The 113,291-nt window shown below is 41.1% G+C and overlaps 4 protein-coding genes across 8 annotated transcripts; 2 read left to right on the top strand and 2 right to left on the bottom strand.

Moving 5' to 3' along the window:
* Nucleotides 1–1,300: 1,300 nt before the first annotated feature.
* Nucleotides 1,301–20,908, bottom strand: ATP6V1E2 (ATPase H+ transporting V1 subunit E2). Of its 2 annotated transcripts, none has more exons than XM_031672604.2 (4): nucleotides 20,826–20,908; nucleotides 19,903–19,974; nucleotides 6,856–8,130; nucleotides 1,301–2,272 (listed from the first exon to the last, which is right to left on the bottom strand). In XM_031672604.2, the coding sequence occupies exon 4, from the start codon at nucleotides 2,167–2,169 to the stop codon at nucleotides 1,489–1,491; it is 681 nt and encodes a 226-aa protein (XP_031528464.1). In that variant the 5' UTR covers nucleotides 2,170–2,272; nucleotides 6,856–8,130; nucleotides 19,903–19,974; nucleotides 20,826–20,908; the 3' UTR covers nucleotides 1,301–1,488. The 2 variants fall into 2 exon arrangements, with proteins under 2 accessions (XP_031528464.1, XP_031528463.1); XM_031672603.2 differs by having other exon boundaries at nucleotides 20,830–20,885.
* A 201-nt stretch (nucleotides 20,909–21,109) lies between these two features.
* Nucleotides 21,110–56,408, top strand: RHOQ (ras homolog family member Q). Its single transcript, XM_072937780.1, has 5 exons — nucleotides 21,110–21,590; nucleotides 22,142–22,200; nucleotides 49,131–49,295; nucleotides 49,609–49,704; nucleotides 53,086–56,408. The coding sequence occupies exons 1-5, from the start codon at nucleotides 21,449–21,451 to the stop codon at nucleotides 53,239–53,241; spliced, it is 618 nt and encodes a 205-aa protein (XP_072793881.1). The 5' UTR covers nucleotides 21,110–21,448; the 3' UTR covers nucleotides 53,242–56,408.
* On the bottom strand, nucleotides 53,451–79,652 carry PIGF (phosphatidylinositol glycan anchor biosynthesis class F). Of its 4 annotated transcripts, XR_012059059.1 has the most exons (8): nucleotides 79,088–79,478; nucleotides 77,431–77,679; nucleotides 76,188–76,279; nucleotides 74,830–74,946; nucleotides 65,186–65,294; nucleotides 63,351–63,420; nucleotides 56,417–56,519; nucleotides 53,685–53,762 (listed from the first exon to the last, which is right to left on the bottom strand). XR_012059059.1 is itself a non-coding variant. In XM_072937778.1 (7 exons), exons 1-6 carry the CDS (start codon nucleotides 79,187–79,189, stop codon nucleotides 63,355–63,357), a joined length of 735 nt encoding a protein of 244 aa, XP_072793879.1. In that variant the 5' UTR covers nucleotides 79,190–79,477; the 3' UTR covers nucleotides 53,451–53,762; nucleotides 63,351–63,354. The 4 variants fall into 4 exon arrangements, 3 of the variants coding, with proteins under 3 accessions (XP_072793879.1, XP_006216508.1, XP_072793878.1); XM_072937778.1 differs by lacking the exon at nucleotides 56,417–56,519 and having other exon boundaries at nucleotides 53,451–53,762; nucleotides 79,088–79,477; XM_006216446.4 differs by lacking the exons at nucleotides 56,417–56,519; nucleotides 63,351–63,420; nucleotides 79,088–79,478 and adding an exon at nucleotides 79,504–79,652 and having other exon boundaries at nucleotides 53,451–53,762.
* A 58-nt stretch (nucleotides 79,653–79,710) lies between these two features.
* Nucleotides 79,711–88,951, top strand: CRIPT (CXXC repeat containing interactor of PDZ3 domain). The gene is made up of 5 exons (XM_006216445.4): nucleotides 79,711–79,842; nucleotides 81,824–81,889; nucleotides 82,626–82,680; nucleotides 87,588–87,691; nucleotides 87,959–88,951. The coding sequence occupies exons 1-5, from the start codon at nucleotides 79,827–79,829 to the stop codon at nucleotides 88,021–88,023; spliced, it is 306 nt and encodes a 101-aa protein (XP_006216507.1). The 5' UTR covers nucleotides 79,711–79,826; the 3' UTR covers nucleotides 88,024–88,951.
* Nucleotides 88,952–113,291: the final 24,340 nt, after the last annotated feature.

Genomic DNA, 113,291 nt, shown 5'->3' with positions numbered 1-113,291 from the left:
TGTAAAATGAAAATGTGGAATCTTTTGTTCAAAAAGTACAGGTAAAGGTACTAAAATACTTTGAAAGCTTTCTCTTTTCTTCGGCAGTCTCTCTTCTGGCTTGTCATGGTATTTATTCGCTATTTAATGTCTAAGTGGACAAAAATTACAATTTAAAATCCTTAGCATGAATTTTATCATTTATTTCTCTTTTGTGCACTGCCCAGATGGAGACTGTAAAAAATGCCTGTATTTCTTGGCTTCTCCTGGAAGATGCATCAAGCAGGCCACACGAGATGAGCCTGAGCCCCCCACCCGGGCGCTGAGTTGTCTAGTGGAGAACTCCATCGGGCACGGGATACTTTACACTGCAAGTGTAGATCCTCATAAGCTCCTGAAGGTCCTGCCCTGAGACTCAGGCCCAGCAACCTTGACTACTGCTGGGCCCTCCTTCCCACCCGCCCCCAGATCTATATGCCGTGCCCAGGCTGGGGTCAGGGAAGTCAAGCCGGATATCTCCCACTTCAGTAGGCTGGCTGACCCAACCCACAGCAAGACAGGTGAATCGCAGGGTCTTTAAACTTCCAGAGAAGTGCTCAGTATCTGGTGGGCGAGAGACCCGCCCTCACCAAATAACCAGCTGAAAGTGCCATGGAGCTGTCCATGTGAGGCAGAGACGGCCACCATCATGCCCAGCCCTAAGACCCTGCAGAGCATACACACCCCACCCTGACCCTCCCAGCATGCACATCAGGCCCTCACCACGGGCAGAGGGCAGCAATGTTCACTGGGTGAGGGAGGGAAAGGCTGGGTCTTGGGGCACCAGGGAGCTGGGAAATGGGTGGCCAAGAACCCATCCCAGGGAGATGTGTAGGCTTCAGGAGTTGGTTCTACACATGGGCCAAGGCCCAAGTCTCTGGCACAGGCTCCAAAGTCCCACTGAGCTTCACTTACAGAGCACACATTCAAAGCTAAAATTAAGAATTTTAAGGCAGTGGCTACAGAGTGTTAATCCCAAGTGCCGGGCTCTTCCGATCATGGAGCCCTGTATGACTGTGCGCATCATATGCCCATGAAGTTGGCCCTGTACACACAAAGAAGAGTGCTGAACCTCACTAAATCACGTAAGTACAAGAAGCTGAGAAAAAAGAATAAAAAACACTTCACATACATATTAACAAAATTCAGAACACTCAGACTCAGGTCAAGAATACCATTCACATCTCACCCGGAGGACGAGCTAAAGAGCCGATGTCTCTACTGCCTTCAACCCAGACTGCAGATCTGACCAGAAGTGGTGGTAGGTATAGATAAACTGGAATTAGGTTTTTAAGTAATAAGCCAGGCTTTATTCCAAAGTATAGTGCCTTTAGCTAGTCAAAGGGTATTTCACGAGGACAGACTAATACCAGAGCAAAAAAGAGTTGGAAATATTACTAGTTTCCTTTGCCTTAATAACTTATGCTTTTATGGTTTAGAAGTTCAACATAAACGTCATTTCCCAGAGCTTTATATAAAAAACTTCCTGTTAGCATTGGCTCCAAACAAGGCCTTTCGTATTTCTGGCATCTTTTGTTGGGATAAGAGATCCAGGCGACTTTCTAGAGTATTGGAGACCTTTATTCTCTGATCGCCACTGTAGATCTCCACACCTCCAGCTGCATTTGTGGCCAGTTGCACTCCTTGGTCAACTTGGACTTCCACACATTTGTGGGAAACTGCCGTGTATTGGGGGATGGCTTTTTGCACTGCAGCCTTCACCAAGAGGAGGTCCTGTGGCCTGCAGCGCACAATCACCACGGGCTCCAGCAGTCGGAGCAGACCTTGGAGCACCAGTTTATCCAGCAGCCCCTGGTAGACTTTTGGATCTGCCACAATCCTGCTGAGTCTCAGCTTTGCATCATTCAGCAACTCTGAGATAAGGTCATCTTGGGCTCTCAGGACTTTCAGCCTTGCCTGGTTCCTCATGGTAGACATCTGGATTTTCTTCTGCTGCTCTATCTGCTTCTCTTTCTTTTCATAATACTCCATAATCTTGAGTCGCTGGGTTTGCACAAGGCGTCCTTTCTCGATGTTGAATTCTTCCTCAGCCTTGGCATCTATTTCTTCTACCTTCTCATTGGCTTCCTGCTCAATGAAAGCCATCATGTGCTTAATCTGCTTCTGCACATCGACATCACTCAGGGCCATGGCTGCTCTTGGAAAGGGAGGCGGGGGGAGAACTGGTGGACCCTCTGGTTCCTTTGACTTAGGGCAGAGTTTCAGGAGTGTCTCCACAGTTCCACTTTCTGAGCTGTGGCGTGCATGAGAGGAGGAAGGAGACAGTCAGAATCCAAAGGGAAGGATTATAGAGACCTTCTATTCATGACTCATTTCACAGAAAAGGAAACTGAGGCCCAGAAAGGAAAAGCAACCTGTCCAAGGTCCAACCGTAAAAGAACAGAGACTCAAACCTGTGTTTCCAGAGATCCATCTCCACTACACTCACCACCATTTTGTCATCAATAATAATGAGACAATTAGGGCATACCTCCAGAAGATATCTAGTCAGTGATGGTTCAGTACACAGACAGCACGCTGAGAGCATGGAACTAGGAAAAGAAGAACTAGGCCCCAGATTAGGAGAAGGCAGGAAATAATAAAGACTAGAGGAGAAATAAATGAAATAGAGAAATGCAAAGAAATAATAAAACTAAGAGCTGGTTTTTGAAAAGATAAACAAAACTGACAACTTATAGCTAAACTAAGAAAAAAAGAGAAGATTCAAATAGATAAAATCAGAAATGAAAGAGGAGACATTATTAGTGATGCCACAGAAATAAAAAGGATTCTAAGGCTATGAAAAATCAGACACCAACAAATTTGAAATCCTAAAAGAAATGGATAAATTCCTAGAAACATACAACCTACCAAGACCAACTCATAAAGAAACAGAAAATATGAACATATCTGTAACTAGTAAGGAGACTGAATCAGTAGTCAAAACCTCCCAACGACGACAACAAAAAAGCCCAGGACCAGATAGCTTCACTGGACAATTCTAAAAACAAAAACAAAAAGCTTAAATTAATGCCAGCTCCTCACAAATGCTGCCAAAAAATTAAAGAGGAGAAAACACTTCTAAGCTCATCTTAAGAGGTCAGCATTGTCCAGATACCAAAGCCAGAAAAAGACACTACAGGAAAAGAAAACTGGAGGCCACTATCCCTAATGATCATAGATACAGAAATCCTCAACAAAATACTAGCAAGCTGAATTCAATAGCACATTAAAAGAATCATACACTGTGACCAAGTGGGATTTATCCCTGGGATACAAGGACGGTCAAACATACAAAAATCAATCAATGCAATACACCACATTAATAGAATGAAAGATAAAATCACATGATCATCTCAATAGTGCAGAAAAAGCATTTGACAAAATTAAACCTTTTTGACAAAATATCCTCAACAAATTAGGAATAGAAGGAAATTATCTCAATATAATGGAGGTCACATATGAAAAGCCCACAGCTAAAATCATTCATACTCAACAGTGAAAATCTGAAGGTTTTTCTTCTAACACCAGGAATAAGGCAAGGATACTCACTCCTGCCACTTCTATTCAAGAGAGTATTGGAAGTCCTCGCTGTAGCAATTAGACAAGAGAAAAACATAAAAGATATCCAAATTGGAAAGAAAGAAATAAAATTATCTTTATTCCCAAGTGTCATGATCTTATATCTAGAAAACCCTAACAATTTCACACACACACACAAAATGTTAGAACTTAAATTCAGCAAAGTTGCAAGATACAAAACTAACAATGATTTTTGTAAACTAGTTGTGTTTCTATACACTAAAAAATAAATAATCCAAAAAGAAAATTAAGAAAACAATTCATTTACAATATCATCAAAAAGAACAAATACTAGGAATAAATTTAACCATGGAAGCTAAACAATTGTACTGTAAACACTACAAATCACTCCTGAAGGAAATTAAAGATGCAAACAAATAGGAAGACATTCTGTGTTCATGGATTACAAAAATAAATACTGTTCATACTACCCAAAGTGATCTACAAATAGAATGCTATCTCTCTCAAAGTCCCAATGGCATTTTTGAAGAAACAGAAAAAACAATCCTAAAATTCATACAGAACCACAAAGGACCCTGAACAGTCAAAACAATTCTGAGAGAGAACAAAACTGGAGGCCTCACAAGACAGTCTCTTCAGCAAATGGTGTTGAGAAAACTGGACAGCAGCATATAAAGCAATGAAGCTAGAACACTCCTTTACACCATACACAAAAATAAACTCAAAATGGATTAAAGACGTAAACATAAGGCAAGATACAATAAACCTCCTAGAAGAAAATACAGGCAAAACATTATCTCACATACATCTCAAAAATGCTCTCCTAGGGCAGTCTACCCAAGCAATAGAAATAAAAGCAAGAATAAACAAATGGGACCTAATGAAACTTACAAGCTTCTGCACAGCAAAGGAAACCATAAGTAAAACAAAAAGACAACCTACGGAATGGGAGAAAATTATTGCAAATGAAACTGACAAAGGCTTGATCTCCAGAATATATAAGCAGCTCATACAACTTAATAAGAAACAACCAAACAACCCAATCCAAAAATGGGCAAAAGACCTAAACAAGCAATTCTCCAAGGAAGACATACAAATGACCAATAGGCACATGGAAAAATGCTCAATATCACCAATTACCAGAGAAATGCAAATCAAAACTACAATGAGGTATCACCTCACACCAGGCAGAATGGCCATCATTCAAAAATCCACAAATGACAAATGCTGGAGAGGCTGTGGAGAAAGGGGAACCCTCCTACACTGCTGGTGGGAATGCAGTTTGGTGCAGCCACTGTGGAAAACAGTATGGAGATTCCTCAAAAGACTAGGAATAGACATACTGTATGACCCAGGAATCCTGCTCCTGGGCATATATCCAGAAGGAACCCTACTTCAGGATGACACTTGCACCCCAATGTTCATAGCAGCACTATTTACAATAGCCAAGACATGGAGACAGCCTAAATGTCCATCAATGGATGACTGGATAAAGAAGATGTGGTATATTTATACAATGGAATACTACTCAGCCATAAAAACCGACAAGATAATGCCTTTTGCAGCAACATGGATGCTCCTGGAGAATGTCATTCTAAGTGAAGTAAGCCAGAAAGAGAAAGAAAAATACCATATGAGATCGCTCATATGTGGAATCTAAACAAACAAACAAACAAACAAACAAAGCATAAATACAAAACAGAAACAGACTCATAGACATAGAATACAAACTTGTGGTTGCCAAGGGGGTGGAGGGTGGGAAGGAATAGACGGGATTTCAGAATTGTAGAATAGATAAACAAGATTATACTGTACAGCACAGGGAGATATATACAACATCTTATGGTAGCTCACAGAGAAAAAAATGTGACAATGAATATATATATGTTCATGCATAACTGAAAAATTGTGCTCTACACTGGAATTTGACACAACATTGTAAAATGATTATAAATCAATAAAAAATGTTTAAAAAAAAACTGGAGGCCTCACACTCCTAACTTCAAAATATATTACAAACCTACAGAAATCAAAACAGTTTGGTACTGGCAGACAGATAATCAACATAACAGACTAGAGAGCCTAGAAATAAACCCACACAAATGCAGTAAAATGATCTTCAACAAGGATGCCAAGACTACACAATAGAGAAAGGATAGTCTCTTCAACAAATGGTACTAGGAAAACTAAATATCCCCATGCAAAAAAATAAAATTGGACCCTTATCTTGCATCGTATACAGAAATCAACTCAAAATGGATTAAACACTATTATATGATCCAACAGTCCACTTCTCCATATTTATCCAAAAGAACTGAAAACAGGATCTCAGTATATTTGCATTCTCATGTGTATTGCAGCACTATTCACAACAGCCAAGAGGTGTAAACAATCTAAGTGCCTACTGACGATTGAATGAATAAAGAAAGTGTTGCATATACATACAACGAAATATTTTGCCTTAAATATGACAAGGAAATTCTGTCATGTGCTACATCCTGGATGAACTCTGAGGACATTATACTACGTGAAATAAGCTAGTCACAGCACAAATATTGCATGATAATACTTAAACGAAGTATCTAAAGTAGTCAAATTCATAGGGGCATAAAATAGAATGATGGTTGCCAAGGGCTAGGTGGAGGGAAACTAGGAAGTTGCTGCTTAATGGGTATAGAGTTTCAATCATGCAAGATGAAAAAGTCCTAGAGGTTTGTTGTACAACAGTGTACACAGAGCTAATACTGTACTGTAGACTTAAAAGCTTAAGAGGATAGATTTCATGCTACATATTTTTTACAATTAAAGAATAAAAGAAGGCTAGAGGGTACAGCTCAGTGCTGGAGCATGTGCTTGGTGTGCATGAGGCCCTGGGTTCAATCCCCAGTACCTCATTAAGGGAGGGGGCAGAGAGAGAATGCTCTCCCCAAAAGATGCACCACTCACCAAGCTTGACGGAAAAACAACTCAGTGTTTGTGACAAAGACCAAGACTTTGCGTTCAACCTTACAAATCTTACACCAGAAGTTAAAAAGAAAATGATTTAGCCCAACCCTTCCCCATTATTTTAGGATGTAGTTTTTCTTAAACTGCACTTTTGTAAACAGAGCAAAACATGCTCTGCTCCTAAATAACCCAAGTCCATTAAGTATCTTTTTTTAAAAAAGGGCTCCATGAGTAACCCTGCTGGTCAGCAGTTGGGAGCCACTGTGAATGAAAGCAGAGAGAGTGGGAGATCCAGGAAGCCCCAGGTTAAGTGTGTAGAGGAAAAAAATGTACCAGACGAATCCTTACCAGTCCCCTGCCAAGAGCCAGCCTCTCTGCTCTGGCGCCAGGCGTCTGTACACAGAATGTGGAACTTGGAACGCGCACTGGAACCTGGCACTGTGGCTTCTTTCTTTCTGCAGATGACCCTCGCAGTCTGACCAGGCAGCTTGAATCCAAAGAGCCAGGCTGTCACTGAGGAAGGCAAGCCAAGCTGACCCAGAGGAGGCCAAGAGGAATTTCCTTGGCACACAGGCCTCGGCTGGGGGCTACTCTTGCATGCCCAGAATCTCAATTCAGTTGGCACACGGTGGGCTTCAGCTCTGGGGTGGGCTCACATTAACCAAGCCATCAGACACAAATACATGTGTGAACCCAGGCAGCCAGTTTATTAACTTACTGATGAAAAATACAGCTGTCATGTTGGCAGGTCACGGCCTTCTTTCCTTGTATGTGAATCGCATGGGAAGCCAAATCCAAAGGTTGTTTCATGAGAAACCAGAGCAAGGGAAATTTGCCAGGTGGTCTTTATGAGTGTGACATCGGCCACCAGGGCTGACGTGCTCCAGTCGGTGACGGAGGACATTCTCTCCAAGCCCAGATAGGGCTTAGGTAGGCCTCTCCAGCTTCCACAGTCTCGGTTCTAGAGTAAGACTGCTGGAATTCAGATCCCAGTTCTGCACTTAGCATTTGTATAACGTTAAGAAAGCAGTTCACTCCTCAAGGCCTCAGTTTCTTCATCTGTATAATGGAAACAATAGCATCCGCATCATAGGATTATTGTGAGGCTTAAATGACAGAAGTGAATGGTTAGCATAATGCTAAGCACAAAGTCAGTCTTCATGCTTGGTAGTTATCAGCAGCAGCAGCATTCCTCCTCCTCCTCCTCTTCCTCCTATTACAGCTCCTCTCCTCCGCTTTAAGCCTCATTCTTCATCACAGTCACTCTTTGTGTGTACAGAGTACTTAGGACTGATTTGATTTCCACTCCCTAAAGTAAGTAGAAACACATCTTGGTCTTGCTGCCTCATGTTAAACTTAGTGGCCCTGCATGGAGTTTGGGAACCTCCCAAAAACTTCCTGGCACTTTCACCCATGGTCTCAGGTGGCCAGCCACATCCTTGGTGATGGTGGGTGAAGTCTGGGAATTCCAGGGCTCTCGAGCTGGGGAGTGGGATGGAGTCATCTCGCAGCCTGGCACACCGTCCCCGAATCTGCAGTCCTGAGTTCTCCTGCTTCCTTGGTGCACTTCCACTTCCAATCACTTTATCAGTGCTGAGGCTGGAAGGCAGCTGCAGGGTGGGGCTGGGATAAAAGTCAGGGATTAAGCAATTGTCCCTGCAGGAATGCGGGTGCCCACGTAATGCGTCTGGCAGATGTAACTTCCTGTCTGTCTGGGATGGGGATTAGGAGCCCACATGGGCCTGTGGCTTGAACAAAACAACAAAACAAACTAAGAAATGTGAAACACACATGCATCTGCTCTTGCCTGAGGGCCCAGGACTCTCCATTCCAATGAGGCAGGGTTGCCCTGGGAGTGGCATCCACCTTGCCAATGTTTGGGGCTGGGAGCAGTATCTGAAACTCTCCAAGACAGTCTCACTCCCATAAACTATTCACTACCAGGGTCTCTTCATTGCAACCCAACCCCCCTACATTGACACATCAGGCTCAGCACCCCCAACAGCCCTTGATCTTACAGTTCTCCCCGCTACGATGCCTTCTTCGGTGTCTCTCTGCCAATCTAAAGCCCACCCGCGTCTTCAGCCCACTTGGAGCCCAACCACCTCCTTGACCTCTGGACTCCTCCTCAAAATAATGACAGCATGGCCTATTTTCCAGATATAATTCAGAGCTGGATTCTGTGTCTTTTGATGCTCCCATTACTTGGCTCCCTCCAGGAAATTCCTTGAGGACAAGAATCTCCTTTTTCAGCAGGGGTTAGATGTAGACAGGCGCAAGTTAAACATGAATTGATTGAATTAAGGGCTTGTCCTGGGTACAGGGTGGGAACCGCAGAGGGGGCTTTTTTTTTTATCATGAAATGTAATACTCATTCAGGAAAGTGAATGGCTGAATGGATTATGATGAGGCAAATATCCTGTAATCAGCACCCAGGTCAAGCAATAGGACACTGGACACTGCTAACATCCCTAGAAGCCCCTCCTTATGATCTTCGGGAAGAAGAAATTTCAAAACTGATGATTTTATATCCGTGGGCATAGGAGGGGTCCTTAGAGGAAGTGTGAGCTTGGAGATCTCTCTTCCAGGGTCCTCGCCTATGTGAACCTGTGTGCACCGTGGGGGATCCACATCACCATGAGAGGGAGGAGGGGGAGGCAGATGTGCTTGGTGCGCAAAATGTGTCTGTCAGCCCGGAGTCCTGCCGAGACCCTGAAACAACTGTTCTTCCTTCCAGCTGGGATTTGTAACTGAGTCTGAGGGCAGACGTGTCTGGGTGTGGGCTCGACACTCGTAGCCAAAAGAGAAGCAGCACCAAACTTGGGCCACTGGACACTTAGAGGTTGCAGGGTAAGGGAGGGAAGGGGCTTTCCAGAGGCTGGAGGGCCCAGGAAATGGGTGAGGAAGTTTAGAAGAACTATGACTCCTTTGGGGGATTTTAAATACTAAACACGTGGGAAGGGGGCAGACCCTTTTCTGTCCTTCAACAGATATTTGTTGAACATCTACTATACGTCAGGCACTGCATAGGCACTGGAGATAGAGCAGAGAACAAGGCAGATACCAGCTCTGCCTCCCACAACCACAATGTCAAGGGGGAGATGAACAGGTTAACAGGTAATCACACCATAGTGTGGTCTGTTAGAAATCAGCCATTTCAAGAAAGCTACGTGAATGAAGGAATCCAGTCCCTGAAACCCCCTCCCAAGCTCACCGTAGGCTCTTTCATAATGTATTGCTCTGCTGCCAGGTAAAGCCTGTAGGGGGTGGTTTGAGACACACCATCAGTGACAATAGATGCTTTCATTGGAGGCAGGTCACCGACAACAAGTAGCAAGTTGGCAGCATTCATTGAGGAGGATTTATCCAAATAGATAAGAATCGATCAAGTTGTTACAGATTACCTGACTCGAAGCAAGGCCTTGGGGTTTCCTTGGTTCAAAAATGTGGAAAGGTACCTGGCACCCAACATGGGACAGGATTAGAGCCAGGAGAGGACACAGGCTGAGCAGCTGCCAGCTTGAGCTGAAAGAGTGGTCCTATGGGCAAGGTGTCAACCAACCCTGGGAGGGAGAAGTACAGACGGGCATTGAGGGATGGACAACTCTGAGAAGCAGGAGGAGTGAGACCATCTAGATGGGGAGAATGCTGTGGGAATGTGTAGGAGGTCTGAGTGCAGAGAACAGATTGGTTTGGAAGGAGCAGACAGGCCTGCAGGGGCAGTGGGAGTGAGCGATGTCTAGAAAGACGGTTGGAGTTCAACTAGGGAAAGTTTGAAATATCAGACTGAAAGCTGAGGCATTAGGCTAAGGAGATCCGTCAAAGTCTACTCAGCAGGGATGTAACTTGGCCAAACCTGGGTTTAGGAACATTAGCCTGATGCTGGTGGAGGCAGGAGAGTCTGGCAGAAGCGAATGCCAGGTTCAGACTGCATGGATGAGGACTTGGACAAGAATGCGAGAACAGAGGCCTGGGATGTGGTACAAGGAAACGTGGTACAACAGCCGTCAGGTTTGATGACTCAGGGCACTTGGCAACACCCCTGCTGCAGCGCCCCCCTCATACGGAGGAGCAGCTCTGCTCAGGGTGAAGGTGTGGGAAAGGAGGCCAGTGCACCCTGCTCCTGACAGAGCAAGCTGTGGGGAGAGAAGGCAACAGCCAGAGAGTTCATCTGGCCTGGAAGTAAAAGAAGACACCCAGAGCAGAAATCAAAAGTGCCCACAAAGCTGTATCTCTGCCTCAATTGGTGATGACTAATGGGCCACGTCCAGTTTTAATCTAAGAACTCCATCCCAGTAGCAAAGCGGCCTTTAGTTGGGGCTGGAGAAAGCTAATACCCACAGGTAATATAAACAAGAGAACCAGGCAGGGTCAGAAACATTTCTCCCAAAATAATTTATGTGAACTCACAGCTTTATTTCTCCTTTTCAAACATCTGCAGCAAGGTTACTTATTTCAAAGAAGTCAAGTTCTCCCCAAGAGCAATTTGCCACAAAGTTGCACAGCCAAAGGTTTTCAGTGGTGGTTTCCCCTCAGCCCCACAAAAAAGCCCTTCCATTTCATCCCTGTTTAAAGGGTCCAGGCATCTGCCTCCTTAGGAAATAGGGACTTGGGAGCGTAAGACCTGGTATTTTAGAGAAGCTGGAAATCCCATTTTAAAAGTAAAATCCCATTTGTCCTTTTTCTTTTATTGTGGTAAAATATGTATAACATAAATTTTATCATTTTAACCACTAAGTAATGCTCAGTAGCATTAAATACCTTCACACTGTGCAACGGACACGCCATCCATCTCCAGAACTCTGTACCCATTAAACACTAACTCCCCATTTCCTCTTCCCCGCAGTCCCCGGCAACCACCATTCTACTTTGTGTCCCTGTGAATTTGACTATTCTAGGAACCTCATGTATGACGGATCATTTAATATTTGTCTTTTGTGACTGACTTGTCTCACTTAGCAGAATGTCTTCAAGGTTCATCCATGTTGTAGCATGGAGCAGAATTTCCTTCCTTTCTGAGGCTGAATAACATTCCATTGTATGGATATATCACATTTTGTTCCCCTATCAAGTGACACTTGGACAGCTTCCACCTTTTGGTTAATGTGAACAATGTTGCTATGAATGTGGGTGTACAAATATCTGTTCAAGTCCCTGCTTTCAATTCTTCTGGGTATATACCTAGACGTGGAATTCCTGGATAATGTGGCAATGCTGTTTACTTTTGTGAGGAAACTGCTAGACTATTTTCCACAGTGGCTGCACCATTTTATAATCCCACCAGGAACGCAACAAGGGTTACAATTTTTCCACATCCTCACCAAAATTTGTTATTTTCTGGGTTTGTTTGTTTGTTTTAATCATAGCCTCCTTAATGGGTGTGAGGTGGTATCATTATAGTTTTGATTTGCATTTTCCTAGTGATCAGGGCGTTGAACATCTTTTCATGTGCCAACTGGTCATTTGCATATCTTCTTTGGATAACTGTCTATTCAGGCCCTTTGCCCATTTTTAAAATTAGGGGTTTTTTTTGTGGTTTAGCTTAGGAGTTCTAATCACATTGTGGTCCTGAACGCTCAACCCCACTGACCTCAAACTGAATCCACCCACCTTAGAAAGCAGTTAAGCACCCATCAATTGTTACTTGAGCAGACCCTCAGAAGGTCTTCCTCAATCCATTTATCAAAGTATTCACCCCTCAAACAGGCCTCTTCTAAGGTGGGGGGGTGGGGTGGGAGTGGTTTGAGATTCTGGCTACATGATGTATGAGCAGTTTATATAGCTAATATTTATTGAGTGCGCCCCACGTGCCGGGTGGCCACAGGACGTCACAGGATGGTAACTGAGGGTAGGAACCAGGAGGCATCTCTGCCTCCGATGTCTGCACAAGCCATAGCCCGGTGTCATGAGAAATGCGCTAGAGACAGAGTCTCAACGGTAAAGGTTTCCATCCTGATGTCTCTCACTTACAGGCTGAGTGACCTGGATAAAGGCTCAAAATCTGCCTGAATTCCATCTGGATAAAGACACAAAGCCTCATGATGTGAGGCGTAAAAAGGCTTTGCAAAGTGCTAGGTGAACATCAGGTGTCGTCATTTACAAAACACCATGCCAGTCACCCTCCCCTTCCTAGAACCACATTCCTCAAGTTGCCTGTGGGGAGGTAGGAGCAGGTCAGCAGTCAGAGCCCCAGAAATCCCCCAGGGGGTCAGTTGGCCAAGCTACCAGCCTGAGAGCCATGGTCAGGGACCGCCCCGAGAGATCTCAGATGCTCTGCTTGCTCAGGGACACCAGGAGCAATGTTTGCTACCAGTGCTCAGCTCAGGGGATGCATTCAGATGCCAAATGCTGCTTTAGTTTGGACAGTTTCTATTGCTATATCTTCGCTGTCACAGATATTTTCTTCTGTAATGTTTAATTGTCTGTTAAGCTTAACATTGAGTTTTTCATTTCAGGTATTGTATTCTTAAACTCGAGAAGTTTGACTTGGTTCCTTCTTTTTTTTTTTTAATATCTTCCATTTCCTTCCTCCCCATGTTCACATTTTCCTTTAAATCCTTGAGTATATTTATAATTCCTTTTCAAGTCCTCACCTGCTAATTTCATTATCTCCATCATTTCTGGGTTTGTTTCTATATCCTGATTTTTGTCCTGATTATATTTCCGTATTCTTATGCATATCTAGTAATTCCTGACATTCTGAATTTTATAGTGCTGCACGTCTATATTTGGTTATTGTCCTTTAAAAAAATGATGAAATTTGTTTTGGCTACCAGTGATTGTAATAGCGGGTGAACTTGTTCTATATGAGGCTGGGGTTCTAGAGTTGCTTTCACCAAGAGCTAATTTAGCCCTTCTATGAATGCAAACCCTTCTGGAGTCTCTACTGACTTCTCTGGAAATTCAACAAGGTCTCTTCACATTGGCTGGTTGAAATTCAAACTTCTCCCAGCCCTGTGTGAGCCCTGGAAACCAATCAACTCTGCTCTCTGGTAGTTCTTTGCCTAACGTTGTGGAGTTTCACTCTATGCATGTGCAACTTGGTATTAGCAACAGAATCAAGAGGATGGTGCTGGAGCCTTTTCTACTGTGATACTTCCTCCTCTCTGGTACTCAGCCTTGAAAAATCTCCTCAACCATCTCCTTCTTCACTTGGCAAGGCCACTGTGGTCAGCTTCAGTTCCCCCACACTGTTCTGCAATTCAGAAGGTACTTCCAGCAGCAAGTTAGAGTGACAGTAGAGCTGGACTCGTTTGTTCCTTTCTTTCAGGAATCCCAGCCGTTTGCTATGTTCAATATCTAAAAACAGTGGTTTCCTATGTTTTGTGCAGTTTTTTAGTTGCTTACATTAGAAAGGTCTATAGGTTGAATGTGTCCCCCCAGAGTCCTACGTTGAAGCCTAATTCCCAATGTGATGGTCTGGAAAGTGATTAGGGCATGAGGGCAGAGCCCTCACGAGTGGGATTAGTGCCCTTATAAAAGAGGCCCAACATAGCCCCTTCATCCCTTCTGCCCATCCCTACAAGATGTCTGCAACCCAGAAGAGGGCCCTTACCCAACTATGCTGGTACCCTGATCCTGGACTTCCATCACCCAGAACTATGAAAAATAATTTCTGGTGTTTATAAGCCAGCCAGTGTATGGCATTTTGTTACAGCAGCCTGAATGGACTAATTTAGAGGCCAGTCTAGTATCAGTTACTTGGGTATGGCAGCAGTGGGAATCACTATTCCCTCTGCATGCAGCACATTCAATAGAGCAATGCAACCCTCCAACCTCTTCTCACAAGGCTGAGCTGCAAGCAGGAGAAGATATCGGTGGCCGACTGAACAGAGGAGGAACCTCCAAGAATCATGCATAGCTCACAGAATCACAGGTGGGCTAGAGAAGCTGCTCAAGACTGTCTTAAAAAGAATCATGCCCAATACAGGCCTCAGGACCTGCTCTGATGAGAAAACCACTGCTGGTATCATTGCCGACAGCACACTCTAGACAATCAGTGTGTACAGCAGTCACTTCTGTACCAGGAACTCAGTTACACCACAACTAACACCACCGCCCATCCTCATGTGCCACTTCCTGTGTTCAGTCCTGAATTGTGTACCCAATGCTAAAGCTGCAGCCTCCAGAGAAAGTGTGCCCTGTATTTAACTCTAGTCATTCTAGATCTTGAATCTGACAAGGAGAGCTAGAATCTGTCATTTTCAGCTTCTACAAGGGATGATCTTTTTTTTTCCCCCACCAAGACTCACAAAGGGGAAGATTCCCCAAATTCAAAATGTGGTTGTGACACTCAGTGACCAAAACAACCACTATGGAAGAACAATCATAAGTGAGTCTTGGTTGGTTTTCTGGCACTCTTAGTACTGAAGCAAGGAATAAAATCATTAATTTCACTTCTGGCGGAGGGATGTGTGATCTAGCCTCCTTTGGAGCTCATGAGAGGGGGTCACCTCCAGATTACATAAGTATTCCTTACCAGCAACCTCCAAGGAAGTGCTCTATGGTTCAGCAATGGTGGCAAAGCCATCAGTTATAGTGATTGGTCTCTTGACCTAGGCGGTGACAGAAGATAGTTAGAAATGAAGACGGGAAAACATTATTAAGGGTGCTCAAGCCAAAATTCTGAGAGGCTGAGGCTTACTTCTGAGTTTTGGAGATGTAATGAAGTGGAAAAAGCCATCTAAATGCAGTCTAGAAACATAACTAGAAATGAAAAGCATGTGAGCCAGATTTATTGGATATATTTATCATTCTGCTCATTAAGGACCATTGACCTTTAAGAAATTCCTGCAGTGTTTAAGCCATTAACATCTTAGGTTAAAAAAAATGTGTAGTGTATATTACCTCTGAACCCTAAGAGAAAAGAAAATAGGTGGGGAGTTTAATGATGGGAAGGAAAAGAGGGACTGGCAGGGCATGAGGCTCGATGCTATGAAGGTTGGTCAGGTGGCGTCTGGGAAGCAGGAGCGCCCTGGGAAGTGAAGAGGCTGTAGCCTGAAGATACTGGGCATGTGTGGGGGAAAGAAGCAGCACAGACAAGCAGAGTGGACCAGGTAAAAGGATGGTAACCATCTTGCCTCCTTACCAGTAACTCCAAGAAGGAACTTGGGAGTGTGAGAAGAGTACCTACCAACGGGTCAAGAATTAGGGATTCAGAGAAAGCCTGGACTCATGTATTGACAAACCAGTTGACTGATATTTGGAGCAAATCATAGGTTTGACTTGGATCCTTCTCACCTCCATCTTCCTTTGAAAGTTGCTTTTCCTCAAGTTCTTTATTTCTAGGATAGCCTGGGGAGGCCTAGGAATTTCTACTGGTGAGCAACAACCCAGATGTAATAGATGTTGCTGGTTGCCTCCCCAGTATACATTCCTCCACATCCCTGCCACCCACTGTGCAGGAACCATAGAATCTGAGTGGAAGTAAAATCCTGGCCTCGGGGTGGGCCCTGATGGGCCCAATCAGGACAGTCCCAACCCCTTGTCACAGTGGTTTCAGGGATGGGCAGCAAGTAGCCCAGGCCCAAGGCAACAAGCATCTGACACTGGTTCATGGATGATCTCAGCTGATCTGATCAGTGGAAGGCCAAGACTTTTGTGCAAGCTCTCCCTCCTCCTGGGAAGTGTGGTTAGGGGTGGTAATGCCTGGACTTGGTACATTTTGCTTTCAGGAGAGAAGGCCATCTATGTAGGAAGTTGACCCAAAGAGAAGGGGGAAATTGAGAGAAGTACAGAAGAAATAGAACCAGAGTTTTGATCGGGCCATGCCTAAAGCTTGAGCTACTACTGCATGTTTCGATTAAAGAAATCTACATACTTCCATTGGTAATGAAGCCAGTTTGGGTTGCATTTCCTATTACTTGCAACCCAAAGAATCCCGTCCATGAAATCAAATGATCTACTGGAATACATTTTTTCATTTCTGGGGTAGATATGAGGGGACACAAACAAAATGACAGAAAGAAAGCACATTTTAGAAACCTACTGTCTTTCTGGGGTTCTACTCTTGGTGCTATTTAGGCAGTTGGTCATATGGTTAAGCACGAACAGGAGATGGGAAAGTTTTTAAAAGTGAGGAAGAAAACCAAAGAAGTAGGGAGGCTAAAAACAGAGATGATTAAAAAGGAAAAGAGAGAAGGAGTATGTCAATGGGATCATAATGTAGAGGCCCAGGGTTAGCCTTGCCCTTCCCCAGGTTGAGTTACGAAGCCCTACGGAGTTTGTCATCAACACATCCCTGCTACGCATGGCCTTCTCTTCATTTTTACTACCATGCCTGGTTCAGAACTTCATGACCTCTCTCTTTCTCACTTTCTCTGCCTTCACTCTCATCCCCTCTAAATCCATTTTCTGCACCACTCCCAGAGTGATCTTCTCAAAAGGCGCCTCAAAACTTGTCATTTCCCTACTGAAAAAATGTTGATGCCTCCTTCATGGGGAACATGGGAAAGAAACAGCATGAGCTCCAAAGACAGGTCACCTGGAAAGCTAGCTATGCTGCTTAGCAGCTGTGTGACTTTGGGCAAACTTCTGAATTTGTCCACACATCACCTATCTCAACTATAATGATGATACTATCACAGTCAGGACTCCTTTGGTTACCAGGGCTGGAAAATCAACCCATAGTCACTAGGCAAAAAGGGAGGGGGACTTATTGACCAACTGAAGAAGAGCAGTACAACAGGGTCTCAGGGACAACCAGAAGCAGGAACTCACCAATACCCTGTGTGGTCTCTGCCTTTTTTGCAGGGCTGGGGAAGGGGGGTTACCTCTCCATTTTTGTTTCTCTCTGCATTTTTGCTTCATTTCCTGGAATTGGCTATTTTGTGAAGGTCTGAAACATGAAATGTGAATGACCCACAGCCTCCAGGCTCACATCTTCCCGTTTAGTTAGTAAAAGAGGGGAGACTCCTGTTTCAAATCCAGAATTCAAACCTCTCAGGAAGGGTTCTGATCATCCCATCTGGGATCAGGTGCCCCACCAGGACTAATCCACAGGGGCAGGGGCAGGACACATAAGAAGAGGGTAGCTTCCGTTTAAATCAGATGATCACAGAGATTAAATCAGAAAGAACATTTAGCAGAAGCAAAGGGTGCTGTTCTGAATAGACAAGGCTATAAATACTCTATAAATTTTATCTTACTTGGTGTTTTGGGAGTGAAATAGGATAATCTACATACATGAACATCAAGTACCCAGGACAGTGTCGGGCAAAGCACAGCAGATGCTCTGCAAATCCTCCTTTCCTCCCTCCATCACATCCTCACTCCCAGAGCCATTCTTTCCCTAGATAGCGCCTTTGTCTTTTGCTAAGTAGAAAAAGATGCCCCTCTGTGGGTAGATGCAGCCCCATGGCACAGGTCTGACAAGCAGAAGTCGAATCTGTGATAAGAAAAAATTGCCCCTTCTTTCAAAGAATACAACCTTGGGCCAGGGTCATGGCTTTGTGGGTATCACGTGGGCCATATTTCTCCCTTTGCCGTTGTGCAGTACACAGATTACCCAGCCCATGGTGGGGGGGCCCTGCAGGCCCCTTGACATGGCTTTCAGGGGCCATGGACTGGCTGCATTCCATGGTTCCCAATTAAATACGCATTAGTTCCCCAGCACCACTAATCCTGCACTCTGTCCGCCCTACATGGCTCATTATTCCCAAGAGATTGTGCGCTGTTGCTTCTTACTGGGAGGGCAGGGCTGTCTTTCCCAGGCAGTCTTATCTTACTCCTATTAGCCTCTTAAACCCCAGACCAATGACACCCTTCTGCAAATTCTTTCTTCCTCGGCACACCCAGAGCTTGGGACTTACAGCCTTCCTGCTCTTCCAGAAGACTGTTCTTTATCCTCTATCACGCCACTGATCACGTTCTATGGTAATTATCTGTTTGCTTGTCAGTTCCTTTCTGTCTGTCCTGCCAGTGTTTGTGGCTCCCCAGCTCCTGGTCCCCTGCCCAGGAATAAAGCTCCATAGATGCTTGTTAAATGAAATACAGGATGAATCAAGGAAGATGAGGAAGTAGAGGAGAAGGCTGAGTAGAGACTCCACTGTCCTCCCACAGACCTGTGTGTGTTTGGGCATTTGCAGGTGACACAAAAGTAGGAGAGCAAGCCCAGAGCCTATGGTTTGCTTAGAAAGAAAGTTGCTTTCTGTCTTTCAAATCCCTGAAAGTTGAGAATTGCTTTTTACCACTTGAGGCATTATCTCCTTTGCTCATTGGAAAGTTATGTTTCTGTTGAGATCTCTTTGGTCTTTCTGGCTAACCCATCAGTGGGCTGACCTGGACATCCAGGATAACCTCCCTCCTCCCTCCTACTCCACATATAACTGACTGAATCAGCCCAGAGCTTGAAGCGCTCCAGGCAGTCAGTTTTGGCTTTTCTATGGGCCAAAAGGATGAGGTCACCATCACCAATGAAGTCACCATGGCATGATTCATCTGACATCAGTTCCCCACTTGGAGTGTTCTGATATTCCCAGAGCTTCTCCCAAAGCATACAGAATCTGGAGTCCCTTCTGTATTTCAAGGTTTTGGAGCTGATCCTCTAGCTCCCTGGATCCCTAGTAAATGTTCACTCCTCTGAAAAGTAGCATACGAACGGGGAGGCCAGAGTCCTGAATGGGGGAAGCCCCCATCCTCCAGTCCCTGGAAAGACCTTGTGATCCCCCATAGAGGCCTTCCCCATATCTCCAGCTACTGCTTCTCCCCTGTTCCAAAGCTTTTTACCAGGATTTCTCAGGACACATTCTGAAGGGTCCTAGAGTTCTCAAGGGTGAGCCCTAATCTCACCCTTGTGGATGAATTCACCTTTATAGATAAGAAAGCTGAGGCCAGGAGAAGAGAGACGGCATGCTCAAGTTCACACTGCTAATTAGTGTCTCCTGGCTGAGTGCACTCCAGAAGCTCCTTAACCTCTCCTGACAGGCCCTCCTTCAAGAATTTGAGTCCCAACAAATGCTGCCTGAAGAAGTGCTCATGTAGGCAAAGGGGGCAAGTCCTCCTTTCTTCCTCTCTAGAAGGAAGTGGCAGAGACTGGCCTTGAACCAAGATCTGACTTCAGGCACTGAACTGCCTTCCTTAACCTGTCATTCAGTACCCTCCCGATTCATTGCACAATCTAAAGCAGCCAGCAATGTAAATACCCAGGCTCAGACGCAAATGGACGTGTCTGGTGAGACATTCAGTGGGACTGTACAAGGAACTTCCAAGAATCCAGGAAGTCTTCCAGGACAATAGAAATCAGATTTGGGGTTTGAGAGCTGAGGCCTGGAAAGTGTGGCATGAAGACATAACTGAGCATTTTCCAAAGTCTGTTCCAAGTCTTTGAATGCCGGGATTGCTGGAAGCCTTTGAAATAACCATTTCACATCTCTGGGTCTTATTTTGCTTACTTACAACCTCAGGGAGATCTCAGTGAGATGGTCCAGTTGACCTCTATGGTGCCTCCCAACACAGCATCTTCTGCTCCTGTGAATCGATGAAAGGAAGCAATTTATCTCCTGTCAGCAAGGGGAGGGAAGGTGTGGTGTCAACATGGAGAGTGCGTCGTAGGTATCTTACGCCCCTCCCTCACGCCCACTTCCCCAGTGCCTAACCTTAGAAGCAGCACTGTTGGCCAGTGATTGGGACCTGGCCAGATGGGTGTTTCCAAGCTTTGCCCGGGCAGGAGGGCAGGGGTTGTCGCCTGGATTCCAGGCCAGTCACTCCTCAGAGATCACAACCTAACACCTTCGAGGGACACTGGGACTGCAAGGGGGCCTCAGGGAATGTCGCCTCTAGGGGGAGCATAGGTACACCTGCCGCATCCAGAAGAGACAGTCTCCCTTTTCTGGCTGGTTGGGGGGTGCGGCAGTAGTTCAAGCTGTAACTAACTCCCTTAGTCACCAGTTTCACAGTAAATGAGTCAGGCTCTGCTGTGAACGGTATGGGTTGGTGGTGGTGGGAGGGGAGACCAGTAAGCCAGGAGCCCCTACTTTCCAGCTCAGGGACCCACCACCACTCCTCCCCCATCACCCGGCGCGCCTCAAAAAAATTTTTTTTTAACTCTCTGGGCCTTTCTTCCTTCCCTATCTCTAGTTATATTGCGCACTTAGAGGCCGATAGGATGGATCCTGCCTTCCGGGTGGAGTTTAAATATATATGTATAATTTTGCATGACTATTGCGTCATCGCTGGAGTGGTCGTGGTTCCCCAAGAGGCCTCCACGTCTTCTCCCATCATCGGGGCCTTTGGACGTTTCTGGGTGCTGCGGGTACTTTCGCGAGGAGCCCTTGGCTCCTGCCTAGCGCTCGGCTCTCGGCCCCCTCCCCCAGACTCACCTACCTCCCCCTCCCTCTTCCTCGACTCCTCCTCTTCGCCCCCTTCCCGCAGCCCTAGCCAGGAGTCAAGCTAGGGTGAGCAGGCAGGGCCGAGCGGCGGCCGCGGGCGGGGCGCGGGGCGCGGGAGCCGGAGCACGAGCGGAGGCGCGGGGCGGGCAGCCCGCATTCGGGGGAGGTGCCTCGGCCCGCCCTCCTCCGGGGCCGAGCCGGGAGGGGGCCCGGGCCCGCGCGGGGCGGGGAGAGCCGTCTGGCCCCTCCCCTCCGCCGCCCTCCCCAAAGTTGCTGTCTCCCCCGGGGCCGGCCAGTCTTATGATCCAGCGGATCCTCCTGGGGAGGCCCGGCTGGGGAGAGGGCGCGGGCGCCGAGCGGCGGGGGCAGCGGGCGGGCGAGGCGACCGGGGCCCGGGCGGGGATCCGGGCAGCGACAGAGGCGGCGGCAGCTCCCCGCGCCCGCCGCCCCCTCCCCTCGGGCGGGGGGAGCCGCTGCATGGGGCCGGGGGGGCGGCCCTGCTGCGCGGAGCGGCGGCGGCGGCGGCGGCGGACCCCCCAGGCGGGCTGGGGCTGAGCCCGGGGCCGGGGCGGGGGCTCCGGGGGGACCATGCCCGGAGGCCGGCCGGCCGCAGCATGGCTCACGGGCCCGGCGCGCTGATGCTCAAGTGCGTGGTGGTCGGCGACGGGGCGGTGGGCAAGACGTGCCTACTCATGAGCTATGCCAACGACGCCTTCCCGGAGGAGTACGTGCCCACCGTCTTCGACCACTACGCAGGTAAGCCTCGGAAGTGCTGACTAAGGGGCTGCTCCCCGGGCCGGGAACTTTGGAGGAACTTTGGCTGAGCCCCCTCGCCGCCTCCCCTACGCGCGCTCCCCACCCCTCCCCCGCCGCGCCCTCGGCCGGGCGCCCGGCCCCACCCCCAGGCTTCGGCTCTGGCAGCCCCTTCGCCAGCCCCACCGACCCCTCTTACCAGCCCCTACCCGGGTGCCGGGTCCCGCGCCCCGCACTTCCCAACCCCCTCGGCGCCCGGGGCCGACCTTCTTGACCTTCTTACAGCCACCTTCCCTACTCCCCCAAGCCCCGGGGGGCAAGACGTGGCTACGGGATTTGGGAAAAGGGAATGGGCAGCTGGGGGCCACATCGCACCCAGGCCTCACGCCACTTCACAGTGAGCCAGGCACAAGGGAGAAGGGGTGGCATCTCCTGGGGAGCGCCCGCCTGCCTCCAGCTGGGTTGGGAGAGGAGGGTCCTGGTGGGGAGTGAAATTACCTCAGAGCCTGGATAATTGTGAGCTTCTTTCCCCGCCCCCACTTCTGCCCTTGCAGTCAGCGTCACCGTAGGGGGCAAGCAGTACCTCCTGGGACTCTATGACACAGCCGGACAGGTGAGTGTCTTGGCCCCTGGCCGACACCCCCCCTTCCTTTCCCCAATTTAGGGTGACTGCGAAGGGCCTTTGAAAACTGAGGTGTCTAGGAGGGTGGGTGTGTCTGCGAGGGGCCCCTCTGGATCAAGTAGTTATTTTTTCAAGTCACTAAATTAGGGAAAGGGAGGAAAAAACCTCAGCAACAAACCCAGACCAGCCCACCGCATGTGAACCCCTGGGCTGAAAGTTTTTGCCTGTATGTGCTTTTGGTCTGGTGCCTGGTGTGTGGGTCCCAACTCCTGTTGCAAAGTGGCAGCGGCCAATCCTGAAGCGCCCTTATTTTTAGTTGCAGATGACCAGGTCTCCCCTCACAGCCTTTGTCTGGTCTCTCATTGGTGAGTGGTCTGCCTGCCCGAGGAGCCTGATTGGTGGGAAATGGCATCATCTAATATGATGGGAAGGCATTTGGTCCTGGTTATGTTTATTACAACATCATTGCACTCTGGGACTCGAGTCCCTGAAAACGTAATTTGTGGTGTTACCAGAGGACCACAGGGAAAAGAAAAAAGAAACAACAACCATCCAGCCACTCCCTGGGGCAGGGAGGGGAAGGAAGGGTTAGGAGTTCAGTGTGAATCTTGGAGGAAGAGCTTTTGTTGTTGTTTTTGTTCTCTAGGAAGGCTAGATGACTTTGTCTGGGTTTTCTTTGGTAGAGATTATTGTTCAGAAAGAAAATGCACCCTCGTCCTTTCAGTCTCTGACCGTTATTTGCAAATTACAGGTGGCTTCTAAAGGATGAAGGTCTCCTCTCTGTCTCTGTCCCAGCTCCACCCTCTTCCCAGACCCACTTTTGCGGTGGGCCTAAGATGATGTGTGTAATGAAGTTTTGCAGAATCCAGCCCTGTGATTAGACCTGAAAATTTGGGCAGAAGTTTCCATGTGTCATCCAGACTTGAGTCCTTGAAGACATGGGAGCAGCTCAGGGCCTTAGAGAGTGTCTTTAGGGGATGTCCAGTAGTTCAGTTTCCTTATCTATAAAATGAGGCTGAAAAAATTCAGACCATTCCCCTGTGCACATATTATATGCTAGATGCTTAGCACTGAGCCTGGCACACACTAGGCAGGTCACTAAAGAGGAGGTTTCTTTGTAGCTCTTCTAGATTTGGGTTTCAGAATTGTAGAACCAGGTTAGAGTCTGAAATATATCTTGTTGGGGGGGTGCCTTGATGTGGCCTCTGGTTTCTGTACCGTGAATTAGAGGAGTTGGAGGGTAGGGAAACTGTCGGCCGTGCGAGGTGCCTGAGGATGCCCCCTTTCACCAAACTGACCCAGGTCAGCACATCCAGTTCCTAGGTTTCCTTTTCATTGCCTGCCTTGTAGTTGTTCCTCCTTCTGTCATTACCAGAAAGTATGGAGGGCCAGAGGCAGAACTCATTCAATCAAATAAAACCAACTTTTAAGCAGTACAGTTGATAAACACCAGGTTGAAATTACTGGTTGAAAGAAGAGAGGTTTTTTAAGAGTTGTCTCTAATTTTAACTTCTCTTGCTACTGCCTCTTCCCTTTTCTTGTCACCATGACCATTTTTTGACCATGGGCCCTATTCAACAGGATGTGTGTATGTCAGAGCTGTTCTGTGCACCCTCACATCTGAATAATATTTACTGAGTTCCTTATCCATATCAGGCCTGGGGTAGCCATATGCAAATATCATTTTCTTCACTAAACAACCCCGTGAGATAGGTGATACTCCATCTTTGCAGATGATGAGACTGACACTCACAGAAGCTAGGTTGCTGATCTAAAGTCACACAGCTATTGAGGGGTGTTGCTGGGATTAGGACATGGGACTGAATCTGCCCCCATTTTGAGGTGGTTATATACACAGGAAGTCATAGGAGGTGCTGAGATGCTACCTGGGTTGATTGGGTTGTTTGTAGACATGGTACTTGGAATCCTCACAGCCATTCTCTGAGTGGCAGTTACCTGCCACCCCTAGAAAGGAGAGAACACAGGTCCAAAGAGTCAGCTACTGTTTCCAGTGGAGATTGTAAGCTATATACCAAGTAGGATCAACCTACTAGTAAGGTTCAAATATTACTGTTTTTAACCCAATGCTTAAGACACCTACTCTGTTGGCTAAGAGATGTGTTAGGTCCCCTTGGTGTTTCTCCAGTGTCTAAGATTTCTCCTTTTGGATCAAAGATAGTGATAATACATCTTTCAGCATTTAAGTTTTATTACTAACAGGCAATCTTAGCAACATTATCACCAATGAGATTAAATGAGTACCCACTTTGTACCTAGCACTGTGTTAAATACCTGGGGGAGACAAAATAATAAATTTAAGGTAGGGGTCTGCCACAGCTGTTGACGGCATAGGTGGAAGTGGCTGAATTAGATGCCTTCTCATGTGTTATGTAGGAGATTCCTGTGTTGTACTTGGTCATTAAGACTTCATGCTTCTATTAAATGGTAGCAGATTAATCTTACAGTAATAATAATGATAAAGAAACACATACACATGCATTTCCGTATCAGAGGGAAGATTTTAAGCCTGCTGGGCAGCAGAGGAAGGCCTGGGCTTTGAAACCAAACAAGCTTGGGCCCAGATCTCCACTTTGCTGTACCAGTCATAGACTCTAGCTAAGCTAGTTACCTTCTTTGTGGTCAAGTAAAAATGTGGATAATTAGAATTTATACCGTGATGTTGTAGGTTGGCTTAAAGTGTTTAATGTATGTAAAAGGAGCTGATACCATTCTTCATTCACAGTAGATGTGTAAGAAATATTATGAGAAATTATTGTGCTCCATTGTGGGCAGTTTTGTGGGGGAAGGGGGTCACAGGTGGAAGAGGACAGTGCATTATACCTAAAGTTGATAAAAATTCCAGTAAGATGCCAGATCCTAGAACCTTTTCAGCGGAGGTGTGGAGCCAGGTTTGTACTTCTTAATTCCTATGGTCCCCATCACTGGACCCATGGACACAGTCGAGTGTTTCCTGCTCTAAATGCTCTGTTTTGTCAGATGGTTTCCTTTCTTGACCAGAATGTGAATCCCCAGTGATGTACGAGGAACTCCTAGAAAAATAAAAGAGTTCAGTGTACCATTTGAGAACCATGTAGGGTATGCAGCTTTCAGCTGCTTCTACCTTGGGAGGTAAGATGGGGTGAGGGGGAAGCTCACAGCACTGGAGGGTGGTTGCTTTCTCTTTAAAACGTTCACTTGGTGCTCCCAGCAACAGCACTACCTCCCCCAGATTGGAACTTCTAGTCTGTGCTCTTTTCTTGGGTCCCCTCTTGGACTCCAGTCAAGTTCAAAGCCATAGATAACAATGGCCCAACTCAGAGATAAAAGAACATATTGGGGAACTTCAAGAGATGACTGTAGTAGATGACCTTTTGCCTTCCAGAGCAGGCTACTTCCCCCTTAACCTCTGCTGCTATTGGCAGAGAGACAAGGGGAAGATACACGAATGTGAGTGTGTTGGGCAGTGTTAGTCCCCATCACGTGCTCTGCCTGGGGCATGTCCGTCAACACCCGCAACACACTAGCATTAGGCCAAAGGGAAGCCCCCTCTCTGGCCAAGCCCCTGGGTGGCCCAGGAGCATCCCCTGCATTCTGCTGCCAAGCATTTCAGAGTGGAAATTGAGGGTGCTGCCTTCCTCCTCCCCAGGCCTGGTGGAGGGTCTGGCTTCCGCCCAGGGCCTCTCTGGCTTTTTGGCGCTTCTCCTTTTTGGCTCAGCTTTCAGGGCTCCAGGGTAGGCTCTGCAGCGGCCGTTGTCTGCTCAGAGAGGGGCGGAAGAGGTGAGATTTCCCCTCCATCCTCTGCACTGCTTGGAGCTCTGGGGAAGTGGGAAGAGCTCTGGCTCTGGCAGATGAGCCAAGGGGAGCTGCCTGGCAAACTGCTCTCAAGCTACGGGCTCCAGGCTGCTCTGTTCATCCTTGGCAGGAAGGCAGAACTTGATACCCTGAAAAGGGAAGGACTGATGCCCAGTTTAATCCCAGGTCCCGTAATACCTGCAACTCAGGAGGGTGTGTGTTGGGGGTGAGTTTGGGTTCCCTAGAGTTCCAGATTTAGCCACTGGCTGTGTGTGGCAGTCCATATGTGTGCTTTTGGGTGTGCTGTTGCTATATCTGTTAACTTAAACACACACAAGTTCAAGGATGCGTACAGGAGAGCTAAAAATATCCTTAACTCAGGGGTCCCCTGGGGCTGGTTCAGTGACAAGTGAGGTCTGTTCTATTCCTTGACACAGCCCAGCAGCTGGGACTGCCTCGCGAGCCCTTTGGGTGCCCAGGGATGCACTTCCCCTCCCAAAGGGAATCTCCTGGGAGGGCAGTCTGGGAACGCCCGGCCTTCTGGAATGCCCCACCTTCAGTGTTTCTTTGGGCAGCACCCAAGGGCCCAGGATAACAGAAAGGGGGAGGGGAAAGCCCAGGGTATGGCCACTCACAGACGCCTCCCACCTTCAGGCAGACTCGTCACAAAACCCTCCAAAGTAGACTTTTTCCCAGATAAGGAAATTGACAGTCATTGGGCTTATGGAAACCAGACCTAGACGTGATGAGGCAAAAAGATTTTCCTTACTTTGGAAGGGCCTGCAGGGAACATCAGTAGGGCTTAGGAAGTGCCTGCTCACATCACCCAGGCTCCAGGTCCCTGCTGCCCCATCCCTGAGAGGCCCAGGGAACAGAGTTTGGGAGGAGCCGCAGGGTTCCTTCCAGATGTCAGCCGTAACAGGTGAAATGCTGGCACTGAGCATCCTGGTTTCCCTTAGTAACCTACTGTAGATTTGTCATCTGTGCATTTTGCTAACCTTTTTAGAAGCTATTTATATCTCTAGCCTGCACCGCGTCATACGGAATACTGGCTTCCTCCTCTGCGTGGGGAATGTGGCCATCCTTTGTTGTCTCCAAAGCCTTTGTGGTGACCGAGTGCCTTGTGTGCCCACTCTCAGCACTCTGATGTGGGTTTGGGATGTGGCCCTCTGATCCATCTGGCTTCTCCACTTCTGTCATGATTCTTCTGAGGTTTGGTGACATTTAAACTCTGGGAACTAAAATATCCCAGCAGGTGTAGCAGGAACCATGTCACAGGTGTGTTGGGATACCATCCTCTCAGCTCGAGGGCAGGGTAGAGGGCATATGTTGTCACCTCTGTGTGTGGCGGGATGTGGAAAAGGTGGGAAGCATCGCTTTTAAGCTCATGGGTCAGAGGCCTTAGGGAGAGCTGGGTGTTTGTGGTTTTGTTGTGGAATTTGGGGTTTCGGGAGATGAGTCTTAATGGTATTAAAGCAAAACAAAACATAGCAGCTCTCCATGGGGCTATCGGTTTCTAGCAATGACACATGTGTTGGTAGCAGCTGCTACTACAGAGAGGCTTCAGATACAGAATGGCTGTACTGCCAGGAGGAGTAGAAAGAAGCCGTTACAAAGAGACAAAGACCAAGACCACACATGTTTTTAAAATTTGTGCGCCTCAGCTGAATTTCCTTTCACTCAGAGGGCTTGGTTTTGCCCTAATTTGGCATGCTTGGGTCAAGGAGCAGCTTTCCTTGCCCTCAGCAGTTTGCTGTTCCTCTTTTAGTTTCTGGCAGGCAGCTGCTTTGCACGAGGAAGCGAGGGGAGACCCAGCCAGGGAGGCTGCTCGGGGCGGCAGGATGGCCACGCAGGTCGTCAGAGCCCTTTGGCTCCCCGAGCACCGTTCTCCAGATCACTGCCTGCTGGCCTGGCCCTGTTCTCTCTGAGCTCTGTGAGCACAGACGGCTGTGTCTTTTTTCTCCAGCACATTTCCAGCACGTAGCCCAGTGCCTGGTGCATGGTAGGCCTACAATGAATATTTCTTAAATTGAGTTGATTCCCATTTGGCTGTCAGCACATTTCTGCTAAAAGGTTAACCAAAGACTCAGGTTATAGCTGTTAAATAATAGCTTCTGGCACAAACCCTTTCTCGGAAAAAAGCTTTGTTAATTTAGTAGACGTCTCCAAGTTTCAAAGGAGTAACAGGCATGGGGGTATGTAGCAGGCCACTGGTTTTTATCCCCACCTGGAACCTTTTTTAGTGGTCACCAGTGGGCCATCCCCCGGTACTCTCTCAGGCGCAGACCTCTGTGTCTTTCCTGAGACCTCTCACTCTCAGATCCCTTGAGGAGGAGGCAGCTTGGCAGCAGAAGTGTCGGTTTTGGATTCTCCAGACCAACTTTGAATCCCAACTCCTTCTCTCTGCTGTTAAGCCCATCAGCCAGCCGGCTGCTTCCCTCCCTGTGAACTGGGGAGATAACAGCCACCTGGCAGGGTTGCTGTGAGCGTTAAAGATGATGTGTGCTGTCGTCCTCTGTGGCCTGGCACTTGGTTGGTGGTATGGCCCAGGCCGGCTTTGGGGGCTCCACACCAGTTCAGTTCAGCTGGTGCTGATTCAGCGCCTGCTCTGTGTTCCCATCTTCTGTGGGGGAAGCATGTGGGTATCAGATGGCAGAAAAATCCACCTATGCAGTGGGGAATGCTCCTCCTGTGAAACTGAGTCCCGTTGAGAGGAGGTGGTAGGGACAAGCTTTGGGAAGATTTCGGCTTGCAGGGAGAGATGGGAGGCGGTACAGTAGACTAGTTACCAGTGTGGGCTCCCACACTGGACTGACTGCTGGGGTCCACTTCCCAGCAAGGAGCTTGACCTCTCAAAACCTCTGTTTCCTTATCTGTAAAATGGGGATTATAAAATCAAGTCAGAGCTTCCCAGTTCCCAGATAAGGAATTTTCTTGACCTCCAGGCAGCTGGATGGGGCCTGGGATGGACAGCCCTGGGCTCAGGTTGTCCCTTCCAGCTTGAGCAGTCTAACCTCAGTCATTTACTCTGTGGCCCTTCTACCCCTTCCACTGTGTGCTGAACACATGAGCTCTTCTCTCTGAACCATGAAGTGAAAGCTTGGGATGCATTGGACTAAATGAAGCATGCAGGCAGAGGGTCATGGAGAGCAGATATTCTGGGTGGAGAGGAACAGCACGGGGCTTGCACGTATGGACTGTCCCAAATGTGTCTCTTTGGGGTACCTCGGATCCCTGCTCTCAGTGTCAGCATGTGGCGTGAGGATGATAACTACATTACGGAGTTTTTCACCCAGTAACTGATGGCTTAGTCATTAGAGAGATATTAATCTGGTGCTGTGTTGCTTGTTGATTTTAAGAGAAAGAACAGACCGTGGGGGAAGGGGCCTTTATTATGGTCGCTGTTTCTTTTCAAGTGACTGATAGGGGTGGTAGAGCAGCCGCCTCCCTCCCAATCCCTACGCTTGCCAGCCCTGCCCAGACTCAGGGTAGAATCTGGGGTTTCATCATGACACTCTCGTCACTGAGTGGCATTTTTGCAGGGTGCCAATCGTGTTGCATTTGGTGTCGCTATGAGGCCTCTCACCTGCCCCGTGAGTAAAGGAAGCAGGTGGTGGTTGCATCACTTTGACTTGTGAGACCACACGGCTGGTAAAAGGCAACACCAAGGCTGAAGGCCACACCACCCATCCCCAAGGCCTGGGTTTTTAATGTTAAATTACTCATGTGAATCAGCTTGATGGTGTTGTGTCTCCTTTACCCCACATATCTTCTGTTGTTGCCTATTTCATGTAAAAAGTGCATTCTGGGCACATCACTTTTCTAGACAGAAGAGTTGGTGGAATGGTGTCTCTAGAAGGGACACTAGGGGCTGCTGCTGAAATGGCTCCTAAAAAATAACCTGCCACCCCACCCCTACCCTGGGAAGTTAAGGGTGTTTTGTCCACTTGTTCATTCACCTCCACTCTTGCTGAAAAAGAGGGCTCCCCTGGGTGGCACAGGTGACTGCACTGCCGGCGAGGCTGCGGAAGGGGCTTGGTGCTCATGCAGGTGTCTCCTCTTCCCGGGAAGGAGGGCCTGGATGTGCCCGGTGGATGTTTGCTGACTGTCCTCAGGAGGCGGAGGCAGGACTCCCTCTCTACCCCTTCGAGTTTCTCACCCCTGTTCCTGCTGCCAGCCTTGACTTGACATGAGCTTGTTGTGCTGGGGGGCTGCTGGGCAGGGCTGCTGCAGCTTGCAAATGATCGGTATCTTTTCCATCCCATAGAGGCTGCTCCAGGCTTTTCTTTTCTCTCTTGACGAGTTTTCTTGTTTAAGTAAAAACTGCCATTTTCAACCTGTTTATCCCTTTTCCATCTGGATGCCCTGGATATGTACCCAAAGACTTCCTCTGCCACCAGCTCCTAGTGTTGCCTGCTTTCCTGAGCATCCCGTTGACACCACCTCTGCACGGGCATCTGCCCTGGCTGTCAGGACTAGATGAAAACATTCATTCAGTCAGTCAGCAAACATTCCCCAAGCACCAGATCTGGGCTGGGACCTATGCCAGGGACAGAGCTTACAAGTCAGGTCGGGCACAGGCCCTGCCCCCAGGGAACTCACAATTGGGTGAAGTGAGGAGGGGAGCGGGTGCCTGTTCATGGGGAGCTCAGAGGAGGCTGGATTCTGTCCTTCCCAGGAGATGAACTGTTCCTAAGAGCTAAGCTGCCTAAGTTTCTCCAGGTCGATTTTAGGTGGAAAAAGTGCTCAGATTGGATTCTCACATGTACTAGATGCTCAGCAAGGGTTTGAATTACTGCACTGGTTCTCAGATGTGGTCCTTGAACCAACACGCACCTCCTGGGAACTTGTTAGAAATCCTAACTCTTGCTTCACCCTAGACCTCCTGAAGCAGAAGCCCTCCAGGTGATTCTGATACTGGCTTAAATGTGAGAGCCACCAAGTTAATGAATAATTGTGAACTTAATGTATCTCCTCTTAGCAAGCCACCTTCCCTCCTCCCCTCCCCCAACACACTTGTATACACACACACACTCCCCCCCACACACTTATATATATATGCTCTACTCATACACTGTCTCCAGAGTGCAACTGATTCATCTGTTAACTCCCGCCCAATCAAACATGCCTCCACATACCCTTATCTCTAATTCTTTACACACAGTTGGAACACATCATAGTTGTTGGAATGATTTGAATCATTCAGCCACTGGTGCTGCCTTCTTGGCTTGCCTAGTGGACATGGAGCCAAGGCACTACCAGGAGAAAATGGAAGCAGAACTTCTTAAGCTGCCCTTGGCTCCACTGGTATGCCCAGGGCTGTGCACACAGTAGGTTCCATGGGTATTTATTCCTTGATGATGCCTAAGTGCCAAGCCATATTCTCCCCCATAAATTAAGCAGCCAGACAGATTTGAGATGCAGGCCCTGCTCTGTTCCCCATAGCTGAGGTTAGCACTCTGAAAGGTGACAGGCCTACCCCTGAAGACGATGCTGGTTTGGTTTGTGCTAAATTAATTCCAAAGCAACAGATGGGCAGTGACATCCTTTTGCATTAAAACTCCCCAGGCAGGTCACTGGGGCTGTTGGAGGAAGGGCTGTTACTCAGACACCCCCTGGGCAGTGATTACTTCTCTGGCTGACCACAGCTTTCCTTGTACACGTCCTGTCCTCCATTCTCCTGCCCTCCTCCTCACTCTTAAATTCCTCCTTCCATCCTTTCTTCTTTCTTTCTTGCTCTCTCTTCTTTTTTTCCAAAACTTATGCTAGAGGAGAAAAACCATCCTCTTTCAAATGGCCTAATGGTTGGGATTATAAATGAGTTGGCTCAAAGCACACCCCCTCTAAGAGCTGCCACTGAGGGAGAGCATTTCATTCTTGTTGTCCAGCCCAATTAAGATTCTGTTTACCCCAGCTTAATTTTCAAAGGGCTGTCCTTGCCAGCGAGCTGGTTCAGGGCTCACAGTAAAGGTGTTTCTCATGGCGTCCTGGGCTCTGGAGGGATAGGGAAGGGGCTGGATGGGAAAGGGGTCCCTGCTTTCTTCAGACAGGGGCTTTGTCCAGCAGGAGGGCACTTCTGGTCTTCATTCAGCCTGCAGAAAGTGAGAAGGTCCTTCTGAGGCTGAGGCATCCCATGAACGCCTCCTCTGTGACTCCAGCCCTCTTAAGGTTAACCCCTTCTTTGAATTTCAATGGAGAAAATTGTCTAGAGGCTACAGGCTAGCATTTTGTTTTATTCATGGGTAAATCTTTACTCAGCCCCCAGATTGTAAGCCCCCCAAGAGGGGACTGCATGTGGCACATAGCACTTAACACAACTCACACAACATGTGTGCTGAATTTAGGGGAATCTGGCAGAAAGATGATCCTGGAAAGAAACTTTCCCATGACTTTATAACACTGCCATATTGGCTTTCTTATCAGCTCATTTTAAAGGGAGTTCTGATCCATCTGGACATTATTGAAGATCTTTAAGGTTATAGGTAGTTGCTGTAATATATTGACCATCCCGCACAGTAGAACTCATGTCTTTACTCATGGAGCCCATTAGCAGAAAGGCTGCCAGGTCTAGTTGGGTAAAATATCGGCCAGAATGTGTGCGGTTCTCCAGCAAGCCTGGATCTATAGGATTCCTTCAGTGTGTTTTATGTCAGGTGTCCCTCTGGAGTGTCCTCTGACCCTCTGTTAAAAGTAGGGGGTGAGAACAAACTATGGTTATTAGGGGACAAAGGGGATGGGAAAGGATAAATTAGAGGAGTTCGAAATTTGCACTTCTTGGGAAGCAATGGAAATGTTAGGTATCTCGATTTTGGAGGTGGTTTCATAGGTGTTTACATCTATCAAAATTCATCAAGTTGTACATCTGAAATATGTGTAGTTTACTGTACAGAAATTATACCACAATAAAGTTGTTCAGGAAAAAAAAAAAGGCAGGGGCTGAGAGGGAGCAGTGAATGGGCTGACTTGCTCATTGTGAGTGGATGCTGCCTGCTGCCTGCTGCCTGCTGCCTGCTGCCTGCTGCCTGCTACCCTGGGGGGACCATGACCTCCTGCTGCTGGACCTAACAGGGCAGCGATGGAAGCACTGGAGTCTAGGCAAGTTGGTGTTACAAACACAGCAATTCTTCAGAAATCCCTGGTGGGCCAGACTGCTTGATATATTTACTCCTCTTTCCTTTTTAATAATTGATCTGTAATTCATATTCAGTGGATTTTATACATTCACAACGTTGTGCAATCATCACCACTATTTAATTCCAGAACATTCTCATCATCCCCAAAAGAAACGCAGCATCCATTAACAGTCACTCTCCATTCTCCCCTCCCCCCAGCTCTTAGCAACCACTAATCTACTTTCTGTCTCTGGATTTGACTATTCTGGACATTTCATATGAATGGAATCATACAACATATGGTCTTTGGGTCTGGTTTCTTTCATTCAGCATCATGTTTTCAAGGTTCATCCATGTTGTAGATGATATCACTACTTCATTTCTTTTTGTGGCTGAATAATCCTTGTCTGTCCTTTTTCTTCCTTTTTGTCAGTCGTCCTTTCACGGACATCCTGCCTGAGGCCCTGGGAACCATTGTCTGGGTTGCGAGGCCGAAAGCGAAGTTCTGCTGGTCACGCACTTCTGGTGCTGTCTTTGCCACGGCCTCTGGCAGGGGTGGGCTCTGGTCTCTCTACCCTTTCAGTGTTCTAGTTCTCTCTCTGCCTCTCTTCATAGCACCCCCCCCCATTCACACCCTTGTATCTTTTATTCATCATATATATGAGTGTTAAATCCAAGTGAGGTGAGGAACATAAAGATCCATCATTTAGGGTTCTTCCTCTGTAGGAGCTTAGTGTCCATTGGCAAGAGATGTATACAGTTGGCCAAAATGCAAGCAGGAAATGGGACATGCAAAGAACAGGTAAAGTGTGAGGAGTGTCATAAAGGTGCCAGGCTGCTTGCCTGGAGCTTCCCAGAAAGCCAGGGCCTCAGTGGGGCCATCATGACTCAGGAACTTGATTTTAGGGAGGCACTCATGCAGCATCAGATCCACGGGTCTGATTTGTGTTAACTCGTGGGAGATCCAGATAGAAGTAAGGTTGTGGAAGCATTAATTTACCATGTGATCTCGGTGGAAAAATGGACACAAGCCATAAACCAGGAGCTCACAAAGAAGAAAAACTAATAGCCAGTGAACACACAATATGCAAAGATATGCAAATAAAACCTTTTTTTCACTTATCAAGTTGGACAACATTGGCAAAATTGATACTCAAGAGTCAGGGAAGTGAATGCTTCATGTGCCTATCAGTAAAAACTGACATGATCCATTTGGAGATTAATTTGGCAAAGACACTTAAATTTTCGATGATCCATTCCTATGAATTTATGACAAGGAAACATTCATTCAGTGTACAAAAAGATTTATCTAAAACGACATTTTTCCCAGAGACGTTTATAATAGTGATAAGTTGTAAATACGTTAATGCATAATAAAAAAGATTTGTTAAATGATTGTATGATGTGTATTAGAATAATCATAGCCATTAAAAACTGCTTTCAACAAATATTTAAAGATATATGAAAAGGCTGATGGTGTGTTAAGTGTGAAAAAACAGGAATCAAAACTATATATGGCATGATTACAACTTTGAAAAATATGCATATGTATAATGTGTAAGAAAAATTAGAACAAAATTGTCAAAATGTTAAAGTGGTTGGCTCTAGTAGTGATACTGAATACTTTTAGAAATTTACTTCTTTATACTTTATTCTGTTTTACTCCAATTTTTTAAAAAAGTCACTTTATTTTTTATTAAAATTATATATGCAGATGATTTAAAGAGTCAACAGTTCTATAAGAGCCTGTTAAGGAGAAACCAAAGATCCGTCTCCACTTCCCTACAGAAAAGTCTTTTCCCACTCTCAATTTTTAGCTGTTTATTTCGGTAAAAAAAAAAAAAATCCTCTTTTGACTTTGCATCATGAATGATGAAGCTCTAGTTCCCTTTCGGACATACCTTCCACTTCCCATCCACCCATTCCCAGTAGCTATATTGTAATTTCTGTTTAATTACTGGTTCATAGTTTTATTTTTATCACTGTTAGCACAGTTGACCCATGTGGTGTACTATAATTACTTTTACCCCTTTGTGTGACTATTGGTTTTGCTGGAGTTACTGAGTATCTTGTTTCTTCCCTTGCTTAGTCTTCACTGCATGTCTGTTTTATCCCAAATGCCTTTCCATGCATTCCAACATAATCAGGTACTCTGCCAGTTTCTTCTTGGAGATGTCCCTTATGAGCCTGCTGACCTGCTCCGGGCTGGGCTAATTGCCTCTAGCCTGCTGCACAGCTGTCATCCTGGGATTTTCCTTCATCATTTTGGGGATTCCCTCTGGCTCTATCTCTTGTATTAGATCCCTATTTTTATTTTTCATGTCTTCTTGGTTTATTTCTTCATTTTGGTGGAGCATGTTTCTTGAGAAAAGGCATCGTAGGGAGAACTTTGGATACCTGGTATGTTTGAATTTCCTTCATACCTGATTGACAGTTTGCAAATAGATTGGAAATCATTTTTCCGTCAGAATTTTGAAGGCATTGCTCCATTGCCATCTAGCTTCAATTTATGCTGTTAAAAAGTCTGATGCCAGTGTGACCCTGGAAATGTTGTCAGGAACCTGGTTTTCCTCCTTGGAATTTCACACTCATGGTCTTCGGGGTAGAATCTAGCTGGCTATTGTAGGCTCTTTCACTCTGGAAACTCGGGTCCTTCAGTTCTGAGAAATTCTCTTGGCTCATTTCTTTGATTGCTTCACTTCCAGTTAATCTCTTCTGTTACACTAGAACTCTCAGTATTTGGCTGTTGGAGCTCTTGAGGTGGTTCTCTGATTGTCTTACATTTGCCCTTTCTGTGTCTTTTTGCTTTATTTTGGGGAAAGCTCTTTAATTTTATCATCCATCCCCCTTCTATTATATTTTTCTTTAAATGTGATTCTGTTTTTAATTTTCAAGAATCTTTTCCTGTTCTTGGATGTTCTTTTTTTTTTTTTTTTCCTTTAGCATCTTCTAAGTTTGGTTTGGCTTGCTTTTGGTTTGAATATCTTCTGTAATTTCTCTGAGGATATTAATGATAGGTTTTTGAAGTTTTTTGTCTCCCTGTAGAGTCTCTCATTTTGATCTTTGTCTTTTGTGGCAGTTCCTCAGGTGTCTGCTCCTGTTTGTGAGAGTGGCCCTGGGGAACGTGGGAAGCTCTGTGTATCCATGGGTCTGGATGACTCTGGCCTTGACTGATGGTCTCGGTTTCTTAGCCTCAGCACCATTGATATTTTGGGCTGGATAATTTGTTGTGGGTGCTGTCCTGCGTGTTGTAGGATGCCTAGCAGCACCCTTATTGTCTTCCCATTAGATTTCAGTAGCACCCTACCCCAGTTGCGATGATCAAAAATGTCCCCAGACATTTCCAGATGTTACCTTGGGGCAACATCACCCCTTGTTCCCCTTACTCCAGTTTGAGAACCGCTGCTATAGGGTGATCTGTCTGGACCTTTTCCTTGGAGAACCGGTAATGTCACATTTTGGTCCTTCCATTTGGGCTGGTCATATTCCCCAGAAGAGAATCTCCCACTCTTCTGTCTGAGTGGTTGCTGCTGGGCTGCCTGGTGGTTCTGGGGTTGGGGGGATGAGTGGAGGAAGCAGGGTAGGGGTCTCAGTTTTCAGTTGTACCCTGGCCTGTGTGTTCAGCGTGTTAAACTGAGCCTGGTGTCCTCCTACGCAGGGAACTCTCTGGTCTACCCTTTCCAAGCAATAAATATCGTCTGCCTTTCGTCAGGGTTGGGGAGAGTGTTTATCATGCTAGAGAACAGGGTCTGGGGCTTAACTGCTTCATAAGCCACTGTCGATCTGCCCTCCTGTTTGTGGCTCCACCTTCAAGCCACTTTCAGAACACACCGCTCCAGTTCCCACACCTTTAGGGGGTTCTGTTGTGCAGAACGAGATGCTTCTTAACTTTCCCCTCACTGCTGGCCCAGAATTTGGCGACCAGGGTTTTCTAAATCAGTTCCTACTTGTTCTTTTGCCTTCCAGCTTCTAAAATTGTATGGCTCTTGTCTCCTTTCCTGTTTGCTTTGTCCTGTGGCTTTGTGCCCCCCGCCCCTTTTTTTTAATTGCTATACATATCAGAGGATTCTGAAGAGATCAGAGATAAATGCGTGTGTTCAATTGGCTGGGATTTAACTGAATTCTTCTCTAGTTTTGTTTTTTTTTAATAATTAGGAAACATAAATATGAAGAGCAGAGTTCTAGTGATAGATATCTTTTCAGTGCCTGTTATCCCATGTACCTTTCCTTAGCAGCAGAGATATGTGGAAAAATGAATTCATAGGAAGCTTTCTTGGGATTCAGGCTTTGGAGCAAAAGATCTTAGAGGAGATTTGAATTTCTTCTGGATCCTGGAACCACGTGATGAGCTATCCCTTCCACAAGAGAGCTCGGCTTTCTAGTGTCCAGGATCTGTGTGTGCACCATGTCCAACAGCTTACCATTGGGCAAATCTGGATGGACAGGAATATTCTAACTCTGCAGTGTCTCCTTTGCCAGACTCTGTGTAGAGTCTGTGTAGTCAGTGACCTTTCAGTTAACATTTTTTCAGACAGGCCAAAACATCCTTTATTAGGTTACAACATCCTTTAGTTACGTTTTAGTCACCTTGATTAGATTTGGGTGTTTTCAAGCATCTCGGTCATCTCTTAGTAATGACCTATATTGCAGATGACTAATAATGATTATGGTTTAATTTTCATTAACTTCTCAACCTGTAGCCTTATGTCACGTTATTGGGGTGTCCTACGATAGTTCCCCTCCGTTAACTACACCTATAGGTATTAATGACATTGGGAGGCAGGAAGGGGCACTTCCAGCTCTGGAGATGGTGGAGGGGGTGGTGGGACAGTTTTTCTAGGTGAGAAGGTGGCTTGAGTGTTGTATGGATTTGGGGTGGGGAGAGGCACAGGTAGGACAGCGTATTCTGTGCAGCCTTTTCCAGTCCTCAGGGGTGGACATCCTCCCTCCTGTGAATTTCTGCAGCATTTAGCACGTGTGTCTCTTGTCACTAACCTTGTGCCTACAGTGGAGGCTTTCTTTGGACCTGTTTATCCCATTTAATCATAACAACAACCTTCTGAGGTAGATGATATTATCTACCCCTCCCCCTGCCTTTGCTTTAATGGCTCAGAAAACAGACACTGAAATGACTTGTATGGGCCACAGGTATGGCCCACGAGAGGCAACGCCAGACCTTAGACAAGGCCCTCCGGCTCCAGATCTGTAATTCATTATTCTACTTAGTGACTTCCCTCTGCTGCCAGCCCTTACTGGGTTGCTTCACTAAGCTAGTAGCTCTCTGAAGGGAGATGTATGCTGTCTGATTTTCCAGGAAGCACACAACCCAGACTCTGTAAAGGAGCTGACGTGATGGACTGCAGGCTGGGCAGGACTCAGCTTAGTGGGTTATACAGGGCAAGGCTAAGAGCAGGAACCCTGCCGGTTCCTGTGTAGTTTGATGAGACTGTAGGGTCCACACCTCTAGGGTTGTTAACCACCGCCCCCCGCCCCAACTGCTCCAGCCACAGTCTCACCAGCACTTCACCCACTGCCCAGGGCTCAGCTGCTGCCCTCTACCCCAGATGCAGGGATGACAGCTCCTGTCCCAACATGGCCTCCAAGGGTTTTATGAGGATCGCAAAAGAGAATGAACATTCAAAACACTGAAATGACTGGTGTTTTTCTTGTAAAGTGTTTTTGTTTCCTTGTCTGCCTGTGGTGTTGCTTCTCTTTGATTTTGTTCCACTGGCTTGGTTCACTTTGGTCAATGTCACGTCTTCCTAGCCAGGTTCTCTCTAGTAGGCCATCCAGCTCCTGGATTGGCTAAGCTTCTGGGAGCACAAGGATGCTGGTGCAAACGTGGGTCCAATGAACATTTTACAGGCAGCCACTGAAAAGCACCTGCATTTGTGCAGCAGCCGGCGTGGGCTAGGTGACCATATCAAAGTCCATGTGCATCCTGACTCTTCTTCGCTTCTCAGGTCTTGTTAACCATTGTTGTAAAAATATATATTGGAGGTATATTGGTTTAGCTCTTTTCAGTTATTTTAATAAAATCTCTGACTTCAGTTCTTGCCTGCTCTATAAAATATATGCACTTAGTGAAGCAGCCAAACATCTCAGCATTTTTCACAAAGTCGATTTTACCCTCCACCCTTATTTTCCACCGATTTATTCCTCTGTGCCAAGTCTGCTGAAACTGAATGGAGAAGGAGCACTGCTGGGCATGGTGGTAAGCGCACAGCCACCACACCTGCTACGTGCCTGTCATACCTTAGCTCATTTCATCTTCCAACAGTTTAGTCCATTTTATAGATGAAGGGAACAGAAACTTGTCTGAGGCTACATAGCCAGTAAGACTGTGATTCAAAGAGGTAATAGATCTTGTGTCCAAAACCTATGATCTACTGCTTGCTTAAAACTGAGGGGCCAGGAGGGTCCTAAACTAGATGTTAGGAGAACTGCCTTTCTGCCTGGCTCTCCTATGACTTTGGACAAGTGATGAGTTTCTCTGAGCCTGTTTCCTCATCAGCAGGAGCAAGAGGCTCTGTGCTGCGAAGTGAAATAAGGCTAGGGTCACCTGATGTGGGGACTCAATAATAAGCCTGGAATAGAGCTCTGTGGGGAGCCTGCTGTAGTACAAGAATGCCGGAGCCAAGACGGAGATGGAGGGGAGGAGATGAAGAGGGTGATGCAGAACAGGCAGAGTGAGGGGTATGAAACACGCACGGAGGAGGGTACGCTGTGCTCCACAACACGGAAGCGTGTCACAGTGATTACTGTAGGTCCTGAGGAGTTGATGCCTTGGGTATTTCTGCCAAGGACTCCCTGCAGGGGAAGGGTATTTCTGCCGTGTGCAGCACCTCTCTGAATTTCAAAGAAATCTCTGTGTGTGCATACGCATGTGTGTGGGTACCCACAGGTCCCAGCTCTGCACCCTTGTGGACCTCTGTGTATTTTCCTTGAATTAAGGTGAAATTCACACAGCATTAAATTAATCATTTTAAAATGTACAGTTTGGTGGCATTTAGTACATTCTCGATGTTGCACACCCTCCATCTCTCTTGAGTTCCAGAAGACTTCCATCCCCCAGCAGAAATGGTGTGTACTTTTTAAAAGGTCTCTCTTGTGAAAGCATATTTGAGAACTGAGTTAGATCATCCCTATTTCGCCTACCTGCCCAAAGCCTTCCTCCCTCGTCTGCTGGTACCATGTGTTTGCCCAAGGAGTGTGGTGCGAGTACTCATATTCCAAATGGGCTTGTTAGTCATGGCCTCACTCCTCCGCGCAGCGTGGCTGCCTTATACGAGCACGAAGAAAAACAGCGTTTCAGGCTTTATCAGAGGGTCTTGTCTTGCTTCTTGACTGCTTGTTCTTAGTATATTTTAAGTCCGTGTGTAACGGTGTCTGCCAATGAGAGACTTCAGTCTTTGTAAGCCTCTTCCTTGGCATTAAAGGCAAAGGAGGTAGGTGTTAGTCTATAGTCAAAGAAAATGGTATTTCCTCTGGATGTGGCCCATCCTTAACTCCCAATTCTGTTGGTGCCCTCGCCCCATGGGAAGCCCAGGTGACCTGCCTCCACGGCGCCCAGGGTCCTCTGTAGCTCAGGTGTTGAAGGGGTTTGAGGGCTGCTCCTCTGGACATATCAGGCCTGGTACTTCTGCATGCCTCCCTCTAAATAGTTAATTCTGGGTAGCATCTACTCCCTTGTGATACAGGGACCACAGCTCTGGCCAGGGGAGAGGAGGTCCTTGAACAGTCTCTGTGAGTTGCAAAGAGGGCCAGTGAGTGGCAAATCCTTCCGTACTGAAGGAGGGGGAGGAGCGAGGGAGGGAGAGAGAGAAGAGGAGCAGCAGAAGGAGAAAGGGTGAGAAAGGAGCTACCTTCAGGAATCTAGGGAATACTTCACTCTGGTGGACTATTTAGGTCACGTGCCCACCCAGGAAGCAACCCCTGGCACACCTGGGAGTTACTGTGGGTTCGGTTCCAGGCCAAGCATTGAAGTGAATGTCACAATAAATTGAACATATGAATTTTTTGCTTTCCCAGTACACAGAAAAGTAATGTTTTCACTAGATTCTATTAAGTAGCAGTAGTATTATGCCTAAAACAATGTAGATACCTTAAGTTAAAAAATAATTACTAAAAATGCTCACCGTCATCTGAGCCTTCAGCAAATTCTTAGTTGTAACATCAAAGATCAGTAATCACAGATCACTGTAGCAATGTAATAATGATTTTAAAAGTCTGAAATATTACAAGAATGACCAAAATGTGGCACACAGACGCGAGGTGAACAAGTGCTGTTGGAAAACTGGTGCTGATAGACTTGCTGGATGCAGGGTTGCCACAAACCCTCAATTTATAAAAAATGCAGTGTCTGCAAAGTGCAATAAAGTGAAGAGCAGTAAAATAAGGTCTGCCTTTGCTTTGTCTGGGGAGGAAGAGATTGAGTCCCTTAGATAACCCAGGGATGGCTTAATTCTGATTGGACTGCTTGGGCCATAGGCTCACCCTGGAACCAGTGACTTCGGCCTGGGGGTGGGGAATGAAACTCCATGATTGGCTTAAATCCAACCAGGATTTCTTTTAGCTAAATATGGGGTCAGACTCCCCAGGGGCATGTGTCTGGGTAGAGGAGAGGTGGGTCCTGAACTAAATCAGTTTGGGTTAGAAGGAGCAAGTAGGAGAAGGATGCGGAGCAGACAGCCTGCCTAGGTAAAATAAAGGTCAAGACGATGGAAAAAAGGCAGTGGTGAAAAACAGTAGCAGGACGTAAAATGCTGTGGAAGAATTGCTCAGTCTGAGACTCTGCTCCTTAGGGCTTGTGTTACAATTCAGGAAGGTGGGTTGGACCCATTGGTGCCCCACAGAAAAATGGCCCTGATGTCACGAGGCAGTTGGATTCTTGTATGAAAGTGGTGACAGTAACCTAAAAAAAATTCGCCTCTTACTGGAGAATTCAGACGCTTTATCCGCGGTCTCCAGCTTGGTAGCTGGTGAAGGAGGTGCAGACCATTCTTCTGACTGCACCTCCCACTGCTACCCTCATTCATTCAGCAAGAATTTAATAACCAGCTACTATAAGCCAGGCTTTGGAGAATAGTCCTCTGCCCTCAGGGAGTCCTGTGGAGGAAACAGACAAGAAAGGAGGCAGTGATACTACAATGTAAAAAATGGGATGACAGGAGAAGCCCAGGTGCAACCGAAGGACCTCTCTGTGCACATCATTTTAAGTCAGTATAACTTCCTAGCAGTAATATAGAGAAATAAAAGGAAAATAATTCATAATAAAAATATTTATTTCAGTATTATATTCCTATGTTCCCAGGGCTCAGTACTCCAGAAATCATAATGAAGTAGTCACATGCCTACATCTATAGGCAGAATGACCACAAATGCCCCAGCTCCAAAAGTTAACTAACGTGGTTGTGTTTTTGTGGTAATTTGAGTACTGAGAGCAGTATTGCCAGTGGTGTGCAGCTTTCTACAGTGGTAAGGAACTCCTGTCATGTTTTAAACAAAATAAAGTAAATGTCCTTTTCTCTTAATATACAGCAGAGTTAGGTCCTAGATTCAGGTTGTTATAAAAGGGTTTCTCATATTCATCAGTGCCTAGCAGTATACGCATCAGTCATGCAGGACCGGGGACTGTGTCTCCTTACACAGGTCATGGAGCACCCTGGCTCCCACCCCTAAATGCTGGTAGAGTTCCCCCATTCATGTGGACAATCAAAAACCCCTCCCACATTTCCACAGTGTCCCCAGGACATAGAGTCATCCTGCTCTGGTTAAGAGGCTCTGGTCTCTCCTCTGCTGTACTGTGAACTCCATGCGGTGGGGTCCGTGTCTCTCACTGGAGCACACACAGTGTTAAGCACCCAGTGGCCAGCTATTTGTTGGAAAAGATGAATGCATCGCTATTCCATCAACATGAAACTCATACCAAAAAAGTTAGAAAAGGAATATGCCACACAGACGTGTGACCTGACATTGCTCTTCTTTCTGCATGCTGACCTCTGTTTTAGTGAAAGAGACTTGTAATTATAGCTCCAGACAATGTAGAATTTCAGCTCTAAGTCCTTTACAATGAAGGAAGTCGTCTCACCGTGTACAAAAGAAATTGCATTGGCTTTGAAATTGTGGTTTGTCTTTTTTTGGAAAGTCAGGCTTGTCTGTTGAAGAGCTCAAAAGCACTTGACCAGCTCTCTCCTGTATCTTCACATGTGTATGCTATATTTATCCTCCCCTCACAAATGGGGAAATGAAGCTTGCCTAAGGGCCATATTTAGCTAGGTTTGATCCTCTGCCTTGTGGGGTCAGCTTCGATAAAACAGAATCCTAAAACTCAATTTTTATGCAGTAGTTTAAACTTCCACCCACATTAAATCTGTTACTAGGGCCGCTCGCAAGGGTAAAAAGTGTTATTTGGAGCATTTTTAACCATGCGACGTGGCAGTCTAGTTCAGTCCCCTCCTTTTAGAGATGAGGAAGTCAGGCAGGTCCATGCGACACGGTTAGCTAATGGCAGAGCCTGTTCAGCTGTCTGTCTTTCTGCTCCCACATATTTCAATTTTTGTCCTTTTTTTTTTTTTTCCTCCAGCTAACCTAAACAGGAGTTAGTCAGGCAGCCAAAAGGAAGATGCTAATAGAAAAGAAACCAAAGATCTGGCTCACTAGCTCCTAAATAATTAGTAAATTAATTGGGAGACAGACATTATAATCGGAGTATATAAAGATGACAATTGCTGAAAGTTAAAAGCAAAACCTCCATTTCAGAAATTCTTTTACCAAGAGCTAATCAGACCAGTGATATGTAAATACTACTTCACAACTAAACAGAAGGTTAAAAAAAAAAGAAGGAAAGAAAGAGGAAAAAAAAAGCCAAATATTTTTTAAGTTTTTGAAAAATAGTAACCTCTTAGAAATTTGTAGCACTTAAAAAAATTCTCCTCAAATTTTATTTAGCCCAACTGTAGTAGGAGGTGTTGGGCAAATTCAATAAACTCATCATTGATGCATTTTGAACCAAAGTTACCAAAATACTCTCCAAAAGAATCCAAACCAGCTTCCTAGAAAAACAGTTATTTTTAAGGGGGTGAAAAGTGGTATTTTCACTATACAAAATTAGATACAAAATGAACATGAAAGCCACAAAAGGGCTACACAGAGGAAATGAGGTTTCATAGACTACTGTTACCAAGAATTATTATAGAAATGTTGATAATTTATAAGATTATGACAAAACATTTTTCATCTTCAGAAGCTACCTCCAGTCCATGTGTCCTCTTGGCTTTAGTATAGCATCCTTTTGGGGTTGGAGTGATTCAAGAGCCATGCCTGATACCTATTTTGGGATTCTCACCAAAAACAGATGTTTCAGATGGAGATTACTGCTTCTCCAGTCACCACAAGCCACCAGTTGTCAGGGACAGTCTTACTTTGTTGCCTTACATTTTATATATCTCTTAAAATAATCAGAAGCTGTTTTAGACTTTAGAAGTCTTCGGCTTGTCTGTTAAAGAATTATTCCACTGTGGTCCCACTTTTTCTCATTCTAGATTCATACTTTTATAGGTATGGATAGATGGCTATTTTCTGAATCAAAATGACATGTTGGATTATTCAGAAGTATAATACATGCTTATAGCACTTTATAGTCTTCAAAGCATTTGTCACTGATAATGTCCCATTTTACAGACTGATAAACAAAGGCTCTAAGAAATAAGTGACTTGACCAAGGTCACATGCTAGTAGGTCATATATGTTCCAACCCTCTCCATTCTGTAAGGCCCAACTCAAATGCCAGCTCTTCTAAGAAGTCTTTTCTTAGCATCCCCTAATTACTGCCCTTGGTATGCACCACGTTCTGACTTGTAATATAGTGTTTCCATACACGTGTCTCCCTTGCTGTGAACTCCCTAAGAGCAGACTGTTATAAATGTTTGTGTCTCTTCCCAGCTATCAAGTTGTCCTCCTCGGTGCTAACTTTAAGCATGTTCCAAGGTTAGCACTGCAGTTTCTTCTCTAGGCTGTGGCTTGGAGGTCTGCATAGTTGTAGGGAGGCCTCCAGGTACATTGTGGGTACTGTTGCTCATTCGGGTTTGTGGCCATATTTCTAACCTACAGATATCTTGTGAGAGCTTTGCAAATGTTTCTGAAGTGCTTTACACATCAGAAATGATCTGTATCTTGCTCTTCCTTCATTTCCCTGATGGTTGCACATTCTGGGCACATAGTAGGTGATTATTAATGTTTCTTGGATTAAGTACTTATATATTTACCTGCTCCAGTGTACACTTTCCCATATTTGACTTTTGATATGTACACATCATGAGTTCCCAGTTGAACTCTAAGCTCCAGACGGATGATTATTGCTTTTATTTGTGTGCACCTGTCCTGAGAACATCTTTCATGCAGTATGATCTCAATACAACTTCGCTAACTGATGTTCAGTGACCAGTGTGTGACAGTATAGCGCAGAAAGCATGCAAGGCCAACACTGTCCTGTGTGAGAAGTTTCGCTGAAAATACATATTTAAATAGGCATACACATGCTAAAAACATGTATGTTAAACAGAACTCACTAAGTGGGAGAGAGCACCGAGGTTCACATGAAGGGGACAAAAGTGGTGCAGAAGTGGGGACGCCCCTGGGCACTGCTGGCTAAGCTGGACATAGAAAGGGGTCTCCCGACTGATGGCCATTTACTTCAGTTCTCTGTTACACCAGAAGGTGTTTTGTTTCCTCTCAGCACATTTCGTTGGTCTCTTATTGTCTGTGGATTCTTGTCTGATTGTCAGTGCTTAGGGTGAAGCTTGTCATCATCACAGGTTAAGCACTCTTGAGGAGAATGGAGAGCCTCATCACTAAGCTACCAGAACACACTGTTAAAAAAAAAAAAAAAAGATACCTCTGGTCCTTAGCCAGTTGCTAAGAAGCTAAAGATTTTACTAAGCAGTTCAACAGTCCTGTTGACCAAATTCCTCATTGTTTTTCCTGGTTCTGATGTAAGACAGTTGTCTTTAATACACTTTAATGCATCTAATACACTGCAGCATTCCAGTTACCAAGCTGAAATGTTTAAATACCTACCTTTTAAAAAATTTTTTGAGCTAAAATAAAATTGATTTGTGAATTAGGAGGACACTAGAGAATTGGCTTTGAGAAGTTCTGACTTTGGTAAGTGGCTGTTTAAGAGTAAGGGCAGTTCCACATTTACCTTTCTTTGTATTGTCAAATTTTAAATATATAGCTGGAAATGAAAGATTTGCATGCTTCAGTTTATTTATCCCTAAACCTAAAATTTCACATTAAATGTACTCAAGATACTGCATAGTAGATATAAACAATTTTATATGATGCAGGGTGCAGTATGCACAGGGGGTGATTTATTTTTTTAATTTGGTATCTATTATTAGACTTCTAATTACTCAGGCTGGATGGAAGCAGAGAGGTCTCATTCTGATAATAACTGCCAATTATTTAGCTGGAGATTACAGGCAGAAGGAGTTCATTGTAGATAGTTCAGATTTAAGAAGGAACATTTCTTTCCAAGGAGTTCTAAACATACTTGTCTTTATTTGTTTTTAAACCCCAGTTCTTCACATTTTAACTATTCCAACAAAAACCTACAATTTAACAAATATCTAGAAATGATTAGTTTCCCTCCTTTGTGGCCACATCTCTGGTTGAAGTCAGTATTCACTATGGTTATGAAAGGAATCCGTATAATAGACTTATGTTCTATAGGATATTTGGATTAATATTATTAAGCATTCCTAGAGAACTTTGCATTTACATACTTTTTATTTCTTGTAATACCTTCCTAGACAAAGAGTGCACGTTCTATTTCCCTGATGAGGTAAAATTTTCATTAAAAAATCTAATTTGATTTTCTTAAAAAATATATAATTCTCTTTTTTTGGTTACATTTTAAATAGTCTTAAGGCTCTTGAGTCCCCAAATGACTAATTAGTACAGTAATAATATAGCATTCTCTTTTATTAATCTGAAAATTATACCATCCTCCAGAGACCCCAGTTTGATTTGTGTGTTTTGATGCCAGTATAGAAAATTTAACTTCTTGCTAAAGGAGTTTCTCCTCTGTGGTTGGAGAGAGATGCAAAGTCAGGACTGATGGGACCCTGCGTGGATTTGCAGAGACTGGGAGAACCAGCTTCCCGCGGGATGAGAAATTTATGTTAAAGCGTTGAAGGAGTTCCTCCTGGCACTGTGCTGAGTGCCTTAGTTGCTGCATTATTCCATTTATTCCTCATAATCCTGTGAGATAGTGTCCTCATTTCTAATTCTATGAAAATTGGATCTGGAAATGTGGATGAGGAGAGATTTGTGGCAAGAGCACCCCATCCCGCAACCTTGCTGCACCTAAGTTTGCTCAGGAGCAAACTGCTAGGTAGTTGCCAAGTGGAAGGCCACGATTAAGTGCAGTCCTTTTCGTTCCCCTTCTCAGCAGGCAGCTTGTGAAACAGGCAGTGGCGTACAGAAAATATACTTACTGCACCGAATTGTGCTGTTTAACACATAAACTGATTTTTGAAACATGCTATATTTTTGATAGTAGTCCTCTTGTAGTAACTGACTGGAGTTTCAACATGTTTCTTGCCCACTCGATGTCTTCATTAATAATTTCTTCATTAGCACTTCTTCATTCCAAACCATTTAGAGGCCTACCCTTTTAAAAATAACTGGTCCAGAAGACTGGGGATGGCATGTCCCTTTTTGTCCTGTACAAGCCAACACCTGAGAAATCTTTCAGTGCCCTTGGCTACAGACTGTAGGTGTGCCCTTTGAAAGCATCGCAGAAAAACCAAAAGGTTAATGCCAGAGTCAAGGGTTTGAGATAATAATATGCTTGAGTTGAACTTATAGTAAGAAAAACGTCAGAAGAGGACATGAAAGGAAGATCGTTCCAGGAGAGAAATACTACGGCTGAAACTCCAGGTGCAGGGCGTTTTTAATGTGCCTTCAGCTCCACAGTCCTGCAGTTGTAGTAGCGAAGCGGGTGGCGGCTTAAGGCCAAAAATAGAGTTTCCTTGAAACCAGATGAGAGGCAACCCCTGACAGAAATGGAATCCTGACTCTGTTCGTGCGCTAGAATGTAAATAAACAGAATTTTGTGTCATAGGTAAGAGTCTAAGCAAAACAGGAGCTTCACTGCCTTTTGTGATAGATGCTAACACAGCCATCGATAGCACAGCCCTTCTGCAGAATATGAAGCAGCAGTTTAAAATTACTTGGAAGTCTAACATATTCTGGTCTGGAACCATCTCCAAGACGTGCTGAAGGGTACAGAGCAATGTGGAGTGCATGATCTCTTCTAGGTACAGATGTTTAAATATGTACAGTTGTAGGCATACACACACACAGAAAGTAACTGGACAGACACATATGAAGAATACATTTCAGGACAGGAATGGACATTGTGGAGGAGGGGAGTTTTGTGAATTTACTTCATGTTTCTGTCTTTAAGTTTTCACACATATGCATGCGCATACACACAACTATACAAACAAGGAAAGCAGAGATTTAAGGTCTCAGTGGAGACATATGGGGTTTAAGGCGTAGGTTCTGCAGCACCATGCCTGGGTTTGTATCCCATCTCCTTGACTTGCTATATATACTTCCTCACACAGGTTATTTAACCTGGCAAACATTCGGAACACAGTATTATTTATTATAAATGACAGTACTTAGACCTCTAGTTACAGTCAATTCTGTGTTTAAACTTTCCAGTTAAAAATGCTTCCAGGGACAACGCTCATAATCACAGTCTATTTTCTCAAGGTTTCATTGTAGCTGTTAATGATATTGTCATATGTTTACCCCACTGGTGTTCAGAACTTGCAAAGGAAAAGCAACAAAAACAGGCGGGATTATCTTGTTTTATGCAGAATGCCATGCGTTCCATGTGTGGGATAGTCCTGACTTAGCTTCTTTGACCATCTAAGCTAACGTACGTAGTATTAGTAAACTATAGAAATGGAAATAATGAAGTTTTTCTTTCTCCCTTAGGAAGACTATGATCGTCTGAGGCCTTTATCTTATCCAATGACTGATGTCTTCCTTATATGCTTCTCTGTGGTAAATCCAGCCTCATTTCAAAATGTGAAAGAGGAGTGGGTACCAGAACTTAAGGAATATGCACCAAATGTACCCTTTTTATTAATAGGAACCCAGGTATGCCTGCTTTGATTTTACCCATTTATGAAATACTCTCTCTGGCCTGCCTTGTGGTGTTGCTCTCAGACAAATGGTCCTAAGGTTTAGCAAATGAGATACATGTTCAATCTCAGTTGTTAGTTATAATAAATTCTGTCACATTTTTGGAAAAAGTAATATCAAAAGAAAGCAATTACTGTATTAGCTGGTTTTAAAAAATTAATAAGTTCTTTTGTAATCTTTTTCTGATATGTGGGGATTAAATAGGACTATGTGCTTTACCTTTAAAGACTTATGATATTATGAGACATTATTCACCTTTCTTAACTAGATTGATCTCCGAGATGACCCCAAAACTTTAGCACGACTGAATGACATGAAAGAAAAACCTATATGTGTGGAACAAGGACAGAAACTAGCAAAAGAGGTAATACAACCTTTACAGAGTTAAAAAAAAAATGTGAATGAAGCCAAGGTAATAACAGAAGCTAACATTTATTGTGCATTTACTGTATGCCGGGCACTGTGCAGTGTTTTACATGCATTAGATCATATAATCCCTGCATCGACTCAGTGAGGTCGGTCTGCCTAGTTCTGCTGTTTTATGGAAGAGAAAACGGAGGGGTGGCAATGTCGGGTAACTTGTCAGATAACTTGTAAGGTCCCTCAGGTAATAGGTGGCAGAACCGGGCTTCAGTCCAGGGTTGACTCCAACACCCTGGCTGCACTGCTAACATCTTCCCACAAAGTCATGTGTAGAAAGAGGCATCAGAAGAAGGGGCTTCTAAACCGTATAAACATTTGTGCCAAATCAGGCTCCATCCTTAGTGAGGACTTATGGAGCAGGTAGTGGAATGGAAGAGGTGGACGTTTAAATCTGTAGTTTAAAACAAAAAAATTATAGCTAGGTTGGAAACGAAATGTTTTGAATTTTCTTCCAATCTTTTTATGAAAGATAGAAAATATTAGCATTCTAAAATACGTATAACTATGATGCACGTAATACCTTTCAACTTACATTCTTCCTTTCCCCAAAGCGAGGCTTCCTTTTTTTCTCCTTTTGGCCCTAACATTATTGGATTCTATTTTTTTCAATGTTATGACTTTAATAGGACTTTTGTGAAAACAGAATCTAATAAAATTTTTTAAAAATCCTCTCAGGAGGCATTGGAAAAGAAGAAAACTTTTTGGAGGACTGTTTTTCCTAAAGCAAAAGATAAATAGCTTCATGAACAAGTCTCTTTAGAAATTCCAGGTATTAAATTCTGTGGAGAGAAGGAATTTCTTAATGTCATAAAGGTAAAAGTCATAAATGAAAATAGTGATGATTTAACTACAGAAAAATTTAATACCACATCAAATGCCAGAAATAAAATTAAAACTCATTTAACAAACTTGACATTTATGGCAGAAAAATGGGTTAATATCCTTAGTGTACAGGAACCCCTCGCATATGGATAAATCAAAAAAAGACATATATATTCCAATAGAAAAGAGCTAAGAACATCAATGGGAGTCTTCAAAAATTGCAGATTGCCACTGGAGATAAGAAATATGTTCTTACTCATTCGTAGTCAAATGTAAGTTCAATTTCCATCTATAAAATTGGCAAAAAAAAAAGACATTAATTATAATACCCACTGTTCCGAGAGTGCAAGGAAATGGGCACCTATTGTCCTGTTGGTCATTGAGCAAAAGCAGTCTTGACAATATGCAAAAGCCTTGAAGTCATGTACACTTTTGATCAAACAATTCCATAGCTAGGAGTTTATCCTAAGAAACTTATACAACATGTGCTTGAAGAGATGGCTAGAAAGTTGCTGCATTGTTTATAATAGGAAAACAGAAATCCTGCATCTATTGAAAGTTTATACCAAGATACCTGTTGAGATGTTCACGTTTATTATGTAGTGTAAGAAGAAAAAGTGGTTGCAAAAAAACAATATGATCCCATTTCTAGACCGGTCAGTGGCATTTGGCACAGTTGGTTCCTTCTTGAAACACTTTTACTTGGCTTCCTTGAATGCCCGCTCTTGGGCTTTCTCGAAACCCTCTCATTGGCTTCTCCTCCATCTCCTCATCTCCTGGCTGTGAATGTTGTAGGGCCCAGGGATCAGCACTCAGCTTCTTGGACGTCTTCCATTCTATACCCACACTCACTCTCTAGGCCTGGTGAGCTTCTATCAGTCTTGTGATTTGAACGGTCTTCTATTGAGACCCCCAAATTTCTCTCTGCAGCCTGGCCCTCTTCCCTAAACTCTAGACTCGGTTATCCAGCTGTTCATGTGACAAGTCCATCTGGGTAGTAAGCATCGCAAAATTAATATATCTGAAACAGAATTCCTAATTTTATCCTCCAGGCCTGTCTTCCCAGCTACTCAGATCAAAAATCTTGATGTCACACTTGACCTTGCTCTTTCTCGCATATCATACAGCCAACCCTTCAGCAAAACGTATTGTTGCATCTTCAGAATATATCCAGAATCCAAAGGCTCCTCACTGTCCCCTCCTCTGTCAGCCTAGTTCAGGCCCCCTCCCTCTCTGGCCTGAATTACTGTCTGAGCCTCATGTTAACCTGTTCTCAACACAGCAGCCAGAGTGTCTTTAAAAATAGAAGCTCCATCAACTCACTGCTCTGCTCAGAATCCTCCAGTGGCTCCCCAGCTGACTCCGAGTGAATAAAGGCCCAGGTCCTCTCCATGGCCAGCAGGCCCAGCCACCCCTCTGCCTCACTCGTGCTCCAGGCGCGTGGCCTCCTTGCTGTCTCCCCGGTCTTTGACCTCAGGCCCTTTGTCCTTTTGCTGCTCCCTCTGCCTGGGATATTCTTCCCTATGGAGACATTATTCATTCTTTCACTTTCAGGTCCCTGCTGAAATGTCACTCTCTCAGTGAGACCTTGCCTGACCTGTCCCCACTTCCTATCTCCTTCCCCATTTTCCTCATGTTACTTCTGACATTCTACCTCTGTATTTATTAGTCTGTAGTCCCTCCCTCTAAAATGTAAGCTTCATGAGAGTCAGGTAGGACTTAATTTTGTCCCTTGCTATATTCTCACATTTGGCAAATCAGAGTGCTCCATAAATTTTCAATGAACAAATGAATCAAATCGATGGATGGATGGATGCGTCCCCTTAGAGTAGAAGCCAAAGTCCTTACAGTGACCTCCAGTCACTGACCTCACTGACCTCATCTCTTGCTATCCTTCCGCTCACTCTCTCTTGCCACTCTAGCATCTTTCCTGCCCCTGAACGCTCCACGCATCCTCCTGCATCAGAGTCTTTACATCTGTGGCTCCATCTGCCTGGATACGCTTCCCCTAGGTGTCCCTCACTAGGTAACGTCACCTTGTTGAGGAGCTTCCCCTGACCACCACCACCACTATCCTCTGCACCCTCCACCCTCCTCACTCTGCATTTCTCTCCATAGCACGTGCCACCATCTGCTCTGTATTCCTTCCTTTGTGTCTTCCTTCCCTGGCAGAACTTAAGCAAATGTAAACATTTCACAGCAGGGACTTTGCTCTTTTATTCAGTTCTTTGACAAGATCCTCAGCATCAAAAAACAGTGCCTGGCATATAGTAAGTACCTAGTTAATATTTGATGAATGAAAGAATTTTTCATAAAGTCTGGAAGGATGTACACTAACATTTTAACAGTTAGCTATCTCTGGGTATCATGAATATATGGCTGATTTCATTCCTTCTACATAGCTGTATTTTATAATTTTCTTTATAATGGTGTGTTTGTGTGGCACCAGTTGTGTAAAAAAGATTTTATATATTTGTGATTTTTTTTTTCTCCCTCCCAGATAGGTGCGTGCTGCTATGTGGAATGTTCAGCTTTAACCCAGAAGGGATTGAAGACTGTTTTTGATGAGGCTATCATAGCCATTTTAACTCCAAAGAAACACACAGTAAAAAAAAGAATAGGATCAAGATGTATAAACTGTTGTTTGATTACATGAGAAACATCTTCAGTGGCCAAGGAAACTGTCCACTTCTCTCAGAAAGCATATGAAATGCTACAGCTATACCCAGACCTCTTCTGAATAATGAAGCAGTTTAAAACTTGAAAGGAAAAAAAAAAAAAAACCCTGTCATCAGAATTCTGTAAAGTTCATTAAGAATGTTTCTTAAAGGTCCAAGAAGCAGCAAACAGCATCTGAAGCCACAATCTATTATAAATACTTTATTTCGACTAGATGGTACAATCTCTCAGGGGTTTCATAGTTTCAAAAGCTACAATCACATCATGTTGTAATGACATAAAAAAACAGTGCTGTTAAGTGGAACTGCCTGGCTTAGACCATGTACATTTCTGCACAGTCTTTATGGAATCTGCACAAAGAAATATCTTCTCCCTTTGCTCCAATTAATTGTTCTTGTATGTAAGTTCCTTTCTATTCCAGTATATCCAGAGTGGCGAAATGACAAGGCCAGCCACGTAGCCAAAGGTCGCTCCAAGCGTGCAGGAGATGGGCCATTCCTGAGGAGAGAATGTATGAGGTCAAAAAGAACAAATGTTTTATTATTACTTGAGCACAACTTAAGTGTAATCTAAATATTTCTATATTAAAGCTTAATGTGCTTTCTTAAAAGAATGCCAAAAGTATAATAAGGTCATAACTGCATTTATCATGAACACTAAAAATGTAGACATTTTAGTTAAAGTGCTTTCAACTGTAACAAGGCTTCTGGTGACTGCAGATTTAGTTCGATGTGCCCCAGACTGCATGAGATACATGCTAAAATTACAAATTAAAATTTTGGGTCAGACTTTGCCATAACCCTGGACTCAATTTAGCTCTCTGAACTAGTTGGTGATTTTGTTTTTTAATTTCCACATTGGCTTGTACATCAAATGAAAAGTGTATATGCTGACCAAACCACAAGAAACTTTAAACTGTGTTAAAGAGAAAAGACCTAGAATTCAAGCATGTTACATGGACTTTATAACAAAGCAACTGCTTTCATAATAAAACTGATGTCACCTTCCAGATACAGATATTGGAACCATAGTAGACGTTACAGAAGTACAACTTATGTACACACTTAGAGTGTTAGTTAAATGACATCCTGGCTTCCAGATACCCATTTTCTCCAGCCATATTACATTTCACAATATTATATCAAGCCAGAAGTAAGTAACGTTGACTTATTTCATCCACGAGCAGTGCGTGTTGGTCCCTAGGTGAAAGGCCCTAGTTTAAAAAAATGTTTTTCATGTTCATCTATAAAGCTTGTTTGGTATACTGGAGCCATTTCTAATCTTCCTCTAGGGAAACAGGCCGTAGAACTGTGTCAGAGGTGAACCATCTTAATTACTAGTTCTGTTACCTAATTAAGCGTCCTTGTTTGGTCTGCTGTCAGTCTACCTTATTCCAAATGCCATGCACCAGGCAAGAGTGTTAGATAAAGTTTCAGTGTGAACAAACTAATGCAGTTCAGAGAATCATAATCTAATCCATAAATTTTTTCCCCAGCCTTTCCTACTTTTAAACTTGCTGTTGCCTAAATTATGATTTATGTCTCTGGTGAACTTCTGTTGACTTCCATGACTTGAGCTTATAGCTACATCTATTGCACAGATTGGGTAATGGAACACTAAACTTTTATACTTGAAAATGACAGCCTTAACTGCTCATATCAGTCACAAATCTAGGATGTACTGTCGTGTGTGTGAGCTTTGTAGAAATTTTTAAAAATATAAGCATCTTCTTCCCCATTGAAGAGCAGAATCTACTGGATAACTAGTCCGGAGCTTTCTCTTTGAACTGAACAGTGGATGTCTTCTTTCTCCCAAGAAGTGGTGGTTCACGTTAAGTACCATGGCCTTATGTATGCTCAAATGGAATCTGATGTAACTTTCTCATTTAATTTTGGTCTGCTATTTTTAGATAGAACTGAAAAGAATTGTATACATTAATTAGTATATTAGCTAAGTTGTCCAACACATGGTATAAAGGAATTAAGACAGTAAAGTATTATACATTTATTTCTAACTTGCCTTTGGGGATTTGATGGGGATTTTTTTTTTTTCTTCCTCAGATTCACATCTCTGAAACACTTGGTTTCCTAGCCAATAAAGTTAAAATCTAGAATTTGTCCTGCCCTAAGAGAAATGGACTAGGAATCTGGAAACACAAACTTTGGTGTCACCTCTGTTTCTTGACTGGGCCTCAGTTTCCTTATTTTTTAAATATGGGAGGTAGAAGAGATGATCTCTAAAATCTCTCCCATTTGTCTACTCTTCTGATGTTCTTCTTCCTCACTCACAGTAATCACTGTTGGACATGACCTTTTCGGCATCATGTTCTTAGATGGTAAGAATCCTGTACAAAGATTGTTAGAACTCTAAGCAAAGACGATTGTCTCATCTGAACCTGAGGTGCCTTAAGTGCTCTATTGACCTTGAAGGGTTTGGAGTTTCCCACTGCTTATTAGGAGCCTTTTCACTGCTTTGGTCCTTCAGTATTTCTTTTCTGCAGAGTCTTTCCTGCCATTTTATCTAAAACCAAAGATTTGTTTTCTGTTCATAAACAGATTGTAGAAAAGTTGCCTTATTTTCAAAAGCATGTCTTCATTTAAGGCTTAGGTTTCACCAGAAATTCAGGCTAATCACTGGAACATCTGGTTCAAAGTAGTGACATCTGGAAAATGAAATGCTTCAAAGTATCTTACTGACTTGAATTTTCCTAGTGAATGAAAATACACTGCTTCAAATAGGGTCATATATGAATGAACTTAAACTTACAGTTAGTATTTTTTGCATAGAGATAATCAATTCTGAAGTTCTTAAAAATAACTTTAGGAGCTTCCTGAAACCTTACTTAATACTTTGCTTATATTCTTACTCTATCTCTAAAGGTACATTCTAGGTTAGCCTATGTTGAATTATCATATTTCCAATCAGTAGAGCCTGAACTAATGGTTTTTATTGTGAATTATCTTAGTTACTTTAGGCATTGCTTCCATTTGATTTTTAATTATTAATTTTAAGTACCAAATTAAATACTGGTTTGTTGGTGTTGTTGCTTTTTAAGTGATTGTTACTTTAATAGCGTCCCACCTTAACACTTGGGGTTACAAATAAAATAATATGCATAGTTTACTATCTATGTAAAGTACTGAACTTCTTACCTTAGTAGTTTTTATTTAACACTCTATGTAAACATTCAGGATAATACTCTTTCCTCTACTTCTCATGCTGTGAATCTGTGCTTCATCGGCCTATTGTGAGCACCTGCACTTTGGTAAAGAGCACGTCGTCAAAGTGTAGGCAGAATAATCATCCCTCGTGAATGCCAGCCAAATTCCAATTTGGGTTACTAAATTCTATTTTAATCACTTTGTAATTTCAGTGTGGCTCTTTGTTTCCAGACACATACATACACATACACACACATTCTTTAAGCAGCTGCCATACTTCATTCACCTCTAGTGGAATGCCAAAAATGAAGTCAATATTAGTTAGAAAGTTCTGTCTAATGAGGGCTTAAAGCTTGGAACACTTGCTGTTCAACATCTCAAGAAATCCATGCCATCAGCAAATTAAAATGTTGGAATGGCTTTGAAGACTGTATGCTAGTGATAGGTCAGGCTTTCCTGCTTGACTTTTCTGAAATTAGTTATTAATTATAACAGTCACTTTTTTTTAAGAGAATTTCTTTATATAAGGGCAACCCTCCTGATCTTGGTAGACCAAGACAGGGAATGGCGAAAGGAGCTGCTAAAGGGAGTTGGGGGAGGTTGCTGACATATAACCTTTCCTCAAGTAATTTCCTACTAACCTTCTTATAATTGCTTTAAAAAAATTCAAACTATCCTATGGCAACAATTCATATTGACTTGTCAAATAACCCTAGCTTAATCACATATTTTCTTAATTAGATCTTGAAGTTTTCCATTTAAAATTACTGCCTATGAAGATGTTTCTATTTAACGTTCCTCATGTCACCAATAGGATTTAAAACACACACACACATGTAGTATCTATTGAACAGACACTTCAACTGTGTTGCTATAAACATTTCTCCAAATTATAGTAATCTGAGATGGCTATATATGATTGTTTTGTTTAAGGAAAATAGAAAACTCATTCATGTAAAGGAAGTCAGAAGTGTTTTACCACCAGAATGACTATCTTCGTTTTATCCAGTTTTTTAATAAATTTAAGTGTTTTTAATCACCAAATAAGAGAATTTCTGCTGCATAACAAAAGATAATATAATGCAAGTGGGTAAAATTATTATGATTACTGTCAAAAAGAAAAGCTTAAAGAATGAGTAGCGGCACCATGTGAAAAAAATATCTTACTGAGAGTACCACTGTTGTCCTTCCTCAAAATCAAATGACTTTTTTAATGTATGTTTCAGTACTTAAACCAAAAAGGTCAGTATTCTCTTGAAATAATCAGCATTAACTAAGGCCTGCTATTATAGGATCTTGGTACATGCTACCAACCATAAGTAATTTTTCTCTCAGAAATTAAACAATTTCACCCTAATAAGCTAAAAAAATTCTTAAATAATACATATATAACTGGTTTTTTGTTAAAATCGATATTATTGCTGGTTGAAAGACATTTCAAAATTACACAAACTTATTTCCACCTGAAAACCACACTGCTTTCTGATCAGGCATTACTGTAAAACAGTGCTTACATTTTAGGAAAGGAGAATGTACTGGTATACAGAGTTTGATATGTTTCAAAACATGTTCTAAGTAGTACAGAATAGTGATTAAGAACACTGATTTTTGTATTTGACTTGATTTGAGTCTCAGCTCTACCATTTGTTAAATATGTGACCCTTGGATTAATTTCCCAAAGATACAAAGAACTCATACAGCTTAATATCAAAAAACCAAACAACCCAATCAACAAATGGGCAAAAAACCTAAACAGACATTTGTCCAAAGACAACATACAGATGACCAACAAGTATGTGAAAAGATGCTCAATATCATTAATTATCAAAGAAATGCAAATCAAAACTACAATGAGGTATCACATCACAACTTTAAGAAGTCTACAAATAATAAATGCTGAAGAGGGTGTAGAGAAAAGGGAACCCTCCTACACTATTGGTGAGAATATAAATTGGAGCAGCCATTATGGTAAACAGTAGGGAGATTCCTTAAAAAATTAAAAATAAAATTAACATATGATCCAGCAATCCTACTCCTGGGCAAATATCTGGAGAAAACTCTAATTTGAAAAGATAAATGCACCTCAGTGTTCAGAGCAGCACTACTTAGTGCACAGCCCCTTACTGGCCATATGACCTTTGCCAGGTCACTTAACAACTGAGCCTCAGTTTCCCAATTGCAAAACAGGGATAATAACACCTCTTGCACTTAAAACATGGGCTATTGTATTAAATGAAGTAATATTTAAAAAAACTATCATGAAAGCTGTAAAGTACCATGCATCAGTATCATTCTGTATATTATTACATGTTTTAACTTGGAAAAAATTAAACTTATATTATCACTAGTGGAAGTACCTCTTAGGTATTCTAGTAGGTTAATAATTAGAGCCAGCAGTTTGGAACAAATAAAATAGTTCATAAGCAATGTTATATTGTGCTGTAGGAACTATTTATTCCTTTTCCCTTGTAACATAAGCATCTTTAGCACATGCAATTCTTCACATGATACATATGGGATGCATAAAGCTTACAGGAGAGAACTCTCAAGAGGGATACAGCACATGGCATTATGTTAACCATATGTAGCCCCACCTCCAAAATAGAAGGGCAGTTCCTGCTCCTAGCTGTCGTTTTTCATAACTTTTAAGAAGTATAAGCACAGAAACTGGTTTTAAACCAACCACTGGTAGACATTTCCGTCACTTTTAAGTCTCCGTTTAAACAGCTCCATTCATTCAAAACTATTAGAGCCACTCCTAAACCAAGAAGGTAAGGGGCAAACTAAGATTATTTAATTTTAGATAAATTTTAACAACAAAAAATTTTTTTAAATGTGCTACAATATTATTTTTGGAGAGGTATGTGCTATCACAGATATGGGGACACTGACCTACCTGAAGATCAGAAAACCTAGAAACACATAGAACTCACAACCATTAGGATTACTGGCTCTTTCAGATTAAAAAAAAGAAGAAGAAGAAGATAAAACCCAGGCAGTTCTAAATTTCTCAAGAACTACTTTTTAATATGTTTTGTTTATTATGCTTACAATAATTTACATTTGCAAGATTGACAGAATTCATCTTTTTCTAGTGGTTTTAAATGGTCATTTCTATTTTCCTCTGAATTTGGCTTTAGGTGATACATTTTTCCAGATGTTCTTAAAGCAAATGCTATTGTCGGATGTAGAAATACACATGTAGATGAATCTGTTCAGCTGGATATATTTCTCTAGTTGTAAATCCATCCTGTTTCACGTATACTCTACCACTCTCCTATGACTAAGAACACAGATTTAGGAAGAGCTATTTGTGGAGAGGTGCGTAGTCGCTGGGCCAGACCTTCTTGTCAAAGTGACAATAAATGGTCCTTGCCAGGATCATGCAAAAGGGTTACTTTAGCCAGCACTCTTCTCTCTCACATAAAAGTCCTGCTAGCAGATCATTTTCAATGTCATTACCCTACAAGGAACCCACCTTTTAAATCCAGAACCATTTTCTATCAGTTGAATATTATAGGTTTTTTCCATGCTTCAAATATATAAATCACATTCATATAAACTAATATTTTATTTTGGCCTGTCTAAAACACTATATAATACCTTTAGTAACACCAGAAACACCAATTAACCTAAAAATATGCAACCCTTCAATAATTGAATCCATAATCCTAGTTTTATCCCTCACTCTAGCATTATTTGTAGTAATTCATCTAATTATCCTTATGATCTCTAGCTTCAATTTATGAAAGTATTATCTGTGGCATCTGTGACTTTATATAAATGTTTCCCAGATACTAAATTTTTAACCTGATAAAACCAGAGAAAACAAAAAAAGATTTTTAAATATAACAATGTCTCATTTATCTAGTATCTGATAGGAGTAAATACAAACATTTTTAAACAATTTTAAATTGTTTTAAAGACAATTTCAATCCATTTTGCCTTTTTACTTTATAAGAAGTAAGTGAGCTTAGAAGAGATTTGGTTCAAATCTGGTTCAATTCCATTTTGGAGACAGTAGCAATGAAGTCCAGAGTTTAAAGGCATTTGTTGGTTTTCTGGATACAAAAGCTTCACATATTAGTTTTATATACTCTCCTACAAATATATTAAATTTTATCGTCTAAAATACATACATTACCAGAGTAGTCATGGCATTTAAATGAAATTCTCATGAGGGGAAAGAAATGCAATATAGTCAACTACTCAACCTTTTCCAAAGAGAGCTAAGCTATGGCCATTTTCTAAAAACAAAAGTTATGTTTCAGAGTCTCCAGGGACAAAGAGAATCATGGTGTCCTGGGGCTCTGGATCCTGAGTCTTTCTCTTACCAGCCAAGTAATACTGAGCAAGATATGTACTCCCCTCGCCACACTTTGCTTTCTTATGTGTAGAAATGGGAATGAAACCTGCCTTGCACTGTGGTTGTCAGGATTAAGTTACTCGTGTGATGACAGTGCCAAGTCCCATGCCTGATGCACACACAGAGGGATCTACAGATAATTACATTTTCTTTCTATCACATTCTGAAACATCAGACGGGATTGAAAAGTATGTGAAATCCAAATACCTTGAATACAAAAATACCAGAGAAACAAAAGGGTGAGCTAACAATCCATTCTGCCAACTGAAGAACCGCTGGGCAGAATGAATAAAATAAACTGAGACAATTAACATACTCTCTAACACTCTGAGAACTCAAATAATGGAATTAGCAGTTTATTGGGTAACGCTAAAAAAAATAGTTATTAATCTACTCCTTTTATAGGTCACAAATGCCTGTAACATTAATTAAGCAGTAACTACGTGTTAGGTTCTGAACTAAGTACTTTAGAAGGATTATATTATTTAATCTTCACTAGCAATTGGCAGAGCCAGGATTTGAACCCAATAATCTGATGCCAGAGCCCTGATCATCCTGGTATCTGTCTACCTATTACTAAAACATGTGGGTTTAAAAACTTCATGGTAAATTTCCTTTGCTCAGAATAACCAACAACAATTCTTAACCTCCCATTAATTTTCTTAGCAACATGAAATATAGCCCATTTTGATAAAGAATTAAGACATTTTCCAGATGAAAGGCTCATAATCACCTATTATACAAAATATTCAGACCATATTAAATCTGAATCTGAATCACAATATGAATCTAAATTATTGTTATCAAACAAATTCCAGTCTTGATAATATTTGAGTATCTGTTATACTTACATAGAATATATACTTTGTACACAGTAAGAACTCAACAAATATTTACTGATTAGCTATTTTTACAGCAGATAAAGCATCAAATTATAATGTACAAAGGTTTTCCATTGTCAAAATATTCATTTTGTCAGTAACCATAGCTATAAGCTTTCTCTTGGAGTGAAGAAGTCTGTCTGGGTTATGGACAATTCAAATGTTTGCAGTGCAATAGTCAAGGCCCAGAAGAGAAGCAAGATGACTCTCAGTTATTTGGAAAGAAAACAACAAAGATGCCTAACAACACAGTGGGTAGCCATCCGACCATACTCTCTTTCTGCAAATTCTCTTGCTGCCTCCTACAAAGGGAAGGCTTCCTCCAACTAAAAAGGTGCCTGGTATCTTTCGTCGTCTGTCATTATGTAAAATTATTAAAAATTTCTATTGGTACATGAAAAAACTTACCTTCATTGAGGCTATATATTTCAGTGGGCCTTTCTAGTCATTTAATGATGAAACAATTTAAAAAATATAAGTATTCCTGAAACTGCTCAATACAGAAACTTGCATCATTATAATCTTACGTCTGGCCTCTAGAAATTTTATACAAAGTCAGATTTGAGTTCAAAGTCTTAAAAGTGGAGTTAAAATATGTAAAAGTTTTTGTAAGGTTGGTCTGTGTGTGTGTGTTTTTAAAGAAAGTATAATTGCTTAACCAGATACTCTTGTTTTTCTAATTAGAATACAAGTAAAACCAGATCACAATCCAGAAAAGCTTGCTTTACCACAAACATGTCAAATCTGTACTGGACCACAAGGAATAGAGCAGTAAAATCTGTTCCTAATACATGTTACAGTTTCAATAATAATGTGTAGAATTCTCATGAAATTTTAGTCTAGAAAAATCTCCATTCTGAGGTAATGCCACAATCTTGTATCTGATTTATTGTTCCTCTGGCAGATTCTGTCAGCACCATGAGCCACACTAAGTGCTTACTCTGGGTAGTTAGATTTATGAAGGAAAAAACAAAACAGAACAAAAAACCTTGTTTGCTGAGAATAAAAAGTGAAAGAAAGAAAAAAAAAAGAACCCTTATCATTTCTCCAGTATACCAGTAAACAATTGCTAAAAGGGACAGGAGCAGGTGATTATTATGTGAATAAAAGATGACTAATTATATGTCAATTTTATCATTTCACCAACAGTATCTATCATAATTTTAAAAGATTATAGTGAATAAGTGGGTCATTAACTTGGAACACTCTAAAAACCCAACAGTAAAGATTATTAAACAACCCGTAATATTCCAGTCAAGTGAAACATTCTTAATGAAGACCAACATTTGTTACTTATTAATTAGCTAGATAGAAAATATTTTTAAATTCAGGAATTCAAATAGAAACTTTACATTAATTTAAAAAGTCTGATACCATTAGTTTGGATCCAGCTCACCCCTTATTATAAACAAGTACTGAAGTAGAAAACTGAGAGTCAGTGGCTAAAAGCCTAAACAATCAAAAATGGGTAACTGGATTATAAATAACTAAAATATATATTTTCTTCACAAATCTAAACCCAGACTTTACAAAGGCACATCTATTCCCCATAATTCAGTATCTACTTCTACATAGTCTTATAAACAAAAGACTTATACAAGTGTAAGATATCAATCTTTTACATTCCAAAATATTCCATCTATATGCAAACTGACATGTTAATTACACATTGCCTTACCAACTCAGAAGCTGATGGCCCATACTGCTTCATATATGGATACTCCGTATTTAGATTTAATTGCATGTATCTGAAAGTAATGAATTAAAACACAATTTCCTATGTATACTTTTCAGTGACTTTGATTGTCCTCCAATTTAAAAATCACTGACACTACTGAACGAAATTAAGTTCCATAAGATGGTAACTTGGGTACAAATGAATCCTCATTTCCCAGTGATCACCGAGATGGCCAAGGAAATATAAAGGAAACCTTTATTAATACTATAACCTCGGGAAGGGTATCAGAGACACCATACACTCCAAACCTCCAGGGGTTTCTATAACACATAGTAGATGAAGACTCATCAGAGGGAAGGGCAAATCTACCAAACTTACTGAATGTAAAAGAACAATTCATCTTTCTGGGAGACATAACATCTAATAGAAAGCACAAAGAATGGGCTTAAAAAGTAAGAAGTTAAGTGCAAAGCATACAATTCCTCAAGAGCCTTTGGAAATTGAGAGACATAACAAAGATTTAACCCAGCCATTCATTATGTAGGAATTTACACTAAAGAGAAAATTGGACAAATCTGCAAAGATGTATGTTTTATGATAATCACCATAATTAATAATAATTAATTAACAATGGTAAGAACTGTAAATAATCTAAGTGTCCATTTGTAAGAAACTGGCATATGATTTTACCAAAATAACAAAGTATTACACATATGTAAATTTTCACTGACATAGAATGTGCTCCATAACATATTGTTGAAGGAAAAAAACACAGATTTAAAATAACATGCATATTATGAATACATAAACAGAGAGCTGCAAAAATTATCACCAAAATACAAATGGGAGTTGCCTCTGGGCTGGATGTTTGATAATTTTTACTTACTTTTTATAGTTATTAGTATTACCTAAATTTTCTAAATAAATGTATACTGTCTTTGTAATCAGGGAAAAATTCTCTTCATGTTGGAAAAAGAAAATATATTTTTTAACACTACAATTTCATTTGGGAGAAATTATCTTAAGAAAATAATTGGAAAAATCCATTGAGATAGATTCAAAGATGTTTATAACAGCACTGTTTATAATCGTAAAATAGTAAAAATAGTAAAATATTAGCAATAACCTAAATGATCAATAGTTAATATGTTAAATAAATTTTAGAATAAATACATAATGGTTTACTACAAAGCCATTAAAAATTATGAGAAAGATGTAAACATTACTAGCTTAGTGACCTTACAAACAGTACATATCTTCTAGGTATGTTTCCTCATCTGTAAAATGGGGATAAAAAGAACACTTATCTCATAGTGCTTCACTTAGCTTATTAGCTACATCCTATTGTGACAAGAAATGAAAAACCTGATGCTTATGAGCTTCCTCTGATACCACAAACCCCTATTTCAAAACCTACTTTGTTATATGATTTTAAAAAAAATCCCTCAATATCAACATTCAATTTGGCTATCAATCAAGTTAAGAAAATATGAATCTAAGGCCACAACGGCAATGAATATCAAAGTTGAAAATAGGGAATTCCTGTAACTTCTAGCCTATTTTTTAAAAAATTCTATACATATCCTCAAACTAAGCTTGTTTATTCACCAATACATATAGAAAAAATAGTGCTGGAATATAGAAACAGGCTGATCTTGATACCTGTGGCATTAGACAGGCCCCAATGAGTCACCCAGATTACAGTGACACAGGGAATTGGCATCCCTGATAAACTGAACAACAAAACAATTTATATATACATACTAGTTAGCTTCATCAGTTTTACCATCATTGTACAAACATCTATTTTGTTGCTTTAAGGAGCTCAAACCAACCTGCCATGGTCTTCCCCAATCGAGTGGAATAGGAAAGGCTCCAAGCCATGTTCCTACAATACTAGAAATTGTAGTGATCTGGAGACTATTCTCCCAGATGGATGTAGCCCTGTAAAACACAAATACGTAAACCATTGGTGGTATATATCTTAGCTGCTGGGGAATCAAACAAACAGCACAAATTATCACTATTCATACATATATGTTCTGTTCATTTAAAATAAGTGTCTCAAGTTGACATACCAATATTTGCCATGAATTATCAACGATTAATTGGTAAGAAGATATAACTGTTTTTCACCTGGAAAGGTAGTATGTGCACATAGTCAAAGTCAAACAATACGAAAGAGGGTTTGCAGTGAAAACTAAGTCTTCCTCCCATCTTAATCATCAACTCTGGTTCCTTTCCCCAAAAGCAACTGCTATTACCAACTTATTACATATCCTTCCAGAAATATTTTATGCATACACAAATAAACACAATTTTGTTTAGAATGATATATGCACATCTGCATATATGCATACATATATTATATATTCTGCAAAACAAAACTCAAATGCACCATCTTATAAACCCAGTTTAGCTGTTTTCCCTTGTTAACAGTTTTACTAGGATTCCATTGTATGAAGGAAGCATCGCTTATTCAACTAGCCCCTTATGGCACACTTCATTTAAGCAAATCAACTCTAGTTGGTGGGGAAGGAGCAGAGAATGAGAACAAAATATTTCAAAATATTTAGTGATTCTACCTACCATTCTTCTTTGTTAAGTACACATTTTAGAGTATAAGGGTGGAAAGACATAATTCTGCCAGTCTCTTAGTAAGTCTTGGTTTCAGCCTGCCCCCAATAGTGTGATCATTTAACCGCGTGGACCATGAGTCTAGTTACAGCAGAGTAAAATCCCACCACGATGCAATAACTGGAGTCCAAATATTTAGTGGTTTAGTTAGTTATTTAGTTATTACAAAGTTTATGAAAAGCAGTTTCTTCCTGCTGGTGTGGAAAAGGGGAAAATATTTGTTTTGTTAGTTTCTTTCATTAGAAATAGGTCAATCACATAAAATGTACACTGAATTAAAGCAATCCCGAACGACAAGTCAGTGCACAAACCAATCCCCAATGACCTGTCCATCTTATTACTTCTCATCCACAACCTACACAAGTTAAGAGCTTTAGCCTGTTTCTGTTGAAAACTGGGACTGGAAGAAAGTGGGAGGCAATCACCATACATCCACATTTGTGTTATTCGCTGGGCTTTATTGTTCTTCTTTTATTTTGTGTAACACTTAAAAATGCAAATCAATTTCTCAACTAGTGTTCAACAGAACAGAGATTAATCTGTTCTAATCTTGGAGGGAAAAAACTGGTGAGTTGAATGTAAAGAAAGAACTGTACTGCTCAGGCAACTTAAAGGATTTTCTAGGGTAATTTTTGACTTTATATGGCTGACAAATGTTGACTGCCTTTCACTTACACAACTTGTCTATGTTGCAATACATAAAGTTATGTGCCTGGAGACATAAGGTCTGGTAGAAGCTGAGAGCAGAGTTTACTTTCTGCTAGGAAGAGTTAACTTTTTCTAATTTATGAAAGAGGAGGAAGTTCAGCTGGATTTGGAAGAATGGGTAGTATTTGGTCTCAAAGAACTGGAGAAAGAGCTGCATTGTTGGTAGAAAGAACTTTATTAAAATTGGTTGAGGCCAAGTGGAAGAATGGAAAATAAGACTGGAAAAAGTAGGCTAGAGTTAGAATTTTTAAAAGTAACTTTATCAAAGACAGTAAAAACTTGCCACAGAAAACCCTTTTCAGCCATACAATTCACTTAAAGTGCACAATTCAATGTTTTTAGTGTATTTACAGTTATGCAACCATCACCCCACAATGAAGCCCTTTATCCATTAGTAGTCACTCCCAATTTCCCCTTCCCTCTAGACCTAGGCAACCACCAGTCTACCTTCTGTCTCTATGGATTTGCCTATTCTGAACATTTCAAATAAATGAATCAATGTATGGCCTTCTGTGACTCATTTCTTCCACTTACCATGTTTCCAAGGTTCATCCATTTTGTAGCATGTAAAAACATTTCATTCTTTTTTATTGCCGAATAATATTTTGTTATACGGATATATCACATTTTATTTTTTCCAAACATCAGTTGATGGACACTTGGCTTGTTTTGACTTTTTGGCTATTACACATAATGCTACTATAAACATTCATGTACAAGTTTTGTGTGAACATATGTTCTCATTTTTCTTGGAGATATACTAAGGAACGGACTTGCTAGTAATTCTATGCGTAATCTTCTGAGTTTTGAGTAACTGCCACACTGTTCTCCAAGGCAGCTGAGCTATTTTATATTCCCATCAGCAGTATATGAGGGTTCCAATTTCCACATCCTTGCTAACACTTATTAATGATTATAGCCATCTTAGTGGGTAGTGAAGTGGTATCTCATTGTGGCAGATTTAGTGTTAGGATTTCAGAAAAGCCTTGAAGGTCAAACTTAAAGAAGTCCCTGAAGATTTCAAATCAAGGCAGCAATATGATCAGAGCTTAGTTTCAATAACATTTATGTATGTATTGTCTAAGTCCTAAGCTCCAAGTTCCTTGGGCTAAGGGGCAAGATCCATATCTTCACATCTTTCATCATTATACCACACTTGTGGCCATCTTATATTTGTTAAAGTAAGTGCAAATATCCAAGAGGTTGTCCTCTATTCTGTTTGTTTGGTACATTAAGAGCGTTTATGATCTTACATATAATAAGTACAGAAACAAATGGAGCCAAGATCTAGTTTAAAATTAGAAAAATTCTGTAGCTTGTCTTTTTAAAATTAAAAATTTATATTTATTAAAATAATATATACAAGTGTCTTTAAAGTCAAAGATCACGGTTAGATTAATAAACCCTCCCTGCACTCCTCTGTACTCCTGATATCGGCTCCAGAGGCAGGCACTTTCAACTCTTCCTGCGTCTTCTATGTACTTGAAATTTAAAAGAACATACATTATGCATAGATTTTCAAGATTTAGTTACTTTCTGCTTTCTACAATGGAAGAAGAGGATTTAGAACTCTTTACCCACAAGCCTTCCATCCCCACACACACATTTCTCTGTGACTCATCTTCCTCTTTGACGGTAATATCTCCTCTTCTCAGCTGGATCAATAGCACAGTGTCCACATTATGATGATTATGGAAATATTCATCACAGCTGAAAGCACACTGCAAACCATAATTACATTCCTTTCTTAGAGTAAATTTTAAATTTTCTTTGGATGTTAAGAATGCCTCTTTTTCACCCGCCATTTGCTTACGTTCCTGTCACTAAGTCATCCTCAAATATTCCAAAGAAAACACACATCACCTCTAAATACTTGTTTGTGCTCCCCGCCTCTCTCTGTTCTCTTTCTTTTGTGGAGACACCTCACCTGCTCCAAACTGAACCGGTTGTTCTCTAAGCCTGAGGCACAGCTGCTGTCCTGTGAGTTCCCTACACCATCTTGTGAATTCCCTTTGCCTCTCTCAGTGCTTTGGGAACTCCTGTTCCCTGAATTCTAAGACTTCCTCCTTCTGTTTTCCCTTTCCTTTTTTTTTTTTTTTCTTTTTTTAAAGCACCTCCTTTAATAGATTCCTGAGAAAGGGTACATGGAAAATAGATTTTAGAGATGTTTAAAGTGTGAAGATGACTTTACTATAACTGTTGGAAACCAATTTGTCTCAGAATGTTGAAGGCATTGCTCTATTGTTTTCTGATTCCCACCTGAGAAGTTCAGAGCCATTCTGGCTCCCAGTTCTTTTTTTTTTTTTTTTAATCTAATTTTATTTCTGCATAGAAGATATGTTGGGGTCTTTTTATGTTGACTGTTTAGAGTTCACTGTACACAAGTAGCATGATTCAACTTTACCAGGAATTTCACAGGAACCCAGCCTTTTAGAGAAATCTCAAAAGTCATTATCTGAGGGTATTCTTGTACCATTTTTCCCAGAAAGAAATCATTTCAATATTCTGCCTGGATGGTATAAGCCTGGCTGTCAGTGCACTGGGCCCAGTGGGTGAAAAGGACCAGGTACAAGGTGAAGACTCATTGTTCAATATGCAGAATTTCATTTAAGCCTTATTTCCTGAAGAGGTTGTAGCAAATAGGCTCAGGATCTGGGGGTAGCCAGAGTGGTTGGGGGTACATCTTCCCTTTCTCCATCTTCCCTTCCCCCACTATAACTTCCATTACTATAATATTTTTATAGCATTTATATTCTGTTCTGAATCCAATTCATTCAATTATTTTTTGATACAGTGAGCCCCCTTGTATACAAATTGAATAATTCCTTCATCTGGAGAAAGTGTCTTCTGTCATATCTTTGAATTATTTTTTGTTTTGTATTTTAGGGGTACTAACTCGTCTTAAGTTGATCTCCTTTGTCTGTTCTCTATATTTATGTTTCTTTTCCAATTGCTTTACTCTTCCCAACCCCCCTTAGCCTTCATTCATTTTGATTAGCTGAAACCTTTTCTCCATGCTACAACTTGATTTTCTAATTTATCTATGTTTCTAATTTATGATCTGTAATAGTGTGATCTGGATTCTCAATTTATTTCATTAATTCTGCAATTTCCTTCTCCACCTCATTTTCTTTCATTATCTCATCTTTGAGTTTGTATCTTATTGAATTCATCTCCTTAATAACATCTTTTCTGTGATAAATTGCATGGAGGTTTTTTGTTTGTTTTTGCTCCTTGGGTAGCTTTTTCTTTCAGGCTGGATTCCTTATCTTCTATGACTTTTTCTTCTTCTACAGTGTGTTTTTAGGGGTTACCATGCCATTTCTTTTCATCTTGCCCACACTTCACATGGTTAGGCTGTCCAAACTACCTATTTGCTCAGATAAAATAAGTGAATTATCTTTGGAGCTGTCTTCCCATCTTAACCAACACCAATTTTTCCTGTCTGGAAGCTGCATTTTGAGGACTGGCTGTTATTTTCTATCAAATTTCCTGTGACATGAGGCAGAAGGAGAGAATAGAGGCAGATAGCTAGGGTAAGGGAAATGCTATCTTTGTGATTTAATCAGTAATATTCAGCTGAAATTTAATAAATGGTGGTTCCATAAATTAAACTTTAAAAAACTTCTGACTAGGGCTTATGCATCCCATTAGAAATCAGATTAAACTACTATAGCACAGTCTGCCTCCTTGGCAGAGTCCAGTAGGCAGCAGCCCTGGTAGGCTGATAAAAAGTATAAACAGCACTGATGGGGATTTGGGGAAACTGGCACTGTGTTGAGTGTGTGTGTGTGTGTGATATATATATATATATATATATATATATATATATAAAACATACATATATTTCAAATTAGAACTTTAGTTTGGCAATGTTTATCAACTTTTTTTGACTTAGGAATTCTACTCCAGAAATCTGGTATACAGAACTCCCTGCACAAGCATACAAAATTATAAGGTACAAAGATGTTCATAACATTATTTATAATCATGAAGATCTGATAATAACCCTCAATAGGAAATTAGTTAATAAATCGTGGTACACGGAATACTTATAATGATGGCTAACTGCCCAACATTCATCTCATCTCTGATGATTAGACTAATTAAATCATGCCGATCCCATTCTCTCTCCCAGTGACTAGTTTAGGAAGACTGAAGGAAGAGAAGCTGCTGCCATCTCGGTACCAGCCTGAGGATAAGAACCAGGAGAACCAGTAAGAAGTACAGCCACAACTTGACTGTCTGTATCTAGAACCACACAACCTCTATTGTGTGAGATCATCAATTTCCTTATTGCTCAACCCAGTATAAGCTGAAGTCTTCCATTACTTATAGATGAAGATAAAATAAGGATACTATGCAAGGAGAGGTAGATTATACACACATACAATGAAAGACATTCCCAATAAGTGAAAAAAAAAAGCAAGTTATAAAGCAGTGACTAGTATAACCATTTTTGTTTTTAAACTACATATGTTTTTGCACAGATAAAATTAGAATATATAAAATCTGATGGTAATGGCTGCTCTTTACATAGCATTCTTCAATATTTTTCTATTACTTGAATTTTTATAATACATATTCTTTTGGAATAAACAAAAAAAATCCTTTTTATTCACTGATTTATAGCAGCACTGACTGACATATTCTCATTTTATAAATTGCCATAATAAAACCATCTGAATTCTATAGTTAACGGCTAATTTCTTCATAGTTAAGGAATGTACACATAATCAAGAGGATTGAAAATAGAGTAAACAGTTCACTATTCTGTGAACAAACTTAAAAGTGACCAAAGCAACATTACAGATAATCTTCATGACAATGAGTTCTAAGTAACTATCTACACTATTTGACTCCACTGAAATTCATTATATCAAATCTTAATTGAAATAAATAGACCATTTTGAATGCCTACTATCTCTGTGTCAGACACTGTATCAGGTACCTGAGACAGTTTTCAGTAAACATTATGACTCAGCTAGGCAGTGCTTATTTAGATGGAGCTGATCTTTTTAGCTGTTGATCTCTTCATCTAAAAAAGAGACACCAAATAACTCCTCCTAGTGGCTAAAGATATTTTGCAGAATTCTTATATAAACTTTTCCCTTTACCCACTGAATAAATATTAAAACGAATGCCTCTTGGCCACTAAATTTTTGTGCTCTCATTAAGGCTAAATTACCTAATTTTTATATGTATAAATTTTTGGTCATTCACCATCCTTCTACTCTTAATGTCCGCAGTGCTTTTTTCAATATAAAATCCATTTCAATACAAAGATGGCAAAAAGCGGCCTGCTATCTTTGCTACACAAATAGGTCATACAGGCTGTCTTCACTTTGGCAAGATAACTATAGATTCAGGAAACTATTGAGGAATTCAGTTTTTTTCATTTCACTAAAAGTGATCAGGTTCTCACTTAAACATCAAACAATAGCATAAAATAACTGATAAATAAAAAAGCAAACTTCAATGAAAACTGTAGGACTAAGGTAGTCAGATTATCATCTGCATTCATAAGAAAGTCAACAAATGGGAGAAAGAAACCCCACGATAATTATAACACCAAAGCAACAAATTGAAGTAAACTAGTACAAATTGAGTATATTCAGTAATAAAATACACCAAAAAGAAGTTGGCAGAATTTTTTAGAAAACTATATGACTTTTATACCTTCAAGTTTCTTTAAAATAGCCCTCTTTAAAAAAAAAATCTGGAATAATCTGTTATTAGAAATTTGAGAAGGATATTTTTGCAGTCTACTGAAGTTTAGGTGGCATCAGAGAAATCTAACAGCTTCCTGCTACAGGCCTAACTTGAAAAAGTTCTAAGTTTCAGGTATACAGCATTATAATTTGATATCTGTATGTATACATTACAGTGCTCAATAGGAACATGAAAAAGCGCTTGACCTCATTAGTCAGCAGGGAAATGCAAACAAAAACACAAAGAGGTAACACTTTACACCCATTAGGATGGCAATACTCAAATAGTCAGATAATAACAACTGTTGGTGAGGATGTAGGGGAATTGGAGCCCTCACATACTGCTGTGGACATGTAAAATGGTGCAGTCACACTGGAAAAGTCTTGGCAGTTCTTCAAATGATTAAACATGGAGTTACCATATGACCCAACAATTTCACTCCCTGGCATAGATTCAAGTGAAAAAAAAAAAATATGTCCGCATAAAAACCCGAACACAAATGCTTATGGCAACTTATTCAAAACAGTAAAAAGTGAAAACAACCCTGATGTCCATTGATTGATGAATGGATAAACAAAATGTGGTACATGTCCACACTGAATTGTATGTTACAAAGGTGACGTGCACAGTATTTGAATTATATCTCAAGACTATTTAAAAAACCCATCTCCCAGCTATCTCAGTTCCCTTGGTGTGTATGAGCCACACCCTCCACTTCTGTCTTAACTTTCCAACAACTCTCATTTGCCACTTCATGATAACTTGCAAGAGGCAACCCTTCCCACATCTACTTCCAGAAGCAGATTTCAGGTTTTTTCCAAGGAAAAGTATCATATTTATTATAATATTTATGTATTTCTTAACCATTTAACATGTATTAAGCTGTCCTACTATTTTTTATTAAGTTCCTACCTTTTTAAATGTGTTACTGATGAAGGTTTTGAGTGTCATGGCCTAATCCCATCTTTCCCATAAGCTCTGTGTTTTCTATTGCCTGATTTTGCACAATGCAGGGATTTTTAGGAATGCACACACCATCTTATAGCAGAACTGACTATAGAATCAGATGACAGTATCTCCCCCAAATACACCATTAATGCTATCATCAGAAACAGAATTCAAAGCTGGATAAATCACCAATCCAAACCAATAAGGTTTCAACTGATTTTCACTGTTTAAAATTTTCAAACTAAATTCTAAAAGAAATTAATGCCATTCGGGATGCCATCGTAACAACGTGGGAAAAAAAAGTGTTTGACGATGATACTTTTGTTTTCAAGAGACCTGATGAACACCAGAAGATGGTTCTGAAGGGGAACAAACAGTATGCATTTCAAAAGGGAAAAGACAGTAATTTATGGAGCCTAGCTACCTGGCAAGCATCCTCTGCTCTACTTGGGCCGTTCTCTTCCAAATCACACAAGAATACTACATTCATTTCCATTTCTAAGGTTTCATTCATTCCCCTAGAACAGGTGTCTCCTCTTTCCCCTTAAGTCTCACCAAATCTCTTACTCCTGATCCTTCATAGGTCATCCCCTCCCTCAGCTCATTCTTCAGTGGTCTCCTCTTCAGTGGACCCTACTGAGTTCCTGAAACATTTACTGTCTGATTTACACAATTTTAGTCTTAGGTTGTTTGCTCATTTCATCCTTGTCCCTTGAATATCCAAGCTCCTCAGGGAGAGAATCACAGCTAGTACTTCAGACTCTACCCGGAGCTTGCACAACATAAAGCACAGAGTTAAGGGCTCAAGATGTTTCTGCTGCTGGGTGATAAATAGGACAAAATCATGTGCACCAAGTAATTTTCTAGTTTTCTGAGTTATGCCTCAACTATTTCTGATACAAGCAATTTCAATGCCTTTCAAGATGCTAAATTTTTACTTAGCCACGCTGAAAATATATACAGCTGCTAAGGGAATAAAATCCTGTAAAAATTTGCACTCGGATATCTCTCCATGAAAGATGCCAAACAAGAAATTATGGTTGTTACAGTAAACATTTTTGGATGGTGAACCCCAATTCTACATTTTAAGATGTATGGGAGCAATTTTATCTGTAGCAATTTTATCACAGTGATAAATTATCCCTGAGGTGTGGTTTTCAAAGCTTTCTTTTGGTAGCAGAAACCCTTTTCAAGCAAAAGGCTAAGTGGAATTCTACCATACAGAAAAAAAGCAAAGTTGACCTTGCTGAAGTGAAGGGAGGGGCCTATATTCCGCCTGCTTGGGTCCCCTCAAGTGCGTACCACCCTTTCCTGGCCCTGGTCCCCAGCTGCAGTGGGCCCTTTAGGCATCTCTGAGAACCATACAGTGCTGAGAAACACTCAAGGAACAATCAGCAAGCTGTCATGAGTAGAAAAGTACATCACTAGTTTTTTAAAATTTCAAACATTACTAGGATAGAAAATTAAAACTTACCCATTTCTACTGAAAACTCTTAGCCATGCTTTGAAGTTTGGTCCTAACAAACATAAACAAGGTACAGTAGTAAAAGTAGATAAAAGAACTGCAAGTGAAAATGTTTCCAACACCAACCTAGGGAAAAAGACACTGTATTAACTTTTTAAGTGTTAAAGGTGCATGTACACATTTTATTTAACTAGATTTAATATAAAAATATTTTCTTATACTTTGAAAGGTAATATGACTTCTATCAAAATGATAACTATAAAAAATGTTACTACTGAAATGCAAGCTATAAAAAATGATCTAGCAAATATCTGGTTTAACAATAGAGTTCAAAAGTGTTAAATGCCCTATGATTTACACAAAGACTGTCCATTGCAAGAAACGCTATTTCTCGATCACTAACTTTTTCCTCAATATTCTCTGGAACTTTCTCTGCAACCAGTGGTTCAAATTTAGGTTACATCAGAACCAGTTGGAGAGCTGGATAAACTGAAGGTTGGGGGAACCCTACGCCTGAAGTTTCTAAGTCCTAAGAATCTGCACTTTGATAAAACACTGATGCTGCCAGTTTTAGAACCCACTTTGAGAATCACTGCTCCAGACATTCATTCTACTTTAAAATGGATTGGACAGAAACTGCCACTTCCCATTACAAAGGTCTTGTCCTCCCCCTGTCTAGAAAATAATTACCTGTTAATTTAGTGTGTGCGTATGTAACCATGTATAAATATATATGTATGTGTGTGTATATATATATATAAAACTATACACATGGCTGTGTATCACATCACTCATTTTACCATGATTATTAACCACTTAAAGTTTCCCAAACTATAATGAATATCACATAAGACATATTCATGAATTTAGCTTTCATTAATTTAAAATTGTTCAGTTTTGAAAAGGTGTTCGCTTAAATTTTACCTTTAAACTAGAAACATTAGCTCATTACATAATTAAATACAAGAATCAACTCCCTTTCCTTAAGAAAACAAACTCTTTTCAAGCACTTCAGAATCTCATTTACTAGGAACTGATATGCTACTTATAACTAACTTATAGTCAATTTCCTTAGAGGTTCTAAGGGCCACACACTTATTGGCGTAGTAGTTTCTCATCTACCTCCCTCCTTTATGTAGTTGAGTAATAGAAGGCTAGGTATTAGGAGCATTTAATGAATTAAGTTATTCCACTGTCTCTTAAAAGAATAACACTGCCAAGGAAGGGCAATGATGTCAGTATCCTTCCATGATCCATTAATTAAACACATAGTGTTTTTTTCTCTAATCACCAACAGAATTAGCATTTGATTTAATAAATGACTGTTTTAAAATACAATTGCCTTAAGGTAAAAGTTTCAGACTTACTCTGTTAGTGGTGCTCCATATAGAACAAAAATTACATGAAAGGAGAAACAAGACATAAGAAAGTAGATATAGCATTTCAAAAGTCTAGTTACCTAAAAAAGAAATGAATAATTTAAAGAGTTAAGAGAATATCTAGTGAACAGCAAATGCTTTGATTTTGTCTACAAATAAAAGTTATTCCCATAATGCATAATATAGATGAATACTCTTGGGATTTGCTCCTGAAGTCAGATCACATATTCTTTGCACAGCCCTGTAAAAAAGCCTACAAGTATTAACCCCCATATCTCACACATCCAACCAACAGTAGAGTCAGAAAACGTTTCTGTTTCTATACTATATACTGAACTATGTTGTTAACCAGTATTTATGAAATATTTACCAATAACAGAGTGCTAGGATACAAACCCCCCCCAAACAGTTCTTATTTTGTAATAATACATGAAATACTTACAGAAAATAATGACTATAGTAATTTTTTAATTTTAAAACAAAACTTCTAGGAAAATTGGACCAAAAAAAAAAAAAGCACAATGTTAAATAATCTCCCAAATCATATTCATGTTACTATATGATCCATATGAAAAAAGACCTGCATGTCTGCAAATCATTACGTGGGACTTGATTTGGAGCTCAATAAGACCTAATTATAAAACACACGTTGAGCTTTTTAAATCACAGGGTAGCAAAAGTGTTTTAAATTACCTAATAGAATACAAGAGTACTGAATAATGTTAAGTGGGGACTTTATTAATTTAAAGTAAAAATCAAGTGTTACCCTGGAGTGAATATTCCAGAAAATAGATTCCAATTTCTGAAAACTTTACTGTTCAGTCAAGGAAGGCCACGTTTGAAACAAAAGCTAACAAGGAGGCTTATTTCATAATTTCTGAAAAACCCACTGTGTCTTTCAGAAATGCAAAAGATAAATGAAAATAAACTGAAATGTCTTATAAAATAAGATTTAAAGATGTGATTGTTACAAACATTCATCTTCAATGATAACAAAAAACATGACTATATACATTCACAATGCTATGATATCCAATTAATGCACGGCAAGACTCTATCACACATTGTAGGCAGTCTTCTAGCAAGCAATAGGCTACTGATTTGGGAGGTAAAAAATCAGGTCCTTTATTCACTGTAAATAACCCAATAAGTACTTGACTAACACTTTATTCTTCCAGTAAAAGAAATATCACGTATATATAAAAATCAGTTATCAAGAAATTAGCCTTACCTTGTACGATAATGAACTTCTTTTAGAAGATGTGTTTGGTTTCCCTACTAAATATAATATTAAATTGACGGCAGTTACAAAAACAGAACAGATGCACAACCATGTTAAGTGTGTTTCCAATATTGAGAAGTTCTCCAAGAAGAATGATGGAATGAAGATGCTTAGGATAATTGAAAATATGCATACAAGATGGGCATACAGTAGTCTCTTGATGTCAGTGTCTTTCATGGTGTTTTCTTGAGTGGCTTTCTAATGAAAAACAAATTAAGAAAAGAGCATAGGCAATAATGACTTTTTCCATTGTCCTAAATGCTCCAGTGTCTAAAAAGAGGCCATGAACCAAAGTCAATTTTCTATGGGCAATAATGTCTTAGTTTGGAATACAGGAAGATGCATATGTGTAAATACACATGTAGACTAACATGGTACAAACAGCTCTCAGAGCCTAAAAAAAGGACAAATCTACTAATTTCTTAAATATTTGTAACTAGTTTCTGCAAAACGGTCATGTGCTAGGTCTAATTAAGTAATTCATTTTTTTTCTTTTTTTCCCAAAATCAGAGGTGAAAAAAAAAAAACCCACATGGGTTAATGATTTGTCCTGTTGGTACTATAAGCTATGTATTCTAGAAACCCCATGAATACACTTTGGCTGAATTGTTGGCACTTTTTATCATGGTGGTCCCTTGTCTAACATCACAGTAGTTCACGTCTTCTAGCATACACCAAGTGATGCCAGGCGCACACTGGAATACTCAAATGGTGGCCAGTGTTATCAAGATCGTATAAAGAACATTATGCTAAACTAAAGGAGCCCAGTGCTTAAAACAACAACAACAACAACAACAACAACAACAAACACCAAAATGACAAGGTTACAGGTGCTAGAGTCCAAAAGTAGAGCATGAATAAAAGGAGGAAAAATATTTACTGTCTCTTTCTGTCCAAAACACGTATTTTATGTATGTATGTATTTATAAATTACCTAACAGAGAGCTTATACATAGTATTGACTGTTAAGTAAGGACCTTATTAAAGTAATAGTCCACATGTTATACTGTGGTGAACATTCCAGAAAAAAAGGTATATATTTTATAGCCACACACAGGGCTCCTACTAGAGCAAAAGGGCGAATCCAAGCCTTATCTTAACACTCTCGTTTAATTCACTCTATCCTTTTCAAAGGCAAATACTTTACCGATAAGCAAACAAGCTAGGGCAGATTAGGAAACACTTCAAGGTCCCAAGCTCCCAAATGCAAAAGCCATTTCAAAGTCTAGCCTCTTTGATATAAAGATACACACTAGGGGGTCCAGAAGAGAATGAGTGGCAAGAAAGGAAAAAGGAAATGGTCCCATCTTCAGCTGAGGGGCGGGGCGGGGAATCCAGAATACATTCTCTTAATAGACACTCCTTTAGATATTTTTCTGGGCCACCCTCAGAATCCCAACTGACAGGAGCAGATTTGGACCCAAGACAGTGAGTGGTACCCAAACTCAAATGCTTGCTGAATGAATGAATGAACGAATGAACAAACGAAGACTGGGTCCCGTGTTGCCTTTCCTGAGAAATTAGCCCTGTGTTAGGCCCTGGAGAGCCCAGGACTCCCGGCAGGTGCCCCCGAGGATGGCCAGGACCCCGGTGTCCGCGGTCTGACCTGGCCTGGGTCCTCATGACTTGCAGCGGCAGAGAAGGCCCTTCTGGGCGGCTCCTCGAGGAGCCTTCGCAGGAGTCGCAGGACCTTAATCTGCCGAGGCATCCCAAACTGGGTCGCTAGGGACTCTTCCCAAGCCTCAGTCGGCCGGGATGTGAACAACGAGGGACGAGTTGAGAAGCATAGTCAAAGAGCACAGGCGTGGAGATCAATAGAAACGGAGGGACAGACGCATAAAGTCGGATCCAAAAGAGGGCCAGGTATCAGGGCAGTCCCTGGGTCTCGCCCGAAGGGTGGCGCTGGAGGGGCCGGCGGCAGTGGACGGACCGGGACAGCGATTCCCAGCAAGTTGGGCAGTTGAGGGAGGTGGCTTGCAGCCCCGGGAGGCTCGCGTGCCGGGAACGTCCGGCTGGGCTTACCTAAAGCTCCCGCCAGCGGAAGGGAAGGGACGGTTACCACCTCCTACCATCAGGTGCTACTCGCCGCCCTGACTCTCGCGCAGGCGCAGGACCCAAGGCCTCATAGCCAATTGCAGAAGGTGAGGCGGGCCAAGAAGGCAGCCCCGCCTTCCCGCTCGCGTTTATTCCTCCCGCCGCTTACCAGGTGTAGGGTGGGCGGGGCATGGGGCGTAGAGGCCGGAAGTGGATTTTTCTTAACCCGGAAGGAGAGTTCTTCCCTGGCTGCGGCGTTGATGTTTTACCACTGCCTCTCCTCCTGCCGCTGAGAGAATCGTCGCGGAAGGATGGTGTGCGAAAAATGTGAGTTAAGGAGACTCTTCTGTGGGAGAAGGAGGCTGGGAGAAACTAACTGGAGTTCTGCTAGAACTTTGCCCTTTCTTTGTTTTTCCTTCCGACACAGGTCTCTGATTCTACCCGGTCTGCCCTTTGACAGTCCCCGCCTCTCCCCAGCGACCGTATAGCCTTTTATTTGTTGCATTCAGGGTGGTCTCAGTTTTGCACCGCTTATTTCTGTTGCTTCCTCTCAACCCCGGGTCTCGTGCCATACAACTTGCCTGGCAGCCTCGCGTCACAGACCCTCAGGGTTGGAATGGATCTTAAAAGTAACTTCCACAGCGTCTGGAGTTGCTAGATTTAGCAAATAAAAGTGGGACGCCCAGTTAAATTTGAATTTCAGGTAAACAGCGAGTGATTTTTAGTTTAAGTATGTCCCACCCAGTATTTGAGACTTGACCCTGTTTGCTGCCCCTTTCTACTGTAAGTACTTTGTCCCAAACAAAGCACGCACTTTTAGGACATTTTTTACTAAAAAATATTCATTCAAATTTAATGAAATTTAAATTTGTCTAGTGTCCTATTTTATCCAACAAACCTAAGTCAGTATCCCATCCAATGGCTTAAAAGCCCTTTGCATAAATACCTAGAGTGTTGAGGCAGAGGGATAGAAGAATCTCACCACCTGAGAAGCTGTCTTTGTAAATTTCACTGGCTCTTCGAAAAGTCTTTCCTCTTTATGGTTGCCATCCACTGATTCTGATGCCAACCCTTGATATTTCCAGAAAATATCTTATGATTGTTTTGACCTAACAACACTGGTTGTATGTTTTAAAAGCGCTGTCATATCCCTCAAATCCCTTTTCCAAACGCTAAACATGTCTGGCCCTTCTGTGACAAAGTTTCCATTCCTCTTATCCTGACTATTGTCTAATTAACATGGTCCATTTTGTTTATATCCCCGTAATATAAAACTTTGAACATAGACACTCATGAGTTTGAGTCACAGTTTTTATATTAAGTGAAAGAATGACCATGGATGGTTATTTTTAATAAATTCTCAGGATGCAGATAATAATTTGAAATTTCTATATTTGGAACCTGGCATTCAAGACGACCCTCCACGATGAGGCCTCAGCTTATTTTTTTAACTTCATTTTCACTAACCCTACCTTCATTACTCTTCAGCCAAACCTAACTATTTTGCCTGCCAGTAGGTATCCTGAGTTTTCCATGCATTTCCCCAGGATGTGTCCTTTATTTAGTCTACCTTGATCCTTTTTTCTTCTCTTTCTTCACAGTCCAGTTGCCACAAACCCTCTCTGTTGCCTTCCCCACAGAGCTTTCCTGGATTTCCCTAAGCCAAGGTTATTTCTTCCTCCATGGAATTTCTCCTAGTACTCCAGCTCTCAGTTGTCATACTGTTTTCTTTCCATCTTATATGTTAGTTGAATAATTTGTAACTTTTTTTTTTTGGTTCTCTGAACCCTCTGAGAATGTGATGAAAGCTGTAGACTTAACAAAGTCTATTTTTTAAAAAAATGGATATACAAAAGTTTTGTGTACGGGTTCATCTTGTTCACATTTCTCCTAAGGTCCACCTGTGAAACTCAGGTTAAGGACTACTATTAGAGAAATCAGAGTGCTATAAAATCCTTGAAATCCAGAGCTTTATCTAATTCATTGTTTTCTTTGTACTTTGTATAATGGCTTATATATCAAGGATGCTTAGTAAATATTTATGGAACAAACAGATTTATCAGATATGTTTAAAGTATACATGTACAGAGGAAGCCTATTATAAGCCATTACCATTATCTACAGATTTTACTGAGAGTCAGTTATCCATTGCCCACAGTTAGTAGCTTAAGTCTCAGTTCACTGACCCCAGCTGCAGCATTAACAGTAATATGACTGTAGTGACCATTGTGAACTTTAGGCACAAGGCAACGTATTTCTTAAATAGTAAACATTAACCCCCCTTACCTTTACTGTTTTGTTATAACAGGTGAAAAGAAACTTGGTACTGTCATCACTCCAGATACATGGAAAGATGGTGCAAGGAATACTACAGGTATTTTTCCTTTTAGAACATAGAAATTGAATCAGATACTTCCTGTGAATAATGTTTTTAGCTTTTATATTTATTTGTAAAATGAAATGTTATGTGTACAACCTATTTCATCTATTAAACGTTGAAGAATACTAGATCCTCCAACAATTTAAAATCTTCTAGTTTTCTCACTGGTTCCTAATTTGGTAGGAGAATGAAATAATTAAATGACTTTTAAGCAATGAGTATTTCATAGTAATTTATTTGATTCAGCTTAATTAGAGTTAGGATTTAAGTCCCCCCTCTCCTCACCTGATTTTTATATTCTTGAACAAATCATTTAAATGTTTCACCTTCATAATCATTAAATACAGTGAAGATGTTTGCAAAGGGAAGAAAAAGGAACATTTTCACTGTATGTATGCATTTTCAATGGCACCAAAGTGGTAGTATCTAGATTTTACATTAGATAGATTAAGTATAGACCCATTCCTAAAGTCCTACTTTGAGTCTGAGAAATAAAATGATTACCTTTTATCCAGATTTTTATTGTTTTCCTAATAAATAATTGTTTTCTTTTTAAGTAGTATCTTTAAAACATGGCTATTATATAAGGATTTCTTAAAATTTGATATAGGCTAGTGTATTGATAGGAGGTCAAAAATGAACTTTCTAACTAATCATTAAATTTACATGTATATGTTATATATGAAATGTGTAGAAATAACTTGCTAAAATAATGTATATTTTAATGCAGAAAGTGGTGGAAGAAAGCTGAATGAAAATAAAGCTTTGACCTCAAAAAAAGCAAGGTAGGTGTAAGAGCATCTATAGAGCAGTCATATAAATTTCCACTCTTTTTAATATTAAATGTATTAGAATGAATTTGTTTTGCATTATTCTCTTGTGATAAAAAAATAGAGTTAGGTAGTTCCTAGCATGCATAACCAAACTGTTATAACCTGCTGGTTTCACCCTTTTCCTTTTCACTGTATCAGTATATGAAGATATTAGTACTTTTTATAGTTTCACCAGAAAACATGACTTATTTTTTTCTAGTTCTTAATTTTCCTACCAATCAGAGTCAACAGCGAAATGTGGACAGATCATGAATTCTGGAGTCATACCTAAATTTGAATCTAGACTTTGTTACTGTCTAGTTCTGTAGTCTTAACCAAGTTAAACCAGTTCCTTAACTTTTCTAAACATTACTTTTTCATTGAGGAATGAGGATAAAGATGTATCCCACCTTAAAAACAGCTTTTGACACCATGCTTTAGTATATCCAGTCTTAAAAATTTCGTGAACCCTTCCAGCTGCCATCTCATTCCCTTGCTTTCTTTTACAGCAGAAGTTTTCAAAAACCTTATCTATATAGTAATTTCTCCATGTCCTTAAGTTCCGTTCACTCCTTCAGCCACTCCAGTCAGGCCTTCATCTCTACCACACTCCTAAGCCTGCTCTTGCCAAGATCACATGTGACCTTAAAAACTGATGGCAACTTCTCTGTTCTTACCTAACTTAACCTTTCAACAACTCTCTCTTTTTTGCAATCCTTTGTTCTCTTGGCTTTAGATCCCTCACTCTCCTTTATTCCCAACCCATTGGCTGTTCCTTCTCAATTGAGTGCCTCTGGACTCAATCCTAGACTTTTTTTCCTGTAATCTCTCCTCAAGTGACTTAATCCAAAGGCTTTAAAGTCAAACTGTATGTTAATGACTTCCAGATGTATAGCTCCAGTCCCGGCTTTTCTGAACTCCAAACAAATATCCAGTTGCCTACTTGAATTTTCCAATTTGATGTCTAACAGGCAATCTCCTTTTCCTTCAGTCCAATCATAGTTTTCTCATCATTGCTCTCTGGTCCAGTCTAGCTGTACAAACCTAAAAACTGGAATTCCTCACTGATTTCTTCATTTCCCTCACTTCCTATATCCATCAGTGAGTTCTCTGACTCTGCTACTAAAATATAACCTGAATCCATCTGCTTCTGTCCATCTACTGCTATTACTCTCTTCTAAACCACTATTCTTTCTTACTTGGATACTGTAATAACTTTTTATGTCCCTGCTTCCTTTGTGATTCCTGTAGTTCACTCTCATAATAACCAGAGCGGTCCTTTAAAGGGCATGTAACTCCTTTGCTCAAAACCCTTGATTGGTTTTCTTTTTACATTGAATAAAATCCAGGCCCCCTTTACAAGGTCCTCCGTGATCTGGCCCCTTCTGCCTCTCTGACTGTTGCACGAACTCCCGTGTCAGATATGCCAAGCGCACTCACATTGGCAGAGGTTTGTGCTTTCTGGTCCCTCTTCCTAGAACTCATCCCTAAAAGCTCTCATAGCTGGCTCCTCCTTGTTACTTGGGTTCAGCTGAATTGTCATCTCCTCAGAGAGGGTCCCTAACCAACATAAAAACTGATGTCTTTCTTTCTTCCCCTCATGTCTGCCACAGTATCCTCTTTGAATTTTCTCTATAGTGGGTATTACTATCTTAAAAGCATAGTTGTTTCCTCACTTATTGTGTCTCCTCTCACCAGAATGTCAGCTTGATGAGGGCAGAGGCTTTGTCATGTTCATCTTTGAACAGTAGATTCATTTAGAACATTTAGAACAGTAATAGGCACAGAGTAGACACTCAGTATATATTTGCTGAATGAGTACATACCTATTTCATGACATTGTCCCAAAGATTAGAAATAATAATAATAATAAACCTGTTACTATAAAGTGCCTAACACTTAAAGGTGCTTATTAAATAACAGGTATAAAATAGCATAATAGACTTAATCTTCAGTGTTATGTCATACTATATATTATTGACTGATTTATTGATGTCTTCTAAGACCATTCAGTTATTATTGACTAAGTTGTCATTTTTTAGATTATACAGTTTTAGGTACCTTCAGTTCCTTTATGCTCCCAAACTTTCTTCAATATCATTAATAAGTAGCTGTTACTTTTGGTTATTTTAAACATCTCACTTTGGAAAGTGTACTACTGTATTGCATTGAGTCCAAGAGACCAACATTTACAAGGTGCATCATTACTTTAAAGAAGAAAACTCCCTGCCAATTAATTGTGATTTCTGAGATACTAAAATGTACATCTTAGAATTTAGTTTTTAAGAAAAAGTAATCTCTGTACATATAGGTCCAAACAAATTGAGCTTATTATTAAAAGGAAGCATAGTGTCCACTCTTCTGTGGAGAGTAAAGTGGCATTCTTTTGGATTTGAGAAAATTATCCTTTTTGTTTTGTCTTGTTTCCTTTTGTTTTTATTGAAGTATAGTTGATTTACAGTGTATTAATTTCTGGTATATATCATAGTGATTCAGTTATACATATATATTTTCTTTTTCAGACAGTTTTTCATTCTAGGTTATTAGAAGCTATTGAATATAGTTCCATGTGCTATACAGTAGGAACTAGTTATTTATCTATTTTGTATATAGTAATTAGTATCTGCAAATCTCAAACTCTTCTAATTTATTCCTCCCCACCTCTTTCCCCTTTGGTAATCATAAGTTTGTTTTCTACGTCTGTGAGTCTCTTTCTGTTGTAAATAAGTGCATTTGTGTCATTTTTTAGGCTCTGCATGTTATTGATATCATAATATTTGGTTTTCTCTGTCTGACTTACTTCATTTAGTATGATAATCTCTTCGTCCATCCATGTTGCTGTAAGTGCCATTATTTCATTCATTTTTATGGCTGAGTAGTATTACATTGTATAACTATAGTACATCTTCTTTATCCAGTTGTCTGTCAATGGACATTTAGTTTGCTTCCATGTCTTGGCTATTGTAAATAGTGCTGCTATGAACATTGGGGTGAATGTATCTTTCCAAATTAGAGTTTTCTCAGATATATGCCCAGGGGTGGGATTGCTGGATCATAGGATAAGTCTATTTTCAATTTTCAAGCAATCTCCAATGTAATCTGGTGGCTGCACCACATTACATTCCCACCAACAGTGTAGGAAGGTTCCCTTTTCTCCACACCCTCTCCAGCATTTATTGTGGATTTTTTAATGATGGCCATTCTGACTGGTGTGAGATGGTACTTCATTGTAGTTTTGATTTGCTTTTCTCTGATAATTAGCAATTCTGAGCATCTTTTAATGTCTATTGGACATCTGTATGTCTTCCTTGGAGAAATGTCTGTTTAGGTCTTCTGCCCATTTTTGGATTGGATTGTGTGTTTTTTTGGTATTGAGTTGTATGAGCTGTTTGTATATTCTGAAAATTAAGCCCTTGTCAGTTGTGTCATTTGCAAATATTTCCTCGCATTCCATAGGTTGTCTTTTCATTTTGTTTATGGTTTCCTTTGCTGTGTAAAAGCTTGTAAGTTTAATTAGGTCTCATTTGTTTATTTTTGATTTTATTTCTATTGCCGTGGTAGACTGACCTAGGAAAACATTGCTTTGATTTATGTCAGAGGATATTTTGCCTATGTTTCCTTCTGGGAGGTTTATGGTGTCTTATCTTGTGCTTAAGTCTTTAAGCCATGTTGAGTTTATTTTTGTGTGTGGTGTGAGAAAGTGTTCTAACTTTACTGATTAACATGCGGCTGTCCAGCTTTCCCAATACCACTTGCCGAAGAGAGTGGCTTTTCTCCATTATATGCTCTTGCCTTCTTTGTCAAAGATTAATTGACCCTAGATGTGTGGGGGAAAATTAACCTTTGAAAATGAACTGTTGGTTTGTACCCAAGAAAAGAAAACAGGTCTAGGACGTTGTTGGTATTCAGTATATGAGTGCAGTTACAAAACGTTATTGCCAATTTAACAGGAAGTATTTCCTCTAAAGTTATTTTGCATTCCAGTCACTATAAGATGACATTTTTATTTAGTAGAAGCTGTTATTGAAAGGGATTGCACCAGTTAATTGAAAATGTCAGTGAAAGTGGGCAATCATTAAAAGATATATATATCTTAAGTCAGAGCACATAACTGTACCTCCGTTCATCAATCATTTGGAATTGAGACAAGCCTTTTTGAATAGAAGTCTACTAATAACAGTTCTTTATCATTTTCCTTACTTAAAGCATAACCAGAATATATATTTCCCATATCTTTAAACCAGAGCAAGAACTGACACTTACTTGCAAAATGCCAAGGCTCTCCACTTAGGATTTTTTCTCAATTTTTAAATTGTCTTGCCTATACCTAATTCTATAGCAGTTTTAATGATTCACACTTATCTGGTCATCCTAAAGCATTCACTTAGTTTTTAATAGACTCAGTCACTCTTTTTGTTCCCTCATTTCATCAGTTTCCATAATATTTAATTATATCACACAGTTTAACAAATACAACTGATACAAAATGGTTTGAAATTAAGTACAACTGACTATAAGCATACAGCTTACATGGAAGGGACAGAGGTGTGCAGGCATATTAAGAGAGTAGCTGGGGTGGGAGTGGGTGGGTGTAGCTCATGCAGTAGAGTGCATGCTTAGCATGAACAAGGTCCTGGGTTCAATCCCCAGTACCTCCTATAAAAATAAATAAATAAATGGATAAACCTAATTACCTCCCCCATCCAAAAAAGAAGAGAGAGTAGCTGTCTAGAAGAGTGTTGTGCCTATCAATTGTAGAGTTTTACAGAGGGAACAGAGAACATGGATTAATCCCACTTGTTGCTTAAGTGAGATTATTTTTGGAGTATTTCTATTGTATTATACATTTTTCTTTCTTTAAAAAAAAAAAAAACCTCTAGATTTGATCCATATGGAAAGAATAAGTTCTCCACTTGCAGAATTTGTAAAAGTTCTGTGCACCAACCGGGTTCTCATTACTGCCAGGGCTGCGCCTACAAGAAGGGTAAGTTTTCTTTAATACTGTTTTTGTATTCATATCAAACCTACTTTTGGTGCTGATTTGGATAGCATAGTAAAGGGATAGCCTTTGATAAATCTTATTAGTCAAATGCTCTTTTTTCTAAGGCAAAATAACATTTACTTGTTTCAAATTATGTTTTAAGCTTCAGGAGCGACTTAAGCCAAACTGTTGATATTAGTTAGATATTTGATTGGTATTATTAGTGTTATTATCATTTGATTGCTTACATGCTTTTTTTGTTTGTTTTAGGCATCTGTGCTATGTGTGGAAAAAAGGTTTTGGATACCAAAAACTACAAGCAAACGTCTGTCTAAGTGTATTGAAGTTTCTGGCTTTCCATATGATTTTACTTTTTGCTTTGAATTTTCAAGGCATAACATAGACGTTCAAATTACAAAATAACATGTCTTGAGACAAGTTTAAAGCAGAGAAGTTGATTAGTATTCATTCTTTTGCTCTCAAGAAGTTCTGAACAGCAACAGTGTAACTAGTTTTCTGCCTTAAGTTTTATTTTCCTTACAAACAACTTATTGAACTGGAATAAGTGACAAATTTAACAGAAAAATATCTTCCCAGTTCTGTATGCACTTTTTATTTATCATTACTCATATAATTTTTATTATCCTTTCCCTCTACTTTATTTATAGATATTACAATAGTAAGAAAGTGATCACTGATATTTGGTTCTGAACTTGGCATCCAGATATGCAATTCTTCCCTCATTCCCTGTTGGTTGCATAGTGCTTAGAATCAGCAGTCCCTTAATTAATTGCATTTTCATAGGGCATTTAAATATCTGAGACCATTATTGCTAAATAGTTCTTTAAGTAATTAGCCCAGACCCAAATCAAACACAAGTTATATTTGTGATACTTTTTATTTATTCTTGAAACCAAAGTGCCAGTACCTTTCATACAAAAATTGGAACACAAGGGCCACCCATATATATCCAAATGAATACACTGGCTTTCAGAAAAACACAGATTACACACATTACCTTGAATTCAGGCCATCATGAAAGCCAGGAGAACCATGTGCATCCATGATGATGTGTAATGAATGAATCACCACTCTTTGGAAAAGTGCGTTGAAGCAGAAACCAAACTGTTTTTTACCTCTTTTCCTTCTCCCTTCTTCGCCAAAAATAAATAGAGTAAGCAGACATTTTGACTCTTTTTTTTTAACAGCATAGACTGCTGAAAGACTACTTTGAGATTTCAAATAAAGATTTTTCTTATGCTACCTTCAGAGATATTGGACTTCTGCTTTTGAAACCTGCAGCTTACTGTGGGAGACCAGAAAAGTACTCCCCACTACCAAGTGCAGCATGCAGTATAAATACACATCACTATAAAATGTGTAGAATACATAACGTGGTGATATACATGGTATAGATATCACATTTTAATTCTTTTTAATTACTATGGAAAGTATTTATAGGATACATTCTTATTCTTACCCAGAAAAAGCACAAGGATAATGTAAAATATATCAAATAACAATAGCTCTTAGGGCAAGAAGTGTCTTCTTATCCTTTAATTTGGCATTTTAAACTAAAATCAACACAAGGGACCCATAATGGGACCTGGTTAAGATAGTGGCCCAGAGTCATTAAAAGTTGGGTGGATCAGCTTTCGGAAAAGCACTTTTCTCAGGTATCAGCTGGGATCTGGACTTCCACAGCTCATATTTCGTACTCATGCCTTGACTAGCCTTCCATAAATGATCCAGTGGCCAGACTTGGTTCTTCTATGAAGATATTTATTGGTATTATACCTCAGAATAGTATAAATATTATAAATCTTTATATTGTTGAAAAATATGACTGCCAAAATTGAATAGAAGTTATTAAATGAGAAGGAAAGTCCCAAGACAAAATGTGAACATAAAGTATTTTTTTCAAAAGAAGACATCAAAACAGAAACTGTAACATTAAGATGAGAGAATTAAGACCAAACATAGCTTTTATCAGAGTAAATGTAAAAATTTTGAAATAACATGGTTTTTTAAATCTCAGATTATATTTAATAAATGTCAAACAAATACCAACAGAACACTTCTTAAGTACACTCGTTCATTAGAATATGCAACCATCAGAATGATACAAGAATTACATATCTGTGCAGAAGTTTGTGTGTACAGATAGAAAACTTCTGAAAGCTCTTAGTACTGTTTTCCTCTGTGGAGTGGAACTAAGGGTTAAGAAAAGAGAGCCTTAACCCTTTACAGCCTCATGCCAACTACCTAATACTTTTTAGCTTCTACTTCCTTACCTAGGGGAGCAGGAGAGTACTAATAATTTTAGAAATGTGTATTTACGTGCACATATATGTATATACATTTTTGAGACTTTCAGGTAGAAGAAATATATACATTGCTCTGCACTTCAATTCTTTCTTAATGTTTCTCCTATTTGCTTTACCATTTTCTCTCTATCTCTTGTTATACATTTTTTTCTTGACTACAATGTGATGAATACGTTGCAGACATCATACCCTTTAATACAATATATGTACTTCATAAGAACAAGCATGCTAAGTATAGTTATCAAATTCAGGAATCTGAATTTCATCTGATACGTAGTCCCTTTTCCAATTTCATTTGTTGTTCCATTGGTAATTTTATTTTCAGCTACAGGATCTAGTCCAGGATCATATGTTAGATTATCATGACTCTAATCTGGACCAGTTCTTCAGTCTTTGTCCTTTGTAGTATTGATTTGCTTGAAGAATACAGGACAGATAAAGTATAGAATACCCTTCAGTTTGGGTTTTTCTGGTTTTTCCTTATAGGATAGATTCAGGTTACACAGTGTGGGCTGTAATACTGTCCTCCCAGTGTCACATCCAGACTCACAGAATGTCTTGTTGGTGCTGTTAATTTGATCAGTTGGGTAAGATGTTGTCTGATTTCTCCACTGTATAGTTACTATTTTTCCTTTTGCAATATGTAGATAATTTGTGAGGAGAAACCTTGAGACAATTTTGATTGATATTCTATTCCTCTTCAAGCCTTCCCTTCTTAAATTTAGCATCCTTCCTTTGAGAATTCTTATCTGAATAAATTTTTTCTATAATGCTTACAAAATTGTGATTTTCTAACTACATTATTCTTTCTGTATTTAGTTGTCATTCTACTCTTAGGAAGAGGTTTCCCTTTATCTGTCTGTTTATCATGATTATAGAATAAATGCTTTTTTTTCTGACCACTTAATTATTCATTACAAATTATTCCTCTCTACCCCAAATATTTAAGTGTGCATTTCCTAAGAACAAGGATATTTTCTTACATAACCATAGCTCAGTTATCAAAATCAGGAAATTAACATTAACATAATACATTATCTAATGTTTTCCATATTTCACTAGTTGTTCCAGTAATTGCCTTTGTAAGGGGAAAAACTAGTCCAGGATCCTATCAAGGATAACACATTATATTTAGTTGTCAAGTCTCTAGTCTCTTTCTGTCTGGAACAGTTCTTCAATCTGTCTTTCAAAAATGTCAGGGTCATGAAAAACATAGGCCAGTTGCTTTATAGAGTGTCCCTTAATTTGAGATTTTCTGATGTTTCTTTACAATTAGATTGAGCTTATGCATTTTGGCAGGAATGTCGTAGAAGTGATGCTGTGTCCTTTTCAGTGAGCCATATCAAGGTGTCGGTTGTCCCATCACAAGGTGTTAATTTTGATCACTGGTTTTAGGTGGTATCTGCTGGATTTCTCCACTGTAAAGATTCTCTTTTTCCTTCTAAATTAATAAGCATTTTGGGGGGAGATACTTTGAGACTAAATATTCTTTTTCTCAGCAAACTTTCACACACTAATTCTAGCATTCAGCAATGTTTCTTGGGTAGGTTAATTGTTACTCTAATGGCTGCCAAATGGTGGTTTTCCACTTCTGTCATACTTTCTACATTTATTAGTAGGCATTCTACTGTAAGGAAAAGCTTTCTCTTTTTCTCACTTATATTAGTATGAACTCATGAATACCTATTTTATTCAGACTGTTACTCTCATTTGTTTTGATGTCAAATTGTCCCATATTTGGCCAGTGGGGAGACCTTTTAGGCTGGCTCTTGGGTCTTTTTGATATGTTCTTATCATTCTTTGAGGAATTCCTTACTTTCCAACACAAAATGTTCCAAGTTTATCTTGGTGGGTTTTTTTTTTTTAACCTCCACCCCATTCCTGGAATAAGCCATTTCTCCAAAGATCCTTAGTTTTTTTTAGTGGATAATGGTATTTAGAAACTAAAGTGTGGGCCTGCCAGATTGTCATTGCCTCTAGGCCCCTTTAACAGAAAGAACTAGGAAACATATATTAGAAATCACAAGTTTTCCCACTCTTACCACTTCTATTCAACATAGTATTGGCAGTCCTAGCCATGCCAGTCAGACAAGGAAAAGAAATAAAAAGGATCCAAATTGGAAGGGAAGAGGTAAATTGTCACTATATATAGATGACATGATACTATATATATAGAAAGCTCTAAAGACTTCGCACAAAAACTACTAGAGCTGATCGACGTTTTCAGCAAGCTAGCAGGATACAAGATTAACGTACAGAAATCTGTTGCATTTCTTTACACTAACAATGAAATATCAGAAAAGAAAGTGAAAAACAAAATCCTTTTTAAAATCACATCAAAAAATAAAATAAAATACTTAGGAATAAACCTGATCAAGGAGGTGAAAGTCTTATATGTAGAGAACAATAAAGCATTGATTAAGGAAAGAAAAGATGATTTAAAGAAATGGAAAGATATCCCATGCTCTTGGATTGAAAGAATTAATATTAAAATGGCCATACTACCCACAGCAATCTACAGATTTAATGCAATCCCTACCAAATTACCCATGACGTTTTTCACAAAACTAGAATTCCTAAAATTTATATGGAATCACAAAAGATCCAGAATTGCCAGAGCAATACTGAAGAAAAAACAAAGCTGGCGGCACAACCCTCCCAGACTTCAGACAATACTATGAAGTTGCTACAATCAAAACAGCATGGTATTGACACAAAAACAAACATGGATCAATGAAACAGAATAGAGAGCCCAGAAATAAGCCCACACACCTACAGTCAATTAATCTTTGATAAAGAAAGCAAGAGCATACCATGGAGAAAAGACATTGTCTTTGATAAGTGGTGTTGGGAAAGCTGGACAGCTGCATGTAAATCAATGACATTAGAACACTCCCTTACACCATACACAAAAATAAACTCAACATGGCTTAAAGACTTAAGCACAAGATAAGACACCATAAACCTCCTAGAAGAGAACACAGGCAGAACATTTCTCTGACATAAATCTCAGCAATGTTCTAGGTCAGTCTAGCACGGCAATAGAAGTAAAAACAAAAATAAACAAATGGGACGGAATTAAACTTACAAGCTTTTGCACAGCAAAGGGAACCATAAGCGAAACAAGAAGACAAGTTACTGACTGGAAGAAAATATTTGCAAACAATGCGACTGACAAGGGCTTAATTTCCAGAACATACAAACAGTTCATACAACTCAGTAACAACAACAACGACAACAACAAAAAACCCAATCCAAAAAATGGGCAGAAGACCTAAACAGACATTTCTCCAGTGAAGACATACCGATGTCCAATAGGCATATTAAAGATGCTCGGTATTGCTAATTATCAGAGAAAAGCAAATCAAAACTACAATGAGGTACCAGCTCACACCAGTCAGAACGGCCATCATTAAAAAGTCCACAATAAACGCTGGAGAGGGTGTGGAGAAAAGGGAATTCTCCTACACTGTTGGTGGGAATGTAATCTGGTGTGGCTGCTATAGAAAACAGTATGGAGATCCCTTTAAAAACTGCAAATAAAGTTACTACATGATCCAACAATTCCAGTCCTGGGCATATATCTGGAGAAAACTCTAGTTCGAAAAGATACATGCACCCCAATGTTGATAGCACTATTTACAATAGCCAAGACATGGAAGCAACCTGAATGTCTATCAACAGATGACTGGATAAAGATGTTGTTTATATACATACAATGGATACTACTCAGCCATAAAAAAAATAATAAAATAATGGCATTTGCAGCAATGTGAATGGACGTAGAGATCATCATACTAAGTGAAGTAAGCCAGAAAGAGAAAGAAAAATACCATATCATATCACTTATATGTGGACTCTAGCAAAAAAGTACACAAATGAACTTATTTACAAAACAGGGACAGACTCACAGATATAGAAAACGTACCTATGGTTACTGGGGTGGGGGTAGGGGAGGGGGTGGGGAGGGATAAATTGGGAGGGATTTGCAGATACTAAGTACTATATATATAATAGATATTTTATAGCATATAGAACTATATTCAATACCTTGTAATAATAAGAATACAAAAAATGTATAACTGAATCACTATGATGTACACAAGAAAGTAACATTGTAAATTGACTATATTCAATAAAAAAAAAGAAGAAATCACAAGTTTTACTAATATCTCCAATTTCAGTGTAACCCCAAAGTTCTTTACCCTTCCTTGTTCCGTATTTGTATTTGTGTGTTTTTTCCACAATGAGAATCCTGGCCCCCAACATCATCATTTACAGAACTCTGAATTTTTAATAGTGTTCATGTGTTTTGTAATTCAAAATAATTTTAAGTTAAAAAAAACTAAGCCAACAGAAGAATTATACATATGAATATCTTTCATTAGTCTGTTATCACACACACACACACACACACACACACACACACAAAGCTTGGGAACTTCTGTGCTTATGCTGCCTCCAAGATAAGTTTGGCAATGGTACTAAAATACTTGTTTAGTAAGTGGTACTAAAATCTGTTTTGGGGGAAAGGTATAGCTCAAGTGGTAGAGTGTGTGCTTAGCATGCATAATGTCCTGGGTTCAATCCCCAGTTCCTTTTAAAACTGTTTCAGTTCGGCTAACATTTATTGGATCTATACTTTGTTCTCATCCCTAATCAGACGACTGTTATTGGTTCCAAGATTTTTGCTTATAACAGGAACTTGATAACCCATCAAATTAATGTAAAATTGTAAAAGTAAGGGATGACAATAGACACAAAATATATTAAAAGAATAGAGACTATAAAGAGATTGATTCAAAAGCAACAATTCTAGCAAAAAAGAAAAAGAAGAAGAAGAAGTAGACTAAGGTTATTCTAGGAGAATGGAAATGAAGCGACGGATTTGAAAGACCTGATAAAACTTTTGACTTGTTGACTAAATGGGGAAATGAGAAAGTGAGTCATAGTGGGTTTCATTTAGATGTGGTAATAGTAGGTTTCTCCACCAGAGGGCAATGGTGTTCTTTCTTGGTTTTCAGTTTTCCATCATGCTAAAAGATTTGCAGTTTTAGCAACTTAAAGATCAAATAAATGGACTTAAGTTTCCAACAGCATTGTCAACAAGATAAACTTAACTATACAGTAAAAATCCTGGAAAGTATTCATTTACACAAGTTCATATACATATTAAGTATATAAAATTTATATGTATGTATGTGATTTTAAAATATAGATTTGATTTAAGTGTCAAGAAAGTAATGATGATCCTCAGAGGCCAGAAAGGGAGGAAAAGTATAGGTTTGAAGGGTAAACTAGCACCAAAGCCAGTGCTTGCTTTATACCTTCCAATCTGTCAGTATCTAAAGCGTACGTTTTAAAGGGTGTCATGTGCATGGAAGACAAAGCCCTGGACTTGAGTGAGGTGTGAAGTTTAGATCAAAGACATACATAAAGCATGGAGCTCTGCAACAGTTTCAGTGGATTTACTCTAATAACCCACATATACACAAAAAGGCAGTTGGAGGTATGTTATCTGGACCAGGGGAGAAAGTTAAAATCTCTCCAGAGACTTTAGCACAAAGATCCAGAGATAGAAAATATGAAAAAGAAATGGAGACATGAAAGGTAGAGGAAAAAGATCTAACATACATCCAAAGTTTCAGAACAGATATATTTAATTTTTTTTCATAATAAATAGTTTTTTAAGAACAAGAATGAAATGGACATTTTGGGGAAGTTCGAGATTTACAGATACAAACTACTATATATAAAATAGATAAACAGTAAGTTTATACTGTACAGCACAGGCAACCATATTCAATATCTTGTAGTATAATGAATGTAGTATAATCCTATAATGAAAAAGGATATGAAAACGAATATATATGTATATGTATGACTGAAACATGCTGTACAACAGAAATTGACACAACATTGTAAACTAACTATACTTCAATTAAAAAATTATTGAATGAGAAAAAAAAGAAATAGACATTTTTAGGCAAGTAAGTGAGTTTACAACCCACCAATCCTCACTTGGAGGACATTCCAGAAGACATACTTCAGGAAGAAAGAATAAGCTTGAAAATTAAGATAATGAAATATAAGAAAGGATGGTCAAGAACAAGACAAACAAGAAAAAAAGTATAGAGATCAGAAAGAAGGAACAAAAGTGTCATTATTTGCAGTATTCCAGTATTTCATAGATTCCAAAAGAATCCACAGCAAATTATTAGGATGAATAAACAGTTTATAGAATTTACTGCAAAGGTGATCAGTACACAAAACTAGAATGCACTTAAGCATATCAGCAAAAACAGAAAATGTAATTTAAATATATATCTTATATAAGGGAAACCAAGAATGTAAGAATAAACATAAAAGAAGATGTCCAAGTCCCTTTGGGGAAAGTTGTAAAATTTGTTGAACAGGATAGAACTGAACAAGCAGATCATAAAATTTATATGGAAGAGCAAGTGGCCAAAAGACATTTGAATAACAAGTTGGAGGGATTTGATGTACCAAGTATCAAAGTTTATTATAAAACTGAGGTATTAAGACAGTATTGTTCCAGCACAAAGACAGAAACAGAGACCAGGAGTAGATGAATACATATGTGGAAAGGAGATACATGATAAAAGTGGCATTGTAAGTCCGTGGGGAAATTCTTCAGTAAATTTAAACTGGATTTCTGTGCACAAAAGTCAGATCCAGAACTTAGATGTGAAAGGCAGTCCTGTTTAATATTAGAAAACAATTTTCTAGATTTTGTTCAGTTCCCTAGTTGTTTAGAGCAGTAAGGTAAATCTGGTTCCTGGTAGTCCATCATGGTAGTAAGTGGAAGTCAAGTATAGTTTTATAGTTTTGCTCTTCCCACAGTCTCTGTTTCGTCCAAGTTGCTTTTATCTGTCTGTTTAGGTCTCTGTCTACCTTGTTAGTTTTCCTCAAATGTCTGGTCATTTTTCTTTCTTTCTTTTTTTTTTCCCCCACTTATTCTTAATCATGTGGGGAGACTATTAGAAATGCTGCTTGTGTCGGTGGACAAATTGACCATGAGTTTCATTTAAGACAGAGTTTTCCAATGGTGATACTACTGACATTTTGGATTGGATAATCCTTTGTTGTGGGAGGCTTTTCTTGTGCATTGTAGGATATTTAAGAGTATTTCTAGCCTCTACCCGCTAGATGTCAGAACCCCCCACTCCACCAAGGTTTGTGACAATCAAAAATGTCTCCAGACATTCCCATGAGCCTCTTTTTTGTTTGTTTTAGTTTTTCTTCTTTTTTTTTTATTAAGGTATAGTTGATTTATAATGTTGTGTTAGTTTCTGGTATATAGCATAATGATTCAGTTTTGCATTTATATATATATATTCTTTTTCATATTCCTTTTCATTATAGGTTGTTACAAGATAGTGAATATAGTTCTGTGTGCTATGTAGTAGGACCTTGTTATTTATCTATTTTATATATAGCAGTTTGTATCTGCTTCCCAAACTCCTAATTTATCCTTCCCCCCCACCTTACCCCTTTGGTAACCATACGTTTGTTTTCTTTTTCTGTCAGTCTGTTTCTGTTTTGTAAATAAGTTCACTTGTGTCATTTTTTTTAGATTTCACATATAAGTGATATCATTTTATATTTGTCTTTCTCTGTCTGACTTACTTTACTTACTGTGATAATCTCTAGGTCCATCCATGTTGCTACAAATGGCATAATTTCATTCTTTTTATGGCTAAGTAGTATTCCACTGTGTATATATACCACATCTTCTTTATCCAGTCATCTGTCAATGCACATTTAGGTTGCAATCCCACTCCTGGGCATATATCTGGAGGAATCTCTAATTTGAAAAGATACGTGCACCCCAATGTTCATAGCAGCACTGTTTACACTAGCTAAGACATGGAAACAACCTAAATGTCCATATGCCTTAAGTTGAGAATCACTGATGTAGGATGATTTATCTGGGCTGTTTGTGAAGGGACATTTGAAGTCAGTATCTTTAGGTATTTCTTTTTAGATGGTCATATTCTCTAGGGAATAGTCCTCCAATTTCTCTTGTATGAAGGATAAAGCAGAGGAAGAAAGCAGGAAGCCTTAGTATTCAATATACATGCATTCTCTTATTTTTCCTATTTTAAGTACTTCACACCCACCTTCTGCCGTGCCTGGTGTTCCTCCATCTGGAAACCATCTGTTTTCTCATTTCTTGAACCTAAACTTGTAGGCTTTGGCCAGAATGGGGGAAGGGCAGTCAACCAGTGATGTGGAGTGCGGGGAGGGGAGAAATCCAGGTATCTACCTGATCTCAAACAGCCTTCATTTAACCAGTCTTCCTTAATTCAACACCCTATTTCACCTACTTCTAGAGGCGCCGTAATCATTGAGTCTTTTGAGGATTCTGGAGTGCATATTGAATTTCGTTTTATTTTTAATGTCAGTTTACAATTTGGTCTTTCACGTTTGCTGAGTCCATTACCGTTTGTCTGTCTGCTTTCTACCCTCCAAAATTTCCTTCCTTTGGTATCCTCTTTCACTCTCTTTACCCTTAAGGTTTATGCCACCCCCATAAATACCTTTATTGCATTTCTATGTGGGGAGGTTGAGAAGGATAAAAATTAGATATGTGTTTATCCAGAAGCTTCACTTTCATATACTTTTGATAGTTGTCCTGTTTCTAATTGTCACCAGACATTGACCCTTTGGAATGTGGGCCGTCAGGTGGAGGGAGACAGATACAGCCTTTATTTCCTTCCTACCCTTTCTCTTTCTTATAGATAATATTAGATTTCTATACTTATAGATAATATTATAATAGATATTGACTCAGGGAGGAGCTATTCTGATTAATAGGAGAAGTGGGGACACAAATAAGCAAGGACATGGAAGTGGGAATGAAGAGTAAGATGTTAGCAAAGGATATGGAAGATTAACTGGTTGAAATTAAAGTTCATGTTGAAGGGTTATGGGAAATATGAATACAATAAATAGATAAAGTGGGACCAGGTTATGAAGCCTAAAATACTCATTTGAAGAGATTATAATGGATCTAGGAGGCAGTAAGGAAGCATGATGGACTTTTCCTCTGAGAAGTGATGTGGTGAAAGTAGGTTTTATAAATACTAATCTAACAGTTCCGACAACAGATGGACAAGTATAGGGAATGAGTAGAGGCAGCGGAGCTTTCCAGGAGACTGTGGCTGAAATCCAGATAGACGTGATAAACTAGGCCAGTGGGAGGGATGGGAATGGAAAGGATAGATTTAAAAGTCATTGAAAAGGAAAATTGGATTGCATTTGTTACCTCCAGCAGGTATAGAAGTTAATGTATAGAATCATATTCATGGACTTCAGATCTAAAACGCATTAACCAAAATGGTGGTTGTGGCAAGAAATATGCCTGGTAGAGCCCACATGCTTTAGTTACTGAGAAAAGGCCCAATCAAGACAACTCAAGAAAAGGGAAAGGGAGGCTGTTATAAACCCACAGAGTGGTCTCATTGGAATGTAAAGATTCCTGAAGAACAACCAGCCTTCGGGAACTGGAGAGAAGCAGAAATGTTTTCTGTTTTACTTCCGCTTTTTCAGTGAGCACATCTTGTACAAGGCCCACAGAGCACTATTCCAATCCCTGAGGCCACTTGACATCTCTGGCTACATCTGCCACCGACTGCTTCTTCCCTCTAGTCTTTCAGTTCAAATTACTGAAAGAGAATTAGGGCCCAGCTCCACCTTTCAAGTCAGGGCACACATTACACACACCTGAGCGGCCAGCTGTGGCAGAGGATGGGTTGGGGAGGGAGTGCTTACATGGTAATGTCCATTCCACTGCAGCCATGAATATGACAGACATAATGACCTGCCCGAATGAAAGAGCTGTTTTGATGAATCAGTATTAGAAAAGAAACTGGGACTTTTTGGTGTACAGTCTCACCCTTTGAAGTTGGTGTCAGCTACAGAATCCCCATGCTACCTCACAAAGCCACTATGAGTGATGAAAGTGTGAAAAGACTGTAGGATTGGCGTAGTGTGTTTATTCCTTCCATGTAAGTAGTCTGTATCTCAAACTAACAACTCTCTGTGAATCCAGCACCAGGCCTGCTGCCATCTGGCCTCTCTGACAGCACCAGACACCCCTCATCCAGGCTTCTTTATGTAATGTTAATAGATAAAGGGCACGTTTTGCTGACCAGTGGACCAGTACACCCTCACCACAGCCCCACAGAAACTGATCTGCTGTGGAGCTCCAAGGAACTCATGATTTTTCCACATGAGCTTATTATTTTTCTACATCTATGCAGTTGTTCAAGATCAAGGATGAGCAAACTAAGATCCACAGGCCAGTTGCCTATTTTTGTGTATAAAGTATTACTGGCATACGTTTGTGGTCACTCATTTATAAATTGTCTATGGTTGCTTTCATAAGCAATGGCAGAGTTGCAAGCCTAAAATATTTACTGCCTGACCCTTTAAAAAAAGTTTGCTGACCCCTGTTCTAGATAGCTCTAAAAGTGATCAGCATTTTTGGAAAAACCTTGGGTAGATATAAAGGATCAGTGGCTACACAGTAGTAGTACAGTGTTTGCCTAGGCTACTTTTATGGTTTCTCACTTCCTCAGTCATTTTGTGGACCACATTTAGGGCCAGAGGTCACTCAGACATCTCTCAGGATTGTCTTATTGGCCTAAGTTAAAACTCATGTTATTTGACATTCATGGATTAAACTATTAAGTAATTTGATCTAGATGATTGTTTACAGTTTAACACAAATATCTCTATTCTGTTCTGATTAGTTAGCCAAGGATTTTATTTTCTTGCTAAATTCACTCAAGGGTAATAGTATGTAATTATTTCCTGTGTGATCTGGAGTGTTGGGATCTCTCTCCAAAGGCAGTCCTTTGATTTGTGTCCACAACATGGAGTTGGCATTTAGGTGATGTGGTTGAGGTTCCCCAAACAGGATGTTCATTTTCTTCACTGATGGAGAGACATAATCTTACTCTTTCATGATTTAGTGGGCCATAGACCCTCCTACCGTCTTACACTGTCCTTCTTTTATAAAATAAATGTTAATTTGGTTTCTTTGTGGATCATTTGCAACAAACCTGTATTTTCAAGGAGCTCACCCTGTACTCAGGTGAGCATACTCAGCTAAGGCAGCCCATTTGGAACAAATGAGCTTTGTCCAAGAGGTTAATGATTAAAAAGACATTGCTTACAAAAGCTCTAATTTAGCACTCTGGTGCCTCCTGCATGGTTTTACCAGCAAATTCTTCACATGAAATATAAGGATCTTTTTAAGTCCACTACCATTCTCTTCCCAGGAGTCAAGGCGGAGAGAGTTCGTGGCTTTTCCACTGTGAAAGACTCAACCCACTCCACCCAGCCTACCCCAACCCCCAACCTGTTCCTCCCCTAGGCTGAGAAACAAGGAAATGGAACATTCTTGCTCAGGCATGCAGCAGTTAGCTCTTTTAAATGAGAAAAACATCACCAAGTTTGATACATATGGCTACCAGAAATGTGGGCTGCTTCAGAGCCAGATCAGCTGATCCCTGAGCCCTCTCCCATGCCTGTGGCCTGGCCTGGTCGGAGTTTGCCCTGGCCCCAGAGCCCTGGGGCTTCTTCTCTCAAGTTCCACCTGTTCATCTTGTCCTACCCAGGAAGCCTCCTCTGACACCTCAAGGCTTGGCTAGGTGTCCTGCCTCAGTGTTCCACTGCCACCTGGATCTTCCCCATCATAATATTAGCATCACTCCTTCACCTGTCTTTCCATGGCTCCACCCTCTCCCCAACTAAATTATAAGATCTTGAAATCCAGAGACCATGTCTTTTCTGTTCAACAAGGCTCTTAAATAAATTCGCCAAGACCAAAATAATGGTGCTTGTTCCCCAGTACAGGGCCCAGCATAGGAATTCAGTGGTTATCAATGAATGAATGAAAATGACCCAAAGAAACTTCAGATCTGCCTAGGGCAGGAACATCAGGGTTAGAGGCAGTTGTCTTTCCAACAGCCTCAGGGGCAGGGAAGTTCCAAAGAGAACCTGCGAATGAGAACCTCTAGGTGGTACCCTGGCAGTGCATGGTGGCCTCCCCTTTCTTCCCATCCCCATTTCCTCTCCCAACACACAGTCTGACTGGCCGAAGAGCCTCCATGTACCAGAAAGGGACATTTCATCCTTCACCCAACCCCTAGGAAAGACCCCTTTGTTGAGCATTGTGTCTCAAAGTCATTTAGCTCCAGATGCCAACACTACAGAAAACAGGAAGAGCCTGTAAAAGCCTGCACCACTGCTGGGGGTCTTATTTTAATTATTCTACAAAAGTTCACTTTTTGCTCAGTGTCTGATTTCATGTGGGGCTGGCTTCCTCTCTTGCAGGCCCTGGAGCCATGAAATCTGTATTAATTTGTATATGTGGCAAAATATTATCAGCCAATCCCTTTCCCTGTATTTACCCTCCTTTTTCTTCCCCTCACTCACAGTTAGCCTGGTTAGTGCTTCTTATCACAGAGGAGGGATGTGAGTGCAAGAGGCAGAGAAATGAATGTCTTCTTGGCTTTTGGTTTCAGAAGCTGCCGTTAGGAGAAAGAAGAAGAAAACTAGCAGCATAGACAAAATATATGGAGGGAAGATAGTAAGAGTAGAAAAGAGCTCCCTATCCCTGGGGGGCTGAATTCACAGGAAAATACCAAGGGCAGAGATATTGCTAGGTCCCATGTGCTACTCTCCATGCTCACCCTGGGAAGGTGGCACAATCCTAGAAGTTTGTATGGGGTCTAGGAATAGAGAAAATGTGTTCCTTGCATCCTCAGTACAGCCCCAGAAAGGTTGCAGGACCTTAGAGAAGAAATGGGTGCGTGGTGTATCCTGCTGAAGGGGTCTTAGTCAGGCTTGCAGAATTTTCAATGCCCTGATGAGACATGAAGTATGTCTCCATGTTGCCTTGTGCCCAAGAGGATGCGAGGGAAATGGAGGGTGCTCCTGAACATGAAGGGGTCATGCAAAAAGGGTAAAGGATGTCTCAGTAAATACCAGCATATTTGGTGGAATGACCTTGAGGACCAGATTCCTCACTCCCTCCACTCCCCTTCCACCACTGCATACCTTGCACATCATATACTCCTCCCAGACACTATTGGAGGGGGGAAGGGGAGGTTGAAACCTACAAATCCACTGATTTTAAGTTACTGACAATGAAAAGAAATGGAAGCTTGAAATAAAAATTAGGGTATATTTCTTCTGTAAATTTTTAGACTAAGACACATACCCACTGCTCCTATCTTATTTTCAGGGATGACATTTTTCATAGAGGAGCAGGGCTCAACTACCCACTAAAATGTCTTCTTCACAGGTTTTAAGGTTCTAGAAACCCAGTGATGAGTATAGGTCCAACATATGCCATGAACTGGGGGAAAGTTCTCTTTTAGTAGTAAGGTGTCCATATTCTCTGACCCACTAATGGAGTCAGATGATCTGATGAGTGTGAAGACTGAATTTCAGTATTGAAAAAAAAATTTTTTTTTGCTTAAATTTAAGCATGATATTAACTCTACTTTTAGTATCAGTGTGTTAAGAAAATAATAACAAAAAGCTAAGATATATTCAGGAACATTGTAAGATAATTTCATTCATTGTAAAAGCATTTATGCATATTTGAGAGGTAGTCCATATGGATGAGCACATTTTCATTCAGTCTACAGACAGAACATGCACGTGGGTTTGCAGAGCACTGGAGGTAACTCCATTGCTCCCAGGGATCTGAGGTCCACAAATTGGGACCTTCCAGGCCAACTAATTTGAAATTTACCTTATTTGAAAAACGTACTATGTATGATAGCAATTTCTCGCTGAAATATCTCTTTTAGTATTCCAGTCTGTCGACTCTGGCAGAAATAATAGTTTGTTGCAAAACAGATCACTCTTTTTTGTTTGCAAAGTCTTCATACCAGCTGAATCACAGCTTGCTTTTCACTTCTCGCAACACCTTGCAACATCGCAAAATATTTGCTGGAGTTTGTGAAGGGCGGCTACAGAATTAGTAAACTGAAAGGAAGCCTGCCTTCACTCCCACCCCTGTCAGCACCTTCTGTTCCAGCAGACCGAAAGGCAGCTTGAGAACACTGATTGCTTCTCCAGATAAGGACAACTCTTGGCACCATAGCCTGGGGCAAGAATGGAAGCAAAGGAAACATTAGGGAGTTGTGCGGGTGCCAGTACATAATAGTGTCACTTCACAGAATCAAATTTACAAATGACTCCATGAAGGTGAATTGCTATGGTAACCAACCTTCTCAACTTTTATATCTGTAATTAAGGACAATGTGGGCCATTTCTGTTTGGGAGTGTATAATCCAGGTTTAATGAATAGCTACCATGCTCTAACTCCTAGTTAACTAGGCCCTCCTGGAAGGGACCTTAGCAATTATCTAGTTCACATCCCAGGTCCATAGATAGGGAGCTGATACTCAGAGAAGTGACTCTACACAGCTAACATGTGTCAGACCTGAACCCATGTTTCCTCCGTTAATTTTCTAGTGCTCCGTTTCTTTATGCCATGCTGCCTTTCTGAATGGACTCACCCAACTTCTGTGAATGGATAAGAGAAATGGGACCACAATTAGACATAGGGCCACCATCACTTCTTACTGAGATATCAAATCAAATCTTATCAGTATGCTGGTGTCTAGCATATAGCTGGTGTCTAAGTATATAACTTTCTCCATCAGAGTTATCACAGATTTCACCTTCCAACAATTTTCCTTTAGCCAGAATGATGGACAGAAGGACAGTGTTGGGAGGTAGAGAGTGACCTAAGGAGACCTGATTCAGTGTTATGGTTCTATCATACACCACACGTAGGTTAGCAAAAAATTAGAATGTACACAAATTATCTTGAACATAAGGAAACTCCCTTTACTGATTCAAAAGACATCCTTTGGGATTTTTCAAGGCCACGTTTCCTGAACAACAATCTCCGTTGCATAAATACATGCAAAGGTGCTTTGGATAAGAGCTTTTGTTCCAGTTAATGGATTACCAGTCCACGGAAAATTTAGGTGTTAAGAATTTTCATCAAGTTCTTGTAGAGAGAAATGGCAGAAGTTTGGAGTACTTAGTACCATTCTTCTAGAAGCAAATCAAAATCCAAAGTTAAAACTCAACAGTGAAATTAAAAGGGTTTTAGTTAGAGTATTACTTTATTTTAAAGGGACACGTCAATACAGATAGTGCCCAAAAGTCTTTAACGTGAGAATGATCTGGAGATCTTGTTAAAATGCAGATTCTGGTTCAGGAGGTCTGAGATGAGACCTGAGATTCTGCACTTCTAACAAGCTTAAGGTAGTATCAAACCAGCTGGTCCTTGGTCCACACCTTTAGAAGAAAGGGACGAGTTTACTTGTTGCCCATCTCCTTAAATGCATTTTCCATGAAGATCAACCCTGACTTTCAGATCTGTGACCACCCCAGTTACAGGAATCTTTCTGGCCTCTGAATCCTAGGGCTCTTATATACACCATCCACGAGGTACTGCAGTGCTGAGTTACCAAAACAAACATGGCCCACTCGCCCACGTGTGGTAAAGCCAGTCACTGACACCAGGTTGTGGTGAAGGAAAATGCAGCATTTATTGTAAAGGCGCCAATAGAAGGCAGATAGGTGGCTTGTGATCTAAACCCCCAAATTCCCCTAAGGGTTTCAGCAAAGCATTTTTAAAGACCAGGTGAGGGAGAGGGGTCGCAGGGTACATGATCAGCTCGTGCACAATTCCCTGACTGGTTGATGGTGAGGTAACAGCATGGTTAATATTATCAATCCTTAGATGCCCATAGATGTGGGAGCTCACAGTCATCAAGTAGTTAATTTCTTCCATTTGGTGGTGGTTTTGGACTCTGTCAAACAACTGTGCATCAGATACTGTTATCTAGGTATTTCAGAGAGGAGCTCCAGCAGAAGATGGGTGGAGGGGTCTGTCCTGGGAAGGCCCCATAGGAGCCTGCTCAGTTACAGTGTGATGTGTCCTGTATATGTGTGTCTTCTATCCCCTACTAGACTGTAAGCCTATCTGTTGGCTCGGCCCTGTGTGTGCAGCACAGATGCTGAATGAAGAACTACTGGTGACTAGTAAATCGAAGATCATTTCCTTCTTCCTCAGAATGCTACAGCCAGCTCATTGTCACATGAGTTCAAGACTTAAACGTCTGGCCTAAGAGACACTGAGTCTATTCTGCCTCTGGTTTCCCCTCCCTCTAAGTTGGCTTTTTAGAAACCAATGGCTGTGTGGAGAGTTCTGGTTGGGTGTGTCATAAAACAGCAACCAACTATGAGGGGAAAAAAGAGGTGGGGCTGGGGGTGGGCACAGATGGACGGGAGGGCCAGGGGTGGGAACTGTCACAGCAGGAAGCATGTTCGTTGGTTGCATTAAACTACTAAAGTAAAAGCACTGGAAAGAACATATGTTTAGAGACCGACAATGCTGGGTTCAGAGCCTCATTATGTCACCTGTGGGTTGTGTGTCTTTAGAAAAGTTACCCAACATTACTGGGAATTTACTTCTTCATCAGCAAAATAGAATTCTTTCTCCTGTGGTTATTGTAAGGACTATAGATCATGCATCATAAATTGCTTGCCGTGGCTTTCCATAAACGGTGTTATCATCTCAGCAGGATAGCTTCCAATTCAACCTGGAAATCAAATCTTGGCCATCCATGCTAGGGTTTGAGAAAAGCCGCTGGTGGTTACGTGCAGGGTATTAGCTCCATCTAGTGGCTCACTGCTGCCTAAGCTTCCTTACAGAACTATGTCTTCCCCTAGGACTTTTGGTGGTCATTTTCCTCACTCATTCTTCTCATTCAGCAGCATTCATTGTGTCAGGCATTGATTTGGCTGCTGAATCTACAACAGTGAACAAGATGGACATGGCCCCTGCCTTAAGAGAGTTTGTGGTCAGATGGGGAGGACAGAAAGTAAATTATTGTCAAGGATATTCTGAATTCAAGTTGTGAAAAACAGTGTGAAGAAAGAGGACAGGATCCTGTGAGTTTGTAGTAAAGCTTCCCCAGGGAAGTGACAGTGAAGGTGAGAAGTTGGCCGAGAGACCATATCAGGCATGTGTTGGTCCCCCAGCAGCATCTCTCGGGATACCTCAACTCCATTTAGAATCAGCATCCTGCCAGTCCACTGGGAGGTCCAACCTTGAGTGTGGCCTCTTTCATCAGTCATTCATCATCTGTCAAAACCCACTTTGCATACATCATCACTAATCTTTTCATATTATCCTTTTATAGGCACTATTCAGAGAGGTGAAGTCACTTGCACAAAGAAGTAAAATGACATGTCAGAGACAGGATTCACATCCTGGTCTTTCTGCCGCCAAAATCCAGATTCTTCCTTCTACTCTTTATTTAGCCTTCGACTAAAAGGAACCACTAGGAGAAGTGTTTGGGAAGAATGGAAATGTGAAGGGGAAACAAAATACTTGCTTGGTGGGTCATGTGTGAAGAGCAGAGAGGAAACTGCTGGCTTGGCTAGTCAGTGTGATTTAGAAAAGTAAGCCCGAGTGGTCTCCTCCATCATGAAAGAAAGCCTCCCCACTAACGTTCCTTATGCTCTTGTGACTTAAAATGGGATGCAGCTGCTGCTAAATTTAAATGGTTTGCGGGACTATTTGGAGAGGAGAGGTTACTCTCTGGAGATCTACAGGAAGAAGCAGAACTTCACTGGGTCAGAAAATAGCTGCAGGTTTGTGCGGTGTGTAGGGTGACCAACTGTTCTGGTTTGCCCAAGACTGAGGTTTCCTGTAACACAGGACTTTCAGCTTTAAAACTGGGACATTCCTGGGCAAACCTTGTTGGTTGGTTAACCTAGAAATGGGCCAGACCAAGAGGGTATGATATACCCATGAAAGTTAGATTGGGGTAGTTACTGAAACCTGGGGTCCAGTGCAGGGCTTGGTCATAGACCAGGCAGAAAAGGTGGGACAAAGGGTGGTGCAAATCCGTCAGGAAGATGTCTTCATGCTGAGTCCCTGGGTTACTGGCCCTGAGTGCCTCCTTTAGGGCCTGAGAGCAGAACTGGTTGGCCTCAAGCCTGAGGGAGGGCACAGGTAGAGGACAGATATGACAGCAGAGTCAGGCTAGTCTGTGCCTTAGTTTCCTTATCTATAAAATGAGATGAACAGCAGTACCTACCTCTTAAGACTGATGTGAACTATGTGAGTTACTATGTGTAAAATGCTCAGGGCAGTGCCTGGTCCGTAAGAATACATGACTCATCACCTTGGGATTCTCAGGAAGAGAAACTTTTGTGTCACCCTGCACCGATCACCTCTGTAGCTCAGTTTCCCCAGCTGTGTAAAGTGGAAATCAAATGTCCACCAAAGCTTTTAGAAGAAACAGAACAGGCCACAACCAACAAGGAAATGAACAGTGGTTAGGAATGTGTGCTCTGCCTGGGTTACATCCAGCTCTGTCGCTTAGATGTTCATTTGTAATTGCACAAACACAAATGGGCCAGGCACTGTTCTGAGCACCTTATACTTATCAGTTCATTTAATTCTCATAGTGATCTTCTCAGGTAGGTTCCATTATTCATCCCATTTTACCAATGAGGAGACTGAGGCATGGAGTGGTCATAACTTGTTCAACTCACACAAGGAGCCAGAACCTTGGGCAGGTTTGTTGACATCTCTGCTCCCCTAGTTCCCCTAGAAAAGGGAGAATCATAAATTATGATACCTACATCATTGAATTGTTATGCGGATTAGATGAGTCAATCTATGTGAAGTACTTAGCCAACAGTCTAGAACATAGTAAGTTCTCGATACTCAAAGTACATTACTACTTAACTGGAGTGAGGAGTGACAGTACACATATTATATGCTATAATTATCAAAAATATAACTGGTAGTTTGAGAAAATGGCCAGATGAGTAAAGTAGATAAAGTCTGGGATGGGGCAGGTACACAAAATACCCTGAACTTAGGAACAGGAGGCCAGGCCTAAGGATCTTATTTGCACGAGAGACAATTCTCCCATTTCTTTGGGGAGAAATGGCAGAGGGGACTTTAAGGATTGACAATTGGCCCCCAAAATCCAGGCCTCATTTTCCTGAACTAAGAGGGGCAATAAACAAGTCCTCACCTCTGGGAAGAAGTCCTCAAAAGCCCAAGAGAGGAGAGCTGAGGTACCTGGAGGGGCCCACTCCCAGGGCCAGGGGCTGGGATGGCCAAGGAGACCTGGACACGCAGCCTTCTCTTGCCTCCTGCTGTGGAAAGCCTGGGCAGGATCATGGTTCCAAATTTCTACTGTGACCTGCTTGCCGGTGTGAAACCACTGTTGTCTTGGCATTATCTCCCTGGCTTTATCCATTTAGACTCTCATCTTTGGCTCATGGAACTCAGCCCTCTCCTCTTTACCTGTTCTATTTTTGATTTGCCTCCCTGATTCCAGGGAAGACATATGTCCATCTGCCCCAAGCAGGGGGAACTTGAAGGCAAAGGGGACTGACCAGCGACGAGTGAGGCGAGAAGAATACCTCTGATGAGAGATGTGGCAACGTGACTCACAAATAGCTCTAGGCTCCTGGCAAAGCCCTAGGAACTCACCCAAGTTCTCCATTAGAGGGGGTGTTAAACTTCATTTTGGAAACCTGGTAAGAATTGTAATTAGAAGCAGGGAGAGAACAAGAACCCTTCTCCGGGGTGAGTGACTACAGCAGCGAGCATTGAATGGACGTTTCTTGTCCAGCCAAGCCACCGTCCCTTTCTTCTTCTCTTAAAAAGTGGCCGAAGCTATGCTCTCAGTCTCAGAGAATTCTTTCTGGCTGTACAGCTTTGTCTCCAAAGGGATTCTCCATCTTTCCTAAGCCCTTTCGTATAGATGGCTAGATTTTACAAGACCCGGTTTGCATTTCTGTTTCTCCCCAGGATGCTGCCCTCCTTAAATCATGGGCATCCAGGATTGGCAAATTTCCTTTCTCCCCCTTGTGTGGTTGCTATGCCCTGCCCAGGGCCAGGGCCTCGAGGCCCCTTGTCTGTGTGGAGGATTTGGGTGATGACTGTTGCAACCTCGGGGCCTGGCACTTCCACCGTGGTTTCTGTGGCCTTGGGTTGTGGGTAGGAAGTTGCAGAGAGGAGCCACCACATGGCAGAGGGGACCACAGCAATGAAGAGATTCCCTTCCAATGATTTTTTTGTAGGAGGAAAGAAACACCTGGGAACCCAGTTGGTCAAAGGCAATTGAATTATCTTCCACAAACTTATGTCACCTGGGGAGACATAGCTAAAGTCATCACGTGCCTCTAGCGTTCCTCTAGGAAAGATTCCAAGAAGAGACTGGAATTGGGCTTCAAATGGGCTTGCAGGGTGGTCCACCCACATGGCATATTCAGGTCTGCATCTCTGCTCCAAGTGGTCCCCCAGACCAATTTTGCGTAACAGTAACACACTCTTTCCCACAGATGTTCTGTTTTGTTCTTCAGATCCCACAGGAGACAGCCTGATAGTGACACCTTTGTACTTCTCATTGCCGCTACAAAAAGACTAGGTCAAAATTTTCATGACACTTTTGTTTCTGTTTTTTAAGTTTGCTGTATGTGAAAATACCTATTACACAAATCAAGTAGTCTGCTATCCATTGCCAAGTATCTCTAGCCCAGGAGCTGTCAGAAGAGGTGTAATGAACAGGAAACAGTTTATAGAATTACTGACTTGGTCTACGAAGCTGGCAGGACCCTCTCTGCCCATGCAGCCAAAGACTAGCCAGGTGGAGCATGTTGTTCCTTTGCTCTTAAGGCTGTCGAGGTGGGGTGTGTCTCTCCCGGGACCTCATCCCCAGGCAGCCCCCACCTTTCTGATGCTCCTATTCCTGCCCTGGGGACTGGGGTGAGTGCCCTGCCTGTTGCCCTCCTGGCATCTGTGAGCTGCTCAGTCATCACTGGCCTCCTTGCTTATTCCAACTCCCGCGGATGGTGTTCTCAGTACTCACGGGGAAGGGAGCATCGTTGCTCTTCTCTCGGGATCCCTGTCACCTCCCCCTCCCACTTTAGCACATTTCTTTTTTTTTTTTTTTAACCTGGGAAGAGAGTCTCTTCTGACCTTACATAGGGAAGCCTTTTCAATAAATCAAAACAAACAAACAAACAAAAACCATAGCCCACCCCAGCTACAGCCTTGTGCCCAGTGTCCTTCCTACCATCCCTTCCACAATGCCGTTGACTCATCTGGGCTGGCTGGGACATTTCTATTTATATTTCATTACCATATGGGTTTGAGGTGAGCCTGTCTGTGAAATAAAGTGGGAACTTATTTTATTTTTGTTTTTTTTTGTGATTTTTGAAAGGCAGGGAGGAGAAAATGAAGACTAACAGAAGGAACAGGTAACTAGCATTTATCGAGCCCATAGAGTGCTTGAGATAGACGTCTCGCACACATTACCTATTCTTCCTCACACTGATCTTGGGAGGTGTTATTTATTCTGTTTTACAGAGGAGGAAACAGAAGGTATTTTGTGGCACAGAGTACCACAGCTAGTAAACAGAGAAGCCAGTTGCTAATTTGCTCTTTTTTTAGTGTAAAAATTAATGAAATATTTCTGAGTAATTCTGTCCTTAAAAAAAGGCGTTATGAAGCATGCCATCCAATGGGCTGTGTGACCTGCGGCAAGTCAGTGAACCTCTCTGGGCTATGGTTTGAATATCTGTAAAACCAGGAGGCTATCCCAGAGGGATCTACCATCTAAGAGCTTCTGACCAGTCTTGAATTACCCTTGTTCTCAAAGAAGGACTTCCTCCTGCCCAGCCCAAATCTCTCAAGAATCTACATCACACTAACAGGAAATAAAGATTAGTACTCATCAGGAGTGCATCAGGAATTCGCCTCCTTTCTGGCTGGATGGCAGTTGTACATAACTCCCCTAAATCAGGACCTATGAGTAGGTAGCAGGGTGAAAAGAACACAATGCTGAAGGGTTTCTACACCACCTGGGTTTCTGCCTCGCCACCCCGCCACAGCCACCGCAGCCAGTGTGCCTCCAGCCTGCCGTTGTTCCCTGTACAGCCCGGGGGCTCCCCCATAGCTGGCCACCTGCACCATGGGAAGGGCCAGTGCCCGCCATGGTTTATCACAGGGCAGGCCCCGCCAAGGCAAACAGGCCAGACTTGCGTGGCCTCCCCTGCACCCTGGGAGAGCACCGCCCAGGTAAGGGAAACAAGATAATATTTATGAGAAACAATAAAATCTACAGCAGCACGTGCACCTTGAAATTCTAGGAGCCGTGAACTGGAAGGGCACTCCCTGACCCCTGTGTAATGTGTACTCGTCTGCCCTAGGTGAGGGAAAGGGTCACACACACACACGTGTGTTCATATATATATGCATGTGTGCCTACCGACTGTATCCTTAGGATTTGCTAAGCCTCTCATATGAAGCATCAACAGCCCCAGGAAATTGTATTTATGAACTCTAATTCCACTGGAGCTTGCCAGCTTTCCGAGGCCAAGTCAAGATTTTTAAAAAGCTGTGGGCTAGATCCTGACCTCAGAACACAGACTGGACAGAGAAGGGCCAAGAAATGCCAGAGAAGCTGAGTTCAGGAGGGAAGACAAAGCCTGCCTTTCTCACCATCCATGTCCATCTCTCCTCCCCAGCTGCCCAAACCCACTCCCCAACACACACACCAAAAAAGCATTAAATTCCAGAATCAGCAACTGATTATAAGAGAGACAGACACTGGTTGAAGCTTTGCATGTGAGCATGGGTGTAGCTGTGCCCAGTACATGACCCAGGGATGACCACCAGAGGCAGTGTCATCATTTAAGTCGAGTTGTCATTGGCATTCGCCTGCATCTCACAGTTTAGCCTCTTTGTTTCCGTCACAGCCCTCCTCAGGCACCCATCCAAGCTGCTCTGTGCAGTTCAACTAAATTTATAGGACACTCCTCCACTCGGCACTGTGCTGAGGAATCCAAAGCCATTCCAGTACCAGGTCTGTTGCAAGCTCTGTGACCTTGAGCTTTTTAAGTGACTGGGTTCTTGTTCCACCTTAGAGAACTGGCATGATGCAAGAATGATGATGAGGGACTCGTGCTCAAATGAAAAGCCTAGACTTCTCATCAAAAGACTGGCAAACGAACCCACATCTGTGTTTTAAGTTAAAGCGAGATGGTTAAGGCTAGTGCGTTTCATGGTTTCATCTGCCCTAACCAATGATTTCAAGTAACTGATCAGCAGGAGTCGCAATTGCATTTGATGAGAGCATCTGCAATAATATCTTAATTCTTCTTTTTAT

Source organism: Vicugna pacos, chromosome 15 (assembly GCF_048564905.1).
Source record: "Vicugna pacos chromosome 15, VicPac4, whole genome shotgun sequence".
In the NCBI taxonomy this organism is placed as follows: Eukaryota; Metazoa; Chordata; class Mammalia; order Artiodactyla; family Camelidae; genus Vicugna; species Vicugna pacos.
This window is presented reverse-complemented; position numbering and strand designations above follow the sequence as displayed.

Coding starts and splice junctions, on each gene's coding strand:
- CRIPT (XM_006216445.4), top strand. Junction 81,890..82,625: donor TGGTGCAAGGAATACTACAG/GTATTTTTCCTT, acceptor ATTTTAATGCAG/AAAGTGGTGGAAGAAAGCTG. Junction 87,692..87,958: donor GGGCTGCGCCTACAAGAAGG/GTAAGTTTTCTT, acceptor TGTTTGTTTTAG/GCATCTGTGCTATGTGTGGA.
- ATP6V1E2 (XM_031672604.2), bottom strand. CDS start 2,169: ATGGCCCTGAGTGATGTCGATGTGCAGAAGCAGATTAAGCACATGATG.
- RHOQ (XM_072937780.1), top strand. CDS start 21,449: ATGGCTCACGGGCCCGGCGCGCTGATGCTCAAGTGCGTGGTGGTCGGC. Junction 21,591..22,141: donor CGTCTTCGACCACTACGCAG/GTAAGCCTCGGA, acceptor CTGCCCTTGCAG/TCAGCGTCACCGTAGGGGGC. Junction 49,296..49,608: donor TTTTATTAATAGGAACCCAG/GTATGCCTGCTT, acceptor TTTCTTAACTAG/ATTGATCTCCGAGATGACCC.
- PIGF (XM_072937777.1), bottom strand. CDS start 79,189: ATGCCTCGGCAGATTAAGGTCCTGCGACTCCTGCGAAGGCTCCTCGAG. Junction 77,680..79,087: donor GTCATGAGGACCCAGGCCAG/GTCAGACCGCGG, acceptor GTTTTTCATTAG/AAAGCCACTCAAGAAAACAC. Junction 74,947..76,187: donor TATGGAGCACCACTAACAGA/GTAAGTCTGAAA, acceptor CTTTTTCCCTAG/GTTGGTGTTGGAAACATTTT.